The 143742-nt window shown below is 47.9% G+C and overlaps 1 protein-coding gene across 4 annotated transcripts; it reads left to right on the forward strand.

Moving 5' to 3' along the window:
- Nucleotides 1-28060: 28060 nt before the first annotated feature.
- Nucleotides 28061-116543, forward strand: SYK (spleen associated tyrosine kinase). 4 transcript variants are annotated; one of them, XM_045563455.1, is made up of 15 exons: nucleotides 28313-28475; nucleotides 63441-63548; nucleotides 74971-75424; nucleotides 77787-77947; nucleotides 90771-90909; nucleotides 92957-93035; nucleotides 93400-93449; nucleotides 94299-94367; nucleotides 100084-100171; nucleotides 100528-100705; nucleotides 102718-102927; nucleotides 103861-104050; nucleotides 108218-108358; nucleotides 108986-109098; nucleotides 115906-116543. In XM_045563455.1, exons 3-15 carry the CDS (start codon nucleotides 75011-75013, stop codon nucleotides 115976-115978), a joined length of 1905 nt encoding a protein of 634 aa, XP_045419411.1. In that variant the 5' UTR covers nucleotides 28313-28475; nucleotides 63441-63548; nucleotides 74971-75010; the 3' UTR covers nucleotides 115979-116543. The 4 variants fall into 4 exon arrangements, with proteins under 4 accessions (XP_045419412.1, XP_045419411.1, XP_045419410.1 ...); XM_045563456.1 differs by lacking the exons at nucleotides 28313-28475; nucleotides 63441-63548 and adding an exon at nucleotides 28061-28085; XM_045563454.1 differs by lacking the exon at nucleotides 63441-63548.
- The last annotated feature ends 27199 nt before the right edge of the window (nucleotides 116544-143742 follow it).

Here is a 143742-nt window from a genome sequence, read left to right on the forward strand (position 1 = left end):
TGCAGTGAGACAGCAGGTGTTACAGTGGAGGAAGGGTTTAATATTGCAGAGCTGCCGAGTGAGGAGACAGGAGAAATGTCTCAAATCTGCCTCCCCAAGAGTTTTGGGCCAGGGTTTTTAAAGACAGTTTGGTGAACAAAGGGCTAGTGAGTTGGGTCTGCGGACTGGCTGGGGATGGACTCGCAGAGCTGGGAGGCAGAAACTGTCTGTGCCGAGTAGGCTCCTAGGCAGTGGGCTGCCGGCCCTGCCGCATCAGCGCCTAAGGACGCCGCGGGTCTGGTTGATGTCAGTCGGTCCACGCCAATGCAGAGTATGAAAAATATCTCAAAGACCAGTCTTAGGTTTTACAATAGTGATACTATCTATAGCAGTGGTTGGGGAAGTCCCAAATCTTATGACAACCAGGGACACGTGACTCCTGAGCAGTAGGCAGTCGTAGGAGGGCAGCCACGAAACATTGGCTGGGTAACTGTCAGCTGTGCCCGTACTTCTGTGGAGATCAGACTCCTACCACAGTCCGCGTGGCCCCGCACTGCTTCAATTATACAGTCAGTGTCGCTCACACACCTACCTGTCAGTCATCGGTATACATCCCCCCACTCAAGCTTCCCTACCCCACAGACACACAGGCCTCCCCCTAGGAGAATGTCCCCAGGCAAAGAGGAAGTTGGAACGGGGACGGAGCCCACAGGCCAGAGTGGGATGAGTGAGTCACCAACAGTTTCTGCTATGTTCACATTCAGGGAGAAGATTCTAGAGCCCACCATAGATAGATCCAGGTAAAGCATGTCCCTTCCAGAAGTTGGCCTGGGTATGCTCTGCCTCGCAAGGCCTGCGGCTGCCGGCACTTGGTGGCAGGAGGGAGTGGGAATGAACAGCACAGCCCTGGAGCCAGGCGTCCCGGGCTGCGTCCGGCTCTGTGATCCTGGGCAGCTCGCCTGGCGCCTCTGGGGCCGTTTCCCATCTGTAAGTGGGGGTGATGATAATAGGTATGTGGGAGCCAAGGAAAAAGCTTCCCCTTGGCTTCTACAGGTTCGCTGGAAAATCAACTCACAAAAGGCAGATTAACTGGAGAAGGGCACACAGCCTTGTCACTATGTGCACGGGGGAAATCACCGCGGTTCCGCCCGCAGGGGCGTGTGCAGGCGGCAGAGTCGAGGTTACCGAAGGAGCCGGGTGGGAGGCCTGGCTGGCGCAGGTGGTCTCGCTGTGTCGATGAAGCCTCAGGGGTAGCAGCCCCCAGAGAGAATAGATGGTAAATGCGTCATTCCGGATCTTTAGAGGTGCCAGACTCAGTCAGTCCTTCCCGGAAGCAGACAAGGGAAGGCCGGCTGCTCAGGGCAGACTCCCTGCAGGTGCCACTCCCTGCCTTGCCTCTCTCAGCAGCCATCGCAGAACACGTCAAAGAAACGTATTTGGGGGTAAACTATTTTCCTTTCCTTCACTTACCTGCACAGCTGCTGTGGGGATCTAACACGTTCCTAGAGATAAAGCACTTAAAAAGCACCCGGCTTGTAATAAGGGCTCAAACATTTTTATTCTACATCTTTTGTGAATTGCTTTTGTTAATGCTCCGGTATAGTAGGTACGCAAAAGGTTCTGATGATAATTTATTCACCACAACACACCGAGAATTAAGAGAAGCATTACTGGGAAAACAAAAACCAGGCACTCACGGTGTCAGGCACCAGGCTTCAGAGCCCCAGGCAGAGGTATGTGGCCAAAGTGCTGGCCGGGAGGTCACTTGCAGCAGCTTTGCCACCCCAAGGGCCCCTACCAGTTTGTTACGCTAATCTGATACTCAGATCTGCATTCTAGCAGCTTATGGACATAAAAGAAAAACAAATCTAGAAAAAAATAAGGATTTTAAAAACAACCTGTGACATGCACAGATTCCTTAAATTCGTAATTTTCAAGACACTGGACCATATCTAATGCCTGACAATAGGGGACCAAGGGGCTGTCACTCAGCATCACCGTCAGTTCCAGTGAGGATGCGATGGCTCCTATTACAGGCATGTTACTAAGAACTTCTACTAATAGAAGCGAGGAAAAGCACAAAACCTTTATCACTTCTTTTCATGCATGAAATAAAATGAGAACTCTGTATTTAAAAAAAAAAGGCTTCCCGAGGAACATTCAGACATGATTTCACCTGAATCCATTGCCAGGCGTTCTCCAGCGTCCCCTCCGGGAGGACCAGGCCCTTTCCAGGCTGGTTTCTGCAGGAGGCAGAGAGGGTCTCCCAGCTCCCGCCCGGGGACGGGGCGCCTCCCTGGACCACGCTGCCCTCTGCTGGATGGCAGAGGCCACGCCGGGCAGGGAGAGTCTCTGGGCAAGCTACTCATTTTTCATACAGCTTATGAAAATTGTATGTGAGATTTGCATGGAAGGTGAAGCAGGGCTGTGACAGCTGCAAAGTCTCTCACTCTCCAGCGGCAAAATCAGGATGTGAGAGGTGCATTTGGAGCTGGAGGGGCTGCGAGGTCACACAGGCAGCCTGGGGTGGGAGTCGGACCTGCGGGTCCCAGCTGTGCCACCCAGGCAAGTTGGTCAAGCCCTCGCAGTGTCAGCTTTCGTACCTGTGAAAGGGGATATCCAAAAGAAGAAAATGCCTGTAAAGCTGTCAGCAGAGTGCATGACACCTAGTGTTCCAACAGATGTCGGGGTGTCATCATTATTACTCCAACTTCCTCCTCAAAGACACAGAAACTGAAAATTCACAGGGCTTGACCGAGTGGCCGCAGGTCACATGTCTGTTTAGGGACAAAGCAGGGAGTGATCCCAGGCCAGGTCTCCGACCCTGCCCCACGCCTCCCAGGCTCAAACACCCTCTGTGAGCTCCCGCGCCTGGCTGATGCCCCCTCAGTGGACACCTGGCCCGGGCAGGGCACTCTGCCTGTCCAACCCCACGGCCCGCACAAGGAAGCCTCCCCTGCTGGCGGGACCTAGGGCTCTGCCCACCATCTCCCTGTGGAGCAGTTCCCTGGGAGGACAGTGCAGGTGCTGTTCCAGAAAGGCAAGCACAACTCTGAAAGTCAGGAGAAAATGCCACGTGCCATGAGGGCAGGGCCACCAGCTGACCAGACAAACTGAATGATAGAAAAGTTCATGCATTCATTTTTTTATTAATTCCTCCCCCAGTATCCGTGAAGTCCCATGACCTGCCAAGCGGCCTTCTCAGCACTCACTGGGAGAAAAGAAAAGCTGTGGCTGGGTGCGATGGCACGTGCCAGTAATGGTGGCACTCTGGGAGGCCCAGGCGGGAAGATCGCTTGAGCCCAGGAGTCTGGGGTTGCTGTGAGCTAGGCTGACGCCACGGCACTCTAGCCTGAGAGACAGAGTGAGACTCTTGTCTCAAAAAAACAAAAAAAAAGGGTGTGACTGTGGGGTCCCAGACGGGCTCTGCACACCCTCAGGCACCTGGTGGGTGGACTGGTTCCCCTTTTGTGTGGTTTGTCACACTCCTGGGACTGAGACAGAAACCATGCAGGGCATGCCTGTAGGATCCTGCAGACCGGTGTGAGCAGGGGGCTCGCACTGCCCGAGAGCCTCGTGCCCCAGATAACACACACGCTGGCAGGGCTTGTCTGTGTGCCGTCTCAACGCCAGTGCTGTCCCCTCAGTGTCCTTCTCATGGATTCCACAGGCATGGCAGCACCAGGTCATCGCGCAGGGACAGAGCCCAGTCGCCACCGACAATGGGCTCGGACTGGAATTCCAGAAATAATCCTGGCTCAGCCACTCACTACCTGTGTCCCTTCAGTAGATTAATCCTTCCTGTCTCCAGGTTCTCACTGGGTCATGAGAATGGTGATATTTACTTTGCAAAGCTGTTTAAGAATTGGAGATAGTAAATATAAAGCCCCGGTTGCCTACAGAGAGTGGGACTCTGTGTGTGCCAGCCACTGCTGTTGTTTCACACCTACCAAAATACACACATGGACTGCGTGTGTACGTGCAAATACACGTGCATATAGAACCTGCACACCAATTTCTGTTTTGTGTTTAAAATATATAGTCTGATTCTGAGGAAGAGGAAAGAATGTACACTGTTAAGATTACAAGAGCTAAATATGCTTATTTATCCAAATAAAAAATTTGAAAGATACTGCTTTGGATCATGAAGACAGTTGCTTTCTTATCTCTTAAATCAAGAAATTTATGTATTTTATGGTAGGCTGTGTAAACAGTTACTAACAAAAAATGAGATTTAAACTTGTTTTGAGGGATGAAATCGTATCTGTTCTCATCTGTTTTCTTAAGTAGTCTGAGGAAATAAAAGAGAACTCACACTTAGCAGTGGGTGCTCCCAGCCCCGCAGGAAGGTGTTCACAGCAGGTGCTCCTCGCAGACGATTCACAGCGGTGAACCCCACGCACGCGGCCATAGGCAGCCCCGCCGTGAGCTCAGGAGCCAGACTGTCCAGCTCGGCCACTTCCCAGATATCCGACCCTGGGAAAGTTCTCTGCCAACCTGTGCCTCAGTTTCTTCTACAGTAAGATGTAGATAATAGCACCTCAACCTTATTTAAGCATTAAATGAGTCAATGCTTAGAGAACAGTCCATAGTTAGCACTGTTTGTGAAATAATGCTTTCAAATTTATTGGCATTTTAAAACTCCTTCAAGTGCAAATAGACCTCAAAGCCCTCTTGGAGAGGTTATACTTAACAATAAAGAAATAGTGTATTTTATCAACCCAATAAGGAGCATCTGTTGAAAATCTATAGCTGGCATCCTCCTTAATGGCGACATACTGAACACTTTCCCTAAGATTAGGAAGGAAGCAGAAACGTCCACACCCACCAATTCCATTCACAGCTGTGCCAAAGGTCCTAGGCATTGTAATAAGGCAAGAAAAAATAAATTGAAAAAATAAATATAGGTAAGGAAGAAAAACTACCTTTGTTTGCAGGTGACATAATTATTTATATCAAAAATCCTAAAAAAAAAAAAGTTACAAAGAATCTACCATAACACATAACTGAATTTACTAAGATCTCAAGACACAAAGTAAATTTATAAATTTCAATCATGAGAAAAATTACTATCACTATCAACAAAAATTGGGAAATAAAATTTACAAAAACTCACACCATTTTACAATAGTATAAAATACTTAGAAATAAGTAAATAAAGATGTGTAAGATCTGTACATTGAGAACTATAAAACATTGCTGAGAGAAATTAGAAAGGACCAAGGGTAATGGAGAGATATAATATGTACATGGGTTGGAAGATTAAATATCGTTAAGGTATCGCTTCTCTCCAGATTGACCAATAGATTCAATAAAATACCAACAAAATCCAAGGAGAATTTTTTGTAGAAATTAACAAGATGAATCAGGTATTTCTATGGAAATGAAAAGGATTGTAATAGCCCAGTCTCAAAAAAGAAAAACAAAATGGGGAAATTCCAATTCTTGAGTTCGAGCCTTCTTGCAGTGTAGTAATCAAGACAGTATGATATTGGTGTAAGGATAAATACAGCATAAATATGTATAGAGGATCAATATGTATTTTAAAGTTTCACAGATTAATAATCAAAAGACAAATCTAATTTTTTCAAATGGGCTAAAAAACATTGGGCAAGCATTTTATTAAAAAATAATAGAAGTGTAAATATGCACATAAAAATATGTTCAGCATCACTGGTTACTGGGGCAGCTAAGATCGCAATGAGTGGCCACTGTACCCCCACTAGAATAACTAAAAGATCACCAGGGAACAGAGTGTTGGCCAGGTGTGAAGCCACTGGAACTCTCATACATGGCACAAATCTTGCACATGAAATGGCACAACCCCTTTGCAACCTTTTGGCAGTTTCTCTTAAAGTCAAACAGACACCTGCTCCGTGATCTGGCAATTTCATTCCTAGAGCCTCGGAACTTACTCAAGAGGAATTAATATGTGAGTCCACAAAAATGACTCATAAAAAATGTTCATGGCGACTTTATTCAGAACAGCCAAGAACTGGAGAAAGCTTGAATACCCATCAACAGAAGAACAGACAAATAAATATATATCCATGTATAATTGTAGTAGGACAAACAAGCAAACTGTTTTCTCCTACTATACTCAACACTCAACACAACACTTCTGGGCACTAAAATGTGGGCTGGGGGTATGTCCCTACAACAAGCAATTCTGCGGCACCAGCTGGGTGTCCTGTAAGTCACTTCAGTCTTGACACTGTCCACCTGGAGGCAGCGTCAGACCCCACAGGTTGGGGGCTCAGTCTCACAAGCCTCCCCCACTCAGGTGCCAACCCCAAGCCCGGTTGCGACCATGTTTCCAACCAACAGTTACAAGTCACGGTTCCCACCACTCCCTCCTTGGGTTAGATAATTTGCTAGGGTGGCTCACAGAACTCAGGGAAACATTTTACTTAGATTTACCCATTTACTATAGAGACTATTACAAAGGAGACAGATGAACACCCTCAGCACACGAGAAGGGGCGTGGAGCTTCCATACCCTCCCTGGGGCACCACCCTTCAGACATCTCCACGTGTTCACCAAGCCAGAAATTCTCCAAACCCTGTCCTTCGGGCTTTTTATGAAGGCTTCATTATATAGGCATGACTGATGACATTATCCGCCTTGAGACTGTCTCCTCTCCCCAGAGGCCCGATCCTCTGATAGGCTGGTCAGATCCCCTGGCAACCAGCCTCCATCCCAAGTCTGTTCCAGAGCCGGCCCTGTCAGCCAGCCAGTCAGTTATCTCCTAATAGGAAAAGGCACCTACCACTTTTGGAGATCCCTAGGATTTTAGGGGCTGTGTCCCAGGCAACAGGGACAAAGACTACATGTAGTATATTCATTATTATTAATATAAATAACAATTATTACAACCTGAAAAAAGAAATGAACAGGCCAGGCATGGTGGCTCAGGCCTGTAATCCCAGCACTTTGGGAGGCCGAGGCAGGAGGATTACTTGATGCCAGGAGTTCAAGACCAGCCTGGGCAATATAGCAAGATCTAGTCTCTACAAAAAAAAAAAAAGTGTAAAACTTAGCCAGGTGTGGTGGCATGTACCTGCAGTCTCAGCTACTCAGGAGGCTGAGGCAAGAGGATTACTTGACCCCAGGAATCAGAGGCTGCAGTGAGCTAGAATCACACCAGTGCACTCCAGCCTGGGTGAAACAGTGAGACACTGTCTCTAAAAAAAAAAAAAAAATGGGTACATGATTTTGTTCTTTAAAAAATTTCAAGAGCAGGCCGGGCGTGGTGGCTCACGCCTGTAATCCTAGCACTCTGGGAGGCCAAGGTGGGTGGATTGCTCGAGGTCAGGAGTCTGAGACCAGCCTGAGCAAGAGCGAGACCCCGTCTCTACTAAAATTAGAAATTATCTGGCCAACTAAAAATATATATAGAAAAAAATAATTAGCTGGGCATGGTGGTGCATGCCTGTAGTCCCAGCTACTTGGGAGGCTGAGGCAGAAGGATTGCTTAAGCCCAGGAATTTGAGGTTGCTGTGAGCTAGGCTGACGCCACGGCACTCACTCTAGCCTGGGCAACAGAGCGAGACTCTGTCCCCCCCAAAAAAAAAAAAATTTCAAGAGCAAAGAAAACTAATTTCATATGATAGAAATCAAAATGTTAATTGACTGGAGGAGTGGAGACTTGCTTCACAGGGGCGATTTCCTGGGGTATGGCAATTCTGTATGTCTTGATTGTGGTGGTGGTTATCCAAGTGTATACATTTATATACATTTGTCAAAACTAATCAACATGCCCATGAGGTTTGTGTATTTATTGTATGGCAATGATGCCTTAATTTTATAAATATATCAAGTTCAACCGAGTGAACTTAAAATTTTACAATGCCCGTCTCCTATGCTTAAAAATATTTTTGTAATAAATGTGATCAGATGAAGTTCCTTCATCAAAATCTTCATATGTCTTCTTCTTGCCTTTATAACAAAATCAAACTATTTACTGTGGCTTAGGAGGCCAGGTTCCACCTGACCTGGGCTCTCTTTTCTCCACACTCACCTCCTACCATCCCCTGTATGCTCACTCCATTCCAATCACTCTGGCTTTTTGCTGCTCCTTAAACATTCCAGGTCTTTGCACTTCCCTTTCCCTCTCTTTGGAATACTTTCCCCCTACATCTTCTCGTGGATCATTAATTCATTAGTCTCTTCACCCATTCATATGCCAGAAGTCTCCACTTCAGAGTCACCTCCCCTACTCTCTGTGATTCTTCATAGCAATAACTCTACCTGAACCCATTTCGCATAGTTATTGGTTTACTCATCGATCGCCTGTCTACCCACTACCCTGTCAGTTTCTGAAGGACAGACACCTTGCTTGTCTTGTATCCCCATGCCTTAGACCTGCGTGGTACTCAGTAGATACTGCACATGTGTCAACAACAGGTGTTGAGTGAAGATAGAGTTAGCAGAGAAAGATAAGGACAACTTGCCATTGGTTTACCAATGCAAAGTACGTATGTTTTCTACTGGGAAGCTGAGCTCATCTAAACACTCTGTGTACAAATCCCTGCAAATAGGCCTCTGTCTCTGCTCCACACTGGGCTTCCACTTTTGATGACCACAGAAATGTGCTGTACAATAAATTACACAATGTTTTAAAAATAAAGAAATGTGTCAAGTTCAAATTAAGGTACAGCTGCACTTGACCTTAACCGGGAATAGGAATATTTAACAGCTAAGAAGTATCTGGCTTGGGTTATGTTCTCCAAAAAATAAAAGGATTATTTAATTTGTAGGAATTCACGTAGGAAAGTTAGACGGTAGATTGTGAAGGTGCCAATGTTAGTTTGGCTTGCTAGCTGATGTATCGGATGACAACAGTAATAGTCCCTTGTCAGCAATAGCCAGACCTTTTCCAAGGCCAAACGTATTAAATTTCACAAAGAAATAGCATGATTTCAAATAACACTCTCAGGGCTTGGCACATACATAAGAAAATCTAATCCTGGGCCCATTTCCAAATAGCTACATGAAAACAGCTGAGAAATGGGAAATGTAAATGAGACCGTCATTCTAATGTGGGTGTTTCTTTGATCCCCACAAGAAGAATGACAACCTCCCTTCCTACCTACTCCTCTTGTGCCACCTCAACATGCACCCAGACCTCGAGGGTCATCTCCGGTTCCTGAGTCCAGATGAAAGGTCACAATCCCTGGTGCCTGAAGTGGCTGAACCAGGGTGTACTTCCCAGGGTGTCCAGGACCTCTCTGAGGACAGCCCTTGCCTGGAGACTGCTTCATCCTGTGAGTAGCAGCCTGCACGAATGATCACAGGGACTCAGGCCACCACCATTGGTGACATGTATTTTTTTCTTATTTTGCTACATTTGTGATGACATCCTTATTGTTTGTTGAATGAATGCGAAGTTGTTAGTCTGTGTTTGGCAGTGTGGAAATGCATGACAGACTCTGAGAAAGACTGTACACTTACTCCTGGGGGTGTTTTGCTGTGTTGACACGCACACACTCTCGGGTCCCCAGGACTGTACGGGACAAAGCTAGCAGCAGAAACGCCGGCAGCCGCGAGGCCGGGGCTCAAATATCAGCTCTGCAGCTTCCTGCCTACGTGACCTTGGCACGTAACCTCTTCTTGACCTCTTCTTCAGTTCTTTGTCTCTGAAATGGAGATAATAGCAGTACCCACTCCACAGGCTACTTGAAGAAAAATTTAGATAATCCATGTAAAGAACTTAGAACAGTGCCTGGAGCTTTCACAAATATTTATTTAGCATCTCTTCGAGGCAAAGGTCTGTGATAGGTGCTGACAACACCAAGTAAGTGACTGAGGCAAAGGTCTCAATCAATGGTGGTTTATTAAGCCAAAGTTTGAGGACATGCCCAGGAAAATCACAAGCCAAAGATGCATCTGTGACTGTTTTTGCTGAAGAGAGATTTAGGAACTTCAGTATTTAAGGGGAGAGGAAAGACAGAAAGCAAAAGAGGAGGTGGGGCGAGCAGTGGCGCAAATGGTTACATTCTGCAAGGCCCAGGAAGTCTACACGTTACGTAAGAAACCGTAAGAAGGGAGTGAAAGAGGCATCAGTTAACGTAGCCGTCCCTGGGTGAGTGGAAGAATGGTTGATCTTGCCTCTGTTCTGCACCTGGGAAGATAAACTGTAATCCACATTACCAGTGTGGAACCAAACAGACTTGTGTTTTAGGAGCTAGACTTAGCATGTAGAGCTAAAGTTACAATTTGCATGTCCTTGTTTACGGGAGGCCTGTTACTTTCTGTGGCTACCTGGCTGATGCCTAATGTCAGTAACAGCTGTTCCTTTGGAAAGGGGTGTTGCGTGACTCAGCCCCCAGGCTTGACCTTCCTTGTTGTGGAAGGAGTTGGGGAGGTAGGGGAGCTGCTAAGATTTTTATTTTCCTTTACAATGGTCATAAGCAAAGGTCTGCCTAGAGGCTCTGAGTGCAATGCGAAGAGGAAAGTGCCCAGTGTTTAGTTAAAGAAGCTGTAGAAGTTGGGAAAAAAAAGAAACTGAAATCTGGGCCGGTGGAAATAAACTAATTTCACTGATGTCAGGGATCTTGCACAAGTTATCCCTTTTAGTTTCCACAACAACAAAATATGGTAGCATATTTTTAGAATACTTTTAACTGCTAGAAATGAAAACCTGACTCAAAATGGCTCATAACAGAAAGAAGAGTGAGCCAGAGAGACAGAGGAAGGGCGTGTTGGTCTCCCCACCGGGACACCACAGTGGAGACAGAGTTGGATCCAGCCAGGAAGCCCGCAGGCTGAGTGATGTGGAGCAGTCTGCGCCCTGGCTCTGCTTCCCCTTGTTTGCTGGCCTCCCTCCCTCCTCCTTCGACAAGACTTTCTCTGTGAGGCAAGAAATATGCAAGCCCGGGGCTCTATCCCGACAGCACACGACCCAGTAGGAAGAGAGGCCCTCCCTTCCCCACCCCGTGATTCCCACATCAGATCTCAAAGAAGTGTCTAGGGGACCCCCAGTGAGTCACATGCCCAGCATTTGCCTAATCATGGGCAAGGTCATGGGGTACCCTGACTGGCCGGATCTGAGTCACGTGCCCACTATTTGCACAAGCCGTAGACTTATAACGGGTTCAGGAAAATGTACAGGACAGAGGTAGCTGCACACAGGACCACTTTCATGATGTACAACACACACAGGGCCCCATAGTTGGTTTAATGCTGCTGTCCTCTTGAAATTCCTAATAATTTTATTTTTGAACTGGTGTTTGGTAAGTAGAGTCCAACGGGACAAAGGAGCGTGTGCGAGAGCAGAGGAGACACATGGAATACCCACGCCCACCTCTGTGCTTTGCACTCAGTGGCCTATTCCACACACCGTGCCCGGGAGCACAGCGCCTCTGTGGACCCACAGCGTGCGCGGGCCAGCAAGGCGCGAGGCAAATACAAGCTGTGTCGACGTCTGGGACTGGATAAGAGGAGCGTGGACAGAGGAGAGAGGCCACAGTCACTGTTGGAACCAGAAGCGGCTCCAGATGCAGAAGAAAGGCAGTGGCCCTGAAAAAGATGCGCTGAGGCAGCCTCTCATGTTCTTTCTCACCTGTGCTACTCCCTACACGAGCAGAGCACTTTCTCTGAAAGTGACTACATAGAAGGAAAGGGAAAGGTAGAGCTGGTAAGAATGAAATACACACACACATGCAAGCTACAAGATACAAATTGCATAATTTTGGTGATTCTGCATACAGGTCAAAGGTTCTTATATTTACATTTAAAACTGGCATAGCCAATTCTCTATAGAGATGGATGGTAAAATCCATGCTATAATTTACCTCTCTAGTGACCATTTTATCTTGCTTTTTGAACAAGGGCCCACGTTTTTGCAAATTTTGTGCTGGGCACTGCAGATTATGCAGCTGGCCCTAGGGATACCTCCACATCACTGTCTGTTCTGGTTGTCTATTACTGGGTAACTATGTAACACATTACTCTAAAACCTAGTGCCTTGAAATAACAAACAGTTAAAAATATCTCACCATTTTGTGGCCCAGAAGTTCAGACAGGACTTGGCTGGGTGATTCGTCTGCTCTGCACGGCACCGGCTGGGCTTGCTCTGCGGCATCCTGCTGACCTCTGGACTGCTCACACACCAGTCTTGGCAGGGAAGGGGAGACAAGGCTCAGCCTGGCATCCCCGCCCCACCCTGCCCCTCACCCTGTGGTCTCTACAGCAGAGTCTTATGTGGGAGTTCAGGGCCCCAAGAGACCAAGACCTAAGCTGCCAGCCCTCTAAAAGGCGAGGCCTGGAACAGAAATCCCATCGTTTCTGCCACATTCTCTTGGTTGCAGCAGTCACAGGCCAGCCCAGATCCAAGAGGGAGGAGATTCCGCTACACATCAGGAAACTGGAGCCTACAGAGATTCAGAAACTTGCCCAGCGTCACACAGCTAGTAGGGCATAGAGCTGAACCCAGTCTGGCTCTAGAGTTGATGCTCTTGGCCACTCTGCTATGCAGGTGATAGTGGTCTCCAAATGCCTAAACTGTGTGACAATAGAGGGTTAAGTTTTAGCTTTAGAAGCAGCCTTAGCACCAAATGAGAAATGTATTGTGTAGTAAAACATGAGAAAGAACTTTAAAAAATTGCAACTCTCCAAAAATGGAACAGAGGTGCCAGGGCTGCCTAGACCCTAGAGACAGACCCCAGGAACAAAATCTCTGGATGCCCCTCTGCCTCCACAGATGGAGCAACTGGTCCCAGCGAAAAGTTGACTTTCTAAGGGGACCCTTACTGATGGCACACCAGGGCCTAACTTCAGATCAAACCTGGAAAGGCAAATGAGCGAACACTTCAAACACTTTTCAGTGAAACAGATGTATGGACAAACAGGAAATGCCCATCATACTGAACCATATTTGAGACAGAAAATATAACCTCTGTTCCTTGTTTCTAGGCAAAGTCTTTCTGGGCACACTTAAAATAGATTATGATTCCCAGGGTGGTAATGCTTAATAGAATTTAACACCAGCATACTTAGTACTTTATATTAGAAGACTCTCCTAGAGTAATGTCATATTGTTGATCAAGTTAGACCATATTTCACTCAACTTTTCCTGTGGCTCATCCCCTAGCGGGGTTTGAACTTAAGCAAAATCCATTTGAGTACCACTGAACTGAAAGAAAAATATTAGTTATTTGTCACACAGTATCAATTTTATAAATTTAATTTTCTGCTTTCTGGGATAGGCATTTACACTCTTCACCATATATGCCAAGGAGGGCACAAAGATTGTTTGCTGGGCTCAGGCGTGAGCAGGTTGCTACTAATACTTCAGCTCACGGAGACCTTAGAGGTGGGCTGGCTTCCTGGCCCTGGCCTGGCAGGCCCGCGGGATCGGGCCGGAGCGGGGCTCCTCCCGCACTCCCTCCACCCTGGCCTGCCTGCCCCAGGGAAGCACACGCTGCTCCCCACATCCCTTCAGTAAAAACCCTTTCACTTCAGTACCTCAGCAAAAAAAAAAAAAGAAAAAAGAAAAAAGACTCAAATCTCTGGAAGGGAAGAGTGAGGAGTTTGGTGGAAGCTCTCTTTCTAGTGAAATAATTATTTAAACTGGCAAAAATTATAAAAAATAAAAACTTAAAATCTGTGGAAATTATCCTAAAGCCACCACGGCAAATAGAAAAGTATTTATGCAAGAAACACTATGAGATCTCAGCAAGAGCATCGAGCCTATGTCGTCTGGGCCACCACTCCATGGCTCAGCACGACAGACGCTCTACTCTGGTGGATGCAGCCAAGGAGATGGGCATCTCTCCCCCAGTGCCCCGCCTGGAGCTCCGGGTCCACCTCTGCAGGAGCAGCCACCGGCCTCTCCCACCCCTCAGCCCCGCTGCGTGGCAAGTGCATCTAAGAGAACTGGGCTCCCGCCCACTACCAGCCCCCCTCCACCTGAAAAGCCCCATGGCCCCTGACTGCCACTTTCCCAGATTCCTCACAGGGCAGAAGTTCCATCCCTGCAAGACCCGGGCCACCATCTCCACCCATTGCCCTACTAGTGGAGTCAGTGAGCCATCCTCCCCGGGAGAGGCAGGCCACCGTCCCCACTCTAAGAGTGGAAAGCTCACTAGGTGCTCATGCTGCGAGTGGAGAAAAATTTCTCACACAAACATTAGGATAGAAATAAGGAAACGTTTATTTTACTTTTTCCAGATGGAAACAGGGCCAGCACAGAAGTGAAAGAGGGAGAGAATGGTGAACATGGAGAACCAGCTACTTGGGCTTTTTATTTAAGGGTTGTAAAGGGATGAAGAAGATTTACAGCTGTGAAACCACTACATCCATTCCTTCCTTTGTCTTAGCGGTGGGTTGATAACAGAAGCAGCTGTGGGCTGTCAAAGATCTTGTCAGGTGATCTTGCCCTTGAGATACGGTTTTGGGCAGGAACTGAGGCCTGCTGTCCACTCAGGAACTCTTCAAGGCCGGAAAAGCAAAGCCTCAAAAATAGTTTTAATGTGTAGAGAAAGAGTTACATTTCCTTTCTGTCTGCTCAGCTGTTTTCAGATGCTGTGAAAAACAGAACCCCTGCAGGGGGCCTGTTAGCGAGAGAGCTCATATGATTGATCTTCGCCCTTACTAAGAGATTTGGGTTAATAACTTTTTCTTAGCAGGGCTGTCCTATCACCCACCCCCTGCTCCAGGGCAGGGGCACAGAGTTTCTTCCCAGTGGAGAAGCAGGTTGCAAGAACAGAGCTCCTCAACTTTCCCTAAGGGGCTGATTTTATGTGGAATAGAGCGTACGGAAGTGCACACCTAAGTGCTGTTGAAAACCATGAAGATCCCTGAGTAAGCAGTTGAGGAGAGGCTGGTAGCTTTATGACACCAGAAGCAACAAGCAAAATGTAGACCAGCTAGAAGATTAACAGGAAAAAAAAAAAAAATAAAACAAGACAGGAAAAGAGGCAGCAACAAGTCCTCTTGGGAGGATGAGGGAAGTAAGCCTCAAAGACTGGCAACAGCTGCTCCTGCAAAGAGGACTGACTTTAATGGGATCAGACTATAAAGCAATTTAGACCACAGGGTGCAGGGGTTGTTGAAAACAATAGAGCAATCAGTAGGCATTAGAACCACTAAAATCTGGTGTGACACCGATAGCAGACCAGACAGAAGCTCAGCAGGGAGATCAGAGAAAGAGAAGACCGTTTCCACATCGATGACTGTGCCCTGGGAAGAGCAGCATCACAGGCTGCACACTGCCAGGGAAACGGACTTCAGTGAGAGAGTCCAGCCAAGATGGTAAACACATGCACAAGCAAAAAGCCCTCAGAAGCAGACCAGTATCAGACTTGCTACAATATATTATCTAAAATGTCCAGTTTTCAACAACAAAACATGAGACATGCATAGAATCAGGAACATACCACCCATACGCAAGAGGAAGAAAGCAGGCAATAGAAACTGCCTTTCTAAGAATGCAGATGGTGGACTTAGTAGGCTTCAAAGGAGTTAAAATAATTACGTTGAAAGATGTAAAGGAAACCATGCTTTAAAAAATAAACTAAAAAAGATCCAAAAATGGACCATGCTCACAGATGAGAATATTTAACATTGTTAAGATGGTAATCTTCCCAGGTTGATCTAGAGAGTCAACCCATGCCCTGTCAAAATCTCAGCTTTTGTTTTTGCATGAGTGGACAAGCTGATCCTAAAATTTATATGAAAATGCAAAGTAACCAAATAGCCAAAACAATTGAAAAATAACAAAGTTTCAGGAAAAAGTTGCAGTAATCAAAACTCTGTAGTACTTGTATAAAGAAAGATATATATTTTCAAAAGAAGACAGACTAATGGCCAAGAACCATGAAAAATTATTCAACATCTTTAATCATCAGGGAAATGCAAATCAAAACCACGACATACCATTTAACTTCAGTGAGAATGGCTTTTATCAAAAAGTCCCAAAACAACAAATGCTGGCATGGATGCAGAGAGATAGGAACACTCATACACTGCTGGTGGGACTGCAAACTAGTGCAACCTCTATAGAAAGTAATATGAAAATACCTCAAAGAGCTACAAGTAGAACTACCATCTGATCCAGCAATCCCACTACTGGGTATTTATCCAAAGGGGAAAAAAAAAACATTCTATAAAAAAGACATCTGCACTTGAATGTTTATAGCAGCCCAATTCACAATTGCAAAGATGTGGAAACAGCACCCATCAATCCATGAGTGGATTAATAAAATGTGGTCTCTGTATACCATGGAGTTCTACTCAGCCACAAAAAACAATGGTGATCTAGCACCTCTTGTATTATCCTGGCTAGAGCTGGAGCCCATTCTCTGAAGTGAAGTATCACAAGAATGCAAAAACAAACACCACCTGTACTCACCATTAAATTGGTACTAATCAATCAACACTTATGTGCACATATGGAAGTAGCATTCATTGGGTGTTGGGCAGGTGGGAGGGGGAATTGGGGATGTGTAAATTCACACCTAATGAGTGCAGCGCGAACTTTCTGGGGAATGGGTATGCTTGTAGCTCTGCCTCAGGTGGTGCAAAGGCAATATATATACCCAAAGTGTTTATACTTCCATGATATTCTGAAATTTAAAAAGTAAATAAATAAAAACAATGTCATAACAGCTAAAAAAAAGATATATAGATGGATGAAATATAATTGAGAGTCCAGAAAGAAACCTTTACATGGATTCCAACAAGCATGATTACATGGATTTTCAAGGGTGTCAGGTAATTAATTGTGGACAGAATAGTTTCAACTACTGTTGTGCTGACACAACTGCATAGCAGCAGGCAAAGTGTGCACCTGCCTCACACTGCACACAAAAATTAACTCCAAATGGATGTTAGGCATAAATGTAAGAGTTAAAACTATAAAACTCCTAGAGAAGATCATAGGAGTAAATATTCATGATCTTGGGTTAGACAGTGGTCTGTTAGATATGTCACTAAAAGCATAAGCAACAAAAGAAAAAGTGGATAAACCGAACTTCATCAAAATTAAAAACTTTTGTTCTGCAAATGATTCCATCAAGAAAGTGAAAAGGCAATTTTTTAGCACAGGAGAAAATACTTGTAAATTCTATGTCTGATAAGGGACTTGAATCCAAAATATGTAAAGAACTCTGACAACTCAATAATAAAAAGATAAATGACATAATTGAAAAGTGGGCAAAAGATCTGAATAGACATTTCTCTAAAGATATACAAATGACAAATAAGCACATGAGAAGATTCTCATTATTAGTCATAAAGAAAATGTAAATGAAAATCACGAGATAGCACTGCAAGTTCACTAGAATGGCCATAATCAAAATGACAAACAATGGCCAGGCATGGTGGCTCACCCCTGTAATCCTAGCACTCTGGGAGGCCAAGGTGGGAGGATTGCTTGAGCTCAGGAGTTTGAGACCAGCCTCAGAAAGAGCAAGACCCCATCTCTACTAAAGATAGAAAAAATTAGCTAGGCGTGGTGGTGCACATCCGTAGTCCTAGCTACTTGGGAGGCTGAGGCAGGAGGATCACTTCAGCCCAGGAGTTTGAGGTTGCTGTGAGCTAGGCTAACACCACAGCACTCTAGCCCAGGTGACAGAGTGAGACTCTGTCTCAAAAAAAAAAAAAAAAAAAGAGACAGTGACAAGAGTTGGTGAAGATGTGGAAGAGTTGGAACCCTCCTGTTTTGCTGGTAGAAATCTAAAAATGCTGAAGCCACTTAGGAAAATAGTCATCAGTTCCTCAAAATGACCAACATAGAGTTACCGTATGACCCAGCAATTCCAGTTTTAGTTACATATCCAAGAAAAAAGGAAAACATACATCCATACAAAAACTTATATAGGAATCTTTATGGCAGGATTATTTATTACAGCCAAAGGGTGGGAATGGACAAGTGGATAGATAAAACATGCCATTGCACAATGCAATGTTATTTGGCAATTAAAAGGAATAAAATACTGATTTATGCTATAACATGAATGAAAACATTCATGAAAGAAGCCAGTCACAAATAACACATATTATATGATTCAATTTATATGTAATGTCCAGAATAGACATGTCTCTAAGGATAGAAAGTAGGTGCATGTTTTTCCTAGGGCTTTGGGCGGGGAGGAGAAAAGGATTGTGCTGGGTGGGAAGAATGGGAAGTGACTAACAGCGGGTATGGGCTCTCTTTTTGTGGTTTAAAACATTCTAATATTGATTGTGGTGATGGTTGTACAACTCCGTTACTATACTTAAAGAAATTGAATTGTATACGTTAAACAGGTAAATTGTATAATATGCTAATTTTATCCAAAAAAACCTGTTAAAATAAACAGACTTTAAAAAATAAAATAAAAAACAAAAGATTTGGGTACAAGAAAAGATTAAAGTGATTTTCACTAAGGTAAAAATAACAGCTGAACTACCTTCCAATTAAGTAATTATATTTTAAAGAGTAACCTATAAAGCAAATGAATAGTCCTGTGGACATAGGTGAAGAGAAGGAGTTATTTTTGAGCATAGGTTTTCTGCTCTTTTTCATCCTTTTGAATCTCCAGTGGTTAGGATCATGTCTGGCAAATAAAAGACCCTTGATAATTGTTTGCTGACTTGAATTTTCACTGAAAATAAGGAGTCAGGTACACAGAGGAGACTTGACTTGCCCAGGCTGCACATGCCGGAAACGAGCAGCTGGGACTGCGTCCCATGGTTCCCAGCCCTGGCCTGTGTACTCGCTGCTGGGTTTAAACACAAAGGGCCACACTTCAAACACTAGCCTTGGTCCTTAGTAATTTTTCTCTTTTGTTTGCTCAAAACATCACCAGAAAAAAAAAAAAAAAAGAAGAAGGAAGGAAGTTCATCATTTGTAGATGAAAAGTCACTTTTGCCTCTGGTTGAATTGGCCAGGGAGTACCAGCAAAGCAGGCTGTTACTTTGGCTGCATTCTGTGGCATTTTGGCAGCTGGATGGATGTCATGAGGTGGTGAGAATCACTGAGACAAGGTACCCACCTCTGTGACACTGGTCTATCAAAATGAACTGCCTTTAATAAGACAAGACAGAGTTGAGTTGTTACATTTTTTAAAAAGTACACCTGTGTGGGCTGGGCAAAGTGGCTCATGCCTATAATCCCAGCACTCTGGGAGGCTGAGGCAGGAGGATGGCTTGAGCCCAGGAGTTTGAGACCAGCAAGAGTAAGACCCCATCTCTATTAAAATAGAAAACTTAGCCAGGCATCATGGTGCACACCTGTAGTCCAGCTACTCGGGAGGCTGAGGGAGGAGGATGGCTTGAGCCCAGGAGTTTGAGGTTGCTGTGAGCTAAGATGATGTCCCTACACTCTACCTGTTATGGTCTGAGATGCGAGAAATGACCACCTAAAGACAGAATTTAGCCAAATTGGGAGTCCTTATTAGCTGGCCAGCGAGTACTCTCTGCACCCTCAAAGGCGGAAGCACAGAGAGCAGCCTTGAGCCTTTGAAGCAGAAAGCTATTACCATGGGTGAAAAATCACTGGGGAAGAGCAAGCATGATTACAGAGGCAAAAAACAACATTATATCCCTCTCATGTCCTGGTGCAACAGGATCTGGGCAGTTTAGGGCTTGGTCATGCAAAACATGGGTGTTGTATTCCCACACTTGGGCACTCTCTTTAGCAAGCAGTTTTACAGAAGGGAGATAGCAGGTTAATGATTTTTTGGCATGAAACTCATACTGTGACATTATAGAAATAGCTTTGACAATGTTAAAATTTCAACCTTTAACATTATATGGCCAAAAGTTATAACAGTCAGTAGTCTTGAAGCTTTTGGCCGTTAACACTACCCAGAGCAACAGAGTAACAGAGTAAGACTCTGCCTCAAAAAAAAAAAAAAAAAAAGTACACCTGTGTGTTAAAATGGTGAATTTTATCTCAATTTAATGTAATTTGTATGAAGGTACATCTGACACTGTCCTAACTGGGAAGTTTTCTCCTTTGTGTAACAATAAAATTTTATCATTTTAATAGAGTTAGGTATTCTATTACTTGCAACCAAAAGCATCTTAACAGATATATCATGTATAAATTACATTTTTTTAATTTGAAAGAGATAAAAAATGAGAACCTTGCATTTTAAATATTAAAATGTACATATTCTATAGTAAAAAATTTATGTGGCATTAAATTCTGGATAAAAGAGGTGCAGTATTTATAGAATCTCAAATTTCTAGTGGAAAAAAAAAACCTTCCCTTTCCTGATGACCCTCTCCCAAGCAAAAAGGGAAGGAGGGCCAAAAACAAAACTTTTAAAGTTACCAATGGTAATCAAACAAGAAAAGGAGAACCACTTAAAGAGATGCACTTCGAAAAGTGCTGGGTCACATAAAAAACAGAAGTCTGAGAGTATCAAAGTGAGGTCTTACTCCCACCTCCCAAAAACTAGATCTTGTGAGTCTACAAAACCCTGACAATTTTCACTCAAATCTTGGGAGAAGAAAAAGGTGTCATTACTTATCCTTAGTTTTTCCATTTTGGGCTGCGGGTGGTGGCAATGGCCACTGTGGAGATGAGAGTATCAGCAACGCGGCACGACTCTGCCGAGCGGACGGCTGCAGGGGCCCACGCTAACTGGAGGAACGAGCGGGAGCTCACAGGTGCCCCCCGGTGGACTGAGGCGAGCTGTGCCCGCTCCGCGCAGATGAGGAGTGAAGCCTGTATCTTCCCCACAGTTTCATACGGGAGGGAGGAGCCCAGTTCGTGCGACACAACTCCAGCCAACCCCTACTCCCTCCCCACACTGAAACGCTATAGAAAACCAGGCTCATAGAGAATACCAAGCCCTCAAATGGTAACCCAGAGAGGGGGAAACAAGAGGATCTGCCACCTGCAGAGGAGCAGAGCAAAGGGAGGGTCTGGAGGAAGCTGCCAAGCGTGGACAAGTAAAATCAGTGAAGTAGCGACTATGTGAACCTTACAAGAAAGCAGCATGCAAAGGTTAAAAAATACAGTTTGAGAGGTATGGTAAGTGTGTAGGCTACAAAATGATTTGATGAAAGCATGAATTCAATTTAAAAAACTAAAACCACACCTCAAGAACCAATTGAAGAAACTAAAAAGAGAGAGATGGAGAGAACCAGAACTAAGGAAATAACTTGAGCACCAATATACCTACCTACAGATAAATTAGAACTAACAAGGAACAAAGCAGACCCAGCTGAACATTTAATTACTGAGAAGGAAGGAAGGAAAGAAAGGAGGAGGGAAGGAGGGAAGGAAGAAAAGATGGATCACTGTGAACAAGGAAGGACAAAAAAGAGATTACAGCAATTAGAAACGAGATAATAGATATAGACAACAAACAAAACGATAATATCCTTCAAGAGAAGGGCCTAACAAATGGAAAATACAAGAAAAATTTCCTTAAATGGAGGACAAGAGCTTCCAGTTAGAGAGCCCGTTGCATTTAATAAAGTAAAAGATGCTGGTAGATCTATATCAATATATATCCTCGCCAAGTTTCCTCATTTCAATGTTAAAGAATCTTTCAGGTACCAAGAAGGAATGGCAAATCACCTAAAATTGGAGGGGGCAGGGAACTGGCTATTCTTAGATTTCTTGAAAGCAACATTCAATGCCAAAAGACAAGGGAGTTAAATCTACCAAGTCTTGGGCAAAGGGGAGCAGGATGGGGGAACAATGTGCCCACTTTGGTGTCATTCCCAATGGTTACAGAATAACACCCTGAAACTAGAGAGAACTGATAGATTCAGAATGTGGTATGACTTGTTGAGAGAGTTCATCCAGCCAACCAATTAAGAAATTAGGAATAAAATGTGGTGATAAAAGGTCTGGAGGCGAACATGGAATCCTTTCAAATGCAGAACTAAGAAGAAACCACAGAGGAGTTATGGGGTTACAAAAAATGCAAAATTTTTAGGTTTGACAAACGTAAAACTCATATAACTAACAAAATTTGAGAGGTGACCTGTGGGAAAGTGGAGGAGAGAGGTAATTGGCTCATGTTTCATAGCAGGGTTAACTGGTACTGTCTGAAATTAAAACTTGTTTAAAAGAAATGACTAAAACTGCTTATTATTTCCACTTGTCTTTTTTTATCATAGTAAAATGATTCCAGAAATGATACATTTATAGTAAAGAACCATTTTCTACAAAATCAGTAATTCTTTATATTGCACTTTAAAACTTTTTATGCTGTTCAATTTAAATAGAATTAAATGTCATATTTTATATGGATATAAATGTATAATAAAAGTATTATGTTTAAAGTGTTGCCATTTTTCTGATCTCTGTTGCCGTGTACATATAGAGAGAATTCTGTAATGGTCATCTAAGGTTAATGATGGTTATGTCTAGAATGTAGGATGTTTCTACTTCTATTAATTTAAGCCATCTCCTATTATAATAGTATTTGCCATTGTTACAAAAACAATGGCTCTTTTTAATTAAAAATTTCATTTTTTAATAGCAGTTTTAGGTTCACAATAAAATTAGAGGCAGGTACAGAGATTTCCTCTATGACCCCTTCCCCCACACATGCACAGCCTCCCCCATTACCAATATCCCCCGTCAGAGTGGGACATTCGTTATACTTGATGAGCCTGTGTTGACACAGCATAATCACCCAAAGCCCATATTTTACATTGAGGTTTTTATGAGGTTTGACAAATGTATAATGACATATATCCACCATTTTAGTATCATACCAAGTAATCTTACTGCCATAAAAATCCTCTGTGTTCTGCCTATTTATCCCTCCCTTCCCACCAACCCCTGGTAACTACTCATTTTTTCACTGTCTCCATGGTTTTGCCTTTTCCAGAATGTCATATAGTTGGCAACAAGTAGCCTTTTCAGATGGCTTATTTCACTTAGTAGTATGCATTTGTTTCCTCCATGTCTTTTTACGACTTGGTAGTGTCTTTCATTTTAGCACTAAATAATATTCCATTATATGGACATACCACAGTTTATGTACTCATTCACTTACTGAAAAACATCTCGGTGGCTTCCAAGTTTGGCAATAAACTTGGTAAACAAAGTTAGTATAAACATTCATGAGAAGGTTTTTGTGTGGACATAACTTTGTTTTCAATTCTTTTGGGTAGATATCAAGAGGCATAATTGACAGATCATATGGTAAAAGTATGTCTAATTTGTAAGAAACTGCCAAAGTTTTTTCCAAAGTGGCTGTACTATTTTGCAATGAATGAGAGCTCCTGTTGCTCCACATTCTCACTAGTATTTGGTGTGGTCAGTGTTCTGAATTTTGGCCATTCAAAAAATGTGATTCACCACATAAACAGAATTAAAAACAAAAACCATATGATCATGTCAATAGATGTAAAAAAAGCGTTTGATAAAATCCAGCACCTCTTCATAATAAAAACCTTTAACAAACTAGGCATAGAAGGAATATACTTCCAAATCATAAAAGCTATATATGACAAACCCACAGCCAATATCATACTGAATGGGGAAAAGTTGAGAGCATTCCCCCTAAGAACTGGAACATGACAAAAATGCCCACAGCCACCACCTCTATTCAATATACTACTGGAATTCCTAGCCAGAGCAATCAGGCAAGAGAAAGAAATAAGGGGTATCCAAATCAGGAAAGAGGAGGTCAAACTATTCCTGTTTGCAAATGACATGATCTTATATCTGCAAAATCCTAAAAAGTCTTTCAAAAGACTCCTAGAATTGATAAATAAATTTAGTAAAGTCTTAGATTACAAAATTAATATACACAAATCAGTAGCATTTCTATACACTAAAATAGTCATGCTGAGAATCAGATTAAGAACTCAATCCCATTTACGATAGCTGCAAAAAAATAAATTATCTAGGAATATACTTAACCAAGGAAGTGAAAGATCTCTACAAGGAGAACTACAAAACACTGATGAAAGAAATCATTTATGAAACAAACAAATGGAAAAAACATTCCATGCTCATGGATTGGAAGACCCAATATTGTTAAAATGTCTATAGTTCCCAAAGTATAGACCTTTACACATTCAATGCAATTCCCATCAAAATACCAATGTCCTTTTTCACATACTTATAAAAAACAATCCTAAATTTCATATGGAATCAAAAAAGAGCCTGAATAGCCAATACAGTCCTAAGCAAAAAGAACAAACATGGAGGCATCACATTACCTGACTTCAAATTATACTATAAGGCTATAGTGACCAAAACAGTATGGTACTGGTATAAACATAGACCCACAGATTAACGGAATAGGATCGAGAATCCAGAAATAAAGCCATACACCTACAACCAATTGATCTTGAACAAAGCAGACAAAAACATACACAAGAGAAAGGACCTCCTATTCAACAAATGGAGCTGGAAAAATCGGATAGCCTCATGCAGAAGAATGAAACAGGACCCCTATCTCTCATCACACACACACAAAAATTAACTCAAGATGTATTAGAGACTTAAAAGTAAGACCTGACACCATAAAAATTCTAGAAGAAAACTTAAGAAAAACTCTTCTAGACATTGGCCTAGGCAAAGAATTTATGACAAAGACCCCAAAAGCAAATACAACAAAAACAAAAATAAATAAATGGGACTGAATTAAACTAAAAAGTTTCCACACAGCAAAAGAAATAAAGAAATAATCAACAGAGTAAACAGCCTACAGAATGGGAAAGAATATTCACAAACTACACATTCGACAAAAGACTAATACACAGAATCTACAAGGAATTTAAATCAGCAAGAAAAAAAATAACCGCATTAAAAGTGGGCAAAAGATACGAACTGACATTTTTCAAAGAAGATAGACAAATGGCTAAAAAACAATTGAAAAAATGTTCAACATCACTAAGCATCAGGGAAATGCCAGTTAAAACCACAATGAGATACCCTCCTTATCCCTGTCAGAATGGCCATTATTAAAAAAAAAAAAAAAAAAAAAACCAACAGATTTTGGCAGGGATGTGGTGAAAAGGACAAACTTACACACTGTAGGTGGTAATGTAAATTAGTACAACAACCTCTTTGGAAAAAAGTATGGCAGTTTCTCAAAGAACTAAAAGTAGATCTACCATTCCATCTAGCAATCCCACTACTGGAGATCTTCCTAAAGGAAAAGAAGTAACTTTATAAAGAAAGGACATCTGCACTCATATGTTTATTGCAGCACAATTCACAGTTGCAAAGATATGGAACCTACCTAAGTACCCATCAACTGATGAGTGGATAAAGAAAATGTGGTATATATATACTATAGAACTGCGGTCCCCAATCCTTGGCCCAAGACCTGAACCAGTCCTGGACCTTTAGGAGCCAGGCCACACAGCAGGAGGTGAGCAGTGGGCAAGCAGGCCAAGCCCATCTGTATTTACAGCAGCTCCCCATTGTTTGCATGACCACCTGAGCACCACCTCCCTCACCAAAAAATGAAAAAAAAAAAAAAAGCACATAAGAATATATCACAAAGACAAAGGCCCAACATCCAAATATAACAGTTTAAGAAAGGTAGACCAGAGAAAAATGAAGAGAAAGAAATCATTAACAAAACAATTTAAGAACATTTTCTTAAATAAAAATGTTTTCAGATTTATAATAAAAAATAATTTTTATTTACAATAAGTTTGCCTTGTACTTATAAAAAAGAACAATTTGATCCACAAATTGCCATGTTATTATCATATATCACCAGTTTGAAAACACCAGGGACAAATAGAAGATCCTATAACCTTCAAAGTGAAAATAAAAGGTTACAAAAAAAAAAAAAAGTAAAAAGATTCAGGATGCTTTGGATTTATTCACAGCAACACTTGAAACAAGAAGACAATAGACAGTGAATTGAAAATTGTGAAGAAAAATAATTTTCAGAATACTGTACAATTTAAACCATCAGTCGAACTTAAGGTTGGCACTATTTTGGATATGGATGCTCTTAAAAATCCCTACTCCATTTCTCAGGGAACAACTGGGGGAAGGGGAGTGTGTTTTGCCAGAATGATGGAGTGAACTGAGAGAGAAAGACATGGATCCTGGAAACACAGCCTCCAAGATAAATGTGAAAGGAAGCAGAGTAGAAAAAGAAGAAAAGGTCCCTGAGAAACTGTAATCATAATAACTTCATGCTGCAATTCATATCACCTAGGTTGTCCACAAAAACCTTAAGTGAAGATTTATCTTAAAGTGCTCAAAGACTGGTTCTTCCCTAGCTATCTGACAGATGCAAAGGCTAATTCTCTTCAAAAATCTTCTTCCTCACAAATAAGTTTTCAAGGACAATGAAGGGCTCACAGTCCAATATAACTGCTACGGTTTGGAAATGTTTTGGCCCCACCGAGGCTCATGTTGAAATTTGATCCTCATTGTCGGAGGTGGGGCCTGGTAGGAGGGGTTGGGGTTTTGGGGGTGGGGAAGTGAGTTCTTGCTCGGTCAGTTCCCTCAAGAAGGGTTGTTGGAAAGGAGCTGACACCTCCCCCGCCGCTTTGGGTTCCTCTCGCCCCTTTCCGCAGACGCAGCGCCCCTCACTTTCCTCCCGGAGGGGAAGCTCGCGGAAGGCCTCCCCAGAAGCAGACGCTGGCGCTGCGTGTCTGGTACAGCCTGCAGAACAGTGAGCCAAACAAACCTCTTTTCTTCATAAATTACCCAGCCTTAGTTATGTTTTATCTGCCCCCACAAACAGACTAAGGCAATAACCAAGTATACAAGGAAAGGACACCATGAGCAAGAGCCAGTAGAAAAGCTTAGACAACCCAGACAGACATGCGAACTTCACATGCTGGAATTAATAACACAGTGGAGCTAGAAAACAAATGTATTTACTCTTTTCAAAGAAATGAAAAATGAATCTGCCGGCAGGGATCAGGAGACTTTAAGAAGCGACTGTCAGGCGTCCCCAAAACCACCGCAAGAGCAGGCATTCGCCAGAAGGGCTTCCAGGACTCAGTGTATGGTCATACTTACAGCTGAGACTCATTTCAGTGAAAGGACGCAAAGCAAAATCAGCAAAGGAAAAGGCGCCTGGGTACAGAGCGGCTGGGAAAAATGTGTTGACTTTCAGGAAGTTGTTTTTTTAGGTATTTGTGTGATGATTTTAACATTTATTAAAAAAGGTTACGACACACTAGTTAACATGGAAGACGACTCGAAGGTGGGAAGGACCGCAGCAGTCTGAGGAGCGCTAGGAGACGATGTAGAGCTCCACCATTGCCACCGGGGAGCCCTAAGGAGGCTGCAGTCCGGGCGAAGGCCAGGTGTGCGCTTCGCACACGGACTCCGGGCGGGGCCGCTGGCCCGTCTCCAACAGCACCGCCGGCTCTGACAGCCTCCCACAGACGCTTCGCAGCCTGCACTTTGGGAACAAGAGCTATTTTGTTACCTAATTCAAGCAAAATTAAGTACAATGATTAACGAATATTACTATAATAAAAATATCTTTTATTTCGGTTAAAAAATTAATGGTAAAAATAAAAGAGAGTCCAGTAGCATTGGAAGTGAAAGGCTGGGGCCTCCGTTTGCGTGTCAACATTTGTATCCCTTTATTTTTCTCCATAACAATTAATTATAACCTAACACATTATATCTTTTATTTTGATTATTGCATTTTTGCTTTTTAAAACAGGCACTGCCAACCAATGTTACCAAGAAGGTCTGAACACTATTTTGTGGGAAAAATTTAAAGAGGAATATCCGACAGGGGAAACGGGAGTATGGGAAAGGGGTTTCAGGAGAGTTTTTAAATTTTCAGGACTGTAGGAAAGGATTACACTTAATTTATTCAGTTGTAGACTCCAGAGCCCATCATGGGTAGAAGGAATGGCGGGCCGCCCCCTCCTCCTCGCTCTCCCGCCGCCGGTGTCCCCTCAGCCGCCGGCCGTGGCGCTTCCTCATTTGGGGGAACTTCCTTAACGCGCCCGAGCAGGCGGCCCGCACTTCCTCCCGCATCGCGGGGGACCCTGTAATAATTAAAGCCCTCGGAAGACAGCCCAGGGGACAGGCAGGGCGCGCCACCGGCGTCCTGCCAAGGCCGGGGCTCAGCCAGGGGGTCACCTCTTCTCGGGACTGCGCGGGCCCCGGGTCCCCGAGTCGGCGGAACTTCCCGGCGCCCCGCAGTGGCTGCACCACGCAGTAGAGATTCCCCCCGGCAGCCGCACAGGTAAGGAGAGGCCCCCGCGTGCCTCGGGTCCCCGGCAGTAGCCGAAGCCGTCGGGCTGACGGCGGGGAGGTGGCACCGGTGGTTCGCGTTGTTGGCACTCCCGCCGCCTTCACCGGCGCACCCCCAGCCCGGCCTCTGGGGCCTGGCGGGGCGGGGCGCCGCGCCCGAATTTTCTTCCCCGCCCCCGCCAGCCCCGCGCTCCGGCCCGCGCCCGCCCAGCTCGGGGCTCGGGCGCGGCCGGAGGAAGTGCAGGCCGCCTGCCCGGGCGCGTAAGGAAGTTCCCCCAAATGAGGAAGCGCCACGGGCCCGGCGGCTGAGGGGACACGGCGGCGGGAGAGCGAGGAGGAGCCGGAGGCCCCCCGCACCCCGCCCTCGCCTCACCTGGCACAGGTAGGTGTGGCCGCGCCCTGGCTCCCGCCGAGATCCGGAAGCACTTTTTGGTTTAGAAAGGGGACGAGGGGGGCGCCGATGAGCCGCGTTCATGCTTTGCCCTTTCTCACGTGCCCGGACACACCGGGGCAGGGACCCACAGGGACTTTTAAAATTGTAGGTAAATGTTATGAAACCGTTTAAGTAAAAATTGACAGGTTTTGCCAGCTTCTCTCCTGATCCTGCTGACGCTGGGAGAGAGAGGGACTGGGCAGCGCCGAGGGCCGCGCGAAGGTGGGGACCGCGTGGAGGGCGCGGCGGGTCCCGGTCGCCGGGTCTCCAGCGGCGCAGCAAGCGCGGGAGCCGCCAGGCTGGGATCGGACACAGCGAGAGACTCGATCTTGGAACCAGAGCATTCTCATTTCGGCCATTTAGACGAATCCACGAGAAAGTGCCACTGTATTTACCAAACTGACTGGATGTAGAAATGTCCATGTGGCTTCCAAGGCTTCATATACACATATCCTTTACTACAGAAAGAAAGCGGCTGCATAACGACTGTCAGGGTGCTCACAGCGCGGGTGGGGAAACAGTTCTCGCGCAGAGATTAAGATATATAAGTAAAATTTATCACTTATAAGGACAGACAGAATGAGAGAGAGAGAGAGAAAGGGGGGAGAGAGCAGAGAGACGCGTGGCAGCCCAAAGAAAGGGAGGGGGTGCCCCCAGCGAGGCCAAGGGGCTCGCTGATTTTAAGGCGGACGAAGAGAAGGAAAAAACAGTGATGCTGCCAGTTGATAACAAAAGCAGCTGCAGGTAGATAACAAAAACCGCAAGGATGTCAAAGTCCAAGATTCGGTTTCCTGCCTTCCTCGGAGAAGGACTATCACAGGAGATGTGACTCTGCCCTGGAGATACAGTTGAGGCTGTAGCTCGTTCTTCTGCTGTTTCCTCGGGAACTCTGGAAAAGTAGATTCTAAAAAAAAAAAAAAAAAATTTTGAAAGAGAGAGATTTCCATCTCTTTTCTGTCCATTCAGCTCTTCAGAAGTTGTGCAAAACGGAACTGCAAGGTGCCCTAGGGAGAGAACTCATGTACTGATCTTTGACCGTTACTGGGGAAATTGTGGGATTAGATATTTCCTGTGATTTTTGCAAGGCTGCCCCTTTCAACAGCATCAAACTTTCTGATACATTTTCATTGTAATTTACTTAGCCAAGAAATGACTCGGAGAACAAGAAAGTTTTACACAGTGTACGTTTGAGCTGAGTTTTTTTGTTTTGTTTTGTTTTGTTTTTTTGGCAATATGGCTTCAAAACCTTAAACCCACCCAAAAACTGTACAAATGCAATCTATTGTTTGAATGTTCAAGGGCTAGAAAGACAATCTTTGGAGAAGAGTTTGAATCATTTTTATGTCTGAAACAGTGTTGCAAATTATTTCTTGAGTTTTGCCTGACTTACCAAAGGTGCCCTTGAACTCAAGTAGAACTGTTGACTGGAGACTTTTTCCTCTTTTCTTCTCCTTCTTTTAACCCTTGAAGCATTTCAGCCTGTAGTAAAAAGAGGTTGGAGATGTGCCATATCTGAATCTTCATATTTAAAGAAAATAATAATGCCTGAGAATTCCTGAAAGAAATGGAGTTGATTTTAGCATCTGATTTCTTTGCTTTATTAGGAACAAATTCATTGCTTTTATACAGGCAGCATTTTAATTAAATACATTGATGTGTCCTCTTTACCCCCAATGAAAGTCCAAATAGTGCATGGATATAGTTATATTTGAGATTAAAAGTTTAAGTTCTTGTAAAGTATTAGGTGTTTTATGTAAGAAATCTTGTTAGTTGAAATTATTTTATCAAATCCTTTTGTTCTATCTAAATCATAGTTTTAAAGTATTTAGAGAAAACTTGCATTAAAACAGAAATTTGATGTGTATTATCCCCTGTATTTGAAGTGCTTAGACACAGGATTTTTTTTAATTTCAGAATATTAAATAGGGGTACAGATACTTTTGTTACATAGATAGCTTTTGTATACTTGAGCAGGGCAATAAGTGTGCCCATAGCCCAAATAGTGTTCTTTGAATAATGTTCACTGTACCTATTAGGTAGGTTTTTGCCTCTCCCTCCTCCCCCTTCCCCCTTGCTTGGTTTCCACTGAGTTTTACTTCCCTCTGTGCATATATGTGCACATCAGTTAGTTCCAATTTATTAGAGAGTACATACGGTGTTTATTTTCATAGGATTTTATACTAGTCTTAATAACTAGAATGCTTTAAATATTTTAAGCTAGGATAAAAGTAGGGTGTAGACTTAGATCTTTACCTTTCTTGAGAGATAAAATTGGTGGAACGATTATTTTATTGCTAGATTTGCACTTTATAAATGATCCACCTTGGTCTTCTTTAAGCCCATATTTAATATTCTAAATGCTTTTAATCTCTCTGTTTTTTAAACCAAAGACTTCTTATTAGAACTTCACTTATGCAGCACATTGTAAATCCATAGTCATTATCCAAAATCCTTGTGCTAAGATGTGTTTTGGAATTCGAGATTTTTCAAAATTTGGAATTTAATTTTAGAATCTAAATTTCAGAAGTGAGAAAGCCGTTTCTCAAAATTTAGAAAGGTAAAGGTGTGCATACATACTGACACTGTTGCTGATGTACCAGTCCAATACAGTCCGAATAGCATCCTGTAATCCTACACACTCATATTTCTGCACTTTCACATTTAATAGTATGATTATTCTCATTAAGTGGCATCAGTAAAGACTTTAAATAGCTGTATGTTAGCTTCGGGCAGGTCTTGTCACTAAATGAAGTTCCCTAAAAAAAAAAATCTTGCTTTTCAGAGCTGAGGCTGAGGGACTATTGTTTGCTTTTGAAAGCAAAGCTTATTTATATTGCTCAATACCTCATACTATCCAGTAATTAGATGGGTAGTCCCCCCTCTTCAACGAGTCAGAAATAGCAAGATTTCCACTCAATTTTCAATCATATCGATCAAAATCTATTAATAGATCCTTCAAGTAAGACTGGCATGTTTCATCCTTCAGTGATAAAACTTCAAACAGCACAGTTCCTGATAGTCTATGGTTTCGGAGAAAGAGAGCAGTAGTTACTCACAGAAGGGGTTATTATCACCCTTTACAGCTGCAGTATGTTCTAGGAAGAAAGAAATATTGTTTCCTGTCAACTTTGCAGCTAGTATTATCTTTGTCTGTTGTCTATGCCCAAGGAATGGCAGGGCAGTTTTTACAATCTGAGCTAATGTTTACTTTCACAGTATAGATTTTTTCCCAATTATTCCCTGACACCTCTTCTATCCTTGTTTTGCAGGTTTTAGCAGTTTCCTCCACTTCTGGATTGGTTTAATTTGGTTTAGTTGTAACTGGGTGGAGGAAAAAAATAGAAATTTAGGACTTTGGGGAAGAATTTGTTTTAAATGTCTACACATTGAGCATTTTTTTCTTCTAAAGCAATTAAAATCAAAAGGCAGACTCCTAATGAGAGATTGTAATCAAATTGCCTGATCTACATCTTACCACCTTACTTTTCTACCTTGAATTTGAACAGTTTAGATTTGAACACTAGGAAAAAGAAGTTTTTCTACTGAGGGATTGTGGGGAGATTTAAAAAAAAAGTCTGATGGGGTTTTAGGAAAGGTCATTCATTTTGGTATTGTGTTATCAAGGAAATTTTCTATTTGCTTATAATATTATCTGACAAAATATTATTAATAGTTTGTATCAATGTGGTTTTTTTTTTTTTTTTTTTGCCTTTAAGAATCAATTCTGTAAGTTTTGCCCTATGTCTTTTGAAAGGTGATTGAATTAGAATCTTGAATACAATAAAATTTAGTCACGGTTAAAGATACCCAAAGAGGGAAGAATATTTGGTTTATGTTACAGCAAGTAACAGAGTCAAAAGAGACTCTCTATTCTTTTCTTTCTTGGAAACCATGTGCTGCTTTCTGGAGGCTGGCCAGAGGCCAATGGGGGCGGGTATAGAAAGTGAAGACAGTTAAGAATGTTGGTGATGACCTGATTACTGACAAGGTGTCCTGTGAGCTTCTTCATCATCTGCTCAAAGCTACGTAGCTCTGAAACTAGGACCCTACCTCTAAGTTGGAAAGGTGCTACCAATTACTGCTCTCCTGGAGCCCGGGGAGGGAGCACAGGTGTGGGGTACACAGTGAGCCTCTAGCCTTGACCCAGTGGAGACCACACAGGCAGGCAGCAGGTCTACAGGGGAGGAGGGCTGGTGTCCAGGTGAGTGAGGGCCTATACCTGCATGCTGCTGTTAATGAAATGAGAGTGTAGATACAAGGGGAGAGGGCCCAGGCCAGAGATTTGGGGAAATTCACGATATAGGAATTGGTTTCCTTGCATGTACTCTACCTAGCTGTAAACAGCATTTGAATGTCCCGCAGGTAATCTTCTAGTTCTCCCCTCCATCGGTCTGTCTCAACTGGTAACTCTTCACTCTGTCTTGGGCGGTCTGGTAATTTATTACCTGTAGCAGTGCCTGTTGAGCTGATGTGGAAATGTTTTGATGTGACCTTAGTCAATCTCTCTATTTACTTAATTTTAATTTGTAATAAGTTCCTCCCTTTATTCTCATCCACTAGTACTGCTTCTCAAAAGCAAGCTTCTCAGTTTTTTTGTTATTTCCTCTAGAATTCTTCTCATTATTTCCTTATAGTTGGTGTGTCTGATGATTTTCGGGGCCTATCAATGGCAGACACTGTCTGCTGGCTCCCTAGTCTGAGAACTAAGGACATGGCAGTCCTACGTGCCACCTGTCCCCTCCCTCCCCTCCCCACACCGTCCCAGATAATCATCTCATAATTTGGGGTTAAGAAGTTATTTGGTGTTTATTATGATTATGTAACTATAGTTTGCTACTAAAGCAGGGAATATAATATGATTGTATCTTCTTTCTTATCCGTGTGTTTTTCCTGGGGCGAGCCCTTGTTTCATTTCTATGTTTTCGTGGTTTGCTCTGTGCCTGTTACTTTCTTCCCAGCCCTCTGACACAAACCTAAACCCCTCCGAGACACTTTTCCAGAGTCAGATATACCAGTTGACCTCTCAGTTCCTTTCTTCTTTCTTTTTGTGTGGAGCCCTCTGCCTTCTTGTCCCTGTCTGACTGCAGCTCTTTCGTCTGTTATACACACGTTAGTACCTAAAGAATATTTTGGAGGAATTTTCTGCAAATTGTTTGCCACACTCTTCGTTGTACCTTGTGGGGCATTAATATACCTCCTGCCAACATTCATCTTCATGTTACCTATCATAAATCAGTTGTAATTGCTGGAAACATTTCCCCCAAACTTTTTATTTTCTGTGGTTATTTATTTTTTTGTAGCATAGAACTTTCGTGATTTCTTCTGTCAGGGTGTATTTTGCTTCATGCTAAGTAAAAGATTATTTTTAACTCAACTGTAGCAGTTAGCATCTACATCTTAAACCAGTGTCAATATCACCTTTGTGTTTGATCTGACAGCAATGTTGTATTATCTGAGTGATGGGACATTAATTTCCTGGCATGGAGAGCTCATGGGACTTCACTCAGCCCTCTGGCCTTTCCCACAATTCCTTTGATTCCCTCAAGTGGGTGCTGTGCATTGTGAGGCAGAATTCCCAGGCAAGCTGTCCTCACTCAAGTAAGCGTGAGAAAAGCTAGACAAATAAAGTTCAGCAAGCAGGGATAAATATCCTGGGCTTCCTCAGAGCCTCTGTGCAGTCAGGTGCATGGAGGTTGTCCGAGACTCCCGTCTTGGGCCAGCGGTCCCACGCTTCCCTGGCTGAGAGCGCCTCTCAGCCCGGGGAACCCGCAGACTCCTCAGGACCTCTTGCTGGTCCTTTACAAGGTCCTGAGGCTTTGCTTGGTAGAGGTAGAATGTTGCGGTTGTTTCCATCTTAAGTGCTAAGAATATTTGCATTATTTGATGGATAGAATGCCTCAAAGTCACATGTATTGAATATTTTTATAGATAGTTATTGAGAGTGGGGTCTAAGGTCCCATTGAGCTCAAATCCCCCCTCTATGTTTTTAAGCTGCTCTTGAAGCTTTTGTAAATGGAGCCATCCATGGCAGAGGGTTTCATTGTGATGCATGGCAGAGACCCTGCCTGCAGTGCCCCGTGCCTGGTGTGTGGTTAAAACTGACACAACTGTCAGAGCCTCTCCCAGGTGGGGTGACTGGGAATCTGCCTCTGCAGGCCGGGATGGAGGTTCATAAGGGCACTCCCAGCTAGGTTTCAGATGAGCAACTATAATTTCCAAAGTTAGTTTCTCTGATCTCCAAGATGGAAGAACTTTCTAACATTTTCTCTTTGAAAGTTTTCAATTGCATAACTGACAATACATACCCTTTAGTAAAGGATTCCGGAACAAAGGAGCAACGGAAGGCCTCCTGTGCCTCCACCCTGTCCCAGCCACACCCCAGCCCCACTGTCCCGCTGGGCTGAGGGAGAGACTTTCTGGCCTACGTGTGGGTGTGTCTCTTTGGGAAATGGAATGTCGGGTGGGGGTGTGTATCGTCCTCATACCTTTGTCGTTCTGCAGCTTTCTTTTTTTAATCAACAAAATGTTGGGGTGGAGGGAGCTCTTTGTATCAGTGATTACTGTATTTTATCATAATTTATTGACAGGCATTTAGATTTTTTTCTGATTTTTTTTTTTTTTTTTTTTTTTTTTTTTTTTTGAGACAGAGTCTCACTTTGTTGCCCGGGCTAGAGTGAGTGCCGTGGCATCAGCCTAGCTCACAGCAACCTCAGACTCCTGGGCTTAAGCGATCCTACTGTCTCAGCCTCCCGAGTAGCTGGGACTACAGGCATGAGCCACCATGCCCGGCTAATTTTTTTGTATATATATTTTTAGTTGGCCAGATAATTTCTTTCTATTTTTTTTGGTAGAGACGGGGTCTCAGTCTTGCTCAGGCTGGTCTTGAACTCCTGACCTCGAGCGATCCACCCGCCTCGGCCTCCCAGAGCTAGGATTACAGGCGTGAGCCACCGCGCCCGGCCTGATTTTTGATATTATAAGCAATGCTGCAGTGAATACACATTTTTTTATTCTTTCCCTCTCCTTTGCCATTTGCGCTGTGTTTCACAAAATCATCAGGTTAATCTTTATTGCGAGAAAGCCCTTCAGCCCTGTCCATCCTGTTACTGAGTCCACCTACCCAAACTTTTTATTTTAGCAAACAGGTGGCTGACTTCCAAGGAATGCAGTTAATTCTTTGTTTTCTTTTTAATTTAATTTATTTATTTACAATGATACCTTAGGTTCTTGTGTTCTTTGTCCCTAGTTCCAGTGAGGACATTCCTCGCACCACTGCCGTGCCCTCGAGCGTTGTCTGTCCATCTGCTCAGTGGGTGCTTCCCTCATGGTGGCCACTGTCCTCGTGTGCTTGGCATTTCCACAGTGTGTCCTGGTCTTTTCTGAGGCACCCTGGGAGTTAGTCTTTTAAGACTGCATTTGTCGTGTGATCCCCTTGCAGCCTGTCCCAGGTGAGACGAGAGGGCAGGACAGGGACATCCATGAGGCAGGAGGAGCCAGTACTCGGTGTGGGGAGCAGGGGCTCCCTGTTCTTTGTGGACATGGCCATGTCCTGGGGTCCAAACCAAGCCACACATCCTTTCCTGCAAGGGGGGACTTGGCAGCTGAGGAACACTGGCTCCTCCCCACTCCTCCCTGCTCTTCCCCGCTCTTCCTGCTCCTCTCTGTTCCTCCCCTTTCGAGGTCCTCTCCTCCCTGCTCCTCCGCTCTCCACTCCTCCCTCGGGCTTCTGCCACTTCTAAGGCACCACACCCTTGGTCTCTGCCCACTTTTGCTGCTGCCCCTGCTGCCTGCCTGCACTCAGGGCTGTGGTTTCTCCCTCCAAGGCTGAGCCTGCCTTACTTTGTGTCTCTCAAGTACGGCGATAATTCCCAGGCTACTGAAGGTATGCCTCCTTAGGTCCCCAGCGCAATGATGGCTTTATTTTCTGCAGCATTGCTTTTCACGTTGTTTCTGTCCTTTCTCTGCATTTACAGCTGTTGCGTATGCCTGAGGCGGAAGTCCATACTTCCTTCTCTTGTCAGCAGTGCCAGTCTGCTGATGGTCATGGCCGTGGGAGGGAAGTCACAGTGCGGAGGAAGGAGCAGGCCTGGCTACAGCAGGGTGCATCGCAGGCCGGGCCGTTCCGTCCCACAGTTGCTGCCGGCTCTGTGGTCTTTGCTGTCACTCTTGAAGCCCAGACAGCGACCCTGTGGCTCACGCAAGAAGTAAGTCTAAGAAGAGGTGTGAAGTCCATCCTTCTCGTTAGGACGCTGAGAGGCCAAAAATCATAGACTTCTTAGAAGCTTGTTTGGAGATGCGTGGGCTGTTAGAAGTGAAAGGGATCGTGGGGACCATCGCGTTCAGCCAGCTGAGAAACACGGAGGCCCAGGCAGGTAAAGGGATTCATCCAGCCACCAAGTGACGCTGCAGAAAAGGGAACCCTTGAACCTATGTGTTTCCAATCCAGAACCAGAATTCTTATCCGCTACTCTAATCGGGAGTGAAGAAGGGCCCCCCGTCGCGCCTGCGAGAGGGGAGGGTTTACAGTCCTGTGGATAGACTCAGGCAGCCCGAGGGAGGCCATGAGCTCAGCCATGAGCTCAGCTGAAGAAAGGTTGGTTTTACTCTTTTACCAGTAGTTACAGAAAACCTGCTAGGATCTTTGTCGCTTTGTGATTGAGAACTTAAGCAAATTCAACAGGAATTGGCAAAACATCCTAAACCACTGAGAGATCAGTGTGGGGACATCTGAAGCTTTTGTGTCTGCCTCCCTTCCACAGAGACTGAGCTCACTTCCAAACTTACCACCCAGCAAGAGCTAGAGCCACGTGGGCCACAAGCCACAAGCCCCCAGCACGGAGCACCTCCCCGGTCCCCACACCAGACCCCGGCGTCTGTGGCTGTCTCCCCACGGCGCAGAAGGAGCTTGGGAGGGAAGTCCTAGTGCCATGCGGGTTTGGAGTGCAGCGGGGTGGGGGACAATTTCAGACTGTTTGCATTTCATTACGGAGACGCTTGTGACGCAGGTGGGCTTGCAGGGATTCAGTCGAGGAAAGGCGGCTCGGCAGCTGGGCAGAGGGGCTCGTTCTAGAAAAAAGACAGAAAGATGAATATTTGTGAGGGGTGATTTCCCTGAAGGAGCCACCAGTGTCTGCAAAGACCGACGTGCAAGATATCCCTCTAGCTTATTTCTTCCCAGAAAACTGTGGAAACTGTGCCAGTAGACGTTAACAGCGGAATGGCCCGGTAGTTTGTCAGGGGCCCCTGTACAAAGCACCACATGCTCGGCAGCTTAAACACACGTGTACCGTCTCACAGTTCTAGAGACCGAGAGGCCTGAGATGGAGATACGGGCAGGGTGGTTTCCTTCCGAGGGCTGTGAGGGAGAGTGTGTCCAGGCCACCGTCCTTGGCTTGCGAAGGGCCATCTCAGTCGTCACGTGGGGCCCTCCCTGTGTGTGTGTCTCTGTGTCCAGATTCCCCCTGTGTGGGAGGGCACCAGTCGTGCTGGATTAGGGCCCACCCTAAGGGCCTCATTCTAATGTAATCATCTCTGTGAAGACTCTGTCTCCAAATTAGGGAGTTAGGACTTTTATTTAAATCTGCAGAGAAGGGGCTGCAAGTCACCCCATAAGAACGGTTAAGTGAAGACTGGCAGTGATTTGTGGGGGGAGTAGAATTGGTTTGAGAGAAAGGTGAAGTTTCCATTTTTACTCTGCCCACGGAAGTCCTTCTGTAAGTCTGCAGCGTTTACAGTGACCGTGAGTGGATGCTTTTTTCAGTTTAGAAAAAATAAGAATAAGGAAGGTTTGCTTGGGGCAGCAAGGAGTGAGTAGAAAGACACCAGGAAGAGCACTAATTTAGAAGCACAGCACCTGTCACAACTGGTGGCCTGTCTGCGATGCCGTCAGGGCACCAGAGAGCCGTCTGGCACGAGGTGGAAGACGCCCGGGCCATCCAAGACGAGCGTGGCACGCAGATGGCAGACCACTGTGTGTAAACGCCGGGCAGAATTAAACTAGTCGAAATACTTAAGGTTTCTTCCACTTTAGATTGACAAAAACTTTAAAAAGAGAGACTTAGGAGAAGACCCAGGGAAGAAATGAAAAAACGAGAGTGTCTGGGGGCACGAGCCCCACAGCCCGCGCGGCGGAGCTCCGAGGAGCCTGCAGACCGCTGGGCCGTCCCCAGCGTCGGGCAGGGCGGGCGTTCCGAGGGGACGGCCTTAGAAAAACTGACATATCATTTAGAAAAAAAGAAAGCTTTGCTCTTTCTACCAAAATAAATTCCAGGTTGAACATAGAATAAAAATATAGCAGTGAACTCATAAAAATACTAAAAGAAAACTTAGGTAGGTTTTAAAATAATGGTGGAGTGAAGAGGTCTTTCTCAATGTGATAGAACATATGAATTCATAAAAGAACAAGATCATTGAGTATAATTTCTTAAAATTTTAAGCAAATCCTATACAAATGAAAAAGTATATATATAAATAAGTAGAAACAAAACTTGTAAGATATATTTATTTCCAATGCTTGTGGTAAAACACCAATAGCCTTAAAATGCAGTGAGTTCTTTCAAATCAAGAAGAAAAAAAATACAGGTGGGCACAATGGGTCCATTTGGTAATCTCTTTTGAAATTTAAAACACACAAGTGCTTTGACTCAGCAATTTCATTTTTTGGAACTTATTACACATATATATTGACAAAAGTGGAGAAATATATATGCCCACAGTAATTCATTGCAACATTTTATTTTGTAATAGCAGGGGGGAAAAGAGGAAAAAAGAAATGCATATATGTAGGGTAACTGGTAAGTAAACTACAGAGTATCCAGTCCATGGGTAAGCATCCTACGTAATCATTTAAAACATGTAGAATTTTTGTACACCAAGATAGAAAAATGTCCCTCTGTCTGATTCGGAGCTGGGAAAAAAAGATGTGCAAGTCATACTAAAGAAAAAGCAAGATGTACACATCAGTATATTTTTTAAAAAACTCATGCATGTACCTAATGATGTAGGTGACATTGGATTGTTATTTACTAGATGTAGACGTGTGTCTGCCTACACACAGGTGTGTGTGTGTGAGTAAATGTGTAGAGTGAGCTGGAAGTGGAGGCACCACACTGAGAGCAGCAGTCATTTGGGGAGGGGAGTAGAATCAGTTTGGAGAAAAATGTGAAGTTCACGTTTTTACTCTGCCTGCTTCTGTATGTTTGCAACATTTACAATGATCATGAGTGTGTATTCTTTTCAAGTTAGAAAAATAATAAATAACAACAAGGTTTGCTTAGGGAAAAAGGAAAAGTAGGATGAGACCAGGAAGAGGACTAATTTAGAAACACAGCATCCGTCAGGACTGCGGGCACCACTGTCTTCCGGCGGGGAGCTGGGCTTGCCCAGAGTGATGCCCTCGTGGTCCTCAAGCATGCGTGCACACTGCCAGTGTCACCAGCTTGTCTCAGCTGCTGATGCCAAAGAGGCTGGGGTGGTCTGGAGTGTGGCCTGCCTTTAGATGTTTTTTAAAGCCACTGGCACCCCACCTTCACCCAGGGCAGCAGCCACTGTTGAGGACCTCTGTTTTAGAACTGGTTGGTGTGATTTTATAGCACACAAGCACATTATTGAATCCTAATGAGGTTTCCACCAAATTGGGATTTATTGGTATGCTGGGAATAATTGCAGTTATGTGCACCTTCGACTGTAAAGACTCTGGGCAGGCCAGAGTGGTCCCTCCCCATTTGAGGTATGTGTGTGAGAGAGAGACAGACAGAGGGAGAGATGGGGGCGGCAAGGGGGTGGCGAGGAGAGGGGAGAGGGAGGACTCACACTTTTCTGTTGCAAACACTCCATTCCATGAGAACCTGTATTTGTAAAGTCTGGCAGTCTGGCATCTTCAGAGGAAGGCGTGTGATTGAGAACCTCCATGCGTTCTCAGTACACTACTGTCTCGCTGGCACGGGGTGAGGGCACAGAAAATAATTCTCAGAGGAAGAATGTGTGCACTGGTCAGATGGAAAAGCCCATCTGTAACCTTTTTTATGCCAGATGATTTGAATGGCGTCCGGCTTTCAGGTTGCTTTTAGCATTATCTTAGCCCACCGTACTTACTTTCTGCCAGACCACTTGTCGTCTGCATTCTTCATGTGAAATAGTTGTTCTCCTGAAAGAGACATGAACAGCCTCACTCCTGGGGCCATGATTTCTTGGTGTCTGTGGTTGGCTTCTGGGCCTTGCAGGCTGCAGCCAGTGGTGACAGGAAGGGCTGCCCTTGCTGCAGGCCTTCAGGGCCCTGGCTGCCTCCATCGGCACCGGGCCACATTCGCCTGGGAGAGCCCCAGGGCTCATCAATAAAATCTCCAGGACTGTGGCTTTGACCCGTAAATGTCCAGTTCCAAGAAGTGGCTCCAAGCCCCTCTCTGGGGGGCAATGTGGTTGGCAGAAGCAGACTCCTGTGTCCTGATTTCATCCTTCATTTGAAACTGCTGAGGCTCTAGCCACCTCATCTGCAAAAAGAGGCTAAAAATACCTACCCCTTGGGTTGTTGTCAAGCTCAGCGATGCTCTATGCAAAGCACCGAGCAGACTGGCCCACAGAGAATAGGCCCTCTGCAAAATGCTCATGGCTGGGCGCAGGAAGTCAAGGATAAATAGCTACTGATTACCTGGGGACTGAAAAAAGGGGTCTTTGAGGAGCACAAAGATTTTAGAAGACTTTTTGGGAGGATCACAGAAACAGAGTGGCCCTTGGCCAGCAGTGTCACTTTACTTTGAAACAAGTAATGATGCTGTGTGTGGAACCCTGCTGGGTTCAATGAGCAACACGCAGGGTTCCATGAGCAACATGTAGGGGGTATTGTCTTCAACTCCCCATTCCCAATCATTGGTAAGGACACCCCCACGGGGTCGCGGCATGGCTCCTACTCTGAAGCTCTCACACACTCTGCCACGTGATGGGGCCCTCATTGTGTCCTTTAAAACATCCTGTTGGAGGCCACACTGTGAATCTATCTGCGTGCTCCATGCTCCCTGCATGGCACCTTCTTTGCACATTGTGGGCTCTCTTAAAATTCCTTTCTCGTATTGTAATATATGATATGATTTGGATACAGCAAACTAGATATTTAGAGAAAAAAGTATCACCCCCTTAATAAAAGGAGAACCCAGACCTTCCAAGTTTGGCCCAAGTAGGAGAAACTTGTGGAAGGGAGAAGTGCCTGGACCACACAGACTCTGTCTGTCCCTGTGTGTATTTATAAGATGCCCTTTGTCCACCTGACCTGTAGTCCCTATCGTGTTGGCTAGGGTGGGCACTGCCTGCTGCCCTAGTGTCGACAACGGGCCTTTCCCTAGCGTTCCTGCCACAGATGCTTAATATGGAGTGGCCGTTGACATGACAGTGCTTACAATTAAGTGAAATTTAAAATTCAGTTCTCAGTCACACTGGCCACATTTCAAGGGCCAGGCGCTGCACTTGGCTGGTCGCTCTGTGTCGGGCAGAGCAGAACAGGCATTTCCATCATCACAGCAAGGTCTGCTGGGTGTCTGTTATACCTGGGCCCCACGTGGCCATCCCCTGGGAAGCCCAGGAGGGTGACAAGCGTCCCGCCACCTCCCACTTTTCTTAGCTTTCAGTGCCTTACTCGGGTCAGCATGTTATAACACTCCCCACTTTTTCACCTGTCTACACTGGTGGCTCCTGATTGTCTTAAGGGGATCTGAGCCCTGGAACTGATGGGGCACCAGGAGCACCCTCTGTTTGGGGATGAGACCCTGAGTGTTGTCCACAGGCTCTGGCCTGGCCCTTCACCCTCAAGGCCACAGCGACCTACTCCGCACAGCGGTGCACGTGCACACACCCCTTATGGTCTAGCTGGTGGTGGTGTCGCCCATAAGGCCACTCGGGACCAAAACGTTCCCGCTGCTGCCTTGAAGCGTCTTCTGGGTGACACCTGCCTTGGAGGAAGCTCCTAATTCATGTGTCTTTGGGGTGAGCACACGTGGTTGGGAATTGTTTCTGAGTGAATAAACCAATGTTTTGTTCAAGGGGATTTTGAGGGAATGGAGAAAACCTTAGTACTTGTTCATTTCTCCGTAGTGGAAAAATAAATCCAAAAAAAAATTGTTTCCTTGCAATATTTGGAATCTGAAGTTTTGTCTACTTGGGAAGGAAGACGTGAAAAGAAGAAACATGTTCCTCATGAAGGCAAAACAGAAAGCATGCAGGGCTTAGCAAGTGACCCTGTTCCACAGGCTCAAACCCAGACAGCAAGACGGCTGCTTCTGGCTGTGATCCCAGTTGCTCAGAGGAAGTTCTTGGGGTGGCTGAGGGGGACGCCCAAGGCTCCCCCAGTGAGCAGTGGGGACCCCGCCCGGCCCTGCCTCACCTGGGCAGAGACGTGCAGCTGGAATTCCTGTGCTGCTTAGTTTGAGTAGAGATAATACCGCAAGTGAAGTCGTTTTGATGAGTTTGTGAGTTAGACTTCCTTTTGTGATTCAGCCCCACATCAGGAAGCCCAGCCACGTGTCCTGTCCCCTCAAGAAGGGACGCCACCCACAGCCCGCACTTTGCTCGGCTTACAGCAAAGAACATGACCAGGATTCTATTTCCTGCATTGTTGCGTTAACAAAATTGATGTCTAAAAATTAGTGTGTGTGCGCAGGGCGCGATGGGCAGGGGGTGATACTTAACTGAAAGTGTTTTCCTGAGTGACGGCCCTCACGCTACTTCCTTAGAGTCCTGTGTAAAACTCGGAATTCTTTATTCTGCCCTGAACACTTCTGCCTGTTTGGGAGCCTACGTTGCTGCCCACCGCGTCCTCAGCTCTGTCTGGATCGGTTTTGAACCCTAGAACCTTCCATGCAGAGGTGGTAATTCTTGAGCGAGTGGTTGTCTGCCCTGACTGTGCCCGAGACACACCTAGAGAGCTTTGCAGGGAGTGCTGCTGCCTGGGGCGCGTCCCCTAGAGATTCTGAGCATTTTTCTGGGCTGGGAAAACAGCGCCCAGGTGTCTAAGGCGCAGCCGAGGTGGAGAATCGCTGTTTTTGTCCGTTTTCCTTGGTTTTGTTGTGAACTGAGCTTACTAATGAAAACAGTAGCTCCTACAATTTAGTATTCATCAGAAACACCTGAATCTGGTTCGGCGGGCTGCGGTGGGCTCGGTGCCCGGGTTTTTTAAGAAGCATCTGGAGGGATTTTGAAGCAGGTGTTTAGAAGGTGGATAGCTATGCTCTGTCCTTCTGAGTCTTGGCGGAGGCGTCAGAACCTTGCTAACATCCACGGTAATGTTAGTCGCTGAAGCCCCTCACCGCCATCCCTGAGCCCAGCCGGACCACTTCCCTCTGGGCTGCACACGTTTGCCACCTCCGGAAACTATGCGGACACTGCTCTTCTGTCCATACTGCCAAGGAGAAGCCTGAGGCTCAGTAACATTTAAAAAATATTTGACAAATTATAATCTTATGTAATTATGGGGTACACAGTGATGTTCTGTATACAGTGTGGAATGACTGACTTGGGCCAGGGAACGTGCCTGTCACCGCGAATGCTCACTGCCCACCCCTCCCGTCTCCCTGCGCTCCGTGTCGCCGACCGGCGTCGCCCGTCCTGCCCGCGCCCCGGCGCCCGCGCCCTCCTCGCCGCTCCCGTCCCGTGGGCGCGGCTGCTGCAGACCCCGCGGGAGCGAGCTCGGGCGGCGCGCTTGGCTTATTCCTCTCAGCACGATGTCCTCCCAGTCCGTCCGCGTTGTCACCGACGGCAGGATTTCCCTCTTTGTCAGGTGGAACGGGGTTCCATTGTGCATATGCACCTCTTTTTGAAACTCTGTTTATCCCGGCTGGACTCGGTAGGTCCCCGTGTCGTCCTCGTGAGCGCCGCCGGGGGCGTGGAGGCCGACGTGCTGACGTCACACCCCCAGGGCGCGTGCGCAGAAGCGCCGTCCGGCGGTGCCGTGTTTCCTTGAGGCCCAGTAGTTCCCTTTTCTTCTGGAGGCTCCTGGATGAGATGCTCTTTCAATGCCTAGAGACAAGGCCTCTTTTATTTCTGAAAATGTATTTTAATTATAACTTTAAATGTGTGTTCCACTCCTTTAAATCCTCTACTTCAGAGGCATCAGTGGAGTGTGTTGGGGCCCCCTGGCCTTCCAGTGTTTCCTGTTGAATTCCCTGACCCGTCATCTCCCACTTCCCACCCTGCGGGCGGGCGGCCGCGGTTCTTTCCTGGCCTTGACCTGACCTCCCTGTCTCTTTCCTGGCCTTGACCTGACCTCCCTGTCTCTTTCCTGGCCTTGACCTGACCTCCGCGTCTCTTTCCTGGCCTTGACCTGACCTCCGCGTCTCTTTCCTGGCCTTGACCTGACCTCCGTGTCTCTTTCCTGGCCTTGACCTGACCTCCGTGTCTCTTTCCTGGCCTTGACCTGACCTCCCTGTCTCTTTCCTGGCCTTGATCTGACCTCCGTGTCTCTTTCCTGGCCTTCACCTGACCTCCGTGTCTCTTTCCTGGCCTTGACCTGACCTCCGTGTCTCTTTCCTGGCCTTGACCTGACCTCCGTGTCTCTTTCCTGGCCTTGACCTGACCTCCCTGTCTCTTTCCTGGCCTTGATCTGACCTCCGTGTCTCTTTCCTGGCCTTCACCTGACCTCCGTGTCTCTTTCCTGGCCTTGACCTGACCTCCGTGTCTCTTTCCTGGCCTTGACCTGACCTCCGCAGCCAGCCGCGGTGGGGACTCCTGTCTCCACTCTCCCTCCCCTGCCTTGCACCCCAGCTCACCCCGCTTGAGTTTCAGCAGAGGATTGTTCTGTTAAGTGCCTGGATTTCCCACCTCTGTGTGTGGTCATGGCTTCCCCTGCCTCCTGGGACAGTTTTCCAGTCTATGTTCCTGATCTGCTACTTGTTTCTCCTGCTGCTTCTCTCCTTTCGTTCTTTTCATGTACTTGTAGATTCCTCATCTTTGAAATAAATCACAGAGAAGCCCAGGACGTCTTCTAGCCTAGCAGAATATTTTCTTCATTCTCAATAATGCTTGGTGTGTGTGAGAGAATGAGCTGGTCTGGTATGTGCCTATGTACTCCTTTGCAGGGAGGCTGCCAGCCCGTTCAGAATCTCCTCTCCCGTCCGTCTTCGAGGAATGGTTGGCTTTCACCTGCTGTATAGAGCCCTCAGCTCTGCAGGCTTTGTCTGGGGGCTGCAGCAGCTGCCCCCCTGGTGGTGGTCCCTAAGGGTCTTCAGTCCCAGGGCGAGCCTTTGTTGCACTTGGCTGTACGCCCCTCAGGTTTTTCAAGGTTAGGGATATCCGCTAGTCCCACTGTATTTCTCTTTCTGGTTCTTCTTGTGTGGAGTGACTTCAGAGAGGAGGGGCAGAGACAGCTTGACTCTGCCAATACCCAAGCAATCAGATATGTTGATATTTATCTTAGAGAGCGACTTAGAGCATTTGGCATTTTCATTTAACAACTAAGTTTCTATAGGAGCAGTTCAGAATAAACAAATAAGTAGAAAACAACTTGAGAACGGCCAAAAGTTCAAGAGGTACTCTTCACTTCTCCCAGCCTCTGATCTCCGTGGCCAGCCGGGGCCATGTTCGCTGGTTCTTTGATCCATTCAGCAGGTCGGTTTGTGGGGCACCTCCCATGTGTCAGCAGTAGGAGCAGGTACTGGGGCTGTGGCAGCAGCCAGGACCCTGCCTGCAGTTAGATTGTTTATGGTCAGGTTGTAAGGTGGAGTAGGCACCCAGCACCAGGCCTCGAGCACACAGAACCTCATTTATTCTTCATAGTAACAGGGTTTGTTTGAAAAATTTCAAAAATACAGAAAAGTACAGCAGCACCCAAATTAACAAATGTTGCCATTTTTACCATTTATGCCTTTATTTTTCCTAAAAGGAAACTTTCCAAATAAAGTTGAAGCTACACCCTGAGGAAGTGGAGGGCAATTTGCCCAAGCGGGAGAGCTGCTGAGCAACAGGGCTGGCTTTGCACTCAGGCCCGTAAGGGCTGGATGTTGGAGCCTCCACATCTCATGTGACATTCAGTCCCCAGTGCTGGAGGCAGGGCCTGGTGGGGGGTGTCTGGATCATGGGGGCAGATCCCTCATGCATGGCTTGGTGCCCTCCCGAGATAATGAGGATAATGAATGAGTTCTTGCTGTTAGTTCTCTCAGAAGCTGGTTGTTTAAAGGAGTCTGGCCCCCTCCTCCGTCTCCTGCTTCCTGTCTCCCCGTGTGACACCTGCTCCCCTTCTGCCTTGATTGGAAGCTTCCTGAAGCTCTCACCAGAAGCAGAACAGCCTACAGAACCATGAGGCAAAGAAACCTCTTTCCTTTATAAGTCACGCAGTCTCAGGTATTCCTTTACAGCAACGCAAAGCGACGGGCACAGGCCCCCTTGGAGGCAGGCCGTGCTCCCCTTCTGGCTGCCGCAGTCCTCCGCACTGCACGGTGGCCGGGCTCCCTGCGCGCAGTGTGTCTGCAGTGTCAGTAACACCTGTGAGAATTAACGCCACACATGTTCTTCTGTGCCATGAACTGATTTTTGGTATGTGTTAGTAAATCCTGTTTCTGAGGGTGGCAGGAGATACTTATTAAAGAGCCAAATGGATACAGGGGATGTGACCATCAGGGGCTGGGACAAACTGAGAAAAATTTCCAAATATTGGTTTCTGTTCACTTGTGTATTGATTTTTGCAATAACCTGCACTTGCCCATCTAGTTTGTGACATTGGGCCCCTCGTGAACATTCCAGCAGTCACTCAGAAGGATGAAGAACAAGTCAGTCCCATTCAGCGTGCCTGTGCAAGGCAGTACGCAGTCGGTCCCGTCACTCACGGCTTCTGCGAGTTGTGGGGCTTCGCCTACGCACTAGAATTCACTGATAACCCCGCTGCAGAATTTGTGGTGCTTCCACGCTGGTTTGGGGTCATCTGCCCAGCAGCACAGCATTGGAGCCACACGATGCGCATGTTCCAAGGCCCTGACTCCTTGTTTCAGCTCATACTATAAACAACTGTCCTTTTCCCAGGCGATTTAGTGCCTTGTTTTTTATATTTTTGTGCCTTTTTTTCCCCTCGTGATTTTGGTATTTAAAACGGCTCCCAACTGAAGTGCTGTCTAGTGTCCCTCGGTGCAAGAAGGCTGTGGTGCGCCTTATGGAGAAAACCTGTAAGTTAGAGAATTTGCATTCAGGCATGAGTTACAGTGCTGTTGGCCGTGAATCGGTGGTAATGAATCAACAATAGGTATCGAATAAAGCATCTTTAAGCAGAAACCGGTAAAACAAGTCACGCGCTGGTCAGTTGGTTGTGATCACCGGCTTTCAGGCACATAACCCCCGAGGAACAATGGATCAGTATTTGCTAATTCAGCATTGGGGGTGACCTTATGGAACGTGCCTCTTCAAATAATGATAATCAACTGTATTTTATTTCTCTCTTTTACAAAGCAGGGAAATAATTTTTAAAACCAAGTTGAATTTGACTGTATGATAAGGGGCATGTTTTTGAAATAAATGAACTACTTTATAATACAGTGGAATCTCTTAGCCTTGCATTTTGTACTAGTTAATTAAATGGGCAGGTTTCTATAAAGCTTCTCTGATGCGCCTGGCACCGTTTTGGTCCCAGTAGCACATCAGCAAACAAATCTGGAAGTAGCAGATCACAGTCTTAGGGCTTAGATCAGCCTCAGCAATTTGATATTTCTGTTTAAACTTAGTAGCAAGCCCAGTGAGTTCTCGAAATAAGAATCTTCTAATTATCATGTCTTTCTTATGAAAAGATAGTTTTTCACAGTCAATATTTCTAAAATAAATATCTTTCTCATTAGCAGAGACTCATTGCGTGGCAGGTCTACTTGCACCTGCACAAGCTGGAGATAGGCGATGATGTGGGATAGTGTACACGTACCAGGAAGTCTGCATGGTTCCCGGAGCTCAGACCCACAGGACAAGCACAGGTCATACTGGGGACAGGCTCACCCAGTGGCTGTCAGGCAGAAATCTCTGCTTCACAACCGGGCAGCCTCAGGCATTTCCTTCAACAGGGGTCTTCACTGTAGTCCTCCCAGCAAGGAGATGAGGTGTACACCTGGAGCGATCGTCTCTGAACAACACTGTAGGCATATCTTTCAGGGTCCCCACCAGAAACAGGCCCACACCTGTTTCTTTTAATCAGGAATTTATGGTTTTCTCAGTCCAGAGGGAGTTTGTAAATCAGGGATCATTTTTTCCATAAGTGGTGCTACCTAACAGCAGCCGATAAGAGAAGCAGAGCATTTTTTTCCTGCAGCCAGAGCCTGTTCCTCAGATGGTAAATGTTGAACCAAAGCAATCCTTTGGACAAAGCACTTATGTTCCTTGCAGGGTAGAATGTTGGTCATTTTAGCAGTTGGAAGTTTTTGTGAACAAAGTACTTCAGATAACACAGCAATAGAGAATGTTTTATTTAGGTCTCTAAGTGTTCAGTGTTTCTTATACGCCATTCTTCAGTCTTCTCGGTCACTCTTCGTGGGGACAGGGCGTTGGGTCTGTGGCGTTAGGGCCACCCCGCTCTTCCACTGAGATGAGCACAGCGTCCGGTGTCACCGTAGCTCATCGTTGCCCAGCTGCCCTGCAGGTGACTAGCCTGTGTGTGTCATTCGTGCTCTCATGTTGTCAGAGGGGTGGCTGATGGGGAGATAGATGCCTTGATCTTGCTCTAAAGCCCATGTTATGTAGGGAGAGTTTTATGCTTTGTTTTTATATTTTTGCATGGAAAAGCTTAAATTTTTATACTGACTATTTTCTAACATATAGACAAGTAGAGACAATGGTATAATGATCACGCATATACTCAGAACTTCCTCGTGATAATATTTTTGTCATATTAGCTTTATCTACTCTTTTTTTTCCCCTGAAGTGTTTTTAAAATAAAGTACACATATCATAGAATTTCACCCCCTAAGCAGTTTAGTATAACTCTCTCTTAAAAAGACATTCCAGTACAGATGATCTCACCTAACACAATTAGCCTTATCTGGTATTCCCCGAGCCTGCTTGCAGCAGCAGAACTGGTGAGTAAGTGTGTGAGCATGCCTGCCTGGAGTGGGACCGTGTCCACCCAACAGTGAGGGCGTGCCCTGAGCCATCGCCCTGCCGTCACTAGGACATGCCCACCCTGGTCACCAGCACCGAAGTGGCCTTACCAGGTGCCAGGTACCACGAGCACCTCACATGGAGGGGCAACGGCATCCCTCGTCAACTCTTGGAGCTGGTTTTACTGTTATTCTCATTTTGCAGATAAGGAAATGGGGGCTTAGCTTTCTGGGTAAAGGCAGTGGAGCCAGGTTTTGGACCCAAATACTCTGACCCCGGAGCTGCACTTGTGACCACCTTACAGACCACCCCTCCGACTGCACACATACTCAGGCTTTCTGTGGCTCTACAGGAAGGTCCTGCCTAAAATCAAGTGCACAAAATGCAGCTTGACCTTGTTATTAAGGTGAAAGAGAAAAGTGGACAATGCCTTCAAAGCACAAGGACTTGAATTTTGTAGAGTTATTTTTTTGTCTTGATTTAGATCTCAAATTTTGTTAAGGATTGTGCTTAAGAAAAGAAAGGAATTAGCATAATAAGGCCCACAGTTTTCCCCATAATTTTGGATGAAGTTGTGATCAATTAATGAGCTTGTTAGAAAATCAAACTAGACAATGTCTAAATAAGACAGAAAAAGGTTTGCTAGCTATATTGCATTTGGTGGGATATGTAAAGCAAATACTGTTTTTCTTGTGCATTCCATAGCTACACAACAAAACAGGGACCTAACATTTTGAGGCAGAAGTAGCTTAGGACTGTCTCAAAATTCCTGGGGAGAATATATGGAAAGGATATGCAGGTGTCAAATACTGAGCACACGAGGCCCTGGGGACACTGGCCTCTGCTAGTGACTTGGACACACATGGAATGGACTGCACTAGGGGCCCTGGAGCACCCTGGCTTCCTGAGATTTGGGGTGAACAACCAGGGCTCCTGGTTGGAAAAGGCTGCAACCACATCCCCGTCATGCCTTCATTCATTCAGCAATTATTTATAAACCAGATAATCATTTACTCATTCATTCAGACATTTGATGTGGTTGTGGACCATCTATTATAGAATAATCACATCTTAGTCATGCATCCATTCACTTATTCATTTATCTGAACCATGTTTGTGGACCAACATTTATAAGGCAGGCCATCTGACAGACACTAGATAAACAAGGGTCCCAGCCCCGCTCTGCGAAAAGCATGGGAATTGTCACTTCTTCCTTATAAAAAGCTAGACAAACTGGAAATCAGTGACTTCTCTTGGCTTATCAAAGAACTGAGGTCCCAGGGCAGATAGACACCTGGATATCTGGAGAGATGGGCACATCCAAAGATGCCAAGCCTGCTTCCCTGGAGCAGAAGCTTTGGAACCTTTTACACAGACGGAAATTCTTAACTGGTGATTTGGGTGAATTTCTGGAGGCTGACAATGGAATAGTTCAAGAGAGAAACTCCTATGGGTAGCAGTGTCAGGAGGGCTTCCACTTACTTGGGCTTTACTTCCAGTGACCTTATTTTAAGGGTACCCAGGGTATGTTTTAATCAGATGTGATAAGACATGCAGACATGGAAGTGACTGTCATGAAGGAGGAAGTTTATACTCACAGGTCACTAGAAACAGAGGGCCAGCATGCCATGCCATGCAAGGAGAAGCACCGGGCAGAGAGAATGGGGCAAACATGGGTGCCAGAGCCTTTGCTGTGGTTTCTCCAGGAAAGGTGAAGCAGGGCCAGCAGGCCTCAGCTTGGCTGGTTTGAGCATTTCCAGCAGCTCTGGGCTGTAGGGGCTGCCCCTAGTTGTCTGTGCCTGGCATGGGGTGATTAGGGCAGAGAAAAGTGGATTGGCTTGTGAAAGCCCAATAAAGGAGGTAGTTGGGGAGTGGGGTTTGGACTGACTCGTTTGCATGTGAGGAGTCTTTTACTTTCTCTAGAAATTATCTAGCCCTGGGAGAGGCAGTATCTCCAGCATCAGTGAGGCCAAGGATGTCAAAACAGAAAGTACAGAAAATAAAAAGGCATGATTAATACAAACCTCAGTAGTTTCTTACGGTGGAGATCTGAGAAAGATGAGAAAGAGCCCCTCGTGGCCCTGGCAGGGGAAGGGAAGAGTGATAATTATGAGATATACCTAGAGCTTTCTCTGTAACAAAGGTTACTCTCCAGGGGAAACACTTTGCTAGAGCCTTATCTCAGCTGGCAATTTCCAAGAGAATTCCTCATAGTCCAACACCTTCCTGTGTTCCTGTATCACTTAAAGGACCAAAAAACCCATAGTAAACAGGGATCAGGGCTTCAAGGAAAGTGTTACATAATAATAACAAAGTCGAATATCCAAAAAGCCGTAACAGCCTGAAATGTGTATGTATATTACAACAGAGCATCAAAATACACAGGCAAATGTTAATAAGGAGAAATAAACAAATCCACTATTATAGTTGGAGGTTTCAATCTCCTTTTCTCAGTAATTGATAGACCAAATAGGTAGAAATCAGTAAGGACACAGGTGACCTGAGCAGCACTATCAATCAACTTGATCTAGTTGACACTTTAAAAATATTTCACTCAACAGCAAAAGAATGCACATTCTTCTCAAGATTACATGGAACATTCACCAAGACAGAGCACATATTTGAAAAACATTTGTTAACAAATTTAAAAGAATAAAAGTCATACAAATTATGTTCTCAGAACAAATAGAATCAAACTAAATATCAATAACAAAAAGATAGTTGGAAAATCCCCAAGTATTTGAAAATTAAACAATTAGACTTCTATATAACCCTTAAAGTTATAGAATATGTCTTAAATACAAAAATATTTTGAACTACCTAAAACTGAAAATGCAACTTATCAAAAATTGAGATGCAGCAAAAGCAGTGCTTAGAGGGAAATCTACAGCATTAAGTGCATAAATCAGAAGAAATATACAAAGTCAATAATTTATGATTCCATCTTAGAAAACTACAGAAAGAAGAACAAATTAAGCCAAAACCAAGCAAAGGAAAAAAATAATTAAAATTAAAGCAGAAATCATTGAAATAGAAAAGAATAAAATAGTTTGACAAAACTTTAGCCAAAATAAACAAGAAAAAATAGATAAGACACAAGTTACCAATATCAGAAATGAAAGAAAGGTCATCACAATTGATGTCGTGGACATCATGAGGATAATAAAGGAATGTTGTGAACAACCTTATACTCACAAATTTGATAACTTAGGTGAAATAGACTAATTCTTGAAAGATGCCAAGTACCAAAACTTACCGAAGAAAAAAATAGATAGCCTGAGTAGCCCTATGTTTCTAAAATTTAAATCAGTATAACTTTCCAAAAAAGAAATCACCAGGCTGGATAGGTTCACTGGTGAATTCTACTAAACTTTTAAGGAAGAAATAATACCAATTTTCCACATTCTCTTCCAGAAAATAGAAGCAGAGGTAACAGTTCCTAATTCATCCTATGAGTCCAGATTTACCCCAATACCAAAATCAGATAAATGTATTACAAGAAAAGAAAACTATAAACCAATATGACTCATAAATACAAAAGTCCTCAAAAAATATTAGCAAATTAAACCCAACAATGTATGAAAAGAATTATGTACTGTGACCAAGTGGGATTTATTCCAGGTGTGCAAAGCAAGTTCAACATTTGAAAATAAATTAATATTATCTATCACATCAACAGGCTCTGGAATAAAAATTATATGATTATATCAATAGATGCAGAAAAGACATTTGACAAAATTGAACATCCTTTCATGACGAAAATCATTGGTAAACTAGCAATAGAGGGGAATATCTTCAACTTGATAAAGAACATCCACAGAAAACCTACAGATAACATCATACTTAATTGGGAAAGACTGAACACTTTCCCTCTAAGATTGAGAACACGGCATGACTGTCTTCTGTTACTACTTCTGTTCGACATCATACTAGATGTCCTAGTTAGTGCATTTAGCAAGAAAATGAAATAACACGTGTACAGGTTGGAAAAGAAGAAATAAAATATTTTCATTCACAGATAATGTGCTTGTCTGTATAGAGAACTCTAAGGAATCTATAAAACAACTCTTGTAACCATGAAGTGAGTATAGCAAGCTTGCAGGATACTAGGTCGATATACAACGGTCACTTGCTTTCCTGTATACCAGCAATAAACAATCGGAATTGGACATAAAAAAATTACTATTTACAGTAACACTAAAAAGACAAAAAAAAAAAAAACCTTAGGTATAAATCTAACAAAATATGTACAGTATCTGTATGCAGAAAACTATATAACATTGATGAAAAAAATCAAAGAAGATGGAAATAAATGGAAAAGTAGTCCATGTTCATGGATTGGAAGACTAAATACTGTTAAGATGTTGATTCTTGGAGAAGTGGGAAGATGGCGGAGTGGAGGTGACCTCCTGGAATTGTGCTCCCAGAGAGGAAGGCGTGGATCTCCACCTGCCACAACGCTAGAGGATTGCTTCTCCACAGGAACGGCGGTGTGAACCCACGGAGAATCACCGTGGGACACGGGGAACAGGAAAAAACAGAGGCGAGTGAGAAATCAGACCGAGATAATTTGGAGAGTGCGGGACGGAAAACAGACAGCGGAGTGCGGGACGGCCGTGCCTGCCTCACCGGCGAGTGGGGCGGGTTCGGCCCCACAGCAGAGCGGCTTGATCTCCCCACTGACCCCCACATCCACTCGGTCAGGGATCTGGCTGAAATTGGTGCAGAATCACCGCGGGAGACGTGGAGCTCCGAGGACAGGTGACATAGGCGGGAGAGAGCTTGGACTCGGGCGGGTCTCCGTGGTGCCCTATCTCTGACAGGGACAGACGCGGACCTGCACCGAGGCGAGGGGCCGCGAGCGTGAAATATTAAAGCGGGACATTTTTGCTTTTTTTTTTTTTTTTTTTTTTTTTTTTTCTTTCCCGTACGGCAGCTCTCCGGCTGGGGAGCCGCTGCGGGCCCTGGCGCCTGCCGAGCTCTGAACGCTCTCGCGTGGTCGCCATCTCGGTTCCCACAGCTAAGCGGAAAGGACCTTGGACTCTGGCAGGCCTCTGCGGTGCCAGTACCCTATCTCTTAAAGGGACAGACGCGGACCGGCACCGAGGCGAGGGGCCGCGAGCGTGAAATATTAAAGCGGGACATTTTTGCTTTCCTCTTCCCGTACGGCAGCTCTCCGGCTGGGGAGCCGCTGCGGGCCCTGGCGCCTGCCGAGCTCTGAACGCTCTCGCGTGGTCGCCATCTTGGTTCCCACAGCTAAGCGGAAAGGACCTTGGACTCTGGCAGGCCTCTGCGGTGCCAGTACCCTATCTCTTAAAGGGACAGACGCGGACCGGCACCGAGGCGAGGGGCCGCGAGCGTGAAATATTAAAGCGGGACATTTTTGCTTTCCTCTTCCCGTACGGCAGCTCTCCGGCTGGGGAGCCGCTGTGGGCCCTGGCGCCTGCCGAGCTCTGAACGCTTTCCCCTGGCGCCTGCGACCGACAGACGCGCGGTGGCCATCTCGGTTCCCACAGCTAAGCGGAAAGGACCTTGAACTCTGGCAGGCCTCCGCGGTGCCGGAGCCCTATCTCTTAAAGGGACAGACGCGGACCTGCACCGAGGCGAGGGGCCCCGAGCCTGAAATATTAAAGTGGGATTTTTTTTTTTTTTTTCTTTTTTTTCTTTTTATCTCTCTCTTTCTTTCTTTCTTTCTTTCTCTTTTCTTTCTTGTTTTCTCTTTCTTCTTCTTGTTATTCATATTGTTTCTCTCCTTTTTTTTTTTTCTTTTCTTTTTTCCTTTCTTTTTCTTTTCTTCTTTCCGGTGTCCCTCCAGCCCAGGAGCTACTGTAAACTCCTGAGTGCTCCAGACCCCCAGCTGTGATTCCTATCGGACCCTGAAAATTACCCCCCAGTGCCAGTGATCTGCGGGTGGGCAGGAACAATTGTGCGGGCCAAGGTCTAATTGCTGCAGAGCCATAGGGTGCCAGGCGACTCCCCAGGAGGCTCCATCCCCTGATCCATAGACCCTCTCCAGGTCCCCTTCCCAGGTGTGAACACTGAGTGCTTCCCTAAACGCAAGAGCGTGGAGCCCGGACCTTGGGAACACTGGGACAGTGTAGACCTTTGCCCGTGGGAGCTGCAGCAGCTGGGGCACTGAGGGAGTGAGGGCACTGCCTCCTCCGCCGAGCCAGTGTCTTTCCTGCTGAAGGAGACAGAAACCACACATCCAGAGGAAGAACCAAAAAGCCAGGGGGAGGGAAAAAAAAAAAAAAAAAGAGAGAGGGAGAAGAGGCTTTCTGCTTGCAAATCGTGTGAATCCTGCCTACTAACTGAAAGTCCGCAACACAATGATTTAACTTGCCAAACTGGTCTTAGGTCAAGCCAACCCTCTGGGGGTGGACCCATCAGAAGCAGTCCCCCAACTGAGATAGAAAAAAGAAACTCTAAACAGCACACAACAGTCTCCCCCTATAGATAAAGGAAGCAACATTCCTAGACTGTTCCATAGCCTAAGAACAGAGTACAAGACGTGCTGTTAACTAGACTAAAGCTGTGAGAAAAGATCTAACGATAGAGCCAGATGGGAAGGGCTCAGCGGAAAAATATGGGGAGCACAAAAAACCAAACGGAAACCTCGCCCCCAAAGAGAAATACCAACTCTCCTCCAATTGGCACAAGCCAGTTTCAGAATACCAATATGTTACCAGAAGAATTTCAGTCTTGGGTTATGAATAAGCTGAATGATATACAAGAAAAAATTGATATCCACCGCAAAGAAACCGCAAAAAAATTCCAGGATTTGGAAGAAAAATTCACTAAAGAAATAGACGTATTGAAAAAAAACCAAACTGAACTCCTAGAAATGAGGGATTTATTCAGGGAGCTACAAAACACAGTGGAAAGTCTCAAGAACAGGGTAGATCAAATAGAAGACAGAATCTCAGAAATCGAAGATAACTCTTTCCAATTAAATAAGACAGTCACAGAGATAGAGCAAAGAAATAAGAAAAAAGACCAGAGTCTTCAAGAAATGTGGGATTATGTGAAGAAACCTAACGTGAGAGTTATAGGCATCCCTGAAGGTGAAGAAGATAATAAGCAAGGGCTGGATAAACTATTTGAAGACATAATAGAAGAAAATTTCCCAGGCCTTGCTAAAACTTTAGATATACAGGTTCAAGAAGCTCAAAGAACCCCTGGTAGATTCATAGCAAATAGGAAAACACCACGCCACGTAGTCGTCAGACTGACCAAAATATCCACTAAAGAGACCCTTCTTCGAGCTGTAAGGAGAAAGAAACAAGTAACATACAAAGGGAGGCCCATTAGAATTACGCCAGATTTCTCAACTGAAACTTTACAAGCAAGAAGAAGTTGGGGCCCCATTCTCACTCTTCTGAAACAGAATAATGCCCAGCCTAGAATCTTGTACCCAGCTAAGCTAAGCTTTCTATATGAAGGAGAAATTAAGACATTCTCAGATAAACAAGGACTGAGGGAATTCACCAAGACAAGGCCACCCCTCCAAGAAGTACTCAAAAGAGAGTTACACATGGATCATCACAACAAAGACCCACGAATGTAAAACCACCCAAGAGCTAAAGATCAAATTCTAGCCACCACAATGGCTCAAGAGAGAAAACATAGCAATGAAGTTCTACCCAATAAGATAAACAGAAATCTATCCCAATTATCAGTTCTCTCACTAAATGTCAATGGCCTGAATTCCCCACTCAAGAGACATAGACTGGGCCAATGGATAAAAAAACACAAACCAAGTGTCTGCTGCCTTCAGGAAACTCACTTAACCGGCAAAGATGCATTTAGACTGAAAATAAAAGGATGGAACCTGATATTTCAAGCAAATGGTAGCCAAAAGAAAGCTGGTGTGGCAGTTTTAATTTCCAATAACTTAGTCTTCAAACCAACAAAAGTAATAAAAGACAAAGACGGTTACTACATACTGGTGAAAGGCACAATTCAACAAGAAGACATAACCATACTTAATATATATGCACCCAATCTAGGTGCACCCAGATTCATAAAGCAAATCCTACTCGATCTAAATCAAATCATAGGCAACAACACTTTAATAGTTGGAGATTTTAATACCCCACTGACAGCACAGGACAGATCCTCCAAGCAGAAAATAAGTAAAGACATAGTAGACTTAAACAGAATGCTAGAACAAATGGGCCTGACTGACATCTACAGGACATTCTACCCGAAAACCACTGAATATACATTCTTCTCATCAGCTCACGGGACATTCTCTAAGATTGACCATATCCTAGGTCATAAAGCAAGTCTTAAAAAAATTAAAAAAATAGAAATCATACCCTGCATCTTCTCAGATCACAATGGAATAAAAATAATAATGAACCTTAACAGGAACTCTCATTCCTACGCAAAGTCATGGAAGCTAAACAACCTTCTCCTGAATAACAATTTTGTAAAGGAAGAAATTAAGTCAGAAATCAAAACATTCTTTGAATTAAATGACAAAGGTGACACAACTTATCAAAATCTATGGGATGCAGCTAAAGCAGTCCTGAGAGGAAAATTCATTTCCATAAATGCCTATTTCAAAAAGACAGACAATTTACAACTAGACAACTTAATGAATAGACTCAAAGAGCTGGAGAAAGAAGAACAGACTGACCCCAAACCCAGCAGAAGGCGAGAAATTATTAAGATCAAATCAGAATTAAATGAAAAAGACAACAAAAATACTATAAGGGAAATTAATAAAACAAAAAGTTGGTTCTTTGAAAAGATAAATAAAATAGACACACCACTGGCTAGACTAACCAAGAGCAGAAAAGAAAAATCTTTAATAACTTCCATCAGGAACATGAAAGGAGAAATCACAACCGAAGCCACAGAGATACGTGACATTATCTATGAATATTACAAAAATCTTTATGCACACAAATTGGAGAATGAGGAGGAAATGGACAAATTTTTAGAATCACACAGCCTTCCCAAGCTCAATCAGGAAGAAATAGAATTCCTGAATAGACCAATATCAACAACTGAAATTGAAACAGCAATAAAAAACCTTCCCAAAAAGAAAAGCCCTGGTCCAGATGGGTTCACACCTGAATTTTACCATACATACAAAGATGAACTGGTGCCCATCCTACATAAACTATTCTTCAATATTGAGAAGGATGGAATTCTCCCCAACACATTCTACCACGCCAATATTACATTAATACCAAAACCAGGAAAGGATGCAACAAAAAAAGAAAACTACAGACCAATTTCTCTCATGAACGTAGACGCAAAAATCCTCAATAAAATCCTAGCAAATCGTATCCAAGTGCTGATTAAAAAAATAATTCATCATGACCAAGTAGGCTTCATCCCAGAGATGCAGGGGTGGTTTAACATACGAAAATCTATAAATGTAATTAACCACGTAAATAGAAGCAAAAATAAAGACCATATGATCCTCTCAATAGATGCAGAAAAAGCATTTGACAAAATTCAACACCCTTTTATGATAAAAACACTTAACAACATAGGCATAAATGGGACCTACCTAAAAATAATACAAGCCATATATGACAAACCCACAGCCAACATCATACTGAATGGGGAAAAACTGAAAGCATTCCCACTCAGAACTGGAACCAGACAAGGCTGCCCACTGTCCCCATTACTTTTCAACATAGTATTGGAAGTCCTTGCGAGAGCTATCAGACAAGAGAGCAGAATCAAAGGTGTCCAAATAGGGACAGAAGAGATCAAACTCTCACTCTTTGCTGATGACATGATGTTGTATCTGGAAAACCCCAAGGACTCAACCAAGAGACTCCTGGAATTAATTAACGAATTCAGTAATGTCTCAGGTTACAAAGTCAATACACACAAATCAGAGGCATTCATATATGCCAATACCATTCAATCGGAGAACCAAATTAAGGACTCAATACCTTTCAAAATAGCAACAAAGAAAATAAAATATCTAGGAATATATTTAACTAAAGAGGTAAAGGACCTCTATAAAGAGAACTATGAAACGCTAAGGAAGGAAATTGCAGAACACGTAAATAAGTGGAAATCCATACCATGCTCATGGATTGGAAGAATTAACATCGTTAAAATGTCTATACTACCCAAAGTAATCTATAGATTCAATGCAATTCCTATTAAAATACCAACATCATTTTTCACAGATTTAGAAAAAATAATTATACACTTTGTATGGAATCAGAGAAGACCCCGTATAGCAAAAGCAATCTTAAGCAATAAAAACAAAATGGGAGGTATTGATTTGCCAGACTTCAAACTATACTACAAAGCTGTGGTTCTTAAAACTGCTTGGTATTGGCACAAGGGCAGGGACACAGACCAGTGGAACAGAACAGAAAACCCAAATATAAAATCATCCTCATATAACTATCTAATCTTTGACAAAATAGACAAAAACATACTCTGGGGACAAGAGTCCCTATTCAATAAATGGTGCTGGGAAAACTGGATAGCCACATGTAGAAGACTGAAACAGGACCCACAGATTTCACCTCTCACAAAAATTAAATCACGGTGGATAACAGATTTAAACCTTAAATGGGAAACAATTAGAATTCTAGAAGAAAATGTAGGAAAGACTCTTACAGACATTGGTCTAGGCAAAGAATTTATGAAGAAAACCCCTAAGGCAATCGCAGCAACAACAAAAATAAACGACTGGGACCTGATTAAATTAAAAAGCTTCTGCACAGCCAAAGAAATAGTCATGAAAATAAACAGACAGCCTACAGAATGGGAAAAAATTTTCGCATACTACACATCAGATAAAAGACTGATAACAAGAATCTATTTAGAACTCAGGAAAATCAGCAGGAAAAAATCAAACAATCCTATCAAAAAATGGGCAAAGGACATGAATAGAAATTTTTCAAAAGAAGACATAAGAATGGCCAAAAAACATATCAAAAAATGCTCAACATCCCTAATCATCAGGGAAATGCAAATCAAAACCACAATGAGATACCACTTAACTCCGGTGAGAATGGCCTTTATCAAAAAATCCCAAAACAACACATGTTGGCGTGGATGCGGAGAGACAGGAACACTCATACACTGCTGGTGGGAATGCAAACTAGTGCAACCCCTATGGAAAGCAATATGGAGATACCTTAAACAGATTCAAGTAGACCTACCATTTGATCCAGCAATCCCATTATTGGGCATATACCCAGAAGAACAAAAGTCATTCTTTAACAAAAACACCTGTACCCGAATGTTTATAGCAGCACAATTTACAATCGCAAGGATGTGGAAACAACCCAAGTGCCCATCAATCCACGAATGGATTAGTAAACTGTGGTATATGTATACCATGGAGTACTACTCAGCTATAAGAAATAACAATGATACGACATCTCTTTGGTTCTCCTGGAGAGAGCTGGAACCCATTATACTAAGTGAAGTATCCAAAGAATGGAAAAACAAGCATCACATGTACTCACCAGAAAACTGGTTTCCCTGATCATCACCTAAATGTACATCAGGGAAGGATACCAATTGGATATCAGACTGGGATGGGGGGTGGGGGGAGGGGATGGGTGTATGCCTACATGATGAGTGCGTTGCACACCCTCTGGGGAATGGTCATGCTTGAAGGTGCAGACCCGGGGAGGTGGGGGGGGGGAGGGGATGGAGGTATGACTACATGATGAGTGCCAGGTGCACTGTCGGGAGAATGAGAACGGACGCGCTTGGGACTCTGACTCGGGGGGATGGGTGGGACATGGAAAATGTATATAACCTAAACTTATGTACCCCCATGATGAGCTGAAATAAAAAAAATATATAAAAAAAAAATAAAAAAAACAAAAAAAAAAAAAAAAAAAAAAAAAAAAAAAAAAAAAAAGATGTTGATTCTTCCCAGCTTAATATGTAAATTCAACACAATCCCAATCAGAATCCCAGCAAGCTGTTTTGTAGGTAATGACAACACGACTCTAAACTTCACATGGAAAGGCAAAAGACCTAAAATGGCCAACACAATACTAAAAAAGAACAAAGTCAGAGAACTCACACTACCCAATTTCAAGTCTTACTAGAAATAGAGTTGGAGTAAGATACAATTCCTGCCCTTGTGCAGGAGACAGGCATTCATCAAATGTTCACACACGACAAAATGAAGATAAATTAAGTCCAAACAGCAGTCAGCAGGACAAAAGGAAAGCATGTGCTACCTGAAGGGGACTGGATGTTCTGGGAGCATCAGGAGGTGAAGCACAAAGGTGGTCGGGGAAGTCGGATCTGAGGGAAGGCACTTTGACCCTGGGGGCAGGAGCATGTTTGTCCTGAGCTCAGAGGAGGACTGGGCAGTAGGGGATTTTTAGCAGAGAACTGGGCCTTGGATTGGAGAGAGCTCGTTGGAAGGGAGCAATGGGAATGGGTGCTGGCAGCCGTCTCGGCCCAGGAGAGATGTGGGGGGCAAAGGTGTTACGTGTACTGGAGACAAATGGACACGTTTGGGAGGTTGGGAGGGGAGATGGGTGGCATTTGCAGGGGGTTGACTTTAAGGAGTGTGGGGAGGGGAGTGATCTAAGAGAACGTGAGCAGTTAAATGGATGGAATTCATGGGCACGGCTCCAGGGAGCAAGGGAGGCACTCAGGTTTGTCAGGAAGGCCCGTGGGCTTGCATTTGGATGGGCTGACCGTGAGATGTGTTTCCCCACCATTTACGTAATACATGTGCAGAGGGCCTCGAGAGGCTGTAGCTGGGAGAAGAAGCTGCTTTCAGTATTGGCTCTACACCTGCCTTCTTTGTGCTCTTCAGCTAGGTGACCCTCCTGAGCCTCAATTTCTAGGTCTGTGAGTTGGGGATAACAGTAGTAACCACTACTGGGGATGTGGTGCAGGTTGGCCAGTGCCCTGCGAGTCAGGCACACGTGGAATGCCTCTTTCCGTCATTGTCATGGTTGGTTGTCCTGGCCAGTGCTAAAGATGAGTAGCTAACCTCTATGTGGCTTGAGTTTATCGTCTGTAAAGTGAGGATACTTTTTCACAGAGCGTCACTTTCTCAGGTTTGGGGTGCAGATGGGCTACTGTTACTTTTCTGAACACATGCCTTGTGAGTCTCCTAACCCCACCGGTGAAGGTGTCCACACCACTCCTGCCGGCCCCGGCTGCTCAGGAGGGGGTTCCTTTCAGTCTTGGGTTTGCAGTGGTGTTTCTCTTCCTTTTGTGGGAATTCACAGAGTATGGGGACATTTAGTAGATGCTTGAAAAGTACTCCTGTCTCAACTTGAGGGAGCTTGTCAGAGGCCGCCTGTAAAGTTGCCTCTGTCCATTCTTTTGCCAGCACCACAAGCAGCTGTCTGCCCAGGAGGTCTGGGAACAGGGACAGAGCTGGCAAGCTGGCAGCCTGGCTCAGGCCTTACACAGTGGCCTTGCTGCCACAGAGACCATCTCTGCGTGACCCTGCTGTCTCCTGGCTGGGAGTGAGCATCTGAGGTCTCCACCAAGGCTTTTTCAAAGATCTCCCTCCTGTTGGCCTCAGCCTTCTAGTGGAATTTGATACATGCTATGACTAAGGACTTTTGAAAAAAATATAAAATAGCCAGGAATATTTTGATCTACCCTACCTAGCAACTCAAACCAAAGTTCATTTCCGTAAGAACGCTCAGGAAAGGGTATTTCCTGGCTGGCCAACCCATGTCCACTGACTCTTCAAAACGGGGTGGGGCGGGGTGTTGGAAGGGTCCACCTCTCATTACTTTGTTTTGAATGTGCAATTCAAAGAGGCCCCACGCTGCCAGGGACCTGCACTTCTGCTTTCTTGCTTGCTTTGCATGCTGGCACTTTAAGGAAAGGCACTTCCCTAATTGCAGACACTTGTCTTCTGCTTTCTCTCCGTTTCAGCTGTTTTCCTATGACACTTGTTTCCGTTTCGGTGCTTCCTCCCTTCCCACACTCCATGCTGCCCGGCACCTGGGATTCCAGACCTGCGTTTGAATCCAGGAAAGGAAGGTAGGTCCAATTCGCAAGAATCAAGCATACTTAGAAAGCCGGACCGCAGGACTCTGTTCTTCCCTGGGTGCCCGTAGGAGGGATTCTTGGGTTTCACGTCTGTGTGCCCGTTTCCCCCAGTTTGCCGCCTGCATTCTCCCGCTGAGCATGTGCCTATCTTGAGCTGTGGGGCTCAGCAGTTTGCCACCCTGGGGCCTGCAGTTATCATGTGGCCAGATCATCCTTCTCCCCTTCATACAGCCCTTGCCACTGGCTCTAAGCATTGGGTATATTTACGCCTCAGGTTTATGAAAGACACAGTTTTAAAATTTCAGGAGACCATCATAACCTGTAATATTTTGCCATCATGAATCACCCATAATTATTTTTTAACTGGCTAGAAAAAAATGATAGTGATTTTTAAAATATAAACATTCAGTTAAACCCTGGATATTTCTTAATCCATGTTCAGGGTGTCCTCTTTGCTTAAATCAGATGATTTGGTCTCTCTGGCAGCTGCAGGGCCCCAGGGAAGGTCATGCTAATGAGATGGAGTGATGGAAAAGTAAAATAGCTCCTCAAGCTGCACACTTTAGCAAAGCACTGGGGTCAGACAGGCGAAGTCAGGTCTGCGGACCGTTGTCCCTGTGACCCACCATGGCCTCACCGCAGGTCTCCCCAGCTGCCTCAGTTCTTCTGAGTGGGATGGGTCTTGGGACTGGATCGGGAGCAGATCAAGGACAGCAGTGTGACTCTGCAGCCTGCCCTGCTCGTCTTCCCTGTGTGGTCTACCCAGACGAGGACAAGGCCACTGAGACCCATCGGGCACTTGGACAGTGCGCTCTTTTCTTTAGTATCTGGTCCAGAGCAGAGTGAGTGATGAGGTGGCACTGGGGACACTGGGAAGGCATCCTTGGACCCACGCGGGGTCAAGGCAAGCCCCAGCCCCCTGGCTGCAACCCCACCCTGTTCTCTTCTGCTCAAGACAGCTCACCAGGGACATTGCGAAAGGACGGCCTTGGATGTGACCCTGTGGTCAGTTAATTATTTACAAAGGCTAGCTCTCTCTTTAATAACCCGTTGCTCCTTCCTCCCCTCTGGGCACACCTGTGTGATGCGGCACTCAGCTCTCCCCAGTGGAGGCCTGCAGAGATGACTCCCCTCTTGACGGAGCCCGGGTGGGCTGCCCACCGCTGGTGCCGGCATGGGGGCCTCTCCCTTCCCTGCAGGTGGAGAGAGCGGCCTACTGCCCCACTTGCGCTCCATCCCGCCTGCGTCTCTTTCTGATCCTGGAGGTGGACGTGAACGATTCTCTTCACTCTGGAGCAGTAGCACCTTGGCAGCGAAATACTGGGTTATAGCAGAGGCTCTTAATGTCAGAGCACTTAAAAATCACCCGGGAAACTGTTTAAAACACAGAGTTCCTGTCTTTGTGTCCTCTTTGCTGAGTCCAGCTTAGACACTCCTGTCCACAGGGGAGTCGGGCGGGCGCCCTGCGGCCCACTCCCGGGAAGCACTGGGCTCGAGGGCGTTTGTGAGCTGGAGCTCGTGCCAAGAAGCTGAACCTGCAGGTGGCCTTGGCCAGTCCCATTAAGAGGTGAGAAGAGGTGTGGGTCACTGAGAGCCTGGGGTCCCACAGCCCAGATCCCTTCTGCCTCCGCGTCATCAGAGAGACAAGGAGGCTCATTTTCCTGTCCCTTATGGCATCTGACATAATGACTTGAACATGACAGGTGCTCAACAAGCATATCAAATGAGTCAATAATTTAGATTTTAAAATTAAATACACTTAGGTGGGCTGGTTGCTTATTTGTAACCACATATGTTGAGAGCTAACATTTATGTTGACGTTAAGACATAACATCTGTGATTTGTGTTAATTACGTCAAGGTGGGCATAGAAAAGAGGTTTTCGAGTGTCTCTTGTGGAGCTGAAAAGGTCTACAATATGTTGGCTGAGGTGCTCGGCCTTGACTTGATGCATTTTCCGGTCTTTCAGGTTCTGAACACACAGCACAAGAATTTGATTTTGAAGGTTTGGTTAGTGTTTTCAAATATTGCAACATTTCTACTTCTAAGTGTTAGTAAAAATCACGCTCACCAGCCTTAGCTCTACTTTTTGTTTCTGAAATGTGGTCTGTGTGTTCTACGAAGTCCCCGTGCTTGCCTGCACGTGTGCAGAGTGGCCGTGATGCCTGGTGCTGCCTGCGGAGCCCAGGTGCCTGGGCAGCGTGATGGACGGGAGGCCAGCTCAGGCCCCGCCCCTGGCTTCTGCTCCTCCATGTTGAGGCCGCAGGTCTGAGTCCACAGGTTTACTTTTTTGTGCAGCAAAGTCCTGCCCCAGGAGACAGGGCCCCTAGCTCTTTGCGGACTGTTCGAGGGCGGTCATCTGCAGAGCCTGGTGCTGGGTGTGGTGGTCCCACTGCATCACCCTGCCCTTGGTTGTTTCTCTGTAACTAACCAGCCAGTCCAGCAAGATGATTCTCCCCCTGGCTGGGCTCATTCCTCTTTCTCATGAAAATTAATCTAGCCCACAGATGAAGTTCCCTTTCACCCAAGTCCTCACACCCAATTTTCTTTGCTTCAAGCTGCAAAGGAAATTCCCAGGCGCATCTTAAGGGGCCGCTTTGCATTGAGGTGGCTGTGTGGTTTGAGTGTGAAACGCCTGCCTGTCTTTTTGCATCTTGCTGATTTTGTTCCCCTAAATGGTATGGATTTGGCAGAAGTTGTCCCCAGATGTTGTTTTCCCAGACAACCACTTACTTCTACCACTGTCAGCCCGGTCCCTGTCACGTGAGAGGCTCCCGTGGCCCAGGGACGTGGAAGTGCCACCTGAAACCGCTCGGCATGGCTGGAAATGTTCATTACAGGAAGTGGGGGCCTGGGGGCACACCTGCAGGAGCCGTGCTCCAGTGGGCTCGAGAAAAGCAGCCGCCTTGGTCTCAGGTGTGAGGCCCTTCGATAACCAGGATGGACAGAGTCATGAAAAGGAGGCGCAGAGACTTGGGCTGCCTCTTCCGCTTCCATGCCGAGCTCGAAAACGCAGAGAATAACAGATTTAGGGAACAAGAATAATACTGTAGGAACACAGTCTTATATAGACAGAAGTGTCTTTTTCAAAACATCTAAGACAAAATTGTGTATCTTCGTGAATGAGGTTGGTGGAGGGGGTAGGAAAATGACTTACGGTCAATCCTCATCATTCATGGACGCCATATTTACAAGTTCACCTACTCACTAAAATCTAGCTACAGCCCCCAAATTTGTGGAAATGACATGCACAAAGTGGTGAAAAATTTGAGTCACCCAACATGTACGCTGAGGTTGAACAAGGCGACACTCTGCCTTCTTGTTTCAGCTCTCATACTATAAACAAGTGTCCTGTTCTCAGCATGTTTATTGCAGTGTTTTTTGCATTTCTGTCTTTTTTGTTGGTGATTTTGCCATTTAAAATGGCCCCAAGCATAATGCGGAAGTGCTGCCTGGTGTCACTAAGCACAGTCAAGCCGGGATGTGCTTTACAGAGGAAATACACGTGTTAAAGAAGCTTTATTCAGATGTGAGTTATTCTGCTATTGGCCGTGAGTTCAGTGTCGCTAAATCAATAATATCTATGAAATAAGTTTCTTTAAATAGAAACAGACATACAATAAGGTTATGTATTGATTTGTGGACAAAAATGTTGGGACCAGCAGATCGCAAGAACCTAACCCCGTATTTCCCCCAGGAGCAATGGTTCGGAACTTGTGAATTCGGTGTTTTTGGTGAGTTTATAGAGCATGACTACCATGAATAACAAGAACGGACTGTGTTTTGTTTCATGCAAAAGATGAAAAGAGAATGGAGCCAAGAGTAGTGAGAATGACAAAAAGGAGAGAGAAGAAAGAAGAGAAAGAAATGACACTGTGATGGTTGATGAGTTATCGTGTTGTTGGTGACAGTAAATTAATCTGAACTTTGGCATCCGCCTTTGATCCTGGTCCCCGTAATCTGTAGGTGCCGGGCTCGGGCGCTGTGGCCGTGCGGGGTTTGGGGCGCCATCCTCTACCCACCGTCCGCAGCAGAAGTGGAGCTGCAGGAAGACTGCGCAGCTCAGGAGCACACGCCAGGCACACGTGGCCGCCCTTCCTTCCTGATCTCGGTACCAGAGGTTTTATTCTAACCCTGGCAGAACTCAGCCCCAGCACCTTGCTCACTCACTCCCAGCTTTTGGGCCCCGTTTGTCAACAAGTCACTCAAATATTTATTAAGCACTGGTTGCTTCTCTTACCTGGCTCTATTGCACATGCTGCATTAGTTATCTGTTGCTACGTAACAGATTGCCCTAAACTTAGTGGCTTAAACCAACAGTAATCATTTATTATCTCTCATAATTGCTGTGGGTTGGGCATGTGAGACCTCTGGGCTGGCTCAGGCTGTCCGTGGGGCTGCAGTCGGGTGTGGGCCAGAGCTGCAGCCACACTGAAGGCTTGACAGAGGCTGGAGGATCCTCTTCCAAGGTGGTTCCTCAGAGGCCTGGCCAGTTCCTGCTGGCTGTTGGCTGGAGGCCTCAGTTCCTGACCACACCGGCCTCCACACAGAGCTGCTTGAGCATCCTGTCAACATGGCATCTGGCTTCCCCAGTGTGAGCACTCCAAAAGCCAAGGGGAAGATTTAGGGCTCTGTGGGGTGGCCTCAGACATTCTGCAGTCAGCCAGTCGTGTGCCAGGGCTGTGAATACTGGGACGTGAGGGTTGTCGGGCACCGTCCTGGAGGCTGCCTGCCATGTGTGCCTTATAGCTCTTCACCAGACTTTGCAAAATGCAGACCCATCCTAGGGGTGCCTCTATTTTAGGCCGTAGGGAACAAGATGCGTGTCTATTCTGGTGGCTTTGGGGAACATAAAGCCCTGGGCAGGGGCTGGGTGGGCATGGAGAGCTCAGCTCCTCTTTGTCACGTTGACAGTCTTGCTGGCTGTGCCTCTGCAGGGGCTGCATCTTATTCCACCAGAGTCGTGGGCTCCGTACATGTTTTGCAGCTGCTTGCCCAGGTGTGAGCCTCTGTGCCTAATCTTCCACTCAGACTGCCCCTACAAACACGATTTTTAATTAGCTCAAATGTTATCTGAAACATTGTGCACGTGATGGCAACCATGGAGCTATTGCTCTTAACCTATAAAGTCGCTTTCTGATACACTAGAACCACACAGTGATATTTCCCAAGCTAACTGCATTTTGAAGGGCAAAGGTTGTACAATCAGCCCTAGTCCTGGAACTGGGGAAATAGACCATGACAGTCCAGTTGGAACATGCCAGTAAGTGCAGAACGACCCAGGAGAACTTAAATAAGATGTGTGGAAGACATGAGGTTGCTAGCTGGTGTGATGGCCCCAGGCTCCTTGGGGATGGGGCAGATAGAACCAAAGCCTGAAGAAGAAATCTGGTTCCTTTCTAGAAGATTTAACCCCTCATAATGTACCGTGTGCGCCCTGACTGGCACGGGGAGGGTTGAGGTAAGGAAGCATCACCTTTGGTTCAGTTCAAGCCTCCACGGACTCCCCCAGCCTCACGTGGGCGTGGTGCGTCTGTCTCCCGCCCTCGTGCTCACGCTCACACGCGTTCCCTCCTGCGACGCGTGGGCTGCCCGTGCCTTTCTCTTCTGCGTCTCGCCATCACTTGATCCTTCCCCGCTCTGTTCAGAGCCCCCACCGTGAGGTTCCAGTTGCCATGGTCACCCCTGCACACTCTCCTTCATGCCTGCGATTCGTTACTGTGGCTTCGGTGCCACTGTCATCCCCTCTCACAGGTGAGGAGCTGGGGCGCCATGGTGCCAGGTCACGCAGAGCTGGGATGGGTGGCCCGCCCTCCCAGCACACAGCCTCTGCTCTGCACCCTGGCTTTGCTGCCCTCTGGGCCGGCGGATGCTGCCTCCATGGGGTTCCATTCTGTCCTGACCCCCCTCCTGTCCCTTGCTCATCAGCAGTGATGTTAACAAATCAGATAAGCGAGTGCTTGTTCAACTTAATTTATTGGTGACAGGCTGGAGCAGTGGAAGGCACACATCAACTTTGTGTCAGGCTATAACAGCTAACACAGCGGTTTCCATCAGGGGTCAGTTTGCCCCCAGGGGACCCTTGGCAGTGTCCGGAGGTAGTTCTTGGTTGTCACAACGGGGGAATGGTGCACTTCCAGCATACAGTGAGTGGAGGCCAGGGACGCTGCTTCGCAGCCTGCAGTGGACAAGACAGCCCCACTGTACACACAGCAGAGAATGGTGCAGCCCAATGGCAAGAGTGCAAGGTTGAGTAAGCCTAAGTTAATGCAGTGAACGGTGCCAGATGGCAATAGGGGACATCTGAGGGAGGAGCCGGGTACTCGCAGCTGTCTTAGTATGTAAATTGAGGGTGGGGGACAGGTTTCGACCACATGTGAAAAAGGAAGCTTTTCATTCTCCTGAAGCCAAACAGGGATGCTGGACAGCTGGGGCCACCCAGGCAGGGCTGGGCACCAACCAAGGAGATGCAGTAGCATCATCAGGGACTTGGGCACCACAGAATTGTGCGGTCAAAGTGACCAGGACAGTGAGAGCTCTTGAATAATGCAGAGTGAGGGAGAAGTCCCTGACTTGGAGTGACTGCTGAGAGCAAGCACGCGCAGGTTGTTTGGGGGAGCAGAACGAGCTGTGTTCTGTGTGTCCTGTGCACAGATGGAGAATTGGGGCTGGAGAGGCACAGGGGTCAGATAAGAAAGCTTTTCTACCAGCAGCATCAGGCACACGCTGGAGTGGGTGCCCTTCCCTAAACTCATGCAAGAGCCAAGCTCCATCTGAGGGAGCCGCGGAGCTGGGGCATCCAGAAGGTCAGACGAGAGGGGCTTCCGGGCTCTCTGACTCCGGACGGTGGGCCTCCACCTGGGCACACAGCAGTGCCCCTCCAGCACTGTCACTACGATGGCAATATGCAGTTGACCCTGGAACATCATGGCTTTGTGTTGTGCAGGTCCGCTGATGTACGGATTTTTTCTTTTTTTTTTTTTTTTCCATTTAAAAAGAAAAGCTTTACGGTTTTTTGTTTGTTTGTTTGTTTGTTTCCAGAATATTATGGGGATACAAATGCTTGGATTTGAATTTTTTTCAATAAATATATTGGAAAATTTTTTGGAGATTTGTGACAATTGGAAAAAGCTCACAGACAAATTAAGTAGCCCAGAAATATTTAAAAAGTTAAGAAAAAGTTAGGTATGTCACGCATATATAAAATATATGTGTATTTTATCATTTATTACCATAAAATATACACAAATCTATTATAAAAAGTGAAAATGTTATCAAAACTTATGCATACGGACTCTTAGACCCACACACAGTGCCACTGGCCGTCGAGCCAGGTGTAAACGTAAAGATGCAGTGTTAAGTCGTAACTGTGGCACATACTGTCCTACTGTAAAAATTTTGCAGCCACCTCCTGTTGCTGTTGTGGTGAACTCAAGTGCTGCCAGCATCCACCTAAAGCACAGAGTGACCCCGATCATCTCCATGCAAGCGGGTCATCTCTCCAGTAAATTGAGTATCGCAGTAAAAAGCAATTCTCTTGTGGTTCTTGAGCATTTTTTGTTGTGTTTAGTGTAATATTGTAAACCACAAGTAACACCATGGGACCCATATGCAGTGCCACTTAGTGATGCTGGAGGTGTTCCCAAGAAGCATAGAAAAGTCATGACATTACAAGAAAAAGTGGAATTGCTTGATATGTACAATAGATTGAGATCTGCAGCTGGAGTTGCTAAAATTTCAGACAGACAATTCATCTTACAAACATGACATAAGCTTATGGTATCAACAAATACAATATAGAACTATAAATATATTTCCTATTCCTTATGATTTTTTTTTTTTTTTGAGACAGAGTCTCGCTCTGTTGCTCTGGCTAGAGTGAGTGCCGTGGCATCAGCCTAGCTCACAGCAACCTCAAACTCCTGGGCTCAAGCGATCCTACTGCCTCAGCCTCCCAGAGTGCTAGGATTACAGGCGTGAGCCACTGCGCCCGGCTCTTACAATTTTCTTAATTACTTTTCTCTGTAGCTTACTTTATTGTAGCAATGCAGTATATGATACATGTAACAAAAAATACGCGTTAATGGACTACCCTATCGGGAAGGCTTCTGGCCAACAGTAGGCTGTTTGTAGTTAAGCTTTTTAGGAGTCAGAAGTTACACATGGATTGTTGATGGATGTGGGGTCAGTGTCCCTAACCCTGTGCCATTCAAGGGCCAACTGCACATTCACCATAGAAACTCTACAAAGGAAAAAAGCAGTGGGTTTCCCTTGAGCAGGATTTTGTGAGCATCTGATAAACCCCCAAGCATGAGCAAGATGGTAAAAGTTTCCAGATCTTGGGGCTTCATTTCAGGGTGAGGGCAGGCTTGTGATGATGCTGAACGGGTAAGAGGTACTCCGTGAGGTTAAGTGTGAGTGAGAGGCAGCCAGCTGACCCTGGATCATCAGGATACAGCTCTCTGAGGGTGACACTGGGCTGAGACCACAGGCCTGAGCAGGAGGAGCAACCAGGGAAGGACAGCAGTGGGGACAGGAAAGGCCCTGACCTGTGAGGGGAGGGTGGTGTGGCAGGACATGGTGGGCAAGGTCGGGTGAGGGGCAGGCTGAGGCCAGGAGAGCCCTGAGGCCAGGGGAAGGTGGCTTGGGATGCGATGCGGATGGAGGGGCACCTTGGGAGCATCACTCCGCCTGCAGGGGGGAGGCAGATGGCATGGAGTGTGGGCGGAAGGGAAGGGGGAAGATGCCTCCACGCGAGAGATGCCGGCGACTTCCCCTAGCGCAGCTGGGCAGACAGGAGACGTGGTGGCCTGCGAGCACGTTTTAGAGGAAAACTGCCAGAGAGCCCTGGAGACCAGCTTGTCTAACCTCCCTGGAGGTTCCCCAGCCCTGTGGCTGTGTCGGATGGAGCGCGGCTCCTGCAAGAGCTCACTGCTTCTTAGGGGCAGGGAACCTGCTCCAGCCTGTAACTAACTGATGCTTTTGGAACAAAGCGTGTTCTTTCCTGGCTCGGTGGATTAGCCCTGAGGGATGAGTGAAGGGAAAAACTCCTGGAGCACCTGGTGGTAGTTGGTGTCACTTCCTCAATTAGGAGAGACCGAGGGAGGAACATGTTTGCTGGGGGTGGGGGTGCGGGTAGTGAGGAATCAAAAGCTCCATTTGGGGCACATGGAGGTCAAGTTGCCTGTTGCACACCCAAGTGGTCACTTCAGGTAAGCAGACGCAGGTCGGGACCCCAGCAGAGAGAAAGGCATATCCACTAGCCGACAAATATTTGTGAGCGTGCACCAGTCCTGGTGGCTGTTCCAGGCATGGTGGCACTCGCCTCCCAGAGCTGCTCCTCCCTGGAGGGAGTGAAACGATGCTTGAGTTCATTAGTCAGTCACGATACGTCAGAAGGTTGTCTGTGGAGATGTACTGTGGGCTGTAGCCCAGGGTATTACAAAACATTTCATATCAAAAAACAGACTTCTACCACTAGATGCACATTTAACCTGCATTATAAAAAGGCTCCCAAAGAGCAAGGGATTTGCAGTGTCTTGAGGAGCTCGTTTGACACCTGAAGACTCTCCTTGCTGCAAAGCTACCTGTGCAGGTGTGCACCGAGGTGCAGGAACCCGCAGCTGAGGGGCACAGGTGGAGTTAGGCAGGAAGTGGGAGGCCTGGTCATGGGGACCAAAGGCCTTTTTCATTTCTCAATTTTGTGCTGTTGAATAAAGTGATTTCACACATGGAGAAAAATAACTGGGAATGTTGAATTAACAAAAAATAGGGAGCAAGTTCTAAACACTGTTGAGCAGAAAACTATCCTAGTAAGTGTTAAAGAGCGTTTGAGCTGTGAGCTTTCCCCGTAGTCAGATTTAACCAGTGGGTCAGCAGAAGTGGCAGCGGGGAACAGCCAGCCGAGTTCCTGGGTGTGCAGGGGGAGCACATGCAGCAGGGACATGGCTGGCTCCGTGCCTGTCTGGGTTGGGGTGAGGGGCTGCGGAGATGCCACAGGTGTGGCCAGGACTAAGGCTGACTAAGGCACCGGTGCTAACACTGCAGCAAAGCGTCATTAAAAAATTGGGCCAAGAGGAAAAAGGGAATCAGAAGAGAAATATTCCTTCCAAAAGACACATCAACTCCGTTTTTCCAGAGATGTCTTCTTTATTTGGGGCTTGCCCGGGTGTGCTGATTTGAGGATATTGTCTAGAGAAAATACTATTACCTGTATCAGGCAGTAGTCTTATGCTTTGCCCCCCCTTGAAGGATAATTCATACTAAGAGGAAGCAGTTTAACATAACCGTGGTGTGTGTGCATGTGTGCGTGTGTGTGCCTGCGTGTGTGTGTGTGTGTGTGTGTGTGGTGTGGTGTGGGGGTTCAGGGGATGATGGAGGGGGTATGCACTTTTCTCCCTAGATGAGTGAATTGAGTCATCTAGATAATTTTCCAATGATAACAAGTCCCTTTGGTTAAAATATTCACCTCTTCGGAAACTTTTCGGACTGGCAACATGTAACCTCATTTGTAGCCATGACTGAGAGGAAACACTGTCTGTGTCGGAAATTCATGGACCCCCTTCATTTTTTCTCCTGAACTGTGCGGGAGAATGCAAGAAGGCTAATGCAAGGAGCGTCTCTTCTGTACCAGGGATCCTCAGCAGCTGTGGAACCTGCACTCTCTGTAATACCAGCTGCGATGGGAAATGGTGTCTGCCCAGGAAGTGGTCTGGAGGGGCCGGGGAGGGGACAGAGTGCCCGCCCCAGGCCCAGGCCAGGGGACTCGGGGAGGATGTCTCTCTTCATGCCTCAGGCAGCAGCTGCTGTCTGACCACCCCAGGCCGAAAGTGTGAAGGCCTGTGGTGACAAGTCACAGTTTTGCATGGGCTACAGATGTGGCTCTCGCTTCAACTTTGGGGTTCAACTGCAGTGTATGACAACACGAAATGGTTACTCAGCTAGAAAGGCCTTTAGGAATGGCTTCCCTAGCAGTAGAACGAGGAGCGAGTTTTCTTTTCTCAGGGGGAGCATTTGGTTCAAGCTCACGCTGCTTCTGCCTCCTTTGTGCCAATGTGACCCTCAGGGAGAGCCTGAGTGTCCTGTTTTGCAAAAGTACTTCTGCTTACTTCTCTTTTGGGTATGTTTCTTCTTAGAATTCCTTGTCTCCACCAAAAAAAAAAAAAAAGTTAAATTGGTCACTTTCATCAAATGCTCAGTTTGTAGGTTCAATATTCAGAGAGCGTGGTGGTTGGCAGCTATGATAATTATGTGAGCAGAAAGGCCAACCATGTGTTGAGAAGTCCAAAAAAGGAAAAGCTTCCATTCTGAGCTGGAAGGATTTGTCTCCAGTTTTTAAGGCTTTGGGTGGTTTTAGCAAGCGTGCCCTGCTGCTTGGATTCCTCACCAAAGTTCCCCATCTTTGTCTTGCCCAGGTGGATACCTGCTCAGGTGTGTGCCCTCTCGCCCTGAAGCATGGCCAGTGGCACGGCTGACAGTGCCAACCACCTGCCCTTCTTTTTTGGCAACATCACCCGGGAGGAGGCAGAAGATTACCTGGTCCAGGGCGGCATGAGTGACGGGCTGTATCTGCTGCGCCAGAGCCGAAACTACCTGGGCGGCTTTGCGCTGTCTGTGGCCCACGGGAGGAAGGCGCACCACTACACCATCGAGCGGGAGCTCAATGGCACCTACGCCATCGCCGGCGGCAGGACCCACGCCAGTCCGGCTGACCTCTGCCACTACCACTCCCAGGAGTCTGACGGCCTCATCTGCCTCCTCAAGAAGCCCTTCAACCGGCCCCCCGGAGTACAGCCCAAGACTGGGCCCTTTGAGGACCTAAAGGAAAACCTCATCAGGGAATACGTGAAGCAGACGTGGAACCTGCAGGTGAGCCATGGCTGGTCCTGCCACCTGGGCTCAGGGGGCCCTGTAGCTCCACACAACTTCCCGGTTACGGCAGCAGCCTGCGCTGGTGCCCTGTGTGTCCCAATAAGCAACCATCTCCTTAGGCAGCAACTTTGGCCCAAACATGCCTTACTTCAGGACAGCCCCTCCCCTCGCTCTCCTGCAGGCGAGGGAGGGCCCCTTCGCGCCAGCAATGGGGGCTTCTCCACTGCTGGGAGGCGCCATTGCCCAGTGCATGCTGGGCCCTTTCAGGGAGGCATCAGTAGGTGTTGACTGGTTTTTATCCACCTAACAGAGTCACACGATACACACTGATACGCACTTGATGTTATAGCTTCCTGACATTTCTTGCAGAACGTTCTGTACCAGCACTCACCTTAGCCGTATCGCCCTGTCTTTGGCCGGCTGGTGTTGCCTGCTCTGCACCGTAATGTCTTGAACTAGTACCTACTGATGGACGCTTCCGCTGTTTAGAAACAAAGCTGCCGATTACGTTGCTCTAGACCCATCATATGCTAAGCTTGTATGCAGTGTCTACAGGACAGATCTCTGAAAGGGTTAGTTAAGTTTGTCACGGCAGAGGATGGGTGATTTGAAGACATTGACAAGTTACCACCCAGAAAGCGTGCAGGGCTGTGATGATTTATATTCCTGCCACATTCTTACCAGCACTGGGTGTCAGGAGCCTGCAGGTTTGGCCGACAGTGTACTCTTGGACTTGTATATTCAACCATATCTCCTTGTGTTTCCTGGATGCAAGCTGTATGCATTTTGCAGTATCATTTGATACATGCAGATTTATGATAGTATTGACTTTTTGAGGATTATATACAGTGACTCCTTCTATTCCCTTAATATGTTGTATATTAAATTCAGCCTTATAGACAGATACTGCAATACTACATGCCCAGTATTGTTCTTGAGCACTTATTGGAGTTGTCTTAGACCATCCTTTTACTCTTTAAATCAGATAAATTGGATCTACTGCGGTATAATTTACACACAGTTGGTTCATCCAGTTTGGGTGTACAGTTCTGTGGTTTTTGACAAGTGCACAGCGTCTTGTGACACCCCCCCACCCCAGCACAGAAGGACAGGAGCTTCATCGCCCCACCCAGCACCCTTGCGCCCTCCCCCGCCACCAGCCCCGAGCAGCCACTCATCTGCTCTCTGTCTCTACAGTTTTGCCTTTTCAGAATGTCACACAGAGGCAAGTCCACAGCACCCAGCCCTTCGTACTGGCCTCCTGCACGTGGCATGGGGCGCTTGCGACTTAGCTGTGCTGTGGCGCGTGTCTGTGGCCGGCTCTTGCCATGGCTGAGTCGTGTTCTACAGCCTTTCACTTTTGGCCTCTCTGCTCATTTTGTTTCAGACCCCTCTGAGGTGTGTAACCTGTCACTGCTTTTGTCTTTCCCTTCGTCTGTGAAGCGTGATGCAATCACTGCGCTCACGTTCCCTCCTAACTTCGTCCTCCTTCCACCTCCTGGTTTGGGCGGCTTATGTCTTCATTCTTGCTCCTGCTTCTCTTCCTGAATCAAATAATCAAACTGGGGCTCCTCGTTCACTGCTGTAGAGAATATCTGTTTCTCTCCCACTAAGAAATAAGGCGATCCATTCAACTAGCTCTCTGCCCCTTTTCCCGTTTTTGATTTGCACGTTGTTATTTCCACATGGTCAAGATTTTTCACCTTCACTTTCTGTGATCACATTCCCCGAAGGCACAGGCAGGCGTGTGTGGGTGCCCCGCGAAGCCTCCTTGTAGATGCGGGCAGGAAAACATGTGCCTTCGCTGGGAGCATCTGGAGGCTTCTCAATTATTATTAAATCGGTGATCCTCCACCTTTTTGGCACCAGGGACCGGTTTCATGGAAGACAGATTTTCCACGGCTGGGGTGGGGGGAGCAGAGGCGGAGCTCAGGCGGTAAGCTGAGCTGTTCCTGTTAATAACAGGCCACAGCCTGGGGGTTAATAACAGACCACAGCATTAAATGACCAGGTTGTGACACAGGACAGTCTGTCTAGTGGACACAGTGACCTGAAGGACCAGGGTAGGAACCTCATTCTCTAGGCCTCATGCGTTATCCCACATGGTTTTTCAAGTCCTGCCTGGCTTCGAAAGGGCCAATCTCTTTATTCTAAAATCGATTTTCTTATTTATACACTTGCTGGTGTCTAAGCAATATAGAAGGATGTTTCTGGTTTTATTTATTGAATGAATGAGCAAATGAATGAATGAAGTTCGATCCTGTCCTACCATGCCAGGACTCGAGACAGATTAGAAGCACCTGGGTCCTTCCCGTTCCCCCTGGCGTTGCTCACGCCGCGGTGCCCGCCCTGTGCGCAGGGGCAGGCTCTGGAGCAGGCCATCATCAGCCAGAAGCCGCAGCTGGAGAAGCTGATCGCCACCACGGCCCACGAGAAAATGCCCTGGTTCCACGGAAAAATCTCTCGGGAAGAATCTGAGCAGATCGTTCTCATAGGATCAAAGACAAACGGAAAATTTTTGTAAGTATTGTGTCATGCCCCTTCCCGCATACCGCCAGGCCTGCCTGGACAGCTTCCCCATGGTTGGGCCCCACGTGACCGGGGAAGGGGCCCTACCTTGTCATCTGACAACATGCGTGCTAGCTGGTCCTAAAGACATTTTGAACTGAACCTGTCACGTGTGACCTAGCCTTTGTTTTGTCCAGTCTCATCCTAAGATTGACACTCTCCTTGGGTACTGAAGGATGTAATGTTTAAAGAAAATGTCATTCAGCCCCGTATTCTTTTAATGGCAAGTACAAGATGCACAACAATTTCTGTGGCTATCCAGCTAGAAAAAAATATCACAGTTTGTTCACTCAGACTTCCCCTGTGATCTCACACTTTACTTCTATTTTTACTTGGAACTAAGTATTAACAGGACACACGTTAAAGAAAATTTCTTGGGAGGAGTGTGTATGAGTGGTAAGTGCAGGTTCATGGATTTCAGTCTTATGAACCCAAAAGTTAGAAGGTAGGAATCCTGGGTTCTGTTTGTCGTTATTTTTAGTGGTTTGATGTAAACCTAAATTTAGAAGGCCCTGAGATACAGGCAAAGCCCAGAAAGCAGTGGTCAGGGGAAGGGAAGGAGCCACCTTTGGGTGGCGTCAAACTTCTTCCCCCAGGGGGTCTGGTGAAGGCAGCACATCAGGGTGGTCTCCCGCGGGGAAAACTCCCACCTGCATTCATTACCTCTCAGTGTCCCTGCAGAGATACTTACTGGGCACAGCAGAGGAGAACCGCCCATCCTGGCCTTGGAAAGGTAAACAGAAACAGCTGTGCAGCCTCATCAGGCATATTGACGAACACCTGGCTGACTCTGTAAACTTTTCCTAGAAATAGAAGTGTTTTCTCTGAGTACCCATCTATTTAAAGGATTCTCCTCAGACTTTACCATAGTATCTCCTAATGTAAAACTGATTTTAGCAAGGCGTGGTGGCTCTGCCTGTAATCCCAGCTACTTTGAAGGCTGAGTGGGGAGGATTGCTTGAGCCCAGGAGTTCAAGTCCAGCCTGGGCAACATAGTGAAACCCCGTCTCAGAAAGAAAAAAAATTATCTTAAACACAATACTTGAAAAATAAAAAGGAGCAGCCCAGGTTTCCAGGCAGCGGTGACCAGGAGGAGGGTTTCCAGTGGGATGCGGGGTGCTGCGAAGGGGAAGACATTCCCCCCAGCCCCCACGGGCACTTACTGGCTCCTTTTCCCTGAGGTCTGGACTTTATCCTCTTCTCTGCAATGATTGCCAGCACAAATGTCACAGGGCTGCGCACATAGCATGCTGGCATGTGAAGTGGGCCCCAGACAGCGTGAGCCACATGATGGGGACTGCTGGCCTCCTGCTGGGGAGGCCACCTGCGAGGCTCCTCCCCAGACGCCCTGGCCGAGCAGCACGTTCTCTTCGCAGACTTGTCTGTTCCCAAAGACGGCAGCTGCGCCTGCGTGGGCCGGAGGCTCTCTTGCTGTCCTTTCCCAGGGACGTGTGTAAACCCCATGCAGAAGGCAGGAAGCCCTGCGAGCAGCTCCTGTCTGATAAACACGCCTTGTTCCCTGTCTGTCCCGAACAGACGGACGTCTCCCTTGTGCTCGTGCACATCTTGCCCCCTCAGCACTGGGGCTCATGGTTTATACAAGAGATGGATAAACTTGTGCTTCCGAGTCAGCTAGTGTCAGCGTTAACCAGGCGTGGGCTGTGGGGTGGGCTTGGGCATTTGCATTTTCACCCGCACCGGCCGTTCCCCCAAACTGGGTTCTTGCTCCACCTTACATTGCAATTGCCTAATTACCTGCCCTTGGCGCTAACCTCTCAGATGACAGTATCCACGGCCTTCTCCCTGTGCTTCCCGCCTGTGCCCCCGTCAGACCTGCGGGCTTGCCCATGGGCTGATGGGGCACAGCACCCCTGAGCTCAGGCCCGGCATCCGGCAGGGCATTAACAAGAGGGAAGAGCACAGCGTGGCGGTGGCCAGACCTGTCTTCAAAACCCAAGTTCCAATGCCTGTTGCAGGACCTTAGGCCAAGAGGGTAACCTTCCCGAGGCCCTACTGCTCCAGGTCTGGGATCCGTGTGGCTCTTGCTGCCACTGGGTCTCCAAGATTCGGTGAAAACACACACCACTCGTACAGCACAGCACGTGCAGTCACCACGGCGTGGCTTTTCCTCCCTCCGCTACTTCAGCGCTCTTCCTCCACCATCAGCACCAGGAAAGTCTCGTTGTTAGGACATCGCTTGGTGTTTTTAACAGGGAGAACGTGAGGCGGCATCCCGGAAGGCTTTGCTACTTGGCGATTTCATCCCCTGGCAGCCTTTCGTCCCCCGCGCAGCCTAGCTAGGGTGCCACCTGGGCGTGCGGACTTGCCTCTCTGAAGGACAGTGGGTGTGTTCCGTCATGAGTGTTTGAATATGCTGAAAGCAATATTGGTAAGAACTGGACTAAAAGGTGAAAAAAAGAATTCCTAAAACACACATACCACCATGGCCATCCAGAAATGCTTTACTTGGGCAGACTGAGAAAAGCCTGAGGGAAAGGCAGCATATTTCAGAAATAAGAGACCTAGATCTGATTATAACTCCTCAGTAATACAGCTCCAAATGCAGAGGGTGGACCCAGAAACTCCTAACCATTGGGATGGGTTATGTCTGTCCAACTCAGAGCCCAGCTTTCTCTCCTCATGAGCCACGTGTGAGATCCATTCACAGTGACAGCACACAAGCCAGAAGGGACCTCACCACTTAATGGGCCTAAAGCCCTTCTTCCTCAGATGGGGACGCAAGTGTGGAGGAGTTTGTCCAAACTTGGTAGGCAGAAGGCAGGTCCCTGGCGTTGTCTAGGGCGGAGAGGAAACAGTGACCAGCAGCCCAAGCCCTCTCCAGAGGTGCCACAAGCATGGACTCCACTCAGTGCCCCGGGCAAGGTGTGGCACCTGGGAGTGTCTGGTGGAAATATCAGAAAACACAGAGGCTTCCGTCAGCCTTCCCCTCTCTTGCCTCTTGTGCAACAGCTGCCCTGGACCATTCAGGAGTGACTTGGGGAAAGTATTAAATAGTTACCACGGACTGTGCACATGTGCTTAAAGAATACAGAATATAAACATAAAGACTCTTTTTGGAGGAGATGGACAGGGTGGGTCTGTGACATTTCTGGAGATTATGGCCATCATCTGGCCTTTGCTATGACCCCTGCCCATGTCTGGGGTACTCGCTGGCCAGAGGCGAGCACTGGACTCGGAGTCCTCCAGCCCATGTCCCGTGGGCAAGGTCGGAGCTCTGCCTCATTGGTGATGCCAGGGACGAAGGCAAAGCAGAGGGCTCAGGTTGGGAAGCAGAGCTGTGGGAGGTATGTTCCTTGGCCTTCCAAGGCCTTATGTGACAGCACAGTTTGCTATTTTGAAAAGTTAATCACAGCTCAGGTGTGTAAAATGAATTTGTTAGAAAGGGAAACAAAGCCTATTTTCTAAAAATTATGTATTTCTTCCCCCAAAGGAAGGATCTGGGATTGGTGGGGCCCAAAGCATATACAATTTAGAGACCTTCTTTTTAAAAAACAATACAAAATTAGTTATAAAATAGAATATACTTTTTAGAATGAAGAAAAAATCCCAATAAATTGTAATTTTTTAAAACTTGGTAAATGCTACAAACATACAAAATTTAGGAAAAAATAATTTTAATTAACTGCCTTCTACATCTCCATAACACCTTTTATTAATATTTTGACGGGTTGCATTTGACTGCCTCTATGTTCAACAATAATATTATTTTTTACACATAGAAAAAAGATAATTCAGTCCTTCCTCTAGGTTCACACCTCATTATTAGAAATGTCATGCACATTTTTAGGATCCCTGTCACCTTCGGGAGGGGAAGTTGGAATGCTAGAAAGAGTGGTCTTCCCTGGCTGTGGCTAAAATATCTTTTACAAATTGCACAGAAACCTAAGGTTGCGCGGTCACACGGCTGGGCCCCGCGGGCGACGCGGCCGGGTGAGGTCAGCATGCCCCAGGCCCTCCCGACCGCAGGCTCGTCCCCGTGGCTCACGCAGCGCAGTCGGCGGCATCACGCACCCACGTCTCCAGCGCACATCACGCCGGCTGAAGTGTGACGTGAGGTGTCCGTTGTTCCATCGGAAAAACTCTCTTAGGATGAACATGCTCTCAAAATTCCATGTTGGGCAAAATTTAAAAAATGGAACTGAAGCTTTCCTTGGTGTTTATCATCCAAGTAAATATTTTATTGTTTTTGGCTAAAAGTCCTTGCAAATCTCACAGACAAGAGCTAGTTCAAAGGGACCTTTAAAACGTATAAGCGGCTGCTTTCCAAATAGCTGAACTAATGTTGCAAATAAAGGGAATATTTCAGACTTGTGGGAGGAGGCATCCGACCAGTAAGTCACCAATGCCATTTTAACTGCAGTTTCTACTTTCTGATGTTACAAGTGTGCGCTGTTAAACAATTTTTAAAAAGCTAAAAAAATAGTCACTCATTCAACAAAATATTCCTGCGTTCAAGCAGACGCGCACCGCCGGGCCTTGTGACTGGCCCTGAGTCCCTGTCCTCGCCGCCTAGAACGCCGCAAGTGGGTCGTCACTCTTCACCGCCACCCGGTGCCCACCCAGAATTGTCTTTATTGTGCTTTCGTTTACTTGTTTATTGTCCCCACTACCAGGAGGACACCGCGAAGGCAGAGACCGGGGCGTCACCCTCTTCCGTGTAACCCTGGCGCCTGGAGCAGTGTGTCGCGGGAGAAATTTTGCAGGGTCAGGAAACACTCCAACTGCTAACTTGAACGGGGCGGCCACCCAGGCGGGAGGAGGGACGGCAGGAGTGACTGGCGGGCGGTCCCCGGCGTGTGCGCTGTGGCGCAGGGAGAGTAGCGTGGCAGGCCTGCACGCCGCGGGAGAGGGGGGAAGCGGCGCAGGTAGATGCCGGCTGCAGGTAGATGCCGGGCGGATGTGCAGGGCCCGCGGTCTCCAGAGCCCTCGGCGAGGGCCGCGAAAGGCAGGCGGCTGTGGGCGGCACGAGGTCGTGGCCGCGTGGCGCGTGACTGGGTGTGTTACTTGGGGAATGGCCGGGAGCTGGCACCGCTGTGGGGCGGGAGGTGAAAAGGATTAGGGCGAAGATCTGGCGAGAGCCGAGAGCCTGGACGGGGGCAGGCTGGTGGCGGGGAGGTGCTGGCCGCTGCCCCGCCGCACCTTGGTATGGGGGTCCCCGGTTGCTCGCCGGCCTAGGAGTGGGGCACGGAGGGCGCGCAGGGACAGGTACCGGGAGAGCGATGCCCGAGGGCTGGCTGAGCCTCTGCTGAAGGACCGGGAGGACGGGATTCCAGGTCGGAGCCAGGCAGCCCTGACTGTCGTCCGGCGGGCTGAGGGCGCAGCGCTGGGGAGTCGGCAGCAGGGTGGGCGCGCGGCCTGTGGCGTGGCCGGGCCGGAGGTCGCAGGAGTGTGCTGTCCCCTGCAGCTGGACGGGCCCCCAGCACTCTGCCCTGACTGCGGCTGCCACGTGGTCTGGGCGGGACACCCAGAGCTGCTCCTTTCCCGTGATGGCTCTTCAATGCATTAGTTAAAACCATCTCCAAGAAGCCCTTGTCCCCTGTCTGCAGGGCAAGGAAAATGCAAAAAGCAAGCCCTCTTAGCAGGGCCCAGCTAGGGGCTGGTCTGCCCTCGGAGGCCGCGCACCGGTTCTAGCCCCATGTGATGACACCCGATGCCCGATGCCCGGTGTGGCACGCTCTTCTGCAGTTGGCAGCTGAAATTCAGTTGCCCTCCTGCCCTCCTCTCCCCCGTTCCTTTTAAAGAGAAAAAACACTTTAATCTTTGAGTCATCCCTTTTTTTATTAGCCATTTTCCATTTCCCCCTTCTCCATCACAACCGTGCGCGCTCTGTCCTCTCACTTCTTTCCTCACACAGTCGCGTGCACCCCCCCCCCCACACTCACACAGTTATTCACCAACTTGCTTGTGCCTCTTAAGGGGGACCCCAGGGAAGGCCCCGCTGGATGAACCAGTGAGCGACAGGAGTAGATGGCCCAGAGGGGTGTGCACCATTTCTTATGCAACTGGGGACTAGAAGATTCAATGACTCTGGCTCCCTAAGAAAAATCCACACAGAACCCGGGGTGTGCCAAACAGAGCCCTGCTGTCCTCGCCCAGGAGCAGGCTGAATAGACCTGGTTTGGGGGCACCAGATGACGTACCTGTCACCCTTGAATATCAGAACAACACCTCTCACCGATGCCCCTTACCCTCCCTCTCCCCCACCCCACCACATGGCCTGGGTGGCAGGTGCACACCTCACTTTGCACATAGGTATTACTAACCCTTTGCAGTGTAAATGGGACTTGGTGGAAGGTAGTCATAAAAAAAAATTATTCACAGTATAGCCCATTTCTCAGAGAAATTGAGATAGCTGCTAAGAAAACACACTTTTGTATTCTCTATGACCAAGAAATAAACCTAAATTAGGATAAAGGATGAGGAGTGGGCGTAGTACCTTGAGTTCCACAGGTTGTACACAAAGTCCAGAGGAGATGACATCTAGCAGCAGTTCTCAAATGTTTGTGTGCGAGCCACCTGGAGGGCTGGGTAAAGCACAGACTGCTAGGTCCCACCCTCTGAGTTGTAATTCGCTAGGTCTGGGATAGGGATCAACAGTTTACATTTATACCAAGTTCTCAAATGATGCTTATGCTGCTGGTCTGGGGACCCCGTTTGAGCCTGTTTGAGATGCCTGTTACCTACCTATGCTAAGAACAGTGATAATTTCAGATTTTCATAGTTCATTGCAGGGTCCATAACCATATTTGCAGTTGGGAATATTCTCACTACATACCCCAAATTTTGTATTATTTGACTAGTTTTGGGAGAATTAACCTTAATACTACTTCTATGTAGAGAAACTTCAGTCAGATAGTACAGAAACTCAGGCCATGAGTCAGACAAGCCCTGCCTCTTAATAGCTCTGTGATTTAGACTTAATTTCACCCTCTGAGCCTCAGTTTACTTGATAATAAAATGATAGGGTATTTTATTTGGATCATTATGGAAACAAATAAGATAACATGTTTTTTTTTTTTTTTTTTTTTTTTTTTTTTTTGAGACAGAGTCTCGCTCTGTTGCCCGGGCTAGAGTGAGTGCCGTGGCATCAGCCTGGCTCACAGCAACCTCAGACTCCTGGGCTTAAGCGATCCTCCTGCCTCAGCCTCCCGAGTAGCTGGGACTACAGGCATGAGCCACCATGCCCGGCTAATTTTTTGTATATATATTTTTAGTTGGCCAGATAATTTCTTTCTATTTTTAGTAGAGACGGGGTCTCACTCTTGCTCAGGCTGGTCTCGAACTCCTGACCTCGAGCAATCCACCCACCTCGGCCTCCCAGAGCTAGGATTACAGGCGTGAGCCACCGCGCCCGGCCTGAGCCACCGCACCCGGCCAGGTAACATGTATAAAGCTAAGCTAATGGTTCTCCCATATCTATGCTTCCTACCTCCATGAATTATTTTCTTTCATTAGTTCTGAAAAACACTTAGCTATTTTTTCTTTCTTCAAATATTACTTTCCTTCCATCTTACCATTTCTTTCTTCAGAGGCTCCTATTAAACATATGGTAGGCCACCTCAGTTTATCCTCTATATTCTATTTTATTTTTCATTGCCTTTTCTCTGTGTCCTGCACTATGGGTAACATTATTGAATTTGTCTTCCAGTTCACTAATTCTTGCTTCATCTGTGTCTAATCTGCTGTTATACTAATTCACTGATTTTTTTTTCCCCATCAATAAAAAAAATTTCTAGCAGTTCTATTTGTTTGGCTTTTCTTTCAAATATTTCTGGGCATTTTTGAGAGTATCTTATTTGTTGCTAATTTTTATGATTTCATCTTTATTTCTTTAAATATTTCATACAAAGTTTATATTCCATATCTGTTTACTCTAATATGAAAAGTTTTAGGGGACATAAATCCTTATCTCTTCCCCTCTCTTTTCCTTCCTACCCTTTTTCTCATAACTCGTGTTTCCTTATGTTCTGCGTGATCTTTTTTGAGCTCATGTTTGATTGATATTCATCTGTGGGAATCCTGAGTGTCCTATGCTGGGAAGGCTTTCCTTCAGAGTTGAAGGAGTTTTGTTCTGCACAGGTCCTCCCTTTAATGTTGGTGGCTCGTGTCCAGGTGCCCTCTGTCCTGCCCGCCTAAGAGGCTGATACTGATACTTGCCATAGGCCAAACCCACTTTGTTGCCCCTTATTTGCCACTCACTTTCCCCTGTTCAAGTTTCAACTCACTTTTTTTCTACATTTAAATTTCAAAATTGAATTGCGGGCTTAGAAAAAACCTGCTTGTTCATTAGTGAATGAACAAGCCTCCTATGGCACAACAGAAGCTGTGATCCCCCAGGCTCTCACATCCACCGTAATTGATCTAAGTATGTCGTTTTACTTGACACATGTGGTTTTGTGGCCATAGGTCGGCACAAAGAGTCATGGCCTGTCTGAAGCTAAACGTTCAAAGGGAGTCGTGGGCTCATGCCAATATCAGTTCATTGGTGCTGGTCAAAGTCTCTTTGAAGCTGGAAGAGAAGACTCGTGAACTTATTCCTCCTTCATGAGCTACAGCGAGAGGGCGTTTGTAATGCAGGTTTTCAAAAGGCAAATGTGTCAAGAGTAGCTTGGCGTGGCCCCAGATATGGACTGTGTTCTGGGCTGATCTTGCTTCCGTCGTCTGTATGGGACGCACGTGTGCCTCAGTGCTGCTGTAGGGCAAGGCAAAAGCACTCAGAGTTGCATTGTCTTTGGTCTTTCACGGATCAGCAGAGCTGGCATTTCTCCTGCCTCTTACTGGCGTGCATATTGCTGGGGATGCGCTGGCCCCCTCCTCCCCTTCCCCTCCCCCTAGCTCTCCTTGAGAAGCCAGTGCTGGGTAGATGGCTCTGGGTGGAGACCACCCCCCGCCAGCATCAGCAGTCTTTGTCTATCTGTATGCCCACCCTGGCCACAGTGAATGGTTCATCCTGTGCACATCCTTGAATATGGCAGATCCCAGGTGCCTGCCTTCCCTTCTGACTCTGATGGTCTGCCCAGTGATGCTCCGCTCTGCCATGGAAGAAAGGCACGGGAGAATGAAAACACCTAAGTGGGCAGGATGTGCCCAGCAGATACAAGGCAGTGTCCCTGGAGGCCGCCTTGAGCGTCCCACCATCTCCTGGGGCCTTACTTGCCCCTCAGTGCCTGGCCGTCATTGCCACACATTCTGTCTCCCCCAGGAGGGTGCAGAAGGGTAGAGAGGGGGTTCAGCCCTTCCAGGCTGTGCCTCAGCAGAATTTACACTCCCCCCCCCCACCTCTGTGCAGTGCTTTGGTGCCTGTGAGGTGCGAGACTTGCTTACCCCGGAGGCCGAGACTGCCCACACCAGGAGGGCAGCCATGCTGCAGGAAGTCAAGGACCATCTCAAGGCCAACGAGAATGACTTCTCAGCCTCATCTGGAGCATAAGCCCTGGAAACCCCAGGCTTTGCAATAGCAGAACACAAACTGTTAGTGTACCCCTTCTAAGAGAATCACGGGAAAAAATCATTCTAAAAATATGCACGGACTTCCGTGATCAGCCCGCTGACCCCAAGGGTGGAAGGCAGCCAGCTGGACGGGAGCTGGGGGCTTGCTTTTGTTCTCGCCCTCTCTGGGAGCCTGTGGGGCCGTAGACCTGGGTGGGGATGCCGAGGCTGCCACCAAAGGGAGAGCCCTCAGTGACAGGAGCCGGCCAGAGGAGCGAGGCTTCAGCTCCACACCAGCTTTTGGGCTACGTTACATTAAAAATAGCCCAGCCCAGGATCTGCCTGCAGCCAACAGATACCTCACAGTTGCTGGCAGTTGCTGTCGAGAGCCTTCTGGTCTTTGCCACCTCCAGATGCGGGCCTGTGGGTTTCCCTTCTCTGCGCTCGTTTCCTGCCAGCTGCCGTGGGGGGCAGCTCAGGCTGCACGTCCACGGTCAGTAGCCCTCCCCGCCGGTTACCTGTGCTCTGGAGCCGGCCCCGGCTGCCCCGGCGAGCACACCAGACAGAGGGAGTCTCGGTGAGACCTGTCCTCTTGGGGGCCTCAAAAAGGTGGGGGCCTTTGAAGAACTCACTTTTCCAAAAGCAAGGGGTGCTGTTTCCTCCTGGTACCAGCTCTCTTTTTATACTGTGTTTATTGTGAAATATAAAACACAATTCAAGAGTACACAACCACATAGGTACAACTTAATGAATGATTATCAAGCCAACACAGTGCAGTCAAGAAATAAGATACGCCCAGCGTCGGCGGAGGAGCCCTCCCCTCGGGCCGCTCACACCCGTCCAGCCTCCTGGGAGGCACCACTTCCTGGACTCGTGTGTTCATCACACCCTTGCTTTCTGTTGTTTTGTGTTTGTTTGTTTGGTTTTACCACCTGAGTGTAACTCTCTAAGCAAAACTATTGGCTCTTGTCTGTTTTGGAACTTGGTACGTATGGAATTACGGAGTATATTTATGTTTGTGAGACTCATATATACTTTGTACAGCTGCCGTTTGCTCGTTTTATTGCTTTACAGTATAATATTCTAGCGTGTGAATTCCCTCTGTGGTCAGTGACTGTCCGGGGCGTGTGCAGTACTGATGCCGCAGAAGCAGCCTAGCACAGTGTCTGGGGCACACGGCACCATGGCACCCGGGCCCAGAAGGGGAGTTGCTGATCCACGGGGGCTTCAGTAGGTTCAACTTCAGGAGCTAATTTGAAACTGTCTTCCAAAGCGGGTAAACCAGTTTATAGTCCCGCCAGCAGCCTAGGGAGGCTCCTGTTGCTCCTCATTCTCAGCAGCACTTATGGGAATTACTAATATCTTCAATTTTTGCCAGTCTGAAGAGTGTGGAATGGTATTTCCATTGTGGGCTTAATTTGCATTTGCCAGATTTCTAATGGGGTCGATTGCACCACCTCCCTGGGCAATCTGTGATCCTCCGACTCAGTTTGAACAAAAAAGTCAAGGTATGAGGCAAGATGAAGCCATGCAGAAACCAGGGTTCAGGTCCACTTCTTACCTCTGTTTCCTTGAGGGTGCACACGTGAAAGACTACCGCATGGAGAACGCTTTGGTGTGGTCTTCCGTCATCGTTCCCCAAGGCCAGCTCTTACAGGCACGGGCACCAGCTCATAGTGCCTTGGCACTGGTGTAGCTCTTTGTACCCCTCAACCATCCTGTTCATCACCGATGTATACAGAAAAGCAGAGCAGACATAAATAGTCCCACACTATAAAATAGCTTCTTTACAAAATAGACTCAGTTCTCTCTTTATATAAAAATATGTTTTACTATATGGTTTGGTTATTTTTTTTTTATTTTTTTGGCTTAGCAGTCACCAACTACTGGCTTTCGTTGGCCATATTTCTGTTGGTTTGGGAGCGGAGTTCCGCGGAGAGTCTGGGTGTGTCCCGCACCCTTGCCGGCTGCCCTGGCCGTGTGCTGTGGACGGCTCCTGTCTACCGTGCATGGCCACATGCTGCTTGCTGTGCCCTAGTTCAGCTTCCAAGTCTTGGGTTGGTTGTTTGAGGTGAGTCTCCGTGGCAGGGAAAGGAAAGCGTGGCCACGTTCTAAAGTCCACCTGCTCTCTCACTGTGGCGGTGAGTCTGACCTCTTGCAACCGGGAGAAGGCATGAGAAACTTCCCCGGCACGCAGTGGCCCCTGGCAGCTGGGCACAGTGGAGCTCTGTCCTGAGTACGGTGCATTTGGGCGCGTTGCTTGGCATTTTGGGGCCTCAGTTTCCTCATTTTAGAAAATGCGGGAGCCGAAGAGGCTTCCTGGTACTTTCGATGATACTTTCGAGACTCACCGTTCTCAGTCTCATGATCTGAGGGGCGAGAGCTACTGGAAAGGGAGAAGAGGCCTGCAGTGGTAATGACGAAGAAGTTAAGTTGGGGGATTCACACCCATTTCGTGCTCTTGGCCTCCACTTGGACCTCGACCTCTCCAGATCCTACAGGTCTCCCTCGTGGGCCTCTTGTCCACCCGCAAGTCAGAGGTGCCCCCTCTTGTGCATTGTGGTGGGTGTGTTCATCTGTTGTCGCCAGACTCACAAGTCTCAGCTCACCAGGACACAGGGCGAGGGTGGCACTGAGGGTCACCCCCAATGACAGTGGCAGCCGAGCCTTGGGGCTGGTCGGCTCTGGTTTCACCCGCTGCTCCCTCACCCCACAGTGGATGTTGTTTTCTCCTTCTGGGGACTTACCAGAAAGGCCATCATCTGCGTGATGTTTTGACTGCCGTCCTGCCGTCCCTTCCCTGTGACCGGGGGGCGGGAGTGGTGAGGACGGCCGGGGGGTGTAGCTTGCACCTCCCTCCCTCTGTGGTCCAGAAGGTTCCTGGTTAAAACGCCCACCAGACACCCCCAACTGCACCCCAAGCTAGGTGTTGGTGCTGACCCAAATGCAGACCCTAGTGAAGAAAGGTGAGTCCAAAAGGCTCCCCAGGTTCTCAGGGCCCCGGGGGGGCCCCCTGCTGGTCTCCCTGGGCAGCATTGCTGGTGCTGAGCACGAGCCTCTCCTGACCACCACCCAGGGCTCCACGGGCCCTGCTGGACCTTAGCTGTGGCCCAGCCCCAGCCCGCCAGCATCTCTTTGTGAGCTCACCAGCGCCATCCCGAACCGTCAGCTGGGCCTTCCCGGGTAGGTTGGACAAAGCCCTTGACCCCGAGGCCCACAGGCCGCCTCACACAGCTGGCGGTTCCAGAGAAGCCGGGGCGCTTTCTCCAGGCTGCCCCTCGGGTCGGGCAGGCCTGGCGTGACGCGGCCGTGTCCTCTCTTGCAGGATCAGGGCTAGAGACAGCAATGGCTCCTACGCCCTGTGCCTGCTGCACGAAGGGAAGGTGCTGCACTACCGCATCGACAAAGACAAGACGGGAAAGCTCTCCATCCCCGACGGGAAGAAGTTTGACACACTCTGGCAGGTACCTGTCCTCCCTCCCCTGCTCGTGTGTAGAGCGCAGGGCCCGTGGGGCTTCCTGCCCTGCACACTCTCGAGGGGGGCGGGGGTCCCAGACCAGCAGCAGCCCCTGGTCCCTGCCCCACCCGCCCCGTCAGAGCCTGCTTCTCAACCTCCAGGTGATGCAAATGTTTGAGAAGCGCTGGTGCACAGACCACCATGGGAGGTGAACGAGGCTCCAGAAGGTTCCATAGTTCGTCCAGGGCCCCGCAGCCCACAGTGCCACGAGGCGATGTCCATCCGGGGCTGTGTTCAGAGTTTAACAGGACACCCTCCGCTGGGAGCCAGAAAGCATTTCTCTCTGAGGTGCTCTGACTAGAGCAGAGGACGGCCTTTCGGACAGATGGGCGCAGAGCGAGCGTGCCGGGGGAGGCCTGGGCACAGCCCGGCGCACCACCCCGGAGCCGGAGAGGCTAACGTTGGCGCCTGCCTCGGGCAGACCCAGTCTCTGCCTTGGAAGCCAGGGCAGTTTAGGAAGTCAGGCCGTGCTTCCTGGAGTCCAGGCTGTGGCTCGTGTGGGCGGGTTGCAGGCCTGGTGGAAAAGGGGCTTGTTCTTGAGCCAGCTGTTCACAAACCCTGAAACAACTCAACTGTGGAAGTTAATTAGGTGCTAATGAGCACTAAAAACAGTGTTCCTCACTGCTTTTTGTGGATCTGTACTGAGCACAACCTGCTTGTCTTAATTTTACGGCACAGCTACGTTGGCTGACAGGAAGGGACAGGCCAGTCGTGATTTTAGCAGAGCATCCTATAAACCAGAGTGGGTTCAGAGACAGGGAGAAAAGCACCCGACGCGGCCTCACTCGAGAACAAGAGCTGCCTTCGACTCTCGGGGGTGGGGGACACAGTCGGGCACGTTCGCAGGTCCCCCCCAGGCCCGGCCAGGCGCCACACGTGTGGTCCATACCAAGGAAAGTCAAAGTCCTGTCTTTTTAAAACCTGAGACCACGGACCCTCAGTCCCTTTGAAGCTCTTCAAGTAACTGCTGGCTAGTGTGATTTGGCTCCTAATGCTATAATTGGAAAAAAATACTGCTTTTTTGAATGCCAGGTATTATAATATTCTAACAATAGTCATGGCATTAACATTGTCCTTTGGTTTTGTGGCTCATTAGCATGTCTCATTATCGACCACATTCTTTGCTTTATTTTAATGGTCTTGATTTGAAACAGTGTTTAACCGTCCCTGCACTAGCGCCCGGGGCACGTCACGGATGTCTGTGGGGAACGGTGCCTTCTGGCGTCTAAGGGCCCCGAAACCTGTATGCCAGCCGCTCCCAGTGCCACAGGCTGTGGACTCAGCGTGGTCTGAACATCTCTAATTGCTGGAAAGTGCCTTCCCAAGACCCTTCACTATTTTTATTGGTTTCTCTGGTAAATCATAGTTCTTAGCCCTAATTAAATATTTCTAACTGTATATTTTCTAGGCACTGTGTTTAGGCAAGTGCATCAAAATGCCAGCAGTACCTTCTATTTTTATGTGTACAATTTCATTCGTTTATCTTGACAGCACTGGAAGGTACCTTTATACCATACCCTAACTCCAGGGCTCTACTACTATTTTTCTGAGAGGTGGTAATTTGATCACTACCCTATTGGGATGTTCTTTTCTTTAGACCAGGCAGGGCTCTGCAAACCCACAGATGAAATCTGGCTCTCAGCCTGTTTCTGTGTAGTGCTGAAGATGATGGTTCTTATGCTTTTAAAGGGGTTGTTTTAGATAAATAAATAAGTAAGGACCAGGTGGCAGAGATGGTGTGAAGACCACAGAAACCTAAAATATCATTATCTAGCCCTTTACAGAACAAGTTTGCTGACCTCTGTCCAAGAGGGAAGTCCCCAGCTGTGTGCCCACCTCCCCTCGCCCTTGTAGAGTGGACTGTCTGCAAACAGAAGCATTTAAGGTCCTGGATCACTTTGAAAGCCCAGAGGGCAGTCAGCAGCTCTCAGTCACAATTCCTCTGTTTCCTGAGCTTATTATTTACCGCACTTTCTTGCTTTCTTCTCTTTCAGCTAGTTGAGCATTATTCTTACAAAGCAGACGGTTTGATAAGAGTTCTTACAGTTCCCTGTCAAAAAATCGGCACACAGGGTGAGTTACCGAGATGCTGGAGTTTCTGTTTGTGAAACATTGGTCCCAATCAGCCTCATTTTAAATTTGGCTTATTGCAAATTCAGGTTAGATGAGGCCTTATTTTTATTAATTGATTAAAATGATGTCAGATCACTCTAATTTAGTATCTCATGAACCAGAAAATAGCTGATTGCTTTAACTTTAAAAAACCAATTTGTTTTAATTGCATGTGGGAAAAGTAAAGGAGGATGAAAAGAAACGTCCGAGGAAAGTGTGCGCACCCCTCACGCGGCAGCCTGTCCCAGCCGCGCATCGCACTGCGGGGGCGGGGCTGGGTGGTTTTCACTGCTGCGGAGTAACTGTCCATGCTCTTCCTAACCAGGAGATGTCAGTTTTGGAGGTCGTCCACAACTTCCAAGCTCCCATCCTGCGGTGAGTGTTGCTAGAAATGCCTCTGAAGGGGAGGCAGTTGTACAGTAACGCAAGCGGAAGGCACACTGTAGCTCACGGGCTGGTGGCCAAGGTTCTGATTGCCCTTCACAACACACCCCTTGATAAACCGGGCTCACTAGTGAGTGTTAGGCAGAATCAGCCTCTTATCAGCGCTAAACTAGCCACGTTTTCTTAATTTCTCAGCTAGGTTAAATTCTCCCCATTTTCAAAAAGTATATATACAATGAGGATGAAACCCAATGTGAAGGCAGAAATAGGCCTCCTGTCAGATTTGGGAAATAGGAACATACTGTTCAAGTTCATCCTTGAACCGTCTATGTTAACACACGTGCTTAATCCGTGGGACCTCACCTCTCTCCTCCTTCCAGACTCTGGGAGCTCACGTCCGATTAGTACTCAGTATGATGTAGTGCCTTTGTGGAGTCATCACTTTATTTCACCCCTTTACGTGGTGCATGGCACCCTTGAATGTTCTGTGCTCCGTGAAACAGATCCATTTTCCTTTAGATGGATGAGAGCTTAGACCTGAGAACTCCTAAAAGAATATCAAGCCCTATATTTAGCCATGCATGACACCATGGCTTCAAGAATTTAGATATTTTGGAATAACTTCAGTGGGAAATATTTCCCAGATATTTTTCTAGATCCTTCTGCCCAGGGGATAGGCTTTTCCGGAAGCCCTCCACGTGATCAGGGGTCTCCCACAGTGAGTCGCCCTGGCAGGGCCGGGAGGGGCAGCGGCGCCGTCACACGGGTGAGTTCGCGGAAGGCGTCCTGCACTTGTTTCCCGAAACACTTACTATTCCTCTTTGACCTTGTGGTTTCTAGACTTGGTCAGCGGGTGGAATAATCTCAAGAATCAAATCATACTCCTTCCCAAAGCCTGGCCACAGAAAGGTGCTAAAGCGTCCCTGCTTGCTGTCCCTGACTAAGTGGTAGGACTGAGCCGCCCCCGGCTCGCCGCGCTGCGTGTGCCCGCCCGTGTGTCCCCCGCCCGTGTGCCTGCACGTGTGCCCGCCCGTGTGCCCGCGTGTGCCCGCCTGTGTGTGCCTGCGCGTGTGCCCGCCCGTGTGCCTGCGCGTGTGCCCGCCTGTGTGTCCGCGTGTGCCCGCGCGTGTGCCCGCCCGTGTGCCCGCGTGTGCCCGCCTGTGTGCCTGCCCGTGTGCCCGCGTGTGCCTGCGCGTGTGCCCGCGTGTGCCCCGCCCGTGTGCCGCTCCCCGCGCCCTGTGCGCCCCGCACGCGCTGTGTCCGCCGCCGCTTCGCTCGCCCGTCCGTGCGGTGTGCTTTCTCCGTCATCCGTGGTAGCTGCTTCTCATGTTGGATAGCCTTTCCAGTGACAGCCAACTTAGGTTTCGGTGGCCGGAATCACACGTTGCGGTGTTCCGGGGCTTGGTTACGTAAATGGCACTGTGACCGAGAGACCGCCAGGGTGCCTTGAGGTTGCCGCAGGTGAGGCCCGGGGCGGTTGGCTTTGCAGGCATCAGCACACAGTAACCCCCGGGAGGGCTGTAGATGCCTAACACAGAACTGTAAATATAACGTGTAAGAAAGACATGGAATCCGAGGACTAGAAAAACCATTTTTCTTTTTGAGGCAATAATGTTGACATGCGATTGATTTCTGTATTTTGCTCAATGATTGACTTTTCAAGGAAAATAAAAAGAAGTCATTTTTTATGACTTTTGTTTCACTTAATCCCCCCACACAAAAAATGTATATATAACGTGTGGATGTATTTTTTTTTTCCTTTCTATTTTTATCATTGTTGGGGTAAAGTTGATTCTTTCATTAATAATTCTTTTTATTTTTATGTCAATTGGTGCTCTTCCAAACATTTTAGCATATAATTGGGAATCCACTCATGAAGTAGATTGCCTAAAGTACTTTTTAGAAACAACAGAAGTACAAAGCATAAAAGCCCTGAGATTTTATTGGATAATAATTTTCTAAGCTGACAGTCATACTCTAGAGGTTTTTAATGTTGTTGACCACAGAACAGAGAAGTGAGTTTAACTCAGTGTTTGAGAGGGGGAAACGTGTTCTACGCTTGAATGGAATAACTATAGTAACTTTAATGCTTGCCCCAGACGAAACTCTCCACAGATCACTCACAGTGACTAAAGGAAAACCTAGAAAATACGTTTTAGTACATCTTTAGACTACAGGAGAACATGTCTTTAAAAAATTGAGGATATAGTAAGTATGACCACATAAAAATAAAGAAATATATGCTTGGATAAGAACCATAACATCATCAAAAGAAATAAGAAACTGGGAACAAGTGCTAGTAATTATGACACATGGGTAAGGTTAATGGCTTTAATATAAAGAGAGATTCCATAAATCAATAAGAAAAATATCAACTATCTCACAGGATAATGGGCAGAGAATATCAGTAGGTAGATTATAGTAAAGGAAATATAAATCATTTGTAAACATATGAAATGTTGTTCAACATCATGATAAGAAAAATACAAGCTAAAACTAAGATGCCCGACTATGTCCGCCTATGAAATAGATTCAAATAAAAAAGCTTGGTGACACTGTGTAGCAAGGATGTGGGGAATGAGCACTCTCACACTTTAGTGGAGAACTGTGAAGTGATACAATCTGTAAAAAAGGCGATATTGCAACATCTATCAAAATTAAAAGTATATAAACTCAACTCTGCATTTTTATTTCTAAGTATTCTTCATACAGATATTCTTGCATTTATATGCAATCATGTGTAGATGAAGGTGTTTAGTGCACCTCTGTATAATTGACAAAGTCTAGTAATAATTTAAATGTACATCAGTGGAAAATAAATAAAATCAGTTACAGTAAAATTGCTACTATGGGAGCAATTTATTATGAAATTTTCATAATAAAAACTAAAGAGCAGATGCATTTTAAACTTTTCTTTAGAAATTAGTAACATGTGTATGCTTGTAAAATATAAATGAATTTAACTAAAGAATACAAGTACTAGTCGTCCTTAAATGATTGAAATCCTTTCATTATTAGTCCTTAAATTTTTTCGTTTGCTGTTTTAAGTACATAACCCTGTCCTTCTCTTAAGGAAAATAGGCAGAGTTTGAACAATAGCATCCCTGAAAACTTACAGACAGCTTTTCAGCTTCACATTTCAGGTACACATCCCAGCATTTCAAATTAAAACCCATTTTTCATGTTTTATTCCAACACACACATTGATAATCAGAGTATCTTAAAACTTACATTTAAATATACAGTTTAATAGGGGTCAGCAGGGAGAGGGAAAGAAAGAAAAGTTCTCAGGTCATACCCTTTTACTTGGTGATGCCTGAGCAGCAGATTAGACCCTTAAGAAATATGTTTCCATATAATTAGCACCAGATTTTAGATCTTTGCTGTAAGGTGAGAGAAGATTAATTAGAAAGGTCAAGTGTTATTTTCATGGATCTTAAAGCAAAGCTAATACTATCCCTATCTGGGCCAAGGGTCTGCCCTTGTCTTTGGGGATCTTGTTCCCCGCTGGACCTTGATCATCCCACCAGAGACAGGGACCACACTTGCTTTATTGCAGCCAGTATTTCTAAAGCCACTGGCTCTGTTACTGCAGTCGTGATGAGTATGTTGTCATCTGCATTACTGCTGTTGCTTAATTTGAAAATGTTTCAAGAATGTGGGGGTAAAAATTGAGATAAAAAAATGGACATTAGGACACATGGCAATACTGTGGAATCAGGAAACTCTGAATTAGCCTATCGGTTACATGCAGCAATAATTTTTTTCTCTTTTGCTCACTTCTGAATCTCCAGTTTTTAAACATAGACATTCAAAGAATATTTGTCAAATACATGTTCTGTTTGCATTTAAGTGAATAAGAAGTCAGGGATCATAACTTATAAGTGAACATATTATTATTGTGGAGTGATCTCTTATTACCTGAATTTATAAAACTTGAAAAATCACCAGTTGCTCTTTTGGAAGGTAGAAAGCTAAGGTATGAAGTGCCATCTAGTGGTGTCCTGCAGGTTTGATCTCTGTGCCGAGTACTGGCAAAAATGGCAAAAAGGAACTGTCGCCATTTCATTTACACTTTGTTGATTATGCAGAAAAGATGACACTATTGATTGGAACAGAATAGATCACAAATGCAAACAGAAAGAATAATGGCAAATAACAATAATCATGTGGACCAGCAATACATTTTTCATTAAAATTAAAATTTCATTAAATTGTTAATAATAATTAAACTTAACAATTTGTCATTATGCCTTTGTGCTCATTCTTTACAAAGTCCTGAAATTGTTCTTTTCAGCTAGGAGTTTGCTTCCAGAGGTTGTGTTAGTTGTTTTTGTTTTTCTACTACACGGCATATTCATAGAGTACTTTGGGGAAGATGAAATTTGCATTTCGTATCTTCGTCTTTATCATAAGTAACCACTGCTCTTTATGCCTATGTCCCCTAGAAATGACTTAATAGAAAACCTCCCATTTCTTCCACAGAACATTCTTCCAAGCATGGTGCCACACTTTGTTACAATCCCATCAATTACAGAAAGGAGTTGGGGCAGGGGCCTGGCTAGGGGAGAGCTGGTGTGGGTTCTAGAGGGGCATGCCAAGTCCTTTCGTAATCACAAGGTGGTCTGTGTTGGGCAGCGTAGAAATAAATCCCTGAGCCACCTTGGCTGAAAATATGGAGCCCAAACTTCCAAGGGAGCTCCTCAGTTTGTTTCCTTATCCATAAACTAAGATAGACTAGGGGTGAACAACACATTACCAATAAATTATTCAAGTCCAGGGGATTAGAATCTCTGTGTCCATCACTACTAATTCTTATTTCTCCTGATACCCTAGTATCTTTTTCAGCACATCTTTACAACCCCACTTCTATTTTAACGTTCTTCCCCACAGAAATCATATGTCAGATAATTACATAATTACATTACATTTAATTGTAATAAACCTTTTTAAAGTCCTCCTGCTCTGGAGAACAGGAGTGAAATCATAGCCCTGGAATCATATGAAATGTTTCAGTCATTTGGTGTTGTCCATACTTATTTTTCTCCATTAGTATGAAGACTTGAGAGATAGCTAATTTTTAAATCACATTAGATTATACTTCACATCTCCAGGTTTAAGAAGTGATTTTCATTCATTCATTCATCCATTTGTTCAACGTATTTTGGTTGAGCACCAACCATGGTCATGGCATGGCTACCAATGCAGCCAGTGAATGCCAGTGTCCTCTAGAACTTACATTCCATTTTCATTCTTGCTGTATGATAGCTACTTCTGTTAAATAGTTCAGTAAGAGTGCTGAGATAGTCTGTGAGAAAATGCATCCAATGATATTCTTTTGACAAATAAGAGCAGGCGTTCTTTAGTCTCATCCAGAGGGCTGGGTCCCCTTCGGGCGGGGCGTGCCTCTGACGGCGCACAGACAGCATGAAAGGAGGGAGTCCAGGTGCCTGGGGACAAATGGCAAGTGGTGGGAGTGGCATGCTGGGACTTCGTTATCCTACTTTTGGTTTCTGGGCTTGTAATATCAAGAAAGCAGACAAGGATTTAGTGTGTCCTGTAAGATAAGTGACTCTGTAAACTTAATGTCCCTGTTTCTTTAAACTTCTCCAAAATCTGGCAGCATCTCATTTCTTCGTGGCCAGTGTTTGGGCACTGAGGAGCTATATGGACACATAAAATTGCTACTCAATTCACATCCAAAAAAAGGGGTTTGAATTGTGGTTTTACTGTGAACTAAATTTAGTAGCAATATCCTTGTTTTCATTTGGGGGTGAAAGTGGGTCAGGAAAACTTTGAGATAAAGACTTTCAAAGGGGAAGGTCCTTGGGAATAAAAGTAGATTTTTGCCCAGTTATTTCGTGATGCAAATTGACGTTATCAAATAAATAATCAGGAAAGCTGCCGTCAGTAGCAGCCCGCAGAGCTCTGTGTGAGACACACTTCCCTGGCCTGCTGCGGGTGAGAGGAGGAATCCTTCCTTCAGGTCCTCGAAGAGGAGTCCGGGTCGCACGGGATCCATCATTACTGTTAGCAGCAGGCGCAGCGCGGTGGCCTGGGTGGGTGGCAGCTGGCCTGCTGGGACGTGGAGCTCACTGCCCAGTGCCACCCTCTGGCGCCCACCCAAACGTTGCCAGGTCCCCACTGAAGATAAAGACACGGGCGGAGACAGGAACGCAGACGTGTGGGAGTCAGGAGGTAGGCGGGAGCAGCGGATGGGTATTACTTTTCCTCTTTAACTAAATTCCATGTCATGTGAAATTGAAGAGCAAGAGTTAAAGGAGGAAAATGAATCCCAGGGGCCCCTGAAGCTGCCCGGTGTCTGTTGGCGGAGTGAAAGGCCATGTGAGAAGGGGGATTTCACCTGATCAGCTGCAGCCAGCTCTCTCACCAGACCCCGAGAGCCTGGCGGCATCCCCTGAGCTTTCCTTGGCCCTCGCAGGATCCAAACAATCGCTCGAAGAAAGAGATGAACTTTGCTTTCCTTCTTGTCTGTCCTAATTCTTTCCTTTGTCGTCCCTGCATAAGTTAAAATGTGATTATTTGAAAATAAAAATAATTATGCAGGTCAGCTCAACAGTGTATTGATGGAGAAAAATGACCTGTCATCGTTTGTGTGCTGTAGGCCTCTGCTTCCCAAGGGAGCCGGCCGGGGAGTGCCGCGTCCTTCAATCCTTATGAGCCGGAAGTGGCGCCCTGGGCCCCCGAGCGAGGTGAGAGATTCCCTTTTACCCACGGGAAGTTGGCAGGGTTGGTTCACTCATTCATGCCCCTGCTGTGGCTGCAGTATAGCAAGGATTAGCCATAGTGACACTAATGTCTAGTGGCAGGTGGCACACGTCGCATGTCCGTGAGCAGTGGCAGTGCTGTGGAAAGACATGGCCTTTCACCACCTCCCTCGCAGTAAATCAGCAGCACTGAAAGCATCCATGCTGCCCCCCCAGCACTTCTCACCCCCGTATTGCTGGCGCCGCTCTGAGCTCACGTTTCCACAAAGATCACGGTCTTGGAAGGACAGATCCTCCCGGGGGGTCCAGCCCGGGCTGTGTGTTTCCTGACTGTGTTGCAGGCCCCCAGAGGGAAGCCCTGCCCATGGACACGGAGGTGTACGAGAGCCCCTACGCCGACCCTGAGGAGATCAGGCCCAAGGAGGTTTACCTGGACCGAAACCTGCTGACGCTGGAAGACAAAGAGCTGGGCTCTGGCAACTTTGGGACTGTGAAAAAGGGCTACTACCAAATGAAAAAGTAAGTCTGTGCCACGCCCACCCCACACAAGCTCACGGCCAGAAACAACTGAGAATACGTCTGTAAGGTTCCCTTAGTCCCAGACACGGAATGTAACCTGGCGTGGCGGAGCCCTTTGTGCTTAGCATTCTAGTTTTTGTCAATTTCTGGTACAATTATAATGAGAACGTCCATTATGTATATTAGCTATGAATGTAATAGCGTCTGTGAGTTCAGACGTAATACATAAACCTTGTAGAAAATGAGGAAATAGAAGCCGGGCGCAGTGGCTCATGCCTGTAATCCCAGCACTCTGGGAGGCCGAGGCAGCAGGATTGCTTGAGCCAAGGAGTTTGAGACCAGCCTGAGCAAGAGTGAGACCCTGTCTCTACTAAAAGTAGAAAAAAATTAGCCGGGCGTGATGGTGCACGCTGGTAGTCCCAGCTACTTAGGAGGCTGAGGCAGGAGGATCGCTTGAGCCCAGGAGTGTGAGGTAGCAGTAAGCTGGGACAACACCACTGCACTCTATCTGGGGTGACAGAGCAAGACTGTCTCAGAAAAAGAAAAAAAATTAGGAAGTAAAACAAGCAGAAACCTAAGAAGAAAAGACATCATATTTGTATCACCCAAACACTACCACTGTTAACTAATCATAGTATATATATTTTTTAGATCTTTATATGCATATACATATATATTATTTAAAATGAAATCATTCAACGATAACAATAGTGCTTTCACATATTTTCTTTGATTTTACAATTGTGTCTCATTCTTCTTACCCAGAAAATTCTTGATTCCAAATATCATTAGTATAACTATTTATTGGCTTTATCGTATGATTTCAAATGACAATGCATATTATATACAGTAGTTAAAATTGCTAAATTCCTAAAATATCTTTGCATTCATTTGGTCTTTGGAAGGCATCCCACATAGAATGTATAGTGAGCATACCCATTTCTAAAGTCCTTTGAAATAAACCCTCTCTTTGAATTGGTATGATACTAATACAAAAGTGATTAGGTTTAGTTATTTCATGCTATTTTCAATATAAGGGATTTTGTAAAAAATCTTTTTCATGCATAGATAATTTATATGATTTAAGGGTCAAAAATACAGACAAAAGTGTATCCAAAGAACTCTTGCTTCCTGGGCTGCCCTTCCCTTTGCATTTGTGTGTGTGTACACACCCATGCACACACACAGTCTAAATTGGCCGTGGTGCTTATTTTAAAATATACGTATGTACATCATAGTCATTTTGTAAAGTGAATACAAATTTTCATGTATTAAGGCCTAAATTTTCTTGGTTTGTGAAAGTTTGTGATATTTAATTTTAAATATCTTAAATATGTAAGTTAGCATAGATGTGACTATGGATACATAATTTCAACTAGAGGGTTTCGGGATAGGAGAGGCTCTCTGGGTCAATTTGGGGCAAAATGATGTCATTACAATATGGAGTCTTCCAGCCAATAAACATGGCCCATGCCCCACTTAACTTAGGTCTTCTTCAACATCTTCAGGTTTCTCTCCACAGAGTTGTTTAGCTTTTAAATGTATGCTTTTAAAATGTATTATTATTAAAGTTAAATGTATACTTTTAAATTCTATACCCCAAAATTTACTTTCAACTTACATTAAAAGAATTGATATTCATACTCATTACACATACTCTGAGATGGTAAACCATAAGATGATGCAGGAATCCATGTCTGTGGTAGCTGGTGAGGTTCATTGGAAAATTACCTACATAGCCCAGAAGTTAGGGCTTTTGCTTGGTTGAGGCATTTGTCACACTATTCCCCAGCATTCTTGTTGAGTAAGGGGGACTTGCTCTTGTCTGCAGAGGGGCGAGTGGGCTGGAAGGCCAGTCATCTGTCTCAGGCTTCCGCAGACACGTTGTCATTCTGCCACACACACGTGCTTCCACGACACTCTTTCTGCATAGGGATTAGGCTGCATAGAAGAGGATTATCTAGAAGTGAGCAGTTTGGGAAAGTTTCTTGTGATTGTGATTTCTTTCGCAGAGTCGTGAAAACAGTGGCTGTGAAAATACTGAAGAACGAGACCAATGACCCTGCTCTCAAAGACGAGCTGCTGGCGGAAGCCAACGTCATGCAGCAGCTGGACAACCCCTACATCGTGCGCATGATTGGGATCTGCGAGGCCGAGTCCTGGATGCTGGTCATGGAGATGGCGGAACTCGGTCCCCTCAACAAGTATCTGCAGCAGAACAGGTGTCGTGGGGCCCCAGCAGGCACAGGAGCCCCACCCTGAGGGGCGGGACAGCCTGGCTCCACCAAAGCCTTCCTTCCTCCTGCCTTCCCCGTCCGTCTGTCCCGCTCAGGGACCTTGAGAGAGGAGGAAGGGAGACATAATCTTTGGCTCCAGCTCCTTTAGCTCTTGTTGCTCAGAGAAAAATTCTAATTTGACAATTTTGTCTTTCTTCTCTTCCTTTACTCACTGTGTATTGGCGCAGCGATGGAATCAGCCTCAGAATGTCTCAACAAGAAATCTCCCCTCACCAGGAAGGACACTCTATTTTTAAACAAACATTTAAAATAAACATTTTCCAAGGGATAGCAGCTATGTCTTATATGTTGGGCTGACGTCTAAGTGCCCATGACTTCTATTATAAAAACATCAGTTGCTGTTAATTGATTCCTTCCGTCAAGGGGGTAATCACACTGTGCTCATCTAAAGCCATTGCTGAGATGGGGAGCGCCTGGAATGAGACAGAACAACGGCCCCCACTGGCTTGCCCCATTTGCTGTGCTATGTTTGTACTGAGATGATGTCTCCAGAAGGGAGAAGTTGTGGCCCCTACTTTACAAGTAGGAAATTGAGATTCAGGGTTGGTTTTGTGACCTGCCTGATATTGGAACAGGGATTTGAGCTGGTGCTTGGCTGTCCATGAGCCGGGTCTGAGCACTCCACTGTGCTGCCTTTTGTGCGAGTCAAAGCACACCAGGAAAACCCATCCCATTGAACAATGAACGGTGTTCTGTCTTGAGCATTTATACACTAACAAGGTTATTTGTCACCTCTTGCGATTCCTGGTGTTTAAGAATGTGGAATGTATGGATTCATCTTCTGTCTGTATGAGGAACGTGGCTGTTCTAAAATGCACCACTGTCTGCTATAGCTAATGACACTGTTGTGACTTTCAGGCACGTCAAGGATAAGAATATCATAGAGCTGGTCCACCAGGTTTCTATGGGGATGAAATATTTGGAAGAGTGCAACTTTGTGCACAGAGACCTGGCTGCCAGAAATGTATTGCTGGTTACCCAACATTATGCCAAGATCAGTGATTTTGGACTTTCCAAAGCACTTCGTGCTGATGAAAACTACTACAAGGTAGGCATGACTTAGTCTTCCGAGCAGCAGCTGGGAAAGTGAAAGGCAAATGTATGTCTTCTTTTATTTTATTATGGTAGGATTTTAAGAAGCAATTTCACTAGTTAAAAGTAACTATGTAAAAAAGGTCCTCATTAAGCTTTGATTCTATTGTTTAAAAAATGTAAATACCCTAATATAGCACACCTTAAGATGTGCTCAGAAGAGTGGCCTCCAAATTATGTTTTGTGGAACGATAGGAAGTCAAGGTATTAATTGGTGGTTCATTTTGAAACAATGGGATTCCTTTGTTGAATTACTTTGGAAAATAGGATTGGGCAGATGATTCCCACAGGGGTTCCCTGAGCCCTTTCATGCTGTTCAACATTGTGAATCTCAGCAGCATTTTTCTCCCCCGAATTTCTCAAACCTAATTCATGATGTAATCCTTTCCCAATAGAACATCTAATGACATCTTGTGGAACACTGTTACAGTGTATAGTTTGGGTCTATTCCAAAATAACCTTTTAATGGACACCTATCTACACATGTTAAAGTAAGAAAATGAAGATGAGAACCATCAAAGAATTCATCGTCTTCTTCCAATTACAAGATTTGGTACCACGTATTTCCGATAAATATGTGGAAATTGTTCTGTTAGCTTAATTGGTATCCAGGGAAATTGAAGTGTCAACAAAGAAATGCAGTTCTGGAAAGCAAAGATCAGGGTAGTTATGTGAATGGAGCCAGAAAAGAAATATGCCCCTTAGTTTGTTAGGGCAGAAATTATGGGGAATTAAGAATGGACTCCCAGCAAAATGGAAAATGGAAATCAGTCCTGGGTGCAGGTACGGACCTCCTAAAAAATAATCTCATAGTGATCAACCCCATTTGCTGATGTGACTTTACCTTCTCTTACCCCTCAAATGACCTGATACCAACTAAAGGAAGGGAAAAAAGATAAGAAAGCCCCCTCTTCATATGAACTCAACCACGGTGTACAGGAAGGGTCTGTGTTGGCCAACTGGAAAGTGATGGGATCAGGGCCCATGAGTCGAAGAGGGTGTCCAGGGCAGGCTGACAACTCGGTAGGCAATGTTCAGGGTGCTCAGGAATAGGTGACAAACCCTGAATGTCTAACTAGTGGATGGCAGGATGGGGGCCCGAGTTCCACACCTGGCAGTAGTTGGAGATGCTGCCCCACAGGCGACAATGCCTGCCCACTCACCCTTCCTCTGAGAGGCAGTGTGCGGGTCCTGGCATGTGACGGGGACAGCGGAGCTCCTGCGGTCACAGGGGCGCAGTGGAGCCCAGGCTGGCTGGGCGCCATTCCCCACTGCCCTCCTGGCCCACTCTGCATGCAGCAGCCGCCCCAGAAGGAAGCCCCTTCGGGGAGGACCGCGCCACGAGCAAGGCATCAGTGCGAGCAAGGCAGTCTGTTCATGCAGCCGCCAGCAGGGGCCCCGGACACGCCGGGAAAGGAAGCCTGCTGTGCCGCCGTGTGCGCCTCACGGCCATCATGGCAGAGAGGAGACAAGGCACCCTGTCTGACACAAGGACGCAAAGAGGAGGAGAAGACCCAATACGGATGCTTTCTCTGCTATGTAACAGATCACCCCAAATGTAGCGCATTGGAACACCACCAAGCACCTGTTCACCCGGAGTCCTGCTGTGCCGGCAGGGTGTGGTGGGGACGGTGCCTCTCTGCTCAGGTTGGCTTGCCAGGCGGGGGATGGGGGACCGGGAGGGGGGGGCGGCGTGAGCCTCGTTCCCACGCTGCTGCTCACACGGTAGGGACTGACGGGATGGGAGCTGTGGTCTGGGACTCTGCTGGACTGTGGGTGGCACAGCTACGCCTGGCCTCTCCCTGTGGCCCCCGGCTTCCTCCCAGCATGGCGCCGGGATCCTGAGAGCAAGCTCCCCAGGGAGCAGGAAGTGGGGCCTCGGGGCCCAGAAGGCCTGGGCGCAGACACGGTGTCAGGGTCGCTGCCGCCTTATTCTGCTGGTCGGAGCGGCCGCGGCCCTGCGGGATGCAAAGGAGTTGGGTAGATAGGCCCCCACCCCTTCGGGGGAGGAGTGTCAAAGAACTTGGGGCCAGTTTTAAAACTGCCACAGATATTAACAGTGTACGATTGAAAAGGCAACCAGCACATCTCTGAAAATAAATGAAGGAGAAACAAAGGCCACTACGTAAACAAAAGCCATGTTAGATGCAGCCCGAAGAGACCAAACACTACTGAAAAGACAGGGCCGTGGGGGATTTCCTCACGAAAGCAAAGCAGTGTGAAATGGAAAAGAACAGAGAGCGAAACAAGAGCAGAGAACAGGAGCCCCAGAAGCAAGGGAGCCGCGGCGCTTGGAGAGCCGAGCGCGGGTCTGTGCAGCTCGGCCGGCACGCGTGCCCTTGACCGGCAGCTCCTTGCGGGAACAAACACACGTTCAGTACCGTGTGTTCTAGCATGGTCTGTGACAGCAAAAGCCTGGAGACCGCCTGACAGCCTCTCGGCAGGGGTCTGGTTCCGTCAGTCGTAGCAGATTCATGTGAAGTACACGCTGACCTGGAAATGTGTCCACAGCACAAGCTTAAGTAGAGAAATAGAAAAGTGCAAAAAGCCCCCAGTTTTATTACACAAAAAGTATATATATCCTATGTATGCATATATGCAGGTTGTTCTGGAAGGATACAGGAAAACCATCTGAGGTAGTTGCCTCCAGGGAGGAGGAGCTGGAGTTGCTGGTAGAAAGAGACTAACTTTTCAGTGTATTTAGTATTTGTCAAAGGTTTACCTTCTTGTCAGTTTAAAATTCAGAGGAAGCTTTATTTTTTATTTACTGATTTTTTTTGAGACAGAGTCTCGCTCTGTCACCCTGGCTAGAGTGCCGTGGCGTCAACCTAGCTCACAGCAACCTCAAACTCCTGAACTCAAGCGATCCTCCTGCCTCAGCCTCCCGAGTAGCTGGGACTGCAGGCATGCGCCACTATGCCCGGCTAATTTCAGAGGAAGCTTTAAACACTATATTGTTATGACTTCTGAAATCAAAATCTAAAACTAATGTACAACATAACTGAAACAGAAATAGAACCTGTTGTGTCACTTAGAGGAGAGGTGTCAGGGCACCTTGGGTGTCCCACTGTAGTGCCATGAAGCTAATTTCCACTGACATCACAAAGCCCCCTCTGCATCCCCAGGGACTTCTCCCAGGTTGAGGGGTGGCATCGACAGGAGGTGACAAGACGCAACCCTATGCCCCCCAAATCCCAAACCCAAAGGGAAGGGTTTTGCTACGCACAGTTTTGATCCTTTTACTACCACTTGCTTTTCTAAATTAGGATATTAGAAAGTTTAAATCATTTTTAAAATGACACCAGCAAATATTCTGTGGCAAAATAATTAGCCTTGGCTTGAAACTGTGGACAAATACACAGGAGAGTTAAGTATGCGTATGAACAGGCTGTTACTGAAGCAAAACTGTGAAGTCACATTCATGCTGGACTCTCATCCTCGCACCATGGAGGGCCACAGGCAGAGGTGACAGGAAAAGGCTTAAAGATGCAAGTTGTTTGACCTCAGTCTTAAATATGTATTGAAATCTTAAAAAGAGTACGTAAGATTTTAAGATTTAATCGTACTTTAAAATTCAGACAACACACACACATATACACACAGCATTGGTGGGGCATGATTTTATTTTATTTTAAGATTGTGGTAAAATACATGTAACATAAGATTTACTATCTTAATCACTTTTAGTGCACAGTTTAGTAGTGTTAAGCACATTCACATTGTTGTACAACCAAAGTTCGGACTATTTTCATCTTGCAAAACTCAAACTCTGTACCCATTAAACACTAAGTCCCCATCCTGCCCTCTCCCCGGCCCCTGGAAACCACAGTTCTTCTTTGTGTCTCATTAATTCGACTGTCTTAGGAGCCGTATAGATGGATTCACACAGGATTTGTGGTTCTGTGACTGGCTTATTTCACTCGGCATGACGCCCTCAGGGTCCATCTGTGCTGTAGCACGTGTCAGAAGTCCTTCCTTTCTAAGGCTGAATTATATTCACTGTCTGCGTAGACCGCATTTTCTTTATCTGCTTGTTTATGCGCGGGTTGCATCCACATTTTAGCCATCTCGCAGCTGTGCACAACTTTATTCCTAAAGGAACATCTCCTTCGTTTGCCCCCAGGCCCAGACCCACGGGAAGTGGCCGGTGAAGTGGTACGCCCCGGAGTGCATCAACTACTACAAGTTCTCCAGCAAGAGTGACGTCTGGAGCTTCGGAGTGTTGATGTGGGAAGCATTTTCCTACGGGCAGAAGCCATACCGAGTGAGCCACTCCTGCGCCGTGTCCTCACCGTGGGGCCGTTAGAACAGGGTAGCCCCACACTGACTTTCCAGGGACCTCTCTGGGCCTCTCATTGTCTTTTGACAGGGGCAGTGACTGTGCCCTCAGTGTATTCCAAACTGAAAAAGAAGTGTCCGGTGCTTACTGAACAGGATGTTGTTTTCCCCACTGTGTGTCACACACAGAACAATACGTAAAATATGCACCCGGATCAGCATTCGTTAGAGTTGAAATACAAATAATAACTACTTGCAATATCATATTTGCAGCTCAGTTACATTTTTTAGATCTTTTAATCAAAACATATATGCCAAAAAGGGCATGAATCCCAGGAGTTAGCTAGTGAGTCTTCACAGGTGAAACATACCTGTGACGCCAGCCCCCAGGTGAAGGAGCAGAGGGGAACCCAGAACCCAGCACTCTGCACGTGCAGTCCTCCCCCAGGCTGACCTGTCCAACTCCGCATGCGAGATTAGTGCCCCCACTCTTCTACTTTATGTAACTGAAATCGTGCAACGTGTACACCTTTGGGTCTTGGGGCGGGGGCTGCTTTGTTTCATTTGTCTAGCTCTTTCTTCCCAAAGCTCATGTGTATCCTGTGTGTTTCAGGGGATGAAGGGAAGTGAAGTCACTGCTATGTTAGAGAAAGGAGAGCGGATGGGATGCCCCCCGGGCTGTCCCAGAGAGATGTACGAGCTGATGAACCTGTGCTGGACATATGAGTGAGTACCCAGCACTTCCTGCACTTTGTCCAAATGGTCTGGAGACAGCTGGGCATTAAAAAGAAGCATAACTTCTATCTTTTCAAGGTTAGGGATGTGCTCCCTGCTAAACAAACAGTGGGGGACTGGCTCGACTTTGAGGGACCTCACTTCCAGGCCCATGCACTTGCATGCTTTAGAGTCTGAAGAACGAGTTTAGATAATTACCCTAATGCAAGTGTCCCAATTCCAATGTGGACAACATTGGTGGGGGAGGGGGAGGGCAGGCAAAGTGCAAAGGTGTTGGTGAGAGTTGGAGGCTGCACACCATCTTTGGCAATGGAAGACGGTGGAAGTGTGCAGCAGGGGAATGTTATACTGTCCCAATTCCCTTTGGCCAGCTCACAGATGGATTGACTAAGGTTGTACTTCTCTGGAAGCCACCCAGTCATTTCAGCAGTGGCATGAGTCTACCCTGGCTGCTGTCACGTATTTTGCCTAGTGGATCCCAGGTGCTGGCACCCAAGTAATGTTCAGGGCAGCTCAGCAGGGAAGGAAAATGCATCACACCTGAGGATGAGGGGTGTGTCCTTTGCCCAGTCTCGGTGGCCTGTGTGTCCGTCTCCAGACCTCTGGCACTGAAGTGTGCACGCAGAGCCCACACGGCTCAGAAACAGCACGGTCTGTGAGAGGAGGAGCTCTTCTCCTGGCCATGGATGTAACACTTGCAGAGCCAGGTGTGCTCTCAGATACAGCTGACGTTGCTGGAGCATCTGAAGGTTAAGGGATATTCCAAATAAATGCTTCTGATGCCACCTGGGATTCTGAGGCCTCCCCCCCCCCAACCCCCCGCCCCCTGCCGGAGCATCATCCTGCCACCGTTGGGCGTGGCAGCAAAAGCTCTTTTTTTTTTTATCTCAGAGCAACCAGGGCAGCCGCAAAGGCAAAGGTCAAACCGCGGCAGCTCCTGCTGCTGCCCTTGCTCAGCGGAAGGGCCTGGCCGGGGCCTCTCCAGTGCCGCAGTTGCCTGCCTAGACCCCGGCGCATCTTGTCTGACCCTGAGTGTTAGTGCTGCGGAGATGGCGAAGTGTCAGCAAGAGAGGAATGTTATTCATGGGCTTTAGGGGGTGTCCAATCCTTGTAGCCTTGACTTAAATCTAATGCCAAACTAGAATCGTCAGAACTGTCGGCGGGTAGGCCCCAGCCATTTTTGATGCTCTCCCCCATAGGAGCAGCACCGGACTCTGGGGAGGGCAGCCCTGGGGCCCGTGGCAGCCTGTGACCCTCTGCTACAAGTGTCCTTGAGTCCTGCCTGTGGCTTCCCTCGGAAGGAGGGTGGGGGTGGACTTTCAGTCATTCTGAAACAAATGCAAAAACTTGAAGTCAAAATGAACTTTCAGGGGGAGAGTTAAAATTAGTGTTTCTGCAGTTAATGTCAATGCTGATGTGTTCATTGCTGTTGGCTGCTTCTTTGTGGTGGATGTCCCACAGTGAGGGGTGATGGGCGGGCAGGGCTGGGGCTTGGTCCGGAGGGGCATCAGCGCACGGGGCCTGGGGGGGAATGACCCTGGTGGGCGGGACGCGGCGAGGGCTGCGGAACACCCTCAGCACCCGGTGTCCTAACAGGACCGCAGCGGGGCGGGCGCCATCCTCTGTGGGCACACGTAGGGTTTGTGCTGTTATTTCCAGAATGATCCACCAGGGGGAGAATACAGAGGCAAAGCATCTCTTCTTGGATTCGCTGGAGTTAGAGCAAAGCAGAGCAGACTTCTTCCTTCAAGAGACACTCTTTGGAATAATTTTCTCACGTAGAGAGTTGAGATTGGACCCGAGTGAGGTTTGCAGGCCGGCAGTGTCTTCTCTCCCCCACCCCTCCCCCGGCTCCCGAGTTCCTGGGACCCGAGTGAGGTTTGCAGGCCGGCAGTGTCTTCTCCCCCCAACCCCTCCCCCGGCTCCCGAGTTCCTGGGTGTCAGCAGTCAGCTCCGGGGCACGAGCCTCAGTGGAACAGAAACCATGAACAGCCCAGGCCCCAGTTAGAAGTGACACCTCTTTGTCAAACTTGGGTTTCCTTTTCCAACAAAGCTATATCTCTGAAGATTACAGACTTTCTCGCAGGGACCTCAAAAGGGGAGGGGCAAGATGTTCAGAGGCTTTGTCTGTCCATAAGTAGTTCAATGAGGTTCGCTGGATTATTAATAAGAAGAAAGATTTCTTAGAGCATGGCCAGCAAGGAGAATTCAGAAGCACCAGGAACTGGCCCGGTAACCCCGGTTCTGGCCTGAGGCTCTCTGGAAGGTGCTGCCTCCTCGTCGGCTCTGCTGTGGTCCCAGAGGGCCTCGGAGGGACTTCTTGGGTCTATGACGGAAGCTTGAGGGGGCAGACGTCATCCCTTAACCCTCTCGTTTTGCAAAGGGGAAACACCACGTTCAGAGTATCGCCCTGTGTAGATCCCAAAAGCAGTGTGAAAGCCTGGAAGGAAAACAGGAATCTGTACTTGTGTTTTCCAGAGTTGAGTCACGTTCAGGTAACTAGAGACACCAGTGGGAAAAGCCCTTGCACGTGGAGAGAAGTTGGGGCTTTTGGTCCCGAGTATCCTGCATAATGGCCTCAGCCCTTCGGGGAGGTCCCTGCACAGTGGGGAAAGCCCGCAGGCCGTCAGGATTCTCTCAGCCAGGCAGGATCCAGGTGCAGCTCACAGACCCGCTTAAAGATCAGTAAACCGAGGCACGGTGTGAATTCCCAGCCCCGTGGTGAGGTCTGCCCTGGCTCCCTGTTCAGCCTCCCCCAAGTCTTTTCCCACTGAGTGGCACATCCTCTGGGAGCCCGGGGTGGCTCACGTGGTCTGTGCCCACCCAGCCCTCGCTGTGGCTGCCGTCCAGGCCGCAGCCGCACAGGGGCCAGAGCCTGTCCCTGCAAGCCCTCACGCTGGGGCAGGGGCGGGCAGGCGTGTCCTGCGGCCCTGTGCCTGCCTGGGAAGGGCATGAGTCTGGTGGGAATGCAGCCCCAGGAGGGCGCAGGGGCTGGGGTGTTGCATGTGCGCGTGTTTGCAGTTTTAAAGGACCTCTCACAGCGAGGGAGTTCGTCAGCAGTTGCTTGGGGCACAGAAGCACATCGGAGCTTCCAGCATGTGGTGGATTGAGTGAAGTCTATAAGTCGTCCCTGTATATTCTCCGGGTTTTGGGGGTTTTTTTGTTTTTGTTTTTTTTTTTTTCATTTTTTCCTCCATTGTAAATAGCCACCTTCTCCAAGGGGCTAGAGGGAGGGGATGGAGAGAGAGGAGGAAGGATCTCTGGAAGGAGTGACGGGGGGGAGAGAGGGAAAGGGGATGGAGAGAGAGAAGATGGACAGACACACGCACTTTTAAATGTGTCTCCTGACTGTGGCCCCCACACGGAGCCTGCCAGTAAGCGCCACCTGACACTTCCCTCGCGGAGGCTGCGCTTCTGGGCCTGCCGGCCGCTGGGGCGCAGGGTGCCGCCAGGCCAGGGCGAGGCACGCCAACCCTCCGTGGGCGCGAGTCTGTGCGGTGCTAGGATGCTCTGGAGCAAACCGCTGTCTAGGCTGCCTTTACTCACAGCGCTCTCGCCCCAGATGTGCGGGTTTTCCCCACACCAGCAAGTCCTCCAACTCTGCATCCTGACAGCGCGTCCGCGACTCACTTCAGTTCAGTCTGACACTGAGTGCCAGGCAGCACAGACCCTCGCTGCAGGCCAAGGGCTCAGTCCCACCAGACTGCCCCCCAGACGCAGCCACAAGCCCCAGGTCGCCACCTGCACCTCCTGCAAACTGGCTATGAATCAGGGGTTCCCACGCCCCCGCCTCATGTGTGATAGTTTGCGACAATGGCTCGCAGGGCTCAGGAAAGTGCTTTACTTATGAAGACTGGTTTATCCTAAAGGGTATTAGACAGGTGCAAATGCACAGCCAGATGAAGAGGTCCACAGGACAAGGTCCACAGGGTCCTGAGCACAGGGGCTTCTGTCCCTCTGTTGGGGTGCCCTGCCTTCCTGGCATGTGGATGTGATCACCAACCCGGAAGCTCTCCGAGCCCCATCATTTGGGGTATGTATGGAGGCTGCATTCCATGGGCACGACTGACTAAATCAGCGGCCATCAGTGACAACTCAGTCTCCTGCCCCCTCCCCTCCTTGGAGCTCTGGGCTGAGGCTGAAAGTCCCAACCCTCTAATCACGTTTGGCTCCTCTGCCAACCAGCCCCCGTCCTGAAGCCCACCAAGAGCCACCTCATTAGCATAGACTCAGGTGTGGTTGAAAGGGCTTCTTATGGGGAACAAAAGATGCCCCTCTAACCGCATCACGCAGGGAATTCCCAGGGTTTTAGGAGCTCTGTGCCAGAACCCAGGAGGAAGAGCAAATGTATATATCTGTTATCGCACACTGGGAGCTCTGAGAGAGAACAGAGAATTACTGAGGAGAGAGACAGGGCCGTACTTCCCTTAGGGGTCCAGCCAGGCCGCCGTGAGGAAGGGGCATTCAGCCAAGACCTGCAGGTGCCTGGGCAACAGGGGCAGGGCAGAAACCGCACTCGACCTTGGACACTGTGTCACCCTCCTGCTGCTGAAGCACAGCCTTGTCCCAGCGTCCTGGAAGCAGCCTGTGCCACTGGTTTAAAGGAGAGATGTCCCAGGAGACCCAGCCAGGTGTCTGCCCTGAGTGCCGGGTCAGTATTCCTGTTTCCCCGCCTTGGTTGGCTGCTTGGCTGCCGGGGGGCAAACCCTCGGAGCAGGAGTCACGGGCGCCTTTGTGCTGTTGGATCCCCACAGTTAGAGGAAAACCCTGTTTTGCAAAGATGATCATGTGTGTTCTCTTTGCTTGTAGATGCTCAGGAGCAGGACAGAGGCTGTCCTTGGGCACAGTTTTGCCTGCCTGTGTGCTCCTGCCCCTGGGCTCGGCCGCCACCTCCCTCCCAGAGTCACGGCCCCACAGTGGAGCCCTGGGAGGCCTGTGTTCCCAGACGTGACCGTAGACGGCTGACTGTGCTGACGGACTTGAGCAGTTTTATCATGGTTTGCTTGTTCTTGAAAGCTGTGGGCGAAACCACGTGTTTGGATAGCATTTAACAAACTACCTGTTTTGGTTCTGTAGAAACCACTCTACTCTTGTAACGATGAGTGATTCTTGGTCCTCGTGCATGTCCTCCGGCTGTTCTCCGGCACCTGGGTTGAGCCATACAAAATTGCAGTTGCTGTGGGTCGAAACGTTTGAATGACCATGTTGGACATGGGTGTGTTTGACGGTTCAGTGTGGACAGTTTCCTGCAGTGTGACCTCACATTCTATTTCACTTATTAGGCAACTTTTCCCATTGGCAATATATCCAAAAAGTCTTACAAAATAAGAAAAATAACTTCTAAATGAGAATATATTCTCCATGTTTTAATACTTCCTTCCAACTGATCCATACAATATGTCCATGTTAGAGAAAACAGACATCTGTAAGCATTTGTTTAGGATTGCAAATTGTTAAAGGTTTTACTCATAGTTTACTTACATCAGTACCTTACTTGGCAACAGTGACAGGAAGGCCTTGCTGTGTTAAGGTGTATAACAGACAAGGTCTGAGTCTTTGCTTCTTCCATGACAGGTTTGGTTGTTTTGTTTTGTTTTTGAGACAGTCTCGCTCTGTTGCCCAGGCTAGAGTGCTGTGGTGTCAGCCTAGCTCACTGCAACCTCAAACTCATGGGCTCAAGTGATCCTTCTGCCTCAGCCTCCCGAGTAGCTGGGACTACAGGCTACCATGTGCAGCTAATTTTTTCTATTTTTAGTAGAGATGGGGTCTTGCTCTTGCTCAGGCTGGTCTAGAACTCCTACGCTCCGGCAATCCTCCTGCCTCAACCTCTCAGAGTGCTAGGACTACAGGCGTGAGCCACTGCGCCCGGCCCAGGTTTTGGTTTTGATAAGAACACATATCAATGGTCTATTTTCAGATAATCCAGAGCCATCAATTAGAGCATGGGGAGGAAAGAGTTAAAGTTGTGTTCATATTTCTTCTGTGAACAAGATTGAGTCAAACATTAAATATGTCTGCAGCATGTTCAGTATTTTCACACACCTTCCATTTTGCTAGAATCCCAGCATCATAGCCTCTGCACCTGGGGCTAAAGGTTCTGAGTTCCAGCGCAAACCTTGTCCAACTTTAAGGTGGACGCGCATTGCCTGGACAGCATGTTACTTATTTATCTTTTTTTTTTTTGAGACAGAGTGTCACTTTGTTGCCTCGGCTAGAGTGAGTGCCGTGGCGTCAGCCTAGCTCACAGCAACCTCAAACTGCTGGGCTTCAGCGATCCTACTGCCTCAGCCTCCCCAGTAGCTGGAACTACAGGCATGCACCACCATGCCCAGCTAATTTTTCCTATATATACTTTTAGTTGCCCAGATAATTTATTTCTATTTTTAGTAGAGACAGGGTCTCACTCAGGCTGGTCTTGAACTCCTGACCTCGAGCGATCCACCCGCCTCGGCCTCTCAGAGGGCTAGGATTACAGGCGTGAGCCACCTCACCCGGCCTATTTATCTATTTTTTTCTGTGGAGGATGGAGGAGGAGGGAGAAAACAACAGAAGGAAATGACCGAGAGCATGTTAAAATGCAGATTAGCTTGTGTCGGTCTGGAGTGGGCTGACACTCTATTTCTCACGGCCTTCCGGAGTCCCCTGGGGCTGCGTGCGGGTCACGCTGTGAGCCGCATTCCTGGGAGTAAGCCGCCAGGGCACAGCCGCTTGTGCTCTGTGCCTGCGAGGGCCCCACCAGTGATGAGCACGTTCTCACAAGCACGTCAACAAACAGTAATTCACCTCTTCCCTTTCCAGGGTGGAGAACAGGCCCAGATTCGCCCAAGTGGAACCGCGGCTGCGCAATTACTACTACGACGTGGTTAACTAACAGCTCTCGTCCTGTCCGTGGCTGCCTTTGGCCAGGGGAGCAAAGCACAGGAAAGTGTTTGCAGATCAATGGATTTTCCGTGTGTCCCTCTCCCTGCGCCAGGCAGGAGAGCTGGCTTGAGTGGAGCATGCCCGTGCCTCCTTCCCCGGGACATGCCCTGGGCAGCCCCCCACCGAGCACGCGCAGGCCCAGGGAAGACGGACAGCAGGATCCCAGGGCCCCCTGGGTTCGCTTGTTTGCTTGCCTGAGTGATTCTCATGACAGGTTGTTGTTAGGGTCTGTTTCCGACTCCCTTTGCTGTCTTCCCCCTTATCTGGGTCCAGGGCTGCATTTGCGTACCCGGCAGGCCTGGAGGGCTTGCTACGTGGTGTGCAGTGCTCTCACCCCACCTGGCATTTTCAAAATGTCAAGGATGCAGTCGGCATGCGACCCTGCAGTGGAGGGATGGAAGGCAGGGGAGGAGCAATGTGGCTGCCTCTAGCGCATGGTTCCGACAGCCTGCAGGACTGATCCCTGGCCACTGAAAACCTTTCCCGGTAATAAAAGTACTTTGAGTAAAAATCAAGTTTGACCACTGCAGTTTCTAAGCAGGTAGTCTGTTAAGGAAGAACAGAAAATGCCTGGGTGCTGCTTTCGCTGTCTGTGCTGTGAGACGGAAGACTCAGAGCTGTGTGGAGGAGGAAGACTATCCGACTGCGTGCGCTGGGCCTCCTTCCCCCGACGTCCTCTCTGCTGCAGAGCGTCCTGAAGACTGCACCTGTGCGGAGGTGGCAGATGCGGCTCTGTGTGGAGACTGCACAGGGAGGCAGGATGCCCGTCACCCTGCGTCTGCCCCAGCACAGCAGAGCGCTGCGGGCTGTCGTCTCCGTGGTGTGGCCCACGCTTCCTCCCCTCCACAGAGGGTGCAGCCAGGATTCCCTGTCTTTTTCTGTGTCTGTAACGGAGGGTAACATGCTGACTGACGTCATCTAAAGAAGAGATTCTAAGAAAGTATTAATTCATAATAAAGCCAAAGACCCTGACCCCTCGCCACACACGGCCTTACTGAGTATGACTAAGAGGCCACTTTGGGTTGAGTATTCAAGACCTGAGAATCCTTTTCTAGTCTTCTAGTCTCAGCTAATCCTTGACTTAATGTTTGATCTTACGCAAGTCATCACCCATCGATACCAGTTTTGCTGCGGCCCTTGAGAGTCAGAGATATTTAGCCATAATTCTTACGTCGGCAGATACGTGTGATCTTGGACCTGTCCCACCTTCACTTACACCTGAGACATTTTAAAGTGCAGGGGCAGCCCAGGCAGCAGAGGGGGCTCCTGACAGGGACCGGGGAGCAAGGCATAGAGAGGGAGCCGTCGGACCCTTGCTCAGCCATGGAAGACAGGAGTGACTCACAAAATGTGTGCTAAGAAAGGTTTAGAAGCCATGCACGCACTTGGGAATCCTACTACCTGGTGGTCTAATCGTTTTGTTAAAGAGAGGGTCCCTGAGTGCCGAACATGTTAAACAGATTCTCAAAACACACTTAGAGTCCCTGAAATTGAAAAGATCGTTGACCAGATCGCTGTGGGTCAAGCCACAGGTAGCTGGAGAATCATGTGTGATTGATCCTACAGTTGCAGGTGAGGGCGGGCCGAGCGTGTGGGACTCGCTGCAGCGGTGATCATGTCTGAGACAGTCTGTGCCGCAGGACTCCCGGTGCCTTCCTGCGCTTGCTCCCAGAATGTGTCTTTGATTCAGGCCACACGCTCGTAGGAACGAGGGCACTCATATGCGGTCAGTGTGCAGAGCTCTTTGTACCTTCCTTCCATGTGATTTCCTGGCCTCTTAGCTACACCCGCCCCGCCAGGAGTCTGCAGAGGGCAGACAGCCAGAACGGGACTGGGCAGGGGGGACGCAGGGGTCTCGCCTCCCTGCTGGTGGCCACCAGCCGGGCACCAGGTGTCCTTGATGGTGGACAGTCTCCTGGGCCTCTCCCTTGGAAGGGCAGGTCACGTGTACAGAATCCCCACCGTGCCAGTACCAGGAAGTCTTGTCTAGCGAAAATTTTGCCCTAGAAATAATTCTCCTTTCCCCTGGGGTCACAGAGGAGAGCAAATAGGGAAAGGCATCTAAACTGAAGAAGGTATTATAATGTGAAAAGGGCTAAATTTGGAAGGTTTGAGAAAGGTCTCTGTGGCCTCTTCTAGAGCACCTAGCTTGGGCTAGACTGTCACATGCACACTGCCCCTTGGATTGCTGTAATCCAGTTTTTCACTGGGGCTGGGCTCACTCCATGTGCCTTTTACCTTCTGGTCCTTCTTTAGCAGGGAACAAAGGAGCATCACAGACACATGTGTCCCTGGCCAGTATCACGTTGACTGTGGAGGCCGTGAATACCCTGTCCCCCGGCAGGACCGAGTTTCTACAGCAGAACACAGTGCGTTCAGTGGGGAAAATCACTGCGCACGCGCTTTCTTCTGAGCGTGCCCTTCCCCCGCACTCCCACTGCCCAGCCCTGCTTGTGTTTGCCAGTGGTGACGTCGCATTGGCGTCGGCCCGCTGACAGCAAGTCCACCTGGATTTTCACTTGCAGAGGCGACTGCTGATTTCCAGGCCTCCCAGCCTGCCAGAGAGCTCACCACACCGGTTAGTGGTGTATCCTGTTTTTCATTCATTTCTGAGGAGCTCCATTTTTTCACTGAACGTTTTTTTAAACTGTGATTTTTAATAAAAATTTAAAATTAGCTTTGTGATGATTTTCGTGGAAGTTATTAGGATATGGTAGATAACATAGTCAAATAGTGTCAGACAGCATTGTCACAGGTGCAACGTATTTGTGAGATGTTAAATTCCAAGCCATCGCCTAAAAAGGCCGTCTGTGAGCTTCTGCCACACAGAGGTGAGCGGTCCATCACGGAGGGCCCTGTCCTGCCAAAAAAGGTCTGTATCTTCTGTTCATGGGCAGGGATCTGCCCAGTGAGGGCCTGACAGCCCACGGCCTGCCCTAATAGAAGGTGAGCTGAGGAGAGCCAGAAATCCCGATAGATTGCGCTGTGAGCCGGCCCTTTCTCTGTGAAGACAGCTTCAGAGGCACTGTCGGAGACAAGGAAACGGTTCCAGAGTACTGATCTCCTGCTCTAAGGGAGGTACACACACATGCACAAATGCACACAAATACACACACACACATATGTATGTGCACACACACATGTACACATACACATGCACACGTGTATGTACACATGCACACACGTGTTTACGTGTCCCCACACACATGCACACACAATGCACACATGCATGCGCACACGTGCATGCATATACATGGATGGACATACATACACATGTCTGCACACATACATGCACACATCAATGTGTATGGATGCACATGTGCCTGTGCATGCAGTGCACTTATGTATACATGCATACACAAACATGCATATATTCGTGTGCACCTGTGTGCCGGCATATACATATATATGAAGCCACACATATACATGCACACATCTACATACCCGCATGCATACACTAAACATACATACACAGACACACATTGCACAAACATACATACACCATGCAGTACATACAGACATCACACAAATACACCACCCAAGTGCATACACATAGACACACACCAAACCTTATCACAAATAACCACTTAAATATCCACATGGGCCAGTCATCCTACTGTGGACCCCTCCTGTCTGTGGTCAAGCACTGGGGCTCTCCTGCCATACGCTTCTGTCCTAGCCCCACCAGGTCCTCTCTGCTTCTGCTGAGCCAGCTCAGAGGTTTGGAGGAAATGACAAGGCTGGCTGGCCCGAGGCTCCTTGGCCAGCCAGGAGACACCTTGGGCACGGCCTGCCCCCGTGGCCCCTGGGCCTGGGGTGCTGCTCCTGCCACAGCGGGATGGCAGAGCCCCATGAAGTCAGGAAAGGATGCTGCACACCACACGCCGCTGGTGTGTTACTTACACTGAGCCCCCGAGCTCTACAATTTCAAATGAGCAAGCCTGTGCTGACTGTGTAAGTGCTGGCTCGGTGGCCTTTCTAAAAATCCTGCAGATGCTATGGTTTGTGCTGTGCACACCAGCGGCCACCTGCTGGGAAGGCCTCAGCAGGCAGCAGGCGGCCCTAGCTCTGCTCCTGTGGCTCAGGAAAGCAGGGCTGGCCTTTTCCTTCCAAGCCTTCAACCCCAGGAAGGGGGAAGCCTTTGCAATGATGTGTCACCACAGTGATAGCATGAGGTGGCTTTATCACAACGTGAACTCCAGCAGACAGCCGGTTTAAGACCTCTTGTCCTTCAGAGATTGGGCGGGGACTTCAGACCTGGGCGATAGATGTGTTCTTGTTTCAGGGAGGATGGAAGCACTTTGAAAGAGCCAAAAGGAGATTTTGGTTTCTAAATTATCTTTTAGTTTGGGATGAACAATGCAGTATCTCCTTCCTTCTCCTGGACACTGGCTTGTGGCCTCAGGGTGGAAATCTGTCCCTGCGTCAGGGAAAGCAAGTCCCACTGGAGCGTCCACAGCCTCTGTGTCAGGCACCCAGCAGCAGGCACGCGCTCTCGGGCCGCCTGCCCACTCTCCCCGCGCCCTGTCCTCTGTGGCCTGAAGTTTCCAAAGAGCTGCCTGAAAAAGCACTTCACAAAGTGTCTTCCAGGGAATGACAGTCTGAAAAGAGGAGACATGCTGCACGGCAAGCAGTCCCCTGATTAAATAACAGGACTGAGCACGTTCACAAGGCCACCGACCTGTTGCAAACTCTGCGGACAATTGCAAACAAGGCCTTTTCACAGATCTTATTGAGCTCAATGTTCTTCTGACTTCTTGGAACACAGAACCACTATGAGCTCGATACCTGTTAGCGAGCTGGAACCGATGTTCCTCAACGCACACCGGGAAGCGCTGTGCTCGCGGGGATCAGGGAGGTGTCTCTAAAGTGCATACTGGGCATTTGTGGGAGGGTCATTTTGTCTCTTGAAATCATGCCAAGGAAGCAGTTACTTTTCTTATTAACTGCAAAGGCAGCCCTGTCCTATCAGTTCCCAAAGGTTGGCTGTTTCCATATCATATACTCTCTTCCCCCCACCCCCTCTCTCCCAGACGCACCCCTCCCCGCCCCCACACCCCGGACGCATATAAAGTGATCTTTCCTCCAAAGAAAAAGAGAAGAAATTATGGCATTTTGATAGAGCAGGAGGCTCCAGGGTCCAGAATTGGATGTTTCATCACAGAGAGCTCTTCTTAAGGCCCCTTACGTATTATTTTTCAGTTTTGCAAAACTAACCTAGAGCCCCGCCCCCACACGCAGTGGGCACCGCGGTGCCGGCGCCCCGAGCGAGTGGCTGCGTGGTCCTGTGTCCGCCGAGCGCCCGTCTCAGCCTGGCGCTGCCCCTGCTCCCTCGGGGCCCCCGACGACCACGGGGCGCCCACGGCCCGCATGCCACTCAGCTGGGGACACTTCCAGGAATGACTTCTTTTTCTTTTCTTAGCTAAGCATTATTTTACCAAAGCCATGAGTCATAAGACTTTAAACCTTCGCAATCTTAGAGGTCTTTTAATGACTCATTTTTATACAACTGTCATCAAACGGTGGAACAATGAGTGAAAAATGTATGCTGTTCGTAAACAACCCTTCCTCGTTCATAAAATAAAGAGCCAGCGTCCGACACTGTTTGTTCTCCACAGCTCACGTCAAATGACGTCATCAATTTCTATAAACCGCCAGGGCTGACGGAGCCTGTGGGGACTCGGCCAGCGGGCTGCTCCCCGCCGCTCCCCGCCGCTCCCGCCCGCGCTCCCGCCGCTCCGCCCGCCATTCCCGCCCGCCATTCCCGCCCGCGCTCCCGCCGCTCCCGCCATTCCCGCCCGCGCTCCCGCCGCTCCCGCCATTCCCGCCCGCCCACGCTCCGCCCGCCTCAGCAGCCGCGGAAAGGCCTCGCCGCGGCACAGCGAGCGGCAGCGCCAGAAGTGCGGGCGCCGCCATGTGGCCGGGTCACAGTCCTCATCAGGGGGCTTGTCCCAGAGGGAAAGCGGTTGCCGCGGGAGAAGGCAAGTCAGCCTCATCACCTGCACGGGAAACGACTTTTCAATTTCATAACGAACCCGGAGCTTCCAAGGTGACGTCCGCAGCAGGGGCTTCGCTCCGACTGGAAGCTCCGCGTGAAGCACGCTCGCCGTCGCGGAGGCGTCTCGGGGATGGCGGTGCGGGGCGGCCGGCAGGCAGACTCCACGCAACGCGGCCAGAGCTGCGGGCGCAGCACCCCGTCCCCGCCTCTCTCCGCCTTCGCACGCTCTGTCAGCAGTCAGCTGTGAGGGAAGAAGAAAACAAGTAGCCCCATCAAGCCAATGCTGGTCGCCCGAGCTTTGCACCGCAAGCTGCCGCGTACCTAACGGAAACCTCGGCGGGGAAGCCGCGAGCTGAGGACTCCCCGAGGGACTCCGGGCTGCATCTGAAATGAGGCGACCTCCCAGGTGGGGAGGAGTTAAGCTGAGGAGATTTATGAAAGGAAAAGCAATGACCCGTCAAAGCATGGCAGAGAACAAACAGCCGCTGTAATGGGCATTTTTTTGCAATCAAAACATTTAGGCACTTGTTCATTCTAGAACACTCTTCTCTTAAAAATTAATAAGATATCCATCACTTAATGTTTTTCTATGAAATTCTCTCTCAGTGACACCCCAGTACTTTATTCTTGAGCACTAAATAGTAGTCTTCTATGGAATACGTTTTTCATTTGGGGCTGGGGCTCCCCCTAAAGCGCCGTTGGGGTCATCCTGTTCCGACTTTGTGCTTCTGTGTATCAGGGTTTGAAAACACATGGTCTAAGGTGGGCAGGCGGGATGTGTATTCTTTTGTCACGGCCTGCCAGGATGCGTGTGTCTGTGTGCCGTGTGTCTGCTAAACAGATGTCTCTGCCCTTTTATTTTTCCGATCTTCTTGTACTCCTAATATTCCTCTGGACATGAAAATTACCTTTTATTTTTAACCACTTGATTGTTGCTTTTCCCCTTCTGGGTGGTGGCGTGCAGAGCTAGCCGCGTGCTGGCATTCACGGCTGTTAGCCCTCCCTGGTGGGTCTGGGTGTGGGGCCTGCTGCCCCACGGCCCCATCTTGGACCACCCACCGACTGGCTCTAGTGTAGACACACCACTGTCACCACAGCAGAACTAGAGCTATGGAGAGGCCGTTACTTAGAGCCTTGAAGTCCGAATCCAGCCAGTGCACTTGACCTAAGTCTCAGTAAGAGCTGAACGTCTCCGCTCACAGTGAAAGATCTGCCTTTCCTGTGCTGCTCAGAGATGGACCCCTGCCCTGGCCATTCTCCAAGGTGGACAGGGTGGGTGGGTTCTGGGGCGGCATCCTCTTCATACCTGTCGGTACTTTCTCAGTGGGGCCTGGACTTTCGCTGTCACTGCCTGTCCTCATTCAGACAGTGCCTGCGCCTGCCCGCCAGCCCCGAACAGGACCCAGCCCAGCAGGGGAAGCGAGCTTTGTGCCTACAACAAACTCCATCTCTGTGTTTCTCACGTGGTCTTCTGGGGAGTGGCTCAGAGGAGGGGCACCAGCCCCATGGTTCATAGCACTCGGCAGTGTCAGCATCTGCCATGCCCAGAGTGGCTCAAAACCGCTGTGCCAGGCTCCCAACGTGGCTGGTGGAACAGCAGGGACTCTTTCCAGGCCTCCACCGTGCTTCAGGCCACTGGTGATTCTTAGAGATACTTTCTTGAAGCCACAACAGGCTTCAAGAGAAGAACAATAGGAGAGAAAGCAAGATTAGACTATTCGTCCACGTCACCTGAGAGTGACATTAGAATCTGGGTATGGTACTGTCCTCCTCTCCCCATTCTCAGCCTTTGGAAAGCACCCAGGTGAGTACTCAAGGATCAAAGGAAGCTCAGGGATGCCCTCCAGCAACCCATCATTCACTCCTCGGCACCACTGTGCAGACCAGCGTGCAGACCAGCATGCAAAGCCCTTCACTGTGAAAACATGAAAAGGTGTGAATGAGCTCTGCTCACACATGCAAATGGTGTCGCTCACTTTAGTAGACTAGATGTTCGCTATGTTATTTTTGAGCACTATGTAATAGAACTTACATTTGCATAATATTTTATAGCTTACAAAGCCTTTCAGGTGTATTTTCAGTTGTACGTCTAAAAACAACCAGCTTTTGAGATAGCTGTTATTATTAACTCCTCATTTTCCAAATGAAAAAGCCACTCAGAAGATAGCACCAAAAAGAAGAGGCAAATCCAGATTTCATTGTATAACGTCACTGCTTCCCAGCCCTGACTGCCTGTTAGAATCAACCAGGGCCTTGAAAGTGCTGGTGCCGGGCCCAAGAGTCTGGCGTGGTTGGTCTGCAGTGGGCCAGGGCCCAGGCATTGGAAACCTGTGAAGGTGCACCAGGAGGTGAGGCTCGCAACCCACCATGCTTCTGTGGCCGTCACTACTGCTCTGCCTTCTCAGTGCTGGGACTTCATGGACTTGGACAGTCCTACTACAGGAAGTGGAGGTGTCAGTGGAAAAGAACTCAAACTCTGTAAAAGGTTAGTTGTGAGCCAAATATGTGTGACTGTGCCCTGGAGATGCACGCCCAAGAAGCCTTGAGCAAGTAGTCTCACCGTGTTTGGGTTACAGTTTGATTTTATACATTTCAGGGAGACAGGAATTACACATAAAGTCATAAATCAATACATGGAAGGTGTACATTAGTCTGGCCTGAAAAGGCAGGACATCTCGAAGCGGGGGATTGCAGGTTATAGGTAGGTTTAAAGATTCTTTGATTTTTAATTGGTTAAAGAAATGAAGCTTTATCTAAAGGCTCAGAATGTTTTAAGTTAAGATAAGGAAGTCTGTTAATCAGAGACAAGCCACCGGACATATACTGGACGTACACCCAGACTCAAGTGATTTGTTAAGTAAATTAATTACCTGTAGGTGTGGTTTAACCTTTGTCTTACATGGCCTTAGGCTTGTTAATGATTTTGTATATTATTGTTACAAAGAGTAATTCAAAAAGGGACAGCATAACTAGGCATGTCTGACCTCCCTTTGCCTCATGGCTATCAACTCAGCTTTAAGGTTGGCTTTTTTGGAGGGTCCCCTTGGACAAGGGGGTCCACTCAGTTAGCTGTGGGGCTTAAGATTTTATTTTAGTTCACAAGGGTCAGAGCCAGGCCTGAGTTCCACCAGGTTGGGTTTCTCTGTTCTAGGCCAAGTGATGTTTCAAATGCTGAGTCATCGAATGCCTGCCGGAATGATTCTCTAAGGTACCCCAGAAATTCCAAACTGGCTAGGTGATGAGAGTCTTGGATTCGCTCAGTGATAGAAAAGGTGACTCAGTAGTTTTCACTGTTAAACCCCATGTCCTTTTTGTGATTTAGGCTCCTATGTTCCGTGGAAGAACAGGAATCCACAGGCAATCTATAGCATGGAGAGCTCATATCACTGCCAGTGTGTTGGCTCAGCACATCAGGGAACAAAGTTGGGACTTCACTCCTCTGTCTGCAGATAGGGGCTTGGGTGTCGGGAGGCCAGGGCAGATGGGCTTTCAGAGCCTGATGCTCACATGATTTTGGAGTCTTCTTTAAGAATGAGAATTTTGAGGACCATTTCATCAGGAACCACCAGAACTGGCTCCGGTCAAGGTGTATCACTGTGCTAAGACTTGGTCCAGTAGTTGGGAGCTATAAAATAAGCATACTCCACACGTGGTCACTGAGTATAGGTCAGCTACAGGCTTGGGCTCAACAATGCAGGAGTTCCAGTAAATTCCTTTCTAGATGATTCTTGTGGAAAAAGAAAAGTAAAAGCATGGGGCATGTGTAATTGTGTATGCTTCATTGTATCAAGTCTGTGCCTAAGTGGGTGAGGGCTTTTGCTATACTGGATGGTTGGCAACAATGTAACTACACATGGGAGTTCCTGTAACACACATGCTCGCATCCCACAGATCCCAGGCTGTGCGTCCTCGAAATCTGCAGGTCCGTTGTCTGTTAGGAACTGTTAGGGCCGCACAACAGGAGGTGAGCAGCATGTGAGTGAGCAAAGCTTCATCTGCATTTCCAGCCGCTCCCCATCACTCACATCACCACTTAAGCTCCGCCTCCTGTCAGGTCAGCGACAGCATTAGATTCTCATAGGAGCAAGAACCCTACTGTAAACTGTGCATGCGAGGGATCTAGGTTGGGCTCCTTATGGGAGTCTAATGCCTGATGATCTGAGGTGAAGCCAAGGTGGTGATGCTAGCGCTGGGGAATGGCTTCAAATACAGATTATCATTAGCAGAGAGGTTTGACTGCACAATAAATGTAACGCACTTGAATCATTTGAAACCACCCCCCCAGCCCGATCTGTGGAAGAATTTTTCCCCATGAAACCAGCCCCTGGCGCCAAAAACATTAGGGATTGCTGCTCTAATTCATCTTTCTTTTATCTGAATCTTAAAAGGGCCTGTGGCTATTCCTGCTACAGCAGGAAACTTGGTGGGGAAAAAGACAGCTGACTTAACAGATTGCAGATAAAATTTTTTACTTTTGGAACTTTTATTTTATTCCAGAATCTTGGAAGGAGCCGGTGCAAACCCCAGGTTCCAAAGTAAAATTACATTGCATTAGCTTTCTGGTGAATCCACCTGTGCCAATGGCCAATAGGATGAAGAGAAACTGAGTGTTTGGAGATGGGGAGAGAAAGGAAGAGAGAGGGAAGGAGCGAGGGAGAGAGAAAGAGAGAGAAGGAGGAAGGGGAAGTGGGGAGGGGAGGGAGGGAAGGAGGGCGAGGGGAAGGGGTTGGGCTTGGGTGGAGGTGGAGTGGGGGTGGAGAGGCAGATGGGGAGGCCGATGGGGAGGCCGATGGGGAGTGACCCAAAAGAAGAGAGCTGACACCTAGTAGGTACATGCTCTATAGAGCCAGCAACAGTTCTGCCTGGGCCCTTCTTTCTGCACCCCAAGCTGGAACCCCTGGAGCTCAGTCCCCGACAGCACATTGTTGGCTGCATGCTCTGAGCAGGCCTCCTGTGGGCCCCACGCATTCTCCACTCACTTTTCCCCAGGCTTTCCCACCTGTGCATAGAACCAAGGTCAGATTCACAGCAAGAGTGGAAATGCCCCCAGCCTCTCCCCTCCCACCTGCCCAAAGCAGAACCCCCAGGGTCCCACCTGTGGCCCCAGCAGACTCCATGCTCCTGAGGATAGGGATGCTGCCAGGACCATGAAGGACAGCCTGCCCTGGCGTCTGCAGAAAATGGAGGCCCAGCCCAGCCACCCTGCACCCACATCTCACGGGCCTCCCCTAACGCATTCTTCAGACTGTGTCTGCTGCTATCCATGGAGCAAGGCATGGTGAGCAGACCCAGCCTCAAGGCTTTGTTTTATATTCTCTCCCCGTTTTCCCAACATTCCCTGCACCTCCCTGTCAGCTTTCCTGTGTGTTGTGGTTGGCTAGGGCTGCCAGGACAGCGCAGCACAGACAGCAGACACTCGCTCTCTCACCCTTCCGGAGGCTGGAAGTCCAAGGTCAGGGTGAGGGCAGGGGTGTTTCTCCTGAAGCCTCTCTCCGTGGTTTGCAGATGGCATCCTCTCCCTGTCACTCGTGTGGCCTTCCCTCTCTCCCACCCTGCTCCAGGAAGGCCCCACCCTAACTCACTATACCTGCAAAGGCCACAGGACTTTTATGTGTGAGTTTTGAGGGGAACATAATTCAGCTCATAATACAGGGCAAGTGGACACTTTGTCCTTGTGCTTGGACATGGCACATTCCCAGTGGGCTCAGATAGAGGCCTTGCTTCCAGGTCAGAGTGGCTTCTGGTTGATGGAGCATGGTTGGTTCCCTCTGAGCTGATCCCCGGGGCCATGTGGCAACTTGATGAGGACACCTCCTAAGGACCACAGGGGACTGGAGCAAAGCCAGAGCCTCTGGGGACTTGCTGCATTGCCTGTGGCCTTGAGTTCCCCTGGGCAACAGGAGGAGGGCTGCACACCCACCCTCACCCTAGGACGCTCCTGGTGGTGTTGAATTGTGTCCCCTCAAAAGATGCACAGTCCTAACCCCAGCACCTGTGGATGTGGCCTTATTTGGAAATAGGGTCTTTGTAGATGACCAGCTTAAGATGAGGTCATGGGGTGGGTCCTAATCCAGACGACAGTGTCCTTAAAAGCAGGGGAAATTTGGACACAGAGGCACACACAGGGAGAACACCATATTCACATGAAGACGCCATCTGCAAGCCGAGGAGAGAGGCCTCGGAAGAAACAACCGTGCCCAGAAACCAGCCTTGCCACCCCCACAGGTGCGTGCAATTACAGAGGCCTGTACTCAGGTGGGGCCCATCAGCCTCCTGAGCCGAGGGAAATGCAGTCTCAGCCCCGCCCAAGACCACTGAGGCAGAATCTGCTTTTCAACAAGATACCGGTGATCTGCAAGCGCAGGAGGGTGCGGATGTGAGGCCCGGAGCCCTTGCTGGCCTCTCTGAGTCTCCCTGGAACTAACCTGCAGGGCACGGGTGGGGGGTGAAGCACACAGCTGGCATGGCGGGGCAGCTGCCCTGCTCACTGCGGGCCCAGCTCCCTGGGCTGCTGCAACAAGACACACAGACTTCTAAGGTCAAAGTGTGGGCACGGGAAGGGCCAGAAGAGCGACAGGGACCGGAGAAGGAAGCAGCCGCCAGCGCCGTCGGAGAAGGCCAGAGTGACTGGAGACACACGCGGCGGTATTTCGTTCCAGTGCGGGTTAGGTCCAACCTCGCAGGGCTGGGCCGATGTGGAAGCAGCGGACGAGGTGGGGTGACCTTCCCCCGAGTCCCCAAGCTCTCTGCGGGGCGGCCTCCCGCCACAGCCCCGGGCCAGCGCTTCCTCCGAGACCGCCCCGAGGCGGGGGCCCTGCCCCGGGATCCCGCAGTGTGGACCCGCGGGGCGGAGCGGACAGCCGTGCGGGGTCCTCGGGACGCCCGGGAGCGGCCACGGCGGGACCGAACTCCCCTCCCGCCGGGGCACGTCTTTGGCTTGGGAACTAAAACTGGGGCAAACATTACCACGAGGCGGGAGGGGAGGGAAAAGGAGGGAAAAGGCAGGGAGGAAGGGGCGGCGGCGACACCGAGGCCGCAGCGGGCGCCCGCCAGGTGGCAGCGGCTCAGCGGGAGGGGCGGGCCCGCGCGGCGCAGACCGCACCGCCCGCCGGCGCCGCGAGGTGGCAGGCGACGCTCGCGCCCCGCCTGAGACCAAGCGGGCGCGCGGTTGGAAGCCGCATTCCGGCAGGAAGGGAAGTAACGTCCCCAGTGACTCGCGTGCAGCGGGAGTGAGTGGCCGGTGGCTGCGGGATTCAGGGAAGCGGTGTCCAGTCTCCGGGATGGAGGGGCGGCCAGCCAAGGGAGCTGAGGGCGCGCGTCCCCGCGTCCAGGGTCCGCGTGGCAGGTTCCTGCGGTTCGACACGGACGCGTGGTGGCCGCGGTCTGTGGCCGCGAGGGCGGGTGCAGGACGTTTCCGCGGACGGGACGCCCGTCCCGCTGCGGGGCTGAGCGAGCCCTCCGGCTGTGAGGAGCGCGGGGCGGTGCGGGTCGGCCCAGCGTTTGATGGGGAAACGCGAAGGCGCAGTGACGGGTTTGGGTGCTGCTTGATCAGTATGCTTTGGAGCGGCGGTCCCAACCTCTTAGGCACTAGGGACCGTTTTCACAGAAGACAATTTTTCCACAGACTGGGAGCGGGGATGGTTTTTGGAATGATTCAAGCGCATTACATTTATTGTGCACTTTATTTCTATTATTATTACATTGTAATACATAATGAAATAATTATGCAACTCACCCTAGGTTGGGAACTCCTGCCTTAGGGTGTCTCTCAGTATTGCCATGCCCTGGGATTAGGCTCAAAGGAAAGTGACAACGACCCAGCCCAGGCAAGACCACAGAAGGCCCAGACCACCCGAGAATGAAGGTAAAATCCGTGAGCAGCTGCAGTGCTTGCTGAGGGCAAAGGGAATACAAAGTGGGTAGTGGAATAAGTGAGTTGTAAGTAGCAGCTGCGACCCATGGCCAGTTACAGAAAGCAGAACTGTGACTGCCACACGCACTGTCTCCCCGCTGTGTTAAGAGCATGTTTTGTGTGTGCACATGGAAAGTAAGCAGATATCTTTGTTTTCGTTCCTCTCTTATTCCCTAGTCACGTAACACAAAGTGCATTGACTTTATTTCAGTACTGTCAATTTTACTTCATAGTATTTAAATTATGGGATACCAAGGAGAAGAGTAAACATCCTTCAAGGACTTTGCCTTCTCGTGGGAAAGGGATTATGCAGGATAGTTGTACCATTTTTGGTGAAATTGTGAGCTTGGTATGGTCTTTCCTGAAGATTAAATATGTTGTCTGAAGATGCACATGGGTGTGGAGCTGGCAGGGGTGGATTTATGACGATTAATTTTGTGTGTTTACTTGACTAGGATAAGAACTGCCCAGATAGCTGGTAAAACATTGTTTCTCTGTGTGTCTGTGAGGGTGTTTCGGGAAGAGATTAGGGTTTGGATCGGTCGACTGAGTGAAGGAGATCTGCTCTCGCAGGCCTGGATTGGCGTCATTTGGATTTGCTGTCTCTGCTTGAGCTGGGACCTCCATCTCCTCCTGCCCTTGGACACTGGTGCTGCTGGTCTCAGGCCTTTGGGCTCAGACTGAGTCACACCAGCAGCGTCCCTGGTTCTCCAGCTTGCTGACGGCAGGTCAGGGACTTTGCAGCCTCCATAATCACTCAAGCCAATTTTTGTAATAAAGCCCCTCATATATCTATACATGTCCTCTTGGTCCTGCTTCTCTGGAGAATCCTGACTAACACATCTTGTCTACTGCAGATGAGGAGAACACATCCTTCTAGAACTGCGGGGTTCTTCATGAGTCATAAGGTTCACAGAACAACTGGAAAATTAAACAAATTTAGTGAAACAAAAATTGATTATTTTGCAGAGAAAGCAGCGTTGGGTAATTGGTGCTTTCACCTTTAACTTTCAGTTTTGTCCTGATGTGGATATCGCCAGGGACCCTGGAGCTGTAGTTGGGGCCCCTATAGTCAAAGGAGAAGAGGACAGGAAGGGGAGGGAAATGTGTCAGACCAGTATCACAGGAAGGTGCACTGTGCCCTTGGGCTCCAGAACACCTCAACAGGGATCTTTTAACAATGCTTTTCACTGTCTGTGTGGCCTTGAGCAAGTTGCTTAACCTCTCAGGCCTTAGTTTCCTGCTCTGCACAAGCAGATGATGATGATAATAATACTGACTTTCTATGTATTTGCATATCGTTTCTGCTGCACAAATGATAACTCTTGGCAGCTACTATTTTTCCATGGCTATCCACAAGTGACGTGGACTCTTGCGTGATGTAAGCCCTGTATAGGTTCCTCAGGAGGATTTCGGCTCCATAGGATGACAGGACCCAGATACATGAGAGTGGGAACCGGTGGCCAGATGGGCTGAGCCTCTTACCTCTGGGGTGTGCTGTGTGAGCCATGGCCCCCGCGCGTGCACAGTTCATCGCAGAGCGCGCAGCCAGCCACGGCACAGCCGACTTCCTGACGGGATGAGGACCTCTAAGGAACTGAAACCTTGGGTGGAAACCATCCTGAGCCCAGTTTGCTAGTACCTCTTGGCCTAGCTCCCAGCGGGTGAAACGTAAGGCACAGGGTGTGTCCACGCAGCCCAGCTGGAGAATGAAAGGCCCAAAGTCATCCCAGGATTGGACGCTCATGCCCTTCTAACCCAGTGGAACTTCTGAAGTTAAACATTCCCATGGGAAGGGGCCCCGTGCAGGGACAGCAGCAGGATCATCAGGGTTGACTTTCAAAATGTCTTTGAACCATCCCGATGCTGAAGATCGAGTGTTGCAAAAGAAGGCCTTACTCGAGTGGTATTTTGTGTTTATTATGGGTAGGACTTGCCTTAGAATAAAACACCCCTGGGCAAGAATTGAGGGCTCACAGGCTGAGTGAGGAGTGAGTCTTACGTGTAGCTCTCCCTGTGGCTGGCAAGGGAATACACAATGGAGTCTCCAAGTCCAGTCACCAGAGGCGAGTGTTTGTGGAGCACGTCTCTGTGTGGGCTGCTCTGGGCCTGGTCACCCCTGGACCACCCTCTGAGCACCTGGCTCATGGTGGCCCTGGTCCCAGCTACGCCCTGTAGTCCTCAGCCCAACGCAGACGTCCCTGTGGATGGAGAGCCCGAGGACACCTGGCTGCATGAATGTCCGTGTTGCCCCAGCCCTGGTTCTCACACGTCCCGTATGGAGCCGGCTGCACACTTGCTTTGCTCTGGGTGGCTGAGGACCTGTTCTCAGGTGGTGCCAGGACGGGGTGAGACAAGGGGGTGGCTAGGGGCAGAGCTCAGGGAGGCTCAGTCACCTTGCCTGTCTGGGCCCTGCCGTGGTGGTCCTCCCCAGCAGCGTGCTCGTGTCTGCGTGACTGTGTGACTGTGTGTCTGTCTGTGTGTTGTGTCTCTGCACGTGAACCCACAGAGGAAGCACTTAGGGGACAAAGACCAGGAGGCACACCAGCCTGGGTTCGGTCCTTTGAAGCCGACACAGGGGGTTTTCGGCCCCAGCCCGCGTTGACCCTGCAGAGGGGTCAGATGTGCTGTGCCCCCGGCTGGGCCTCCCCTCCCACACCGATTATAGCCTCTGCCAAACAGCCGGTATTTTCCAGACTGTTGTGCTCAGTGGAAACGAAGATGTCCCATGGTTGAATAATTATGGAAACCTGTGTGGATTACGTCACCTTTGGAGATCCAGAAGTGTAGTCAGGGCACACCAGTTTCCTTCAACGCTCGGACCTGTGTGTGCTCATTTCCCCTCGTGGCTGTGCCATGCCCCCTCCTGAGCCAGGGCTCGCCGTGGGCCGACGCAGACGCCCTCTCAGCCACGCTGCTCCAGCAAGGCCTCCCTGGGGCCTGCAGCTCCAGCCCATGCCTCTCTCCCTGTGTTCCCTCGGCTCCCACAGGCTCCATGACGCCATGTCCCTGCTGCTCTGAGTCCGCTTGTCCAGTGGGCACTGGGCTGTAGAGAAAGGCCGGAGCTCTGGGGAAGCAGGGTCCGTGTCCCCTGCCCTGGGACGGCTCTGGCTGGGCGTGCTATGGGTGCGCTAGCAGTGCAGAGCAGAAGGCAGGAAAGGCAAGGCCCCGCCCCTGCGTCCCCCAGCTCCAAACGCTGCCGGGAGTTTGCTTGGCCAAAAAGAATTGTTTGGATAACTTTTCTGTATTTGAAGAGCTACAGGAAAAATTTCTGATGCTGTGTGTCCGTGTGTGTGTGTGTGTGTGTGTGTGTGTGTGTGTGTGTGTGTGTGTGTCTGCATGTGTTGTGTCTCTGCCTGTGAACCCACAGCACATGAAACCTGAGTCTCCTGAGTCTCCCCAGCAGCCTGGCCCACCCGCCCTCTCCAGCCTCTTCGGGGCCATGGAGCCCGGGCCCCGGAGCAGTGGGGCAGGGGACATTGTGTTCCAGCATGTCCTCACGCACTGCAGCCCACCGCCCTGCGGGGACGGCCCAGCTGAGCTGCCTCTCTGCACGTTCCAGGAACCTGGCTTGGCTCCAGGGCCGGCCCTGCCAGTTCTGTGCTGAGGAGCTCTGCACACGCCCCCAGGATTTCACAACCCGCCCCCAGGCGGGTCTCCTCCGCCTTCCTCTGTTTCCAGATGGGATTAAGACACAGCCTCCCTGAGCGGGAGCCCCGCTGGGGCCCTCAGTGCCGGCGCTCCGCGGCTCCACAGACGAATTCTTCTTCCTCTCTCTGGAAACTTCAGAAACTTCAGGAACTCCTCTTTACCATCGAAGTTCCAAAATAAACCTTTGAAAAATCTGTTCTGCCGTGACTTTGGTGGCCCTTTCAAATAGGGCGGGCCATCTGATTTGTAGAACCCAGTGCAAAATTAAAATGTGGGACCTTGTTCAAAAAGCAGGAAGAAAGTGTAACAATACTAAAAATTTTTTCCTTTCTTCCACAGTTTTTTTTGCCTTGCTATGTTGTCTTTCAGTTGTTATTAATGTCCCAAGTAACATTAAATTTTCAGATTATTAGCATGACTTTTATCATTTGTGTAATGAATGCCAGTTTTAAATGCAAATCCAAGGGTGCTTAACTCATATAAGCAATCACTGGAATTACAGTTTGTATTCTGTAGCTCCTACGTGCGTGCCTATTTCCTCCTTACCAGAGCAGTGGAAATGTGGCACTAAGCTAACTCGATCATTTCCATGTCACTTAGTGCACAGCCTTGGCTGACTATGGTGGCGCTGAAGGTAGGAAGGGTGCCCTCCCCCACTTTCCTCTCAGAGCTGGAGGCTAACCGGGAAGTAGCGCAGGTGAGAAGGGTGGGAGGGAGCTGGGGTTGTTCTGTGTGTTAGGACATTGCCTTTTTCTGCATTTGAAGCAATTTTGGTGCACACAGATGGCGTGCGGCTTCTTGGAGCTGCCGGGGCTGCTCATACTCGGTGGTAGAGGTATACTTACCTTGGACTCCCCATGCGTGTCGCTGAGCTCCACACTCCGTGAGCCCACCTGAATTCTGTGTTTATGGGCACTGGGAGTGCAGATGCAGCAGCAAGGAGCAGGGACACACAGATCGCATGTGTCCCCTCTGCCCGTGGACACAACCCGTGGCCCCCTAGGACTTCACTTACAAAACAGGAGCACGGAGATCAAATTATTGAGAATTTCAAGATGGCAACAGCGGAGAATCAAAGGAGCACGAATTCCTTGGGCGCTCGGGGCCACATGACCACACAGTGTCCCCCTGAAGCCAGTCCTGCTCTTAAGCTGTGACGGTTCTGATCAGTTTTCTTCTATTCGTTATTTTTCCTCCCTCGAGTCTCTCAGTTCTCTCCCCCTGGACCTCCTGGCAAGTAGATACATAACTTCCGGTCCCCCCTCATGGGCTGCATGTCCCTCTCACTTTAATTTCTTTGTCCTTGTGAACAACACTCTGTAAGAACCCTGCGATCTTTTAGTTCACTGGCCCACTCTTCAACCATGTCTGTTTTGCTCCTGAACCTATTTTTTGAGGTTTTAGTAACAATCATTTTTTAAATTTTATAGTTCTTTTTCATAACATCTCTTCTTGTTTTATGGATAGTTTGTATTCTCTAATCTCCAATATATTAAACATCATTGCCATTAAAACCATAAACTGCTCTTTTACTGTTTCCTGGAGGAGGAAGAGTGCTATTTATTGAATTTGAATGCCATTTTTTTATAAGGTTCATTTTGCTCAAATGTTTTAAAGCTCTTGACTGATCTTTGTTTGGCAATCCCTGATCAGCCATGTTTTCTGTCTGCCTAGGTAAAATAAGGGTTTCAAATAGATCAGTGGCTTTCAACTCTTTGTGGCATTGGTAAATGTTGTCAAATGAAAAGTTTTTCAGGGAAGCACAGTGTGGAAATCAAGATGGAGTGACAGTCATTGAAGCAGAGGTACCCTTCAACCCTGGAGGTGCCCACCTGGACCCTGGAGTTCCCTCTGTAGCCCTCCGCACAGTGGGCATTGCCTGTGGCTGCAGGGCTGGGTGCCCACCTGGACCCTGGAGTTCCCTCTGTAGCCCTCCGCGCAGTGGGCATTGCCTGTGGCTGCGGGGCTGGGTGCCCACCTGGACCCTGGAGTTCCCTCTGTAGCCCTCCGCACAGTGGGCATTGCCTGTGGCTGCGGGGCTGGGTGGTCCCAGAACCCTGCAGCCCACACAGCAGTGGTTAGTGAACCAGGCCGTCCACATAGGCGTTTCAACCTCCTGTTTGATCCATCCCTTGTGGAGACATCCAGATGTGAACTTCTGTGAAATCCCTTCCTAAATATTTATTTTGGCAAGGTTCTAGAAATGGAAGTGTCCTCATGGCAGATGGACTCTTCCATGGGAACAGAACTCCCATTAGCAGCTTCCAGATACAGTCTTGACAAAGAAAGCTACAAATAAAAATGATGATGCAAGTCAAAGAGAAGACAATTAATTTCTTTTATTTAAGTGGACCTGCTGATTTCAAAAGAAGCATTTCCAGAAAAGACTGGGCTAAGCTCCAGTCTTGGCCTCCATGTACAATGATATAAAAGTAGATGCTGTAACTTAGTAAATTTGTGGCATTCTAGCATAAAAAAGAAGAAGAAATGCATTTTCTGTTAGACCCCAAGGCTGCTCTTCTCCTACCACCACGCAGAGCAAACACCAGGTGGGGAGATCGCTGTGTGGACACGCAATCCAGTTTCTGATCCAGAAATAGGTCAAAGCACCAATGTGCAAATACCTGTTGTTTTTAAAATAGGTCTTTCTGTCGTGGTGTGTGTGTGTTTTCCCCCTTAAGTGCACTTGAGATTCAGCAAAGAAATGAAGAAGTGAAAGTTTTGGATTGGTTTTTCCTCTTTTATCTAGGGAGGACTTAAAAAAAAAAAGAGTTTCTGAGAGGTAAACTGAACTTCTTCTTCAGGAGAGGTCAGTTTTACATGAATCAAATTAAAATAATGATTTTTTAAAATCCTGAATTAAAACTCAAAAAGGTTTGCAAGCTGGGAGCCTGTCCATTTGCTTGGGTCCCTCCGGAGTCACCCTCTCCTCCTCCTGAGGTCTCTGCTCCTAGAATCCGGGTGGAGAACTGCCTTTATGTCCCCACTTCTCTACACTCTGATCTCTGTCCTTCTGAGTATATTCTAGAAGAATCCCTAGATCCTCCACTTCAAGCGCCGCCATGCTCTTGGGGGTTCCCATTGTTCTGTATAATCCAGAGTCTTAGTGTTGAAAACAACGGCCTCTACCAAGATGTTTTTCTGTTGTCCCTTTCATTGGCAGCTTCAAAACCATACCACCACAGTGGAAAGCACTCGGGGACCCCAGCCCAGGCTGTGCTGGCCAGGGTTGGCGGCCTGGACAAAGAGTCCCTGAGTGTAACATCCACGGCCCCCAGGAAGGGGACAGAGAACTGGAGCACAGGGCAGCAAGAAAAGCGCTGTGGGTGAGGGCAGTGGGCAGTGGTGTCTGAAGATGCCCCACGTGGGTCTCTCCGCCTGCCTGCCCCATGGCAGAATCGCCCTCATTCTTTTATTATTTTGAAATTTAAGATATATACACGTACACATAAATATAGCACAATTCCTAAGTGTGCAGTTTATTGAATTTTCACAAACTGAGCATGACCTGGTATCCAGCCCCAGAACAAGAATGGGGGCCACCAGCACTGCACGCAGAAGCCCACCGCCTGCCCCTTCCTGGTCACTGCCAGCCCGGGCCACGGCCATCCTGCTGGGAACAGGCGGTGGCTTAGTTAGATGCCCACTGCTGATGGGCAGGCCTGTGGCTTCCTCCGCTTACCCCTTCTAGCTGGTGTGAGGCTCGAATGCTTTAAAAGGTGTCTTCAGGTTCAGACAGCTGCTATTGTCCAAATAATTCAAGCAACAAGCAAGGGGAAGGGGATGGAGAGATGTTGTCAGAGTACAAAGTTTCTGTTCAGGAGAAATAGGTTTAGTGATCTATTGTACAGCATGGTGACTACAGTTGATAATAAAATATCAGATATTTCAAAATCTCTTTTAAAAAGTAGATCTTAAATGTTCTTACCACAAAAAAAAAAAAAAAAACCCGGATAGAATATGAGGTGATGGATATGTTAATTAGATTGATTTAATCATTCCACAATGCACATATATATTAAAACTTCACATTGAACTCCATAAATATATATAATTTTTGTCAGTTAATAATAAAATTTTTAAAAAGAAAGAACAAAAATCACACCCAAGTTTTTTGACAAAAAAATAAGAAAGAAACAAACAAACCAAGCCTAGTTCCACAAAAGGCTCCATGAGATCAGCCCTCCCAGACAGCACAGGCGGGACAGGGGTCCCTGCAGACTCCCGCATTCGGCGCCCGTCTCCCTTTGCTCTGCGGGCAGGCGGCGTCCGTGCAGCTTAGGGAGATCTTAAAATATAGATGGCCCTTGGCTTGCTGAAAGATCTTGTCAAGAGAGGAAAAAGGGGGTGGCTGGGACAGGGGAGGGGACATGATTGCCCTCCTTCACAGGGCGCTTCCGGAAGCACCTGCATGCTGGCCCCACACACGTTTCTCCCAGCTGGAAGACTGGGAAAACACATCCGACCACGCGACGTTGCCCCGCTGCCCACCTCTCGGGAGAAGTCGGCTTGGGTTCTAGGAGGCGGGAGCTGGTCTAGGCATTGATGCCAGAAACCTTAGTAGGATGTCAGGCTGCTCACGGACGTCCAGAACGTGCTGCACATGTGCCTCCGACTGGACACCAAATCTCCCTGTCTAGATTGAACCCTGAAAGGCAGCAAATCACACAGGCCTTTGAGGTTGGAGAATCCGAAAGTCTGGATGTTTGTATCTTTTGGTTGGTGCTGATATAACCCTGGCACCACTGCTTCTGTTGAATGCACGTCAACTACATGCTATTATTTGGTATTTGCAGGCTCCAGGGCATTTTTCCCCCAAGAGAGCACCATTTTGTAAATTAATTCAATAAACACAATGTAAATGAATCAGATTAAAGAGGGAGGCAGTTAATGTTCTCAGATTCACCTGGACTCTAGCTGGAAATTTGAGTTTCAAGATGTGATTCACTCCCTCCCCTGAAAGGCAGATGCCTTGAGGCCTCAGGTCCTGGAGGCACTGGCTCCACAGGGACACGGTGTCACCAGGGTCCTCACCTCCAGGTCTGTCTGCATTCAAGGAGACACTCCCACGAGTACCCCCCTCCTCATGCTGGGGCCAGTTGCCTTCTTGGGGGCTGTGAGGTGGCATGGACTCCCCATAGCCACAGCAGCATCGATGACAGCTCGAGACGTGGCTCCCTGTGGGTCCGGAGCCTGCGGGCAGCTCAGGCGGAGGCCGCCCCCACTGGGGCAGGTGGCCCTGCAGTCGCCCGGTGACCCCAGCCTGAGCTGTCTGGCCCAAGCCTCACCGTGTCACCTGCACCAGTGTCGGTCGCCGGCCCTTCCCGCAGCTGCAGACTGTTGCCTGCTTTTCTCACTGGCCTCAAGACAGCATGAAACGATCAACAGAAGGCAGGTGTTTTTAATTTAAAGGGAAAAAAGCGTGTTTCAAGGTCTTTTTCTCATTTCCAAGCGAATACATCTAAGGAAGGGATCTCCCGGACTTTATTTCTCCTATCTGTGAACAAGACTTGACCTTAATAAAGAGAAGAATCAGTTAGGGAGCGAGGAAGGCACAGGGTTGGAACGCACATTTCAAGGCCCCCGCGCTGCAGAACCAGACCCAGCCCAGCCTCTGGCAGGAAGAGGGTGTTGCCCTGCTGGTCCTCATACCCTTCTGCCTGTCAGATGTGTGGTGGCCGGAGAAAGGATTCTCCAAAGAAGGAAGAGCCCACGTGTGGCCTTTGGCTTCCAAACAGGAAGCCCACTTCAGAGAATGGTATAAAGTCAAAGTTCTCAATCAGCAAGAGAAAAGTATTTTGAGATAAAAATAATAATAACTTAAAAGGTTTTAAAAATTCAAAGGCAAATGAGCAGGGCTTAAAGTTATCCATGAGGAATACTGAAAAGACGGAGAACTGGTCTACCCAGGGCTGGGGCGGGATGGGAGGAAGAACTGTCTGGGCTTCGGGTCACAGGGTCCGAGGGAGGAAGCCGGTGGGCCCTGCTGGACACTAAGGACTGGGCTGTGAGTGGCCCAGGGAGGGCCATCGCCGTGCGGAAAGCAGGCCTGTGCCGGCCACGCTCCATCTCCCTGCAGTGACCAGAGTGCCACTCCATGAGGAGGAGTCGCGTCAGCACCCTCTGGCTGCTGACCAGGCAAGGCTCCCTCGGCCGCAGCCCCACGTCCCACCTTGGCTGTGCTGTCCCATGGGTGTGCCCGCAGCCCACCCTCAGCTTTCCTCGATAGCCAGTGTGGCCCAGAATGCTCCTGAGACCCCGGAGCAAAGGGCGGGCCCCAGACACCCAGAGGTCATAGCTATGGACAGAAAGGAAGGTCTCTGTGACGGTCCCTTCTTCGTGTAAGCCTGGCTGTGCCACAGGATGCCCAGAGAGCTGGTGGGCAGCATTCCTGGGTGTGTGCCCGTGAGGGTGCCCTGGGCGAGGGCCGCTGAGTGCAGCAGGTGGCACTGCCTGCCGGGAGGGGGCGCCCTGCGGTCCAGGCAGGGCCTGAGCGGGAGCACAAGGCAGAGGAAGGCAGAGTTCTCTCTCTATCCTGGCTGCTCCAGCTGGGACATCAGTCTTCTCCTGTCCTTGGGGGGACCTGCACCCCTGGCTCTGATTCTCAGATCTTCAGGCTCCGACTGGAACTACACCACCAGCTCTCTCGGGTCTCCAGCCTGCTGCTGCTGGGCTCTGTCATTTCACCAGCCAATTCTTCATTTTATATGGAATATATATCCTTTTGGGTCTGTTTCTCTGGAAAACCCTAACCCTGACTCAGTCTCCATCACTCGTACCAGTGGGGAGAAGAGGATCAAGCTTAGCTGCCCCACTGAATGGGACGAGGATCAGTCCCAGCCCCCATTCCACACCTATGTACCCTCTGTCCTTTTGCACCTCTGGTGGGAAGAGGCAGAAAGGAGTGGAAGTGGAGGGAACGTGCCAAGGCTCACTGCCACGGCTTGGCTGATCAAGTGCCCCGCGGGTCGAGGTAGCCACACTTAAGCTTTCTTCCTGGTGCGCCACCCGAATGTCTGCTGCTGGGCCCGTAACACTCCTGTAGAGAAGACAGAGGTGGACTGTTTTTGTGAAGAGAGGCAATAGCAGAGTTGTATCCCAGCAAGACCTCCCAGTCGGGGAGCCAGAAGCTGGGGGCCTTCCCGAGACCCCACCATGACTGCACTCATGAGGCAGACACCACTTGGATGTCCGCCCCCGGGAAACCCTGAGCGAGGGCCAGCCAGAAAAGCAGCAGTGACCAACGACAGGACCTGCACCCCCCACCCCCCAGTGCCAGAGCAGCTGGCGCTGAGAAGATGGGGGGCGAAGGAGTGGTCTGAGGGCCAGACGCCCGCCGTCTGCACCACACCGTAGTGCCGCAGCCCAGCCTGCCTGGGGGGGAAAGACGGGGGGAGGAGAAGGACTCTGCCTTGGGAGAGAAGATGTGACATGAACAGAACTGAGTCTTGGTCACTGAAATGATGCTGTTGTAACATCCGAGAGTGACTGAAACGTTGCAGAGTCTGGTCAAGGAGGTCACCCTTAGGGGAAAAGGGATAGTGGGAGAGCAGTTCACGGGAAAAGTAAACATATCATGTTTATGGCCTGATAAATTAAGCCATTTATGCACTTTTTTTTCCCCTTTTTCTAGGGAATGCTTCACAAATATTAAATAAGTCAGTGCTGTGCAAGATGGCATTAAATGGGGTATGTAGGTATCAAACCAAAAGATGATGTCACACTTAATAGTAAAACAGTCCTTTCCATTAAATTCAGGAACAAGACAAAGATGCTCTGTTCCACTCTGTCCCTCAGGAAGTGCTGGCCAGTGTGATGAGACAGGACCATAACCTAAGAAGTACAAGCACTGGAAAGAGAAGGCTATTATTTGTTGCAGATAATGTGATCATATACTTGGAGCCAAGAGAAAACCCCGAAAAGCAATTAGAAACACTAAGAGATAATAACAATAAAAGGTAGCTTTTACAAAATTAATGTACTTAAATAAATAGCTTTTTAATATATAAATAACAACTCTTCAGAAAATATAATGGAAGAAAAATGTCACAATAACATTTAAAAAAAAGTCTTAGAAATAAACTTAATGAGAAATATGAACATGTGATAAGAAGAAAATGTTCAATCGCCAGTGTAGACATGAAAGAAGATTTGAATATATAAAAATAGCTTTTTGTTGAATAAAAGGCATAATATTGCAAAGTTGTCGATTGTTTCTATGTACTCTATATCCTAAACAAAACACTAATAAAGCCTAGAAATATATCATTGTCAGTGCGGCCAGGACAAGGCTGAACAAGAAAAGAGCTGGGAGGGCACTTGTGAGAGAGACTCGAACGTTCGTTACAAAGCAGGGGGCGGCCAGTCCAGCCCGAGCCTGTGTTTGCATGTCCCATTGGCTAAGAATGGCTTTTACTACTTTGAAGCATTTTTTAAAAACCTTATATGACCCTATGTGGCCCACAAAAGCTGAAATAGTTACTTAATGTCTTGTCCTTTCCAGAAACAGTTTGCCAATGTTTGTTCTGTTCTAGAGCCTCAGCAATTGTAGCAGTCTGGTAACGGAACAGAACTCGGCGGCAATGAAGGAAGTCATACGTGGTGCAGAGATGCACAGCGACCGGTGGCAGCTCAGTACACAGACTGAGTGGCCATTTGAAATCACTGAGAAAAGATGGACTGTCAATACCTGCTCCTGGCTCACCTAGACAGCGATTTGGTGGGAAAAATAAAACTAGATCCCTGTTCTGCTATTAACTTTGGAGGAGTAGAGCCTTTTCTTAGTTGCACACAAAACCCCAAAACATTAAAAGAAAACATTAATAATTATGACCACATCAAAATCAAAAACTTCTTTGAGAGAAAAATGCCTTAAACAGATTTAAAAGTCAGATAACCAACTGTCGTCCAAACTGAAAGAAACATAGAATGCACAGGGCAAATAATTAATTTTTTAATATAGCATGAGTCCCTATGAATAAGTAAAAAAGAGCAACAGAAAACAGAAAATGACCTAGAAGTATAAACAAGCAATTTATGAGGAAGCAAAAATAGCCGAGAACTCTGTTTAATCTCAGGCATAAAGAAATGCAGATTGAATTATTGGATATATTTTTTCTTTATCAAAATGACAGAACATTTTTGGTAATGTCCAGCATATGCCATGAAAGGCTTTCTGAAGACATGGTGCCCAGGCCGGGCCCTGAGGGCCGTTTCGGTGTTACCTGGGCAGAGGGTGGATGTGGCCGCGGCAGAGAGAGCGCCGTGCCCAGAGGCCCCGTGCTCAGGTGGTGCACGGCCTTGTTGTTCAGGAGACTGAGGGGCTTGTGCCCACATGGAATGAGACAAGCTGGACACATGGCAGGAACCAGGCGCAGAGGCAAGAGTTGTGTCTTTGTCCTAAAAGCCGTGACAAGTACTTGAAAGGGGCTGGCAACACACCCGGAGGCCTCTTGGACCCAGTGCCCAGGGCTGCAGGAGAGAGCAGGTGTCCACGTGGGTTCACGGCTTCCCCTTGCCCCAGATCAGGACTGGCCCCTAGAGCGCCTACTTCCTGTGCACCGGGAAGGTCAAACCGTGAGTCCACCGAAGGGCTCAGCCTCTCACCCAGCACACGAGAGGCACTCGCACCCCCTGTCCTGCTCGGCAAAGTTGCCCAAGATGCATGAAGTGCTAAAAGTTACCGAGTAGTATCTGTTCTAAAATCCCACGTGTGTAAAAGTGAAAATAAAACAAGAGTATGCTTACAAATAATTGTATATGCAGAAATAACTCCTGGACAGATATGCCTTGGGAAGCAGGGGGACCTGTCTGGAGTGAAGGAAGATTAACTTTTTACACTTAAAGCATAAAAATAATAATGTGTTTATTGCAGTAAATTTGGGAAACACTGAAAATCACTTGTTATTCAAGTTAGATAGGCTGAATGGCAAGCTTGTTTAGGACTTACAGTAAATCCTTTTAATAAAAGGAAAGATGGTTCCAAGTAATTCAATCTATGGCCTGCCTTTGTGCTCTGGGAAGAAAATGATTTCATGCGGAGGAAAGAGAGGAGAAAGAATTGGACCCACCTAATGCTCACCTGCCTATGAAGAAACTTCCGATCGCTAGTAACAAAGAATATTCCCAACACTAGAGCCTCCAACTTATTGTA

Source organism: Lemur catta, chromosome 10 (genome assembly GCF_020740605.2).
Source record: "Lemur catta isolate mLemCat1 chromosome 10, mLemCat1.pri, whole genome shotgun sequence".
Lineage (NCBI taxonomy): Eukaryota > Metazoa > Chordata > Mammalia > Primates > Lemuridae > Lemur > Lemur catta.

What these genes read in the sequence shown, in the direction of transcription:
- SYK (XM_045563456.1), top strand. Translation starts at nt 75,011, where the DNA reads ATGGCCAGTGGCACGGCTGACAGTGCCAACCACCTGCCCTTCTTTTTT. An exon ending in TTCCAAGCTCCCATCCTGCG is followed by an intron (nt 93,450 to 94,298) that starts GTGAGTGTTGCT and finishes TGTGGTTTCTAG; the next exon opens with ACTTGGTCAGCGGGTGGAAT. An exon ending in ACGGGCAGAAGCCATACCGA is followed by an intron (nt 108,359 to 108,985) that starts GTGAGCCACTCC and finishes TGTGTGTTTCAG; the next exon opens with GGGATGAAGGGAAGTGAAGT.